At 43.8% G+C, this 144,179-nt stretch overlaps 5 protein-coding genes, 1 non-coding gene and 1 pseudogene across 10 annotated transcripts; 4 read left to right on the top strand and 3 right to left on the bottom strand.

Moving 5' to 3' along the window:
- The first annotated feature begins 56,275 nt into the window (after positions 1–56,275).
- On the top strand, positions 56,276–57,994 carry LOC129858827 (corticoliberin-like). The gene is made up of 2 exons (XM_055928070.1): positions 56,276–56,495; positions 57,027–57,994. Exon 2 carries the CDS (start codon positions 57,046–57,048, stop codon positions 57,547–57,549), a length of 504 nt encoding a protein of 167 aa, XP_055784045.1. The 5' UTR covers positions 56,276–56,495; positions 57,027–57,045; the 3' UTR covers positions 57,550–57,994.
- A 1,108-nt stretch (positions 57,995–59,102) lies between these two features.
- On the bottom strand, positions 59,103–68,701 carry LOC129859127 (tripartite motif-containing protein 55-like). The gene is made up of 8 exons (XM_055928515.1): positions 67,864–68,701; positions 67,290–67,459; positions 65,271–65,454; positions 64,843–64,938; positions 64,017–64,250; positions 63,887–63,909; positions 63,651–63,775; positions 59,103–61,822 (listed from the first exon to the last, which is right to left on the bottom strand). The coding sequence occupies exons 1-8, from the start codon at positions 67,981–67,983 to the stop codon at positions 61,722–61,724; spliced, it is 1,053 nt and encodes a 350-aa protein (XP_055784490.1). The 5' UTR covers positions 67,984–68,701; the 3' UTR covers positions 59,103–61,721.
- A 1,067-nt stretch (positions 68,702–69,768) lies between these two features.
- trnay-gua (transfer RNA tyrosine (anticodon GUA)) lies at positions 69,769–69,854 on the top strand. Its single transcript is given in 2 exon segments — positions 69,769–69,805; positions 69,819–69,854. It is a non-coding gene; the product is annotated as a tRNA-Tyr (tRNA).
- A 1,689-nt stretch (positions 69,855–71,543) lies between these two features.
- On the bottom strand, positions 71,544–75,722 carry LOC129858906 (dnaJ homolog subfamily C member 5-like; annotated as a pseudogene).
- A 2,779-nt stretch (positions 75,723–78,501) lies between these two features.
- LOC129859124 (high affinity cAMP-specific 3',5'-cyclic phosphodiesterase 7A-like) lies at positions 78,502–108,161 on the top strand. 3 transcript variants are annotated; one of them, XM_055928509.1, is made up of 14 exons: positions 78,502–78,678; positions 79,441–79,541; positions 97,917–97,977; positions 99,478–99,510; positions 99,964–100,053; positions 102,823–103,016; positions 103,137–103,200; positions 103,509–103,705; positions 103,875–104,006; positions 105,571–105,662; positions 105,766–105,910; positions 106,038–106,134; positions 106,216–106,296; positions 106,407–108,161. In XM_055928509.1, the coding sequence occupies exons 1-14, from the start codon at positions 78,645–78,647 to the stop codon at positions 106,718–106,720; spliced, it is 1,635 nt and encodes a 544-aa protein (XP_055784484.1). In that variant the 5' UTR covers positions 78,502–78,644; the 3' UTR covers positions 106,721–108,161. The 3 variants fall into 3 exon arrangements, with proteins under 3 accessions (XP_055784484.1, XP_055784483.1, XP_055784485.1); XM_055928508.1 differs by having other exon boundaries at positions 78,502–79,541; XM_055928510.1 differs by lacking the exon at positions 99,478–99,510 and having other exon boundaries at positions 78,502–79,541.
- Positions 108,162–108,561: 400 nt separating this feature from the next.
- LOC129859125 (mitochondrial fission regulator 1-like) lies at positions 108,562–119,020 on the bottom strand. The gene is made up of 8 exons (XM_055928511.1): positions 118,923–119,020; positions 117,892–117,992; positions 112,304–112,405; positions 110,775–110,908; positions 110,323–110,592; positions 110,005–110,200; positions 109,782–109,844; positions 108,562–109,682 (listed from the first exon to the last, which is right to left on the bottom strand). The coding sequence occupies exons 2-8, from the start codon at positions 117,925–117,927 to the stop codon at positions 109,635–109,637; spliced, it is 849 nt and encodes a 282-aa protein (XP_055784486.1). The 5' UTR covers positions 117,928–117,992; positions 118,923–119,020; the 3' UTR covers positions 108,562–109,634.
- Positions 119,021–119,440: 420 nt separating this feature from the next.
- LOC129859126 (armadillo repeat-containing protein 1-like) lies at positions 119,441–136,156 on the top strand. 3 transcript variants are annotated; one of them, XM_055928514.1, is made up of 7 exons: positions 119,441–119,684; positions 120,626–120,813; positions 122,474–122,565; positions 130,664–130,856; positions 131,483–131,599; positions 131,716–131,790; positions 133,527–136,156. In XM_055928514.1, the coding sequence occupies exons 2-7, from the start codon at positions 120,673–120,675 to the stop codon at positions 133,719–133,721; spliced, it is 813 nt and encodes a 270-aa protein (XP_055784489.1). In that variant the 5' UTR covers positions 119,441–119,684; positions 120,626–120,672; the 3' UTR covers positions 133,722–136,156. The 3 variants fall into 3 exon arrangements, with proteins under 3 accessions (XP_055784489.1, XP_055784487.1, XP_055784488.1); XM_055928512.1 differs by having other exon boundaries at positions 119,453–119,684; positions 120,626–120,834; XM_055928513.1 differs by lacking the exon at positions 119,441–119,684 and adding an exon at positions 119,691–119,789 and having other exon boundaries at positions 120,626–120,834.
- Positions 136,157–144,179: the final 8,023 nt, after the last annotated feature.

Here is a 144,179-nt window from a genome sequence, read left to right as displayed (position 1 = left end):
TTTCTCTCTCTCTTTCTCTCTCTCTCTCTCTTGCTCTCACTCTCACTCTCTCTCTCTGTCTCTGTCTCTTTCTCACTCTCTTTTTCTCTCTCTGTCTCTCTCTTTCTCTCACTCTCTCTCTCTCTGTCGCTCTCTCTCTCTTTCTCTCACTCTCTCTCTTTCTGTCGCTCTCTTTCTCTCTTAAGCTCACTCTCTCTCTCTTCTCTCTCTCTTTCTCTCACTCTCTCTCTTTCTCTCACTCTCTCTCTCTTTCTCTCACTCTCTCTCTCTTTCTCTCTCTCTGACTTTTCAAAGCAGCTCTGGACGGTGCTGACGTGTGCGACATGCGTGTGAAGACAGGGCTGAAAGCTGAAACACTTTAAAATACAAGCCCTCAGCAACTCACTGTGAAAAAGCTAAATAAGTACAAGTGGGAATTACCTTTGAGGATTAAAAGAGAGCACACATTTTCCACACTTTTTCATCTGTTAATTTACCTTAAAAACGGCCTAATCAGTTGTGAACGTCAACGGAAAGATGTCTATTAGGCTCGTGGGAAGATGCTGTGGCAGTTTCAGTGATGGTTGGTAACAGAAATAAGAACTCTGAGGATAGCTGCGCTTGGTCATATTAGCACAGGGGTTGGCTTTAAAGAAGAACTCTTGCTATTTTCTTAAATATCTTCTCTAAATTGTATTTTATTTCTCTTGTGTTTATATTTTCTTATTTGTAAGTCTGCATCATTGGGAAGGGCTTACTGTAAGGTCTACATGTCTTGTTGTATTCGGCACCTGTGACAAATGGCTTAAGGGGCTTAAGCCCTGTCTCACATGTTGAATCATCAGCAGCACACCACCCTACATCACACTGCTGGCTTGCTTCTGAAGCTAAGCAGGGTTTGTCCTGGTCAGTCCCTGGATGGGAGACCAGATTCAGCAGGAAGAGGTGTTGGAGGACCAGTAGAAAGCACTCTTTCCTCTGGTTTAAAAAAAGATCCTGATGCAGTGATTGGGGACATTACCCTGTGTAGGGTGTCATCTTTCGGATGGGCAGTAAAATGGATTTCCTGACTCTGTGGTCACTAAATATCCCATGGCACTTGTTGTAGGAGTAGGGGTGTCAACCCCAGTCTCATGGCCCTCATACAATTATGGCCACCTAATTATCCCCAGCTTTCTATTAGTTCATTCATCCCCCTCCTCTCCCCTGTAACTATTCCCCAGGTTGTTGCTGTAAATGAGAATGTGTTCTCAGTCAACTTACCTGGTAAGATTATCTGGGATGTAACTTGAAATGTGTGTATGCAAGGGAGAAGGGTAAGGTTACTAAATGATCTCTAATAAAGTCTAGCCTCCTGATTACCAGACTGATTACCACTGTGGTATCATAACCACTGAGTATACAAAGCATTAGGAACACCTTGCCACATCATAGACTGACCAGGTGAAAGCTATGATCCCTTATTGATGTCACTTGTTAAATCCACTTCAATCAGTGTAGATGAAGGGGAGGAGACAGGTTAAAGAAGGATGTTTAAGCCTTGAGACAATTGAGATATGGATTGTGTATGTGTGGGCAAGACAAAATATTTAAGAGCCTTCGAACAGGGTATGGTAGTAGGTGCCAGTTGCACCGGTTTGTGTCAAGAACTGTAACACTGCTGGGTTTTTCACGCTCAACAGTTTCCCGTGTGTATCAAGAAAGGTCCACCACCCAAAGGACATCCAGCCAACTTGACACAACTGTGGGAAGCATTGGAGTCAACACGGGCCAGCATCCCTGTGGAACACCTTGTAGAGTCCTTCCCCCGAAGTGAGGCTGTTCTTAGAGGGGGAAAAGGGGGGGTGCAACTCAATATTAGGAAGGTGTTCCTGATGTTTGGTATAGTCAGGGTACATATCCATACAGTGAACATTCATGTAAGCTCGTGAGATAAGGCAGCTTGTGAGGGTAAATAAAGTCCCCCTACACCAGTGAGTCCAGAATTGCATCTTAGTTTATGTATCATTCTGAAGCGCTGTGGCTTCCTTCCTACACCATGTGTTTTTGTGGCTTGTCAGAGCTAGGGATGCTCATTAGCCAAAGGGCTGAAGTCAACCTCCTCCAGTGGCTATCACCCAGACCGCTCTGCTCCCTGTCACTCATTCCTAACAGGGTGTCAATGCTGTGCTAGCCTACGTGACGGGCACTGCTAAACGACACATGCCATGTCTGTGTGCTCGGATCCATACGAAGACAGTACAGTATGGGACACGTCTTGGTGACATTCGCTCTACCACTGTCTCCTCCCTGAACATGACAGATGCCCAAAACACAAATCCAGAGACACTTTCCTTGGCTCTAAATAATACAGATAACATCATTTTCTTGAGTTACCACAACCCCCCCACCCCCTCCTCTGCCCTGAGGCACCCCCCGCCCCCAAGGCTTCTTTGCTTTGTTGTGCAAATCTGATTCATATTTCTAAACCCTTGAGTTTCACAGAGTTGCAAGATGGCAACAATTTGGTGGGCGCTAATTATTATCCCCCCCCCCCCCCCATTTATTTAACCAGGTAGGCCAGTTGAGAACAAGTTCTCATTTACAACTGCGACCTGGCCAAGATAAAGCAAAGCAGTGTGACAAAAAACAACAACACATAGTTACACATGGGATAAACAAACGTACAGTCAATAACACAACAGAAAAATCTATATACAGTGTTTGCAAATGTAGTACGATTAGGGAGGTAAGGTAATAAATTGGCCATAGTGGCAAAATAATTACAATTTAGAAATTAAACATTGGAGTGATAGATGTGCAGAAGATGAATGTGCAAGTAGACATACAAATCAACATTTTAATCAACATTTGGCTTCCTAATTTTAAATGGCTACCTGTCATTTTCTATCCTTCTTTTAGGTACCACTAATCCACTTATGATTGCAAAGACCAGTAAGCTACAAAGGACCCATTTTCAATAGCCTCAGAAGTCATTTGGAATAAACTTTACAGGCTGTATGAAATCCATTTTAACATTGTGAGGTACCAGTTGACTGACTGCGTCTCTCTGGGGAGGTCAGTGTGGGGGTGGACGGGAGGTAGAGAATTATTACTCCTCACTATATCTGGGAGGAAATATGTGGGGTTCCGGCCGTCATGCAGACTGGTCATTGTAGAATCCAGGGATTGGAGAAGTCTTAACAATTACACACAGTGGAACAATGGACTGTCATAACCAGAAAGAGAGAGGAGAGACAGGGAGAGAGAAAGAGAAAGAGAGAAGGAGCGATAGAGAGAGAGCGAGAGAGAGAGAGAGAGAGAAGGAGCGATAGAGAGAGAGGGAGAGAGAGAGAGAGAGAGAGAGAGAGAGAGAGAGCGCTAGAGGGTAGCAGGGGGTCTCCCTACTTACGGACGACTGCAATTAAAATATAGTGAGGTCAGTGAGGGAACTCACTGGAATTCAAATTGGATTTTGTGTGGTAGTGAACTGGGTGGTAGGAGAGAAACAATAACGTCTTCTTCTTTTTGAACAATGGGACTTTGATAGAGAGACCTGTTCAAGAATCGCCTCTGTTTGACCTATTCTTTAATTGGTTTCCATGGAGTCCACGTTAGCTCCTTTTCAAACTTAAAGACACCTCAGGATTCTCTCTCATGAAAACACAACAACACACAGACTTTAACTCTTTGGCGCCAGCAACAACTATCTCCGTGGGAACACTCACAAGCGCTCTACACTGAATTTAATTCAACATAAAAAATCTGTTTATTTTATGTTATTCCCAATCATGAGATCAAAAACAGCATAACATAAACACTCCGCCAGTCCCTTTGTGACATCACCAGGGGTTTGCTTCATTGCACCTGCTGCAAATCAAATTCACAGGTTTATTTCTGTTTCGTCTCTCTTTCTCACTATGAAGCTTGGTCTTTTAACGGACATTTCACCCTATAGTTTTGCTATGTGATTAATTTCCTCATTGTCTCCAAACAGAGGTGCAGGGAGGGAATGCTCAGTGATGGCCGCAAGGCCTCATTTGCATTTTGTACTGCAAATAAAAGCTGATGATTCATACTTACAGATGAGTGGGAACAGTTAGTGAATGCCAGCGTTCCTATTTGGGGTGTATGGATATTATAATGGGCTGGGAAGAGGAGTGTGATAGAGTTGTGACAAGGCAGCGGCAGTTATTCCTTGTCGTTAGGTCGGCCTGGGGAAATGTGCTGTATCCATGGTTGGTTGGTTGGTTTGGTTTGTCTTCTTTTCCGTCTACCTTTCCGTCCAACTAAGCCACGAGCACCCCAGTGGCAAGTGTGACTATGTTATATCAAAACACACACAACTCAGATGACTGGACTTGTGTTGGTAGCCTACTGAACACACTCACACTCACATAAACCATCCTAAAAATCATCTCAGCTCGAGTGTTTAACAGCTGTAGAACAAGAACAGACAATATGTCCGTAAGCATTCAGAGTGCAATTCTAAATCCCTTATCAAATTGTAGTGTTACTACGGAAAACATCATTCTTATTAGCTTCTGTTGAGGAACATCGACTGAGGGCAGCCCACCTGCGTTGACCTTCCACCTGGAACCTGTCTGGGTGTCGCTGCACAGCCCAGTGAACTGAACTAATCAAAAGAGATTGAAAAACCTACACTTTAATTACAACATACTGCAACAACAAACTTTAGGCCAGAATTGTTTACGTGGATGAATGTCCTCATAAGCTAATCAAATTAAAAGTTATGTGGTTTTGGTTGATTGTTGATGTAATTTTGGTGATGAGTAAAGAATTTGAGCGTTTCTTTCACAAACCAACACCATTATCTGTTTTGGTCCTGTTATAGGATAATCTATAACGCCCCTATCGTTTATGAGTCACACACTAGTATAATGAAGTTAGAGGAGCTGCAGTGTCCTACACAAAGTTAACTGTCTCAAGGATACAGCAAGGGACAGTTAGGATCCCAGATGAGTGACAAATGGCAATACAGTGCCACCTCTTAACAATGCAATGTACTCTACATGCGAGTGTACATATTACTTTAACAGATTCTGGGTTGTAACTGTCTACTGTAACACATTTTTCTCAAAGCCAAATATTCTAGTGAGGTTGGGAGTGGAATCCATTGTATACTTGATTTGGGCAATTTACTGCACTTATTTTGTCAAGATGTCAAGATCAGGATCACCTTGCATCAAGTTGTATGATCCTTGACCTTGTTGGCTTTGATGCCTGATTTCCCCTTATCCTGACAACTTCACTTCATTTTCATATTGAGGAAGTCAAACGTAGATAACTGGAAACAACATGATGAACAATGACAACATACAGTGCATTCGGAAAGTATTCAGACCTCTGGACTTTTTCTACACTTTGTTACGGTACAGGTTTATTTTATCATGGATTAAATTACTTTTTTGCTCATCAATCTACCCACAATACCCCATCATGACAAAGTGAAAACAGGTTTTAGAATTTTTTGCAAATTTAAAAAAAAACAAAAAAAAACAGATATTCCTTATTTACATAAGTATTCAGACCCTTTGCTATGAGACTTGAAATTGAGCTCAGGTGCATCCTGTTTCCATTGATCATCCTTGAGATGTATCTACAACTTGATTGGAGTCCACCTATGGAACATTTGTTTGATTGGACATGATTTGGAAAGGCACACACCTGTCTATATAAGGTCCCACAGTTGACAGTGCATGTCAGAGCAAAAACCAAGCTATGAGGTCAAAGGAATTGTCCGTAGAACTCCGAAACAGGATTGTGTTTGTAACGGATGTGAAATGGCTAGCTAGTTAGCGGTGGTGCGCGCTAATAGCGTTTCAATCGGTTACGTCACTCGCTGTGAGACCTTGAAGTAGTGGTTCCCCTTGCTCTGCAAGGGCCGCGGTTTTTGTGGGTAACGATGCTTCGTGGGTGACTGTTGTTGATGTGTGCAGAGGGTCCCTGGTTCGCGTCCGGATCGGGGTGAGGGGACGGACTAAAGTTAAACTGTTACATTGGTGCAGTGATCCGGGTCAACAGCATGAATGTAACAGTATAACTTTAGTCCGTCCCCTCGCCCCGACCCGGGCACCCTCTGCACACATCAACACATCAGCTACAACCTGAAAGTAGCTGTGCAGCGACGCTCCCCATCCAACCTGACAGAGCTTGAGAGGATCTGCAGAGAAGAATGGTAGAAACTACCAAAATGCAGGTGTACCAAGCTTGTAGCGTCATACCCAAGAAGACTCGAGGCTGTAATCGCTACAGAAGGTGCTTCAGCAAAGTACTGAGAAAAGGGTCTGAATACTTATGTAAATGTGATATAAAGTTTTTTATTTTTAAGAAATGTGCACAAAAAAATATGCTTTATCATTATGGGGTATTGTGTAAAGATTGATGAGGGGAAAAAACGATTTAATCAATTTTAGAATAAGGCTGTAACTTAACAAAATTTGGAAAAAGTGAAGGGGACTGAATACTTTCCGAAAGCACAGTAATTACCATCATGTGAACACACACATAAAACAGCCATGAATGAAATGCATTTTCCCCATATAATCTGAAAGAATACGTCTAACATAAACCTTGTCACAAACAACTGTCAACAGAGAACACTTAAATATATTTAAGTGGCATGACTTCTGGAAATTTCTTGAGATCCTAATTGCTCTAAATTGCCACTTCTTTCTTGTGTCTTTTTTGAGTCCTTAAAACATCTTGACAATGGAAGGTATTCAGCAGTTTGGATGACAAATATGTATCTCTCCATTGCATAATGCTGTACTGTAAATTAATACTCATTTTAAGTCTATTCATTTTGTACTTTCTGATTTAAATAGTCCAAAAATGCATTTCAAATACTGTAATTGCATAAAAGTACTGATTGCTTTTGATAAAGAACATGATCTGTTACCTGTTGTAGTAATTGTAACCATGCCATGGGTAATTTCAGGTAACTATGCAGTTGGTACAAAACATGTAAGTGTTTTCTGATGTTTATTAAATATTCAATCAATATGAATTATTTTAATTTAAGTAATTAATTGCTAATATGTAGCATGGAGGTACTCTATATAAATTAATCCATTTGTTTGGCTGTGGTTATTGACTGGAAAAATGTCAACAGTTACACAAGCGAAAATAAAACAGACATGAATCAATTATTAACGACCACGATATTGATGCACAGTGATTTGTCATTGAATATGACAAAATGCCTATATACAAATATACACTGAACAAAAAATATGAACGCAATATGCAACAATTTCAAAGATTTTACTGGGTTACAGTTCATATAAGGAAATCAGTCAATTGAAATAAATAAATCAGGTGTCACGACTTCTGCCGAAGTCGTTGCCTCTCCTTGTTCGGGTGGTGTTCGGAGGTTGACGTCACCGGTCTTCTAGCCATCATCGATCCATTTTTAATTTTCCATTGGTTTTGTCTTGTCTTCCCACACACCTGTTTTCAATCCTATCCATTACCTCTTGTGTATTTAACCCTCTGTTTCCCCTCATGTCTTTGTCAGAGATTGTTTTATGTCAACTGTTGTTTCTTGGTGTAGAGGTGCGCGACGGGTCCTCGTACCCATGTTTATTTTATGTATGTACATTTTCTTGTTTGGAGCATGTTAAGTGGACATTTATTAAAAGTCTCCATTTACACTCAGTTTAACTCTCCTGCGCCTGACTTCCCTGCCACCTATACACACAGCTCTGACAGAATCTCTGACCCTAACTATGAAGTCAGCAGGAGGAGACACTTCGCTCATGGAGGTAGAGGAACGCGTTATGGAACAAGCGGAGGAGATTGACAGTCTGAGCGCTGCCATGGATCGCATTGTCCAGAATATGGATCGCTTGGAGAGACAGGGAGTTTTTCCAGCGCCTCCACCACCACAACCGGTATTTCCATTGAACGCTTTTTCTCCTCCTGAACATAACAAGATCCATTTATCCCTACCCACGGGATACAATGGAGATACTGCCAGCTGCCAGGGTTTTCTCCTAAAACTGAACTTGTATCTGGCCACGGTCTCTCCAGTACCATCGGACCGTGAGAAGAGTTACGCCCTCGTCTCATGCCTCACCGGGAAAGCCCTGGAGTGGGCCAGCGCTGTGTGTAGAGAGGAGGATGCGGCGTTGGACCATTTTGAGGAGTTCATCCGCCATTTCCGGATGGTATTCGACCACCCATCCAAAGGCAGAGCAGCGGGTGAGCTCCTCTATCATCTGAGGCAGGAGACGAGGAGTGCACAGGAGTTTGCTTTGGAGTTTAGGACCTTGGCTGCCGGCGCTGGATGGAGCGACAGGGCCCTGATCGACCATTACCGTTGTAGTCTACACGAGGATGTCCGTCGGGAGCTGGCCTGTAGAGACACCACCCTCAACTTCGATCAGCTGGTGGACATGTCCATCAGGCTGGACAACATGCTGGCTACTCGTGGACGTCTAGATCGGGGTCTGGTTGTTCCATCCTCCCGCACCCTCTCTCCTGAACCTATGGAATTGGGAGGGATGGTGCGCAGGGAGACCGGAGGGAGTTCCCGCTCGAGCACCATCTATGGTCGCAGAGATCACACTGCTGGTCGGTGCCGGGTTGGTTCCTCTGGGAATAGAGAAGGCAGGCAGGGCACTCTGGCATCACCCCAGGTGAGTAGGCACCATTCTCATCCAGAGCCCTCTGTCGCACTAATGTTTGTCTCTGTCACTTTTCCGGATTTTTCCCTGCATTCCCAGTATAAGGCGCTAGTAGATTCAGGCGCAGCTGGGAATTTCATTAATAAAGATTTAGCTCATAGTTTAGGGATCCCTATTGTTTATGTGGATATGCCTTTCCCTATTCATGCCTTAGATAGTCGACCATTAGGTTCAGGGTTTATCAGGGAGGTCACCGCACCTTTGTGTATGATAACGCAGGAGGGTCACAAGGAGAAGATTAGTCTTTTCCTTATTGATTCTCCTGCGTATTCTGTGGTGCTAGGCCTACCCTGGTTAACCTGTTGAGGATGGGGGCGCTGTTGTCACTATTTATGCTAATCGTGTAATTTTTGAAACGGCTTCACACAAAATTCTTGATCGTACAATATGCATATTATTATTATTATTGGATAGAAAACAGTCTATAGTTTCTATAGGAGTTGAAATTTTGTCTCTAAGTGGAACAGAAGTCATTCTACAGCAATTTCCCTGACATGGAGTCAGATTTCAGAAATTTTGGCCCCTGATCTGGAGTCAGTTAAAAGGTCACAGTTATTGCTATGAGTATACGGACACTGCTTACGTCTTCCCCTGGATGCCTTTACGTGATGACGATTTGAATGGGGTCGATTGCGCGTTCACAGGCACTACAAATTAAAAAACCCTGAGGCTAGTCACTCTTTTGGAGCTGCGTCATGCGCCTAGAGGACACCGACCCGCACCTGTTCCAAGCATTAGTGGAGGGAGTAATATTACTCTGGTCATGTTTCTACTCGTTATGGGAGTTAAAAACATCATAAGGTAGTTAATTTAAAGCGTTTTATAGCAATTTATATCCGTTTAGTGCGATTTTGGGACATTTATTTCTGAAACGCTGTGAATTGCTGGGCACGCTTCCAGTTCATCCCGAACGCAGTTGGCATTTCCACATGGCAAGAGGACAGCTTTCCACCAAAAGACGATTAGACCCAAGAAAGGATCCTTTGCCCAAGATACTGATGGAAGAACAGCTCAAAGTAGGACATTTTTATTATGATAAATCGTGTTTCTGTCGAAAAATGTTAGTGGCTTAGGACGCCATGTTTTTTGACGTAGCTTCGCTTGGCGCAAACTGTATTGAAAAGTAAGGATAATTTAAAAAATGTAATTCCGCGATTGTATTAAGAATTAAATTGTCTATCAATCCCTGTCCACCCTATATTTTTTAGTCACGTTTATGAGTATTTATGTATAAGAGTAGATCACTGTCTAATATGGCGCACGGACATTTTCTCACCAGCTGGGCTACATTTCACATTGTCTAACCATGATTTTGGTGGCTAAATATAAACATTTTCGATCAAACTCTATATGGATTGTGTAATATGATGTTACAGGAGTGTCATCTGAAGAATTCTGAGAAGGTTAGTGAAAAAATTAATATATTTTGGCGATGTTGACATCATCGCTCACTGGCTAGAATCAATGCTGGGCTGCTATGTGCTATGTGCTATGCTAATATAACGATTTATTGTGTTTTCGCTGTAAGACACTTAGAAAATCTGAAATATTGTCTGTATTCACAGGATCTGTGTCTTTCGATTAGTGTATGCTGTGTATTTTTACGAAATGTTTGATGATTAGTAAGTAGGTAAACACGTTGCTCTATGTAGTTTTTCTTGTCCATTTGTGACGGTGGGTGCAATTGTAACCTATGCCATCTACCTGAAATATGCACTTTTTTCTAACAAAACCTATCCCATACCATAAATATGTTATCAGACTGTCATCTGATGAGTTTTTTTCTTGGTTAGGGGCTATAAATATCTTAGTTTAGCCGAATTGGTGATAGCTACTGGTGTTGGTGGACAAATAAAAGATGGTGGATTATGCTAATGTGTTTTTAGGTAATAGATGTACATCTTTACATATTGTGTCTTCCCTGTAAAACATTTTAAAAATCGGACATGTTGGCTGGATTCACAAGATCTGTGTCTTTCATTAGCTGTATTGGACTTTAACCTGTCTAGGATCAGCGTGGCGCTAGCGGCACACCCCCCCCCCCCCCCCACTGAAAAACCAGTGCCGCGAAATTCAAAAAAAATATTTTTTTAAAATATTTAACTTTCACACATTAAAGTCCAATACAGCTAATGAAAGACACAGATCTTATGAATCCAGTCAACATTTCCGATTTTTAAAATGTTTTACAGGGAAGACACAATATGTAAAGATGTACATCTATTACCTAAAAACACATTAGCATATTCCACCATCTTTTATTTGTCCACCAACACCAGTAGCCATCACCAATTCGGCTAAACTAAGATATTTATAGCCCCTAACCAACAAAAAAACTCATTAGATGACAGTCTGATAACATATTTATGGTATGGGATAGGTTTTGTTAGAAAAAAGTGCATATTTCAGGTAGATGGCATAGTTTACAATTGCACCCACCATCACAAATGGACTAGAATAATTACAATGAGCAACGTGTTTACCTAACTACTAATCATCAAACATTTCGTAAAAATACACAGCATACACGAATCGAAAGACACAGATCCTGTGAATACAGACAATATTTCAGATTTTCTAAGTGTCTTACAGCGAAAACACAATAAATCGTTATATTAGCTTAGCACATAGCAATTAGCAGCCCAGCATTGATTCTAGCCAAAGTGAGCGATAAAAGTCAACATCGCCAAAAGATATTAATTTTTTCACTAACCTTCTCAGAATTCTTCCGATGACACTCCTGTAACATCACATTACAACATGCATATACAGTTTGATCGAAAATGTTTATATTTAGCCACCAAAATCATGGTTAGACAATGTGAAATGTAGACAAGCTGGTAAAGAAAACGTCCTTGCGCCACTTAGACAGTGATCTACTCTTATACATAAATACTCATAAACGTGACTAAAAAATATAGGGTGGACAGGGATTGATAGACAATTTAATTCTTAATACAATTGCGTTATTACATTTTTTAATTTATCCTTACTTTTCAATACAGTTTGCGCCAAGCGAAGCTACGTCAAAAAACATGGCGTCCTAAGCCACTAAAATGTTTCGACAGAAACACGATTTATCATAATAAAAATGTCCTACCTTGAGCTGTTCTTCCATCAGTATCTTGGGCAAAGGATCCTTTCTTGGGAGAAATCGTCTTTTGGTGGAAAGCTGTCCTCTTGCCATGTGGAAATGTCAACTACGTTCGGGATGAACTGAAAAGCGTTCCCAACTTTTCACATCGTTGCAAAAATAAATGTCCCAAAATCGCACTAAACGGATATAAATTGCTATAAAACGCTTTAAATTAACTACTTTGTGATGTTTGTAACTCCTATAACGAGTGAAAAGATGACCGGAGAAATATAACAGGCTAAACTAATGCTTGGAACAGGAGAGGGTCGGTGTCTTCCACGCGCGTTACGCAGCAAGAAAAGACTTGCTAGCTAAAGGTTTTTTTCATTTGTAGTGCCTGTGAACGAGCAATCGAGCCCGTTGGAATCGTCATCACGTAAAGGCATCCAGGGGAAGACGTAAGAAGTGTCCGTATAGTCATAGCAACGACAGTGCCCGTTTAAATGACTTCAGAAAAGTGGCCAACGTTTCTCAAATCTGACTCCATGTCAGGGAAATTGCTGTAGAATGGGCTCTGTTCCACTTAGAGACAAAATTTCAACTCCTATAGAAACTATAGACTGTTTTCTATCCAATAATAATAATAATATGCATATTGTACGATCAAGGATTTTGTGGGAAGCCGTTTAAAAAATTAGCCACATTAGCATAAATAGTCTAAACAGCGCCCCCATCCCCAACAGGTTAATGTGTGAAAGTTAAATATTAAAAAAAAATATTTTTTTTGAATTTCGCGGCACTGGTTTTTCAGTGGGGGTGGGGGGGGAGTGCCGCTAGCGGCACCCTCATCCTAGACAGGTTAACTTGTCATAACCCCACTGTTTCTTGGCCACAGAGGGCTCTCACAGGGTGGTCGCGAGAGTGCTCAGGTAGGTGTTTAGGGGTTTCCGTTGGTGCTACTACGGTGGAAAGTCCAGACCAGGTCTCCACCTGCGCATTCCCCCCGAATATGCCGATTTGGCTCTCGCCTTCTGTAAAAAGAAGGCGACTCAATTACCACCCCATCGACGGGGGGATTGTGCGATAGATCTCCTGGTAGACGCTGCATATCCCAGGAGTCACGTGTATCCCCTGTCGCAAGCGGAGACGGTGGCTATGGATATATATATCTCTGAATCCCTGCGTCAGGGGTTCATTCAGCCATCCATTTCACCAGCCTCTTCGAGTTTATTTTTTTGTGAAGAAGAAGGATGGCGGTTTACGCCCGTGCATTGATTATCGATGTCTCAATAAAATCACGGTGAAATATAGTTACCCGTTACCTCTGATAAATACAGTTATTGAGTCAATGAACGGGGCACGCTTTTTCACAAAATTGGATCTCAGGAGTGCGTACAATCTGGTGCGTATTCGGAAGGGTGATGAGTGGAAGACGGCATTTAGCACCACCTCAGGTCATTATGAGTACCTTGTCATGCCATATGGGTTGATGAATGCTCCATCAGTCTTCCAATCATTTGTAGATGAGATCTTCAGGGACCTGCATGGGCAGGGTGTAGTGGTGTACAGTATATCGATGATATTCTGATATACTCCGCTACACGCGCCGAGCATGTGTCCCTGGTGCGCAGGGTGCTTGGTCGCCTGTTGGAGCATGATCTATATGTCAAGGCTGAGAAATGCTTGTTCTTCCAACAATCCATCTCCTTCCTAGGGCATCGGATTTCCACTTCAGGAGTGGAGATGGAGAGCGACCGCATTACAGCCGTGCGTAATTGGCCGACTCCAACCACGGTAAAGGAGGTGCAGCGTTTTTTAGGGTTTGGAGATTTATCCGGGGTTTTGGTCAGGTGGCTGCTCCCATTACCTCACTGCTAAAGGGGGACCCGGTGCGCTTGCAGTGGTCGGCTGAGGCGAACAGGGCTTTTGGACACCTGAAGACTCTGTTTACCTCGGTGCCTGTGTTGGCTCATCCGGATCCCTCTTTGCCATTCATAGTGGAGGTGGACGCATCCGAAGCTGGGATAGTAGTGCTCTCTCAGCGTTTGGGTGTGCCACTGAAGCTTCGCCCCTGTGCTTTCTTTTCGAAGAAGCTCAGCTCGGCGGAGCGAAACTATGATGTGGGGGAAACTATGATGTGGGGGACCGGGAGCTGTTAGCTGTCGTACAAGCCTTGAAGGCGTGGAGGCATTGGCTTGAGGGGGCTAAACACCCTTTTCTCATCTGGACTGACCACCGCAATCTGGAGTACATCCGGCAGGCGAAGAGACTGAATCCTCGCCAGGCAAGGTGGGCCATGTTTTTCACTCGTTTTGTGTTTACCCTTACTTACAGACCAGGCTCCCAGAACGTCAAGGCAGACGCATTGTCTCGGCTGTATGACACAGAGGAGCGGTCCATGGATCCCACTCCCATACTCCCAGCTTCGTGTTTGGTGGCGCCAGTAGTGTGGGAGCTGGACGCGGACATTGAGCGGGCGTCGCGTGCAGAGCCCTCTCCTCCTGAGTGTCCAGCTGGTCGTCTGTACGTTCCGACTGCTGTCCGCGACCGATTGATCTATTGGGCTCACACGTCACCCTCCTCTGGTCATCCTGGGATAGGTCGGACGATGCGCTGTCTTGATGGGAGGTACTGGTGGCCCACTTTAGCCAAGGACGTGAGGATTTATATTTCCTCCTGCTCGGTGTGCGCCCAGTGCAAGGCTCCTAGACACCTACCCAGAGGTTGTAGGAGTAAGTGACATATGTAGGTAGATGTCACACCAATTAAACAATAGATAGGAGTATACTAGAAAATAGTATAAGAAGGCAGATGTGAGTGCATTTGCCATTCTGGTAAATACAGGAAACCAAAGATTAGCAGATGATGTAGTAGTAACATAAAATACATGGATAACATATAAATATTAAAGATAGCTGAACATTAAAGTAACAAACCACATGGTAACATAGATCATGAGACCGTGGTAATGGAAATCTACTAAGGGACGTTCTGACCCTCTGACCCTTGTAGATTCTCCATTATGCTGTCAGACAGATAGGTGCTTAAAGAAATTGGACACTAGACACACAGTCTGCTGATTCTTTAAAGAGATACACATGTCAGAGAAATATGTGTTTAGGGCACTTAGACCCACTAGAAATATAGTCTACTCATTCCACTAGAAAAGCATACATACCAGAGAAATATGCCTGGGGTGGCTGGACACTAATGAACAAGAAACACATAGTCTGCTGATTCCATTTGAGTGAAACTGACCAGACACATAGACGCCTATAAGCAATTGGATGCCCTAGAGATGGGGGGGGGGGGCACAAAGAGTGCATTGATTTAGTGGTGAAGGGAGGGGACACAGAGTATGTTGACACACTAAGACAGAGGATCTGACCACTATTATAATTTAACTGAAAGCAGATGATGGCCGTTAGTATGCGTGAACAAGCAGGAAGCCTGAACTAAACAGAGAATGATGGCACAAAGAATAGGGGAAGTATGCTTATTTGCATATGGGGTGGACTCATATGCTATTTGTGTATAAAGAGTGAACTAGTGCTCTGGGAGGGTGTGTGTTCCGCGGGGTGTGTTCCGCGGGGACATGCCAGTTGGCTGTACAATTGTAATAAAGAGCATGATTGAATTTACAAGTTCTGATAAAGCGTTATATTTCTGAGATGATTTTCCACGACAAGGTAAGCTTCAACCTTTACCCGTTCCTCAACGGCCGTGGTCGCACCTGTCGGGGGATTCTTTGACTGATCTTCCACCTTCACAGGGTTACACCACGATCCTGGTCGTTGTGGATCGGTTTTCGAAGTCCTGTCGTCTCCTCCCTTTGCCCGGTCTTCCAACGGCCTTACAAACTGCAGAGGCCCTGTTTACACACGTTTTCCGGCACTATGGGGTGCCTGAGGATATAGTGTCTGATCGGGGTCCCCAGTTCACATCAAGGGTCTGGAAGGCATTCATGGAACGTCTGGGGATCTCGGTTAGTCTTACCTCAGGTTTTCACCCCGAGAGTAATGGGCAGGTGGAGAGAGTTAACCAGGATGTGGGCAGGTTTTTGCGGTCCTATTGCCAGGACCGGCCGGGGGAGTGGGCGAAGTTCGTGCCCTGGGCAGAGATGGCCCGGAACTCGCTACGTCACTCCTCCACTAACCTCACTCCTTTTCAATGTGTATTAGGGTATCAGCCGGTTCTGGCTCCTTGGCATCAGAGCCAGACCGAGGCTCCTGCGGTGGACAATTGGTTTCGGCGCGCTGAGGAAACCTGGGAGGCAGCCCACGTCCACCTTCAGCACGACATAAGGCGCCAGAAAATTGGCGCAGACCGTCGCCGCAGTGAGGCCCCGGTGTTCGCACCAGGGGACAGGGTCTGGCTCTCGACCCGAAACCTGCCCCTCCGCATGCTCTGCCGGAAGCTGGGTCCGCGGTTTGTGGGGCTGTTTAAAGTCCTGAGGAGAGTGAACAAGGTATGTTATAGGTTACAACTGCCCACTAATTACCGTATTAACCCCTCGTTCCATGTGTCTCTCCTCAGGCCGGTGGTGGCTGGCCCGCTCCAGGAGGCTGAAGTGCGTGAAGTTCCTCCGCCTCCTCTTGACATCGAGGGGGTCCAGGTGTACTCTGTTCGATCCATTTTGGATTCGAGACGTCGGGCGAGGTGCCTTCAGTACCTCGTGGACTGGGAGGGGTATGGGCCGGAGGAGAGATGCTGGGTTCCGGTGGAGGATGTTTTAGATCCTTCCATGTTAAAAGAATTCCACCGCCTCCATCCGGATCGCCCTGCACCTCGCCCTCCGGGTCGTCCCCGAGGCCGGTCAGGGGGGGGGGGGTACTGTCATGACTTCTACCGAAGTCGTTGCCTCTCCTTGTTCGGGCGGTGTTCGGCGGTCGACGTCACCGGTCTTCTAGCCATCATCGATCCATTTTTAATTTTCCATTGGTTTTGTCTTGTCTTCCCACACACCTGTTTTCAATCCCATCCATTACCTCTTGTGTATTTAACCCTCTGTTTCCCCTCATGTCTTTGTCAGAGATTGTTTTATGTCAACTGTTGTTTCTTGGTGTAGAGGTGCGCGACGGGTCCTCGTACCCATGTTTATTTTATGTATGTACATTTTCTTGTTTGGAGCATGTTAAGTGGACATTTATTAAAAGTCTCCATTTACACTCAGTTTAACTCTCCTGCGCCTGACTTCCCTGCCACCTATACACACGGCTCTGACATCAGGCCCTAATCTATGGATTTCACAAGACTGGGAATACAGATATGCATCTGTTTGTCACAAATACCTTAAAAAAAGGTAGTGGCGTGGATCAGAAAACCAGTCAGTATCTGGTGTGACCACCATTTGCCTCACCTATCAGGCCGGCCGACCAGTCCCATCGAGCACAAGGCTGGAGATCACTCTGTCATGCTGATTGAGTTCGAATAACAGACTGAAAGCTTCAAAAGGAGGGTGGTGCTTGGAATCATTGTTCTTCCTCTGTCAATCATGGTTACCTGCAAGGAAACACGTGCTGTCATCATTGCTTTGCACAAAAAGGGCTTCACAGGCAAGGATATTGCTGCCAGTAAGATTGCACCTAAATCAACCATTTATCGGATCATCAAGAACTTCAAGGAGAGCGGTTCAATTGTTGTGAAGAAGGGTTCAGGGCGCCCAAGAAAGTCCAGCAAGCGCCAGGACCATCTCCTAAAGTTGATTCAGCTGCGGGATCGGGGCACCACCAGTACAGAGCTTGCTCAGGAATGGCAGCAGGCAGGTGTGAGTGCATCTGCACGCACAGTGAGGTGAAGACTTTTGGAGGATGGCCTGGTGTCAAGAAGGGCAGCAAAGAAGCCACTTCTCTCCAGGAAAAACATCAGGGACAGACTGATATTCTGCTGAAGGTACAGGGATTGGACTGCTGAGGACTGGGGTAAAGTCATTTTCTCTGATGAATCCCCTTTCCGATTGTTTGGGGCATCTGGAAAAAAGCTTGTCCGGAGAAGACAAGGTGAGCGCTACCATCAATCCTGTGTCATGCCAACAGTAAAGCATCCTGAGACCATTCATGGGTGGGGTTGCTTCTCAGCCAAGGGAGTGGGCTCACTCACAATTTTGCCTAAGAACACAGCCATGAATAAAGAATGGTACCAACACATCCTCCGAGAACAACTTCTCCCAACCATCCAGGAACAGTTTTGTGACAAACAATGCCTTTTCCAGCATGATGGAGCACCTTGCTATGAGGCAAAAGTGATAACTAAGTGGCTCGGGGAACAAAACATCAATATTTTGGGTCCATGGTCAGGAAACTCCCCAGACCTTAATCCCATTGAGAACTTGTTCAAACCTCAAGAGGCGGGTGGACAAACAAAAACCCACAAATTCTGACAAACTCCAGGCATTGATTATGCAAGAATGGGCTGCCATCAGTCAGGATGTGGCCCAGAAGTTAATTGACAGCATGCCAGGGCGGATTACAGAGGTCTTGAAAAAGAAGGGTCAACACTGCAAATATTGACTCTTTGCATCAACTTCATGTAATTGTCAATAAAAGCCTTTGACACTTATGAAATGCCTGTAATTATACTTCAGTATTCCATAGTGACATCTGACAAAAATATCTAAAGACACTGAGGCTGCAAACTTTGTGAAAATTAATATTTGTGTAATTCTCAAAACTTTTGGCCACGACTGTAGAAATACTGGGGTGCAAAGGAGCAAAAAAAAACAAAAAAAACATGGGGATGGGGTAGTTGGATGGGCTATTTATAGATGGGCTATGTACAGGTGCAATGATCTGTTAGCTGCTCTGACAGTTGATGCTTAAAGTTAGTGAGGGCGATATGAGTCTCCAGCTTCAGTGATTTTTGCAATTTGTTCCAGTCATTGGCAGCAGAGAACTGGAAGGAAATGCGGCCAAAGGACGAATTGGCTTTGGGGGTGACCAGTGAAATATACCTGCTGGAGCGCGTGCTACGGGTGGGTGCTGCTATAGTGACCAGTGAGCTGAGATAAGGCGGGGCTTTACCTAGCAAAGACTTATAGAGGACCTGGATCCAGTGGGTTTGGCGACGAATATGAAGTGAGGGCCAGCCAACGAGAGCATACAGGTCCCAGTGGTGGGTAGTATATGGGGCTTTGGTGACAAAACGGATGGCACTGTGATAGACTGCATCCAATTTGCTGAGTGTAGTGTTGGAGGCTATTTTGTAAATGGCATCGCCGAAGTCGAGGATTGGTAGGATAGTCAGTTTTACGAGGGTATGTTTGGCAGCATGAGGGAAGGATGCTTTGTTGTGAAATAGGAAGCTGATTCTAGATTTAATTTTGGATTGGAGATGCTTAATGTGAATCTGGAAGGAGAGTTTACAGTCTAACCAGACACCTACGTAGGTATTTGTAGTTGTCCACATATTCTAAGTCAGAACCATCCAGAGTAATGATGCTGGACGTGCGGGCAGGTGCGGGCAGCGATCTGTTGAAGAGCATGCATTTAGTTTTACTTGCATTTAAGAGCAGTTGGAGGCCACGGAAGGAGAGTTGCATGGTATTGAAGCTCTTCTGGTTAGTTAATAACACAGTGTCCAAAGAAGGGCCAGAAGTATACAGAATGGCGTCGTCTGCGTAGAGGTGGATCAGAGAATCACCAGCAGCAAGAGCGACATCATTGATGTATACAGAGAAATGAGTTGGCCTGAGAATTGAACCTTTTGGCACCCCCATAGAGACTGCCAGAGGTCCGGACAACAGGCCCTCCGATTTGACACACTGAACTCTGTCTGAGAAGTAGTTGATGAACCAGGCGAGGCAGTCATTTGAGAAACCAAGGCTGTTGAGTCTGCCGATAAGAATGTGGTGATTGACAGAGTCGAAAGTCTTGGCCAGGTCGATGAATACTGCTGCATAGTATTGTCTTTTATCGATGGCGGTTATGATATCGTTTAGGACCTTGAGTGTGGCTGAGGTGCACCCAGATTGCATAGAAGGTATGGTGGGATTCGAAATGGTCGGTGATCTGTTTGTTAACTTGACTTTCAAAGACCTTAGAAAGGCAGGGTAGGATAGATATAGGTCTGTAACAGTTTGGGTCTAGAGTGTCTCCCCGTTGGAAGAGGGGGATGACCGCGGCAGCTTTCCAATCTTTGGGGATTTCAGACGATACGAAAGAGAGGTTGAACAGGCTAGTAATAGGGGTTGCAACAATTGCGGCGGATAATTTTAGAAAGAGAGGGTCCAGATTGTCTAGCCCAGCTGATTTGTAGGGGTCCAGATTTTGCAACTCTTTCAGAACATCAGCTATCTGGATTTGGGTGAAGGAGAAATGGGGGAGGCTTGGGCAAGTTGCTGTGGGGGGTGCAGGGCTGTTGACCGGGGTAGGGGTAGCCAGGTGGAATGCATGGCCAGCAGTAGAAAAATGCTTATTGAAATTCTCAATTATCGTGGATTTATCGGTGGTGACAGTGTTTCCTAGCCTCAGTGCAGTGGGCAGCTGGGAGAAGGTGCTCTTGTTTTCCATGGACTTTACAGTGTCCCAGAACTTTTTGGCGTTTGTGCTACAGGATGCAAATTTCTGTTTGAAAAAGCTAGCCTTTGCTTTCCTAACTGCCTGTGTATATTGGTTCCTAACTTCCCTGATAAGTTGCATATCGCGGGGGCTATTCGATGCTAATGCGGTACGACACAGGATGTTTTTGTGCTGTCAAGGGCAGTCAGGTCTGGAGTGAACCAAGGGTTATATCTGTTCCTGGTTCTACATTTTTTGAATGGGGCATGCTTATTTAAGATGGTGAGGAAAGCACTTTTAAAGAATAACCAGGCATCCTCTACTGACAGAATGAGGTAAATATCCTTCCAGGATACCCGGGCCAGGTCGATTAGAAAGGCCTGCTCGCTGAAGTGTTTTAGGGAGTGTTTGACAGTGATGAGGCGTGGTCATTTGACCACAGACCCATTACATATGCAGGCAATGAGGCAGTGATCACTGAGATCCTGGTTGAAGACAGCAGAGGTGTATTTAGAGGGCAGGTTGGTCAGGATGATATCTATGAGGGTGCCCGTGTTTACGGATTTGGGGTTGTACCTGGTAGCTTCATTGATAATTTGTGTGAGATTGAGGGCATCTAGCTTAGATTGTAGGACGGCCGGGGTGTTAAGCATGTCCCAGTTTAGGTCACCTAACAGTGTGAGCTCTGAAGATAGATGGGGGGCAATCAATTCACATATGGTGTCCAGGGCACAGCTGGGGGCTGAAGGCGGTCTATAACAAGCGGCAATTGTGAGAGACTTGTTTCTGGAAAGGTGGATTTTTAGAAGTAGAAGCTCTGTTGTTTGGGCACAGACCTGGATAGTAGGACATGCAGGCTATCTCTGCAGTAGATTGCAACTCCTCCCCCTTTGGCAGTTCTATCTTGTGGGGAAAAGTTATAGTTAGGGATGGACATTTCAGGATTTTTGGTGTCCTTCCCAAGCCAGGATTCCGACACGGCTAGGACATCCGGGTTGGCAGAGTGTGCTAAAGCAGTGAATAAAACAAACTTAGGGAGGAGGCTTCTAATGTTAACATGCATTAAACCAAGGCTTAAACGGTTACAGAAGTTAACAAATGAGAGCGCATTGGGAATGGGAGTGGAGCCAGTCGCTGCAGGGCCTGGATTAACCTCTACGTCACCAGAGGAACAGAGGAGGAGTAGGATAACGGAACGGCTAAAGGCTATACGAACTGGTCATCTCGTGCGTTCAGAACAGAGCGTAAAAGGAGCAGTTTTCTGGGCGCGGAAGAATAGATTCAAGGCATAATGTATAGACAAGGGTATGGTAGGATGTGAGTACAGTGGCGGTAAACCTTGGCAATGAGTGACGATGAGAGAGGTTTTGTCTCTAGAGACATCATTTAAACCAGGTGAGGTCACCACATGTGTGGGAGGTGGAACAAAAGGGCTAGCTAAGGCATATTGAGCAGGGCTGGAGGCTCAACAGTGAATTAGGACAATAATCACTAACCAAAACAGCAATGACATTAGGGAGGAACATGCGTAGCCAAGTGATCATAGGGACCAGTGAGTAGCTAGGCAAGCTGGAGACACTGTGATTCAGACAGCTAGTGGGCTGGGGATAGCAGGCTAGCAGAAGGGCTTAGGGGGGCGTTGCAACGGAAGAGTCTGTTGTAGCCCCCTCGGACGGTTACGTTGGCAGACCAGTCGTGATGGATCGGCAGGGCTCCATGGAGGCAGTAAAAGGGTCCAGGCCAATTGGCAAAATAGGCATTGTAGCCCAAGAAATTGGCTGATGGACCTCTTCAGCTAACAGTCCAATATGCTCTAGACAGCTAGGGGGCCGCGGCAAGCAGGCTAGCGGATGGGCCTTCGGGGGACGTCGCGACGGAAGAGCCTGTTGAAACCACCTCTGTTACGTCAGTCGTCAAATGAATGAGACCAAAGCGCAGCGTGGAAAGTGTTCATGATATTTAATAATGAACTCCGACAAAACAACAAAATACAAAACCGAACATAAAGTTCTGCAGGGCTAGACAGCAACTATGCAAAAACAAGTTCCCACAAACTCAGGTGGAAAACAGGCTGCCTAGGTATGATCCCCAATCAGAGACAACGATAGACAGCTGCCTCTGATTGGGAACCATACCCGGCCAACAAAGAAATAGAACACCTAGATTGCCCACCCAAATCACACCCCGACCTAACCAAAAAGATAAATAAAAAGGCTCTCTAAGGTCAGGGCGTGACAGTACCCCCCCCCCCAAAGGTGCGGACTCCGGTCGCAAAACCTGACTCCATGGGGGAGGGTCCGGGTGGGCATCTAGCCTCGGTGGCGGCTCCGGTTCGGGACGTAGACCCCGCTCCGCTCGCTGATCCCTCCGCTTCCGTGGAACCGGACCGTGGATCGTCGCCGGAGGAACCAGACCGTGGATCGTCGTCGCGGACTACGGACTGGGAACCGTCTCTGGAAGCGCCGGACTGGGGACCGTCACTGGAGGCTCCGGACTGGGGACCGTCGCTGGAGGCTCCGGACTGGGGACCGTCGCTGCAGGCTCCTGACTGGGGACCGTCGCTGCAGGCTCCTGACTGGGGACCGTCGCTGCAGGCTCCTGACTGGGGACCGTCGCTGCAGGCTCCGGACTGGAGACCGTCGCTGGAGGCTCCGGACTGGAGACCGTCGCTGGAGGCTCCGGACCGGGGACCGTCGCTGGAGGCTCTGGACCATAGACTGTCGCTGCAGGCTCCTGACCGGGGACCGTCGCTGCAGGCTCCGGACTGGAGATTGTCGCTGGAGGCTCCGGACTGGGAACTGTTCCCGGAAGCGCTGGACTGTGGAGGCGCACTGGAGGCCTGATGCGTGGGACCGGTACAGGTGGTACCGGGCTGATGACACGCACCTCAGGGTGAGTGCGGGGAGGAGGCACAGGACGTACTGGACTGTGGAGGCGCACTGGAGGCCTGATGCGTGGGACTGGTACAGGTGGCACCGGGCTGATGACACACACCTCACGGCGAGTGCGGAGAGGAGGCATAAGACGTACTGGACTGTGGAGGCGCACTGGAGGTCTGGAGCGTAGAGCTGGCACAACCCGTCCTGGCTGGATGCTCCCTTTAGCCCGGCAAGTGCGGGGCGCTGGCACAGGACGCACTGGGCTGTGAAGGCGCACTGGAGACACGGTGCGTAGAACCGCATAACATGGTGCCTGAACGTTCATACGCTCCTTAAAGCGAGTGCGTGAAGGAGACACAGGACGTACCGGACTGGGGTGGCGCACTGGAGGCCAGATGCGTGAAACTGGTGCATATGACACCGGACTGGTGTCACGCTCCTCAGCACGCCCGCTCTGCAGTGCTCTCAACGCCAACACCTCTCTCCGGAATCTTTCATCGAGTTCCTCACTCGACTCCCTGACTGGCTCTGGTTCACCCCTCGGCTCCTCCGACCACTCCCCCCCCCAAAAATTGAGGACTGCCTCTCGGGCCTCCATCGTGGTTGCGAATCCCGGAGTCGTCGTTGATCCTTCTTCGCTGCCTCCGCCTGCTTCCATGGCAGGGTCTTGTCCCCTGCAATAACCTCCTCCCATGTCCATGATGTCCTCCACTCACTTTTCTCCCGGGCCCAGGATCCCTGCTCCTCCTGGTCACGCTGCTTGGTCCTTTGGTGGTGGGATCTTCTGTTAAGTCCGTCGTCAAATGAATGAGACCAAAGCGCAGCATGGAAAGTGTTCATGATATTTAATAATGAACTCCGACAAAACAACAAAATACAAAACCGAACGTAAAGTTCTGCAGGGCTAGACAGCAATTATGCGAAAACAAGTTCCCACAAACTCAGGTGGAAAACAGGCTGCCTAAGTATGATCCCCAATCAGAGACAACGATAGACAGCTGCCTCTGATTGGGAACCATACCCGGCCAACAAAGAAATAGAACACCTGGATTGCCCACCCAAATCACACCCCGACCTAACCAAAAAGATAAATAAAAAGGCTCTCTAAGGTCAGGGCGTGACACCCTTGGGCAGATTACTTCGGTAGACCAGTTGTGATGGATTGGCGGGGCTCCGTGTCGGCAGTAAAAGGTGTCCAGGGCAATTGGCAAAATAGGTATTGTAGCCCAAGGAGTGGCTGATGGACTTCTTCAGCTAGCCGGGAGATGGGTCTAGCATGAGGCTAGTTCCCGGCTAACTGGTTTTTGCTTCAGGACAGAGACGTTAGCCAGGAGTAGCCACTTGGATAGCTAGCTAGCTGCACTGATCCAGGTGAAAAGGTTCAGAGCTTGTGGCAGGAATCCGGAGATATGGATATTTGGTGGAGACAAAGCAGTCCGGTAAGCTCTGGGTTGAATCACGCTGTGCAGACTGGCAGGAGTTGACCGGGCTAAGGTTAGCTGATGACCACTAGCAGTGGCTAACTTACTACTAGCTAGTAGCTAGTTAGCTGGCTAGCTTCTGTTTGGGGTTCCGGTTCGTGTTAATGGACAGTCCAGCAGGCATCGGCTGTGTAGCCGAGTGATCATAGGGTCCAATGAGCAGCACTAGATGAAACAGGGAACAGTTCGGTAGTCGATTACTACGTTGAGCGAGCGGGAGACACGGCATTCAGGTAGCTAGCAGGCTGGGGCTAGCAGAAGGATCATCAACCAGAGGCCAGTTGAGAGCACATCGGCCGAGTTACGCCAGTAGACCAGCAGACCAGTCGTGATGGATCGGCAGGGCTCCGTGTTGACAAAGGGTCCAGGCCAATTGGAAAGAGAAGTGTTGTAGTTGGTGTACTTCGTTTGCTAGCCGGGAGATGGGCCTAGCTCGGGGCTAACTTGTGCATGCTTCTGGATAAGGGCGTTAGCCACAATAGCTCCTCGGTAGCAACTAGCTAGCTGCGAAGATCCGGTGTAATGGTCCAGAGTTTGCGGCAGGAATCCGGTGATGTAGTGGAAAAAAGCAGTCCGATATGCTCAGGGCTGGTATCGCGCTGTGCAGACTGGCAGGTATTATCCGGTCTATCCAGGCTAAAGCGGCAGGAGTCCGAGCTAAAGGTAAATACCGCTAGCAGAGGCTAACAATGACTAAATAGCTAGTAGCTAAATAGCTGATCCGTACCACATTGGGTGAGGCGGGTTGCAGGAATGTATATTTATTTTGAAAATGGAAAAAAGAGATTGAAATGTATACAGAGAATTTAATGTTCATTTCTCTACCATAAGCCGCCTCCAACATCGTTTTAGAGAACTTGGTAGTACGTCCAACCGCCCTCACAACCGCAGACCACATGTAACCACGCCAGCTCAGGACCTCCACATCCGGCTTCGTCACCTGCGGAATCGTCAGAGGGGGGAGGGAGGGGTACGGACGATTATTTCTGTCTGTAATAAAGCCCTTTTGTGGGGAAAAACAAACTTTTATATTATTGCTTGGACCTGGCTCTCCAGTGGGTCGGCCTGGCTCCCAAGTGGGAGGGCCTATGCTGCGCCCACTCATGTGAAATCCATAGATTAGGGCCTAATTAATTTATTTCAATTGACTGATTTCCTTATATGAATTGTAACTCAGCAAAATATTTTAAATTGTTGCATGTTGCGTTTATATTTTTGTTCAGTATAGTTTTGTTTAATATGCCTATACACGAATATACCATTGTTTAATATGCCTACACACAAATATACTATAGTTTAATATGCCTACACACTAATATACTATCATTTAATATGCCTACACACTAATATACTATTGTTTAATATGCCTACACACTAATATAATATTGTTTAATATGCCTACACACTAATATACTATCATTTAATACTTTACCTATCTATTTCCCTGGTTGCACTTGTTGCCTCTAAACTGCATTAACACTTTTCATCACATGATCTGCAGAGGAGTATGAATCATTTAACTGATGAAGTCTGACACCTTCAACCTTGGTGACATTTACCCCTATCGACATTCTATGTCACTCAGCCCAGAACAAGATGTCACTGTAGCGTCTGGCAATCACTTACGTTGATGACTTTTAAAAGGTGAAAAATAAACAGGGCACTGTTTCTCTGACGGTCTGCTCTCTTGACCCCTTCCTCTCTTTCCCTCTCTATTCCACTATCACTTGTTGACTCTCTATCTTTCTCTCTCTCATGCGTCCTCAGAGCATGCGCAGACCAATTGGCTGGTGTGTTTACGGACATATTCAAACTCTCCCTATCCCAGTCTGCTGTCCTCACATGCTTCAAGATTGCCACCATTGTTCCTGTACCCAAGAAGGCAAAGGTAACTGAACTAAATGACTATTGCCCCTTAGCACTCACCTCTGCCATCATGAAGTGCTTTGAGAGACTAGTCAAGGATCATATCACCTCCAGCTTACCTGCCACTCTAGACCCACTTCAATTTGCATACCGCCCCAATAGATCTACAGACGACGCAATCGCCATCACTCTGCGCACTGCCCTATCCCATCTGGACAAGAGGAATACCTATGTAAGAATGCTGTTCATTGACTACAGCTCAGCATTCAACTCCATGGTCCCCTCCAAGCTTATTATTAAGCTTGAGGCCCTGGGTCTCAACCCCGCCCTGTGCAATTGGGTTCTGGACTTCCTGACGGGCCGCCCCCAGGTTGGGGAAGGTAGGAAACAACATCTCCACATCGCTGATCCTCAACACTGGGGCCACACAAGGGTGCGTGCTCAGCCCCCTCTTGTACTCCCTGTTCACCCATGTCTGGGTTGGCGCCCCCACTTGGGTTGTGCCGTGGCGGAGATCTTTGTGGACTATACTCGGCCTTGTCTCAGGATGGTAAGTTGGTGGCTGAAGATATCCCTCTAGTGGTGTGGGGGCTGTGCTTTGGCAAAGTGGGTGGGGTTATATCCTTCCTGTTTGGCCCTGTCCGGGGGTATCATCGGATGGGGCCACAGTGTCTCCTGACCCCTCCTGTCTCAGCCTCCAGTATTTATGCTGCAGTAGTTTATGTGTCGGGGGGCTAGGGTCAGTTTGTTATATCTAGAGTACTTCTCCTGTCTTATTCGGTGTCCTGTGTGAATTTAAGTATGCTCTCTCTAATTCTCTCTTTCTTTCTCTCTCGGAGGACCTGAGCCCTAGGACCATGCCTCAGGACTAACTGGCATGATGACTCCTTCATCCCCAGTCCACCTGGCCGTGCTGCTGCTCCAATTTCAACTGTTCTGCCTGCGGCTATGGAACCCTAACCTGTTCACCGGACGTGCTACCTGTCCCAGACCTGCTGTTTTCAACTCTCTAGAGACAGCAGGAGTGGTAGAGATACTCTTAATGATCGGCTATGAAAAGCCAACTGACATTTACTCCTGAGGTGCTGACTTGCTGCACCCTCGACAACTACTGTGATTATTATTATTTGACCATGCTGGTCATTTATGAACATTTGAACATCTTGGCCATGTTCTGTTATAATCTCCACCCAGCACAGCCAGAAGAGGACTGGCCACCCCTCATAGCCTGGTTCCTCTCTAGGTTTCTTCCTAGGTTTTGGCCTTTCTAGGGAGTTTTTCCTAGACACTGTGCTTCTACACCTGCATTGCTTGCTGTTTGGGGTTTTAGGCTGGGATTCTGTACAGCACTTTGAGATATCAGCTGATATAAGTATAAATACATTTGATTTGATTTGATTTGACTGCGTGGCCATGCACGCCTCAAGCTCAAGTTTGCAGACGACACAACAGCAGTGGGCTTGATTATCAACAATGACGAGACAGCCTACAGAGAGGAGGTGAGGGCACTTTGAGTGTGGTGTCGGAAAAACGACCTCTCACTCAACATCAACAAAACAAAGGAGATGGTCGTGGACTTCCGGAAACAGCAGAGGGAGCACCCCCCTACCCACATCGACGGGACAGCAGTGAAGAAGGTGGAAAGTTTTAAGTTCCTCTGCGTACACATCACAGACAAACTGAAGTGGTCCACCCACACAGACAGTGTGGTGAAGAAGGCGCAACAGCGCCTCTTCAACCTCAGGAGGCTGAAGAAATTTGGCTTGTCACCTAAAACCCTCACAATCTTTTACAGATGCACAATTGAGAGCATCCTGTCGGGCTGTATCACCGGGGGCAAACTACCTGCCCTCCAGGACACCTATGGCACCCAATGTAACAGGAAGGCCAAAAAGATCATCAAGAACACCACCACCCGAGCCACTGCCTGTTCACCCTGCTACCATCCAGAAGGCGAGGTCAGTACAGGTGCATCAAAGCTGGGAACGAGAGACTGGAAAAACAGTTTCTATCGCAATGCCATCAGACTGTTGAACAGCCATCACTAACACAGAGAGACTGCTGCCTACATACAGACTTGAAATCATTGGCCACTTTAATAATGCCACTTTAATAATGTTTACATATCTTGCATTACTCATCTCATATGTATATACTGTATTCAATACCATCTATTGCATCTTGCCTATGCCGCTCGGTCATCGCTCATCCATATATTTATATGTATATATTCTTATTCCATCCCTTTACTTAGATGTGTGTGTATTAGGCAGTTGTTGTGGAATTGTTAGATTACTTGTTAGATATTACTGCACTGTCGGAACTAAAGAACAAGCATTTCACTACACTCGCAATAACATCTGCTAACAATGTGTATGTGACTAATTTGATTTGATTTCTATCTCACTCTCTCTCTTTTTTGTACCCCCCCCCTCTCTCACTCCTTCCAAAGTTAATTTAAAGTGAAGGAAGCTTCGAAGATTTATATTTTCATATCTCAGTCATCTGAGTGATGACATTCATTTTATTTGGCTAATTTAAGTGATTGATGCTAGGCTGGAACCTAGTAGCCCATAGCAGAGTTGTGAACTCTAGTCAAATGACTTGGACTCGAGTCTGACTCAAGTCACAAATTTGATGACTTTAGACTCGACTTGATAGAAAATAAAATAACTTGACACTTGACATGGACTTGAAATTATCTGGCCAGGTTTTGTAACGTTTTGTCACTCATTTTTTGGCACAAAGTCTACATGGATTACTCTACACGCAGCCAGAGACAGTTGCCGCAGCATTGCCCTCGCAAAAAAAGATTGGTTTGGAAAACACACACTCGGGACTCTGATTGGACCAGCAGACTGTCAATCAATACAGGTCGGGTGAGCTAGCGAACATGTTGCTGCTTTGCTGTACTGCTATAGGATTGGGTGCAGCACAAATGCAAATTGTATGGAGAGAGGATTGGCATAATAAAAAACTTTTACTTTGCAAGCTCACCAGCATTGAGGCAGCAATTTCTAGCATATATGCCTACTGGTCTTTTGGTATGCAGCCTAACAATTGCTTTTAATTGATAATTTACTTAAAAAGCTTGCATTTGGAATGTTTTTGTTAAAATGAATTATTACTGTGGCAAAGATGCACCATAGGCGTGGAGAGTGCCTTTTTTCTCGTTGAAATGTTTGCTGTTGCTTTCACACGTTTCAATGCATAAACCCTATGTGGTAAATATAGATTCCATTCAATACTACAAAAAAATGCTAGCGTTTCATCATTTCATCCCCTTACCGTTTATTGCAACACATTTATTTTTCATGTTTGATATGCCTACGATACATTTTCATTTTATAGCCAACCATTTCTTAACCTGCTCTGAGTGGGTGTGACGTTTATCGTGCACATTAACGTTCGCATGACTCATGAGATAGAAGTTACGTTAATTTATTACATTTATAAGGTTTCCTTTGTTCATATTTCCCTTTTCTGGGTTATGTCGGAGTTATCTCCTTCTTCCGAGATCAGTGCGCTCAAAACAACTGGGAACTTGGAAATAGGAGCTCCGGCTGGGAAAAATCGATTTGAACGGTCATCCAACTCAAATCCAACTCATGAACTAGGGCCTCTTTCTATAGCTCCAACTTTTCCTGACTTGAAGATCACTGACGTCATGATTTGACCTCGTATTTTTCAGGTTCCAAGTTGTTTTGAACGTGGCATAAATCCTATGTCTATCATTTTTGTTGTGCGTAGTAGGACCGCCCGTGCCTTAGTGCGCATAGAAACAGGCTACGTGGCCTGCGCTCCACGCTTTGGAGTCAGAAACTGACCTAGAATATGTGGACAACTACAAATACCTAGGTGTCTGGTTAGACTGTAAACTCTCCTTCCAGACTCACATTAAGCATCTCCAATTCAAAATTAAATCTAGAATCGGCTTCAAATTTCGCAACAAAGCCTCTTACACTCATGCTGTCAAACATACCCCCGTAAAACTGACCATCCTACCGATCCTTGACTTCAGCAATGTCATTTACAAAATAGCCCCAACACTCTACTCAGCAAATGTAGTCTATCACAGTACCATCCGTTTTGTCACCAAAGCCCCATATACTACCCACCACTGCGACCTGTATGCTCTCGTTTGATGGCCCTCATAACATATCCGTCGCCAAACCCACTGGCTCCAGGTCGTCTATAAGCTCCGCCTTGTCTCAGCCACTGGTCACCGTAGCACGCGCTCCAGTCGGTATATTGCACTGGTCATCCCCAAAGCCAACACTTACTTCGGCCGCATTTCCTTCCAGTTCTCTGCTGCCAATGACTTGAACGAATTGCAAAAATCTCTGAAGCTGCAGTCTTATATCTCCCTCGCTAACTTTAAGCATCAGCTGTCAGAGCAGCTTACCGATCACTGTACCTGTACACAGCCCATCTGTAAATAGCCCATCCAATTACCCCATCCCCATATTATTCCTTACACTCTTGTTCTTTTGCACCCCAGTATCTCTACTTGCACATCATCATCTGCACATCTATCACTCCAGTATTAATGTTAAATTGTAATTATTTCGCCTCTATGGCCTATTCATTGCCTACCTCCCTACTCTTCTACATTTGCACACACTGTGCATAGATTTTTATATTTTTATTTTCTATTGTGTTATTGACTGTGTTTTTGTTTTTTGTCGTACTGCTTTTCTTTATTTTGGCCAGGTCGCAGTTGTAAATGACAACTTGTTTTCAACTGGCCTACCTGGTTAAATAAAGGTGAAATAAAATAAATACAAAAACGTTGAGTAGAGAAAATGATTGTTCCATGTATGCATGGTGTTGAAATATCATTAATAATCATTAATTCTGATTAAGACAAATGTAGCAATGTAACAATAGATGTGGAAATTGCCTTTTACATTGTAGAATAACCAGTTTACTGGTTGTAATTGCCAATTGGGTGCTTATAATATGTAGCCCTTCCTGTTTGAGTTCCTCTGTTTGACAGATTCCATTTGGTTTCTCAAGGGGAGGCTGTGTAGTCTTGCCCTCTACCTGTGTCCGTTCAGATAGGACAGGTTAAGCCTGATACAGAGGCTATTTCTTTTGGGCTATTGCCCATGTATATTTGGTGAATCTACTTGTATATTTTGTATGATATGGTATTTGTGACTTGACTGGACTTGCTCTTAGAATGAACGACTTGGGCTTGACTCGATTCTTGACCCGTTCTACTTGGGACTCGACTTGAGACTTAAACCTTGTGACTTGCTTGTGACTCGAATAATAGTGACTTGTTCCCACCTCTGGCCCATAGTAAAGCTCAGCCATTCAATAAAAATATAATTGAGCTCCACATTTCATCATATACTCTTTACCTGATACACAAATGACAGTCTTTATTACAATTATCCAGAATGCAACCAACCATGTCCCTTGACTGATCATTAAATCAAATAGTATTTGTCATATGCGCCAAATACAACAGGTGTAGTAGACCTTACCGTGAAATGCTTATTTACAAGCCCTTAACCAACAATGCAGTTAAAGAAATAGAGTTAAGAAAATATTTACTAAATAAACTACATTTAAAAAAATCTAATCAATCAAGAAGTAACACAAGAAATGTACATAACAATAACGAGGCTATATACAGGGGTTACCGGTACCTAGTCAAAGTCAGGCTGCTTAGCTGAAAAAACAATGGATAAATATGGGCAGAAAACACAATTCATCTCCATCGTTCATTGAAGTTTATGGGTAATTTATAGCAAAACCTTTAATAGAGCCAATCATTTCAGTAACCACTGGTAAAGTTGAAAAATTGAGAAATAACATGACATTGAACAGTGAACCATCATACTGTATGTGGGTATTGAAGATCTAATAATTAAAGAGAAGTATTGCCGTTTTGAATTTGGTCAAGTTTGTGTGGAAGAGGTGGAAAAACAATTGTTATCCATCAATTATGATACACGACGAGGTATAGATAACCGAGATGGGAAACTATTGAGAATGGTAGTGGACTGTATTGCCACCTCTATTTGCCATGTCTTTAACCAAAGCATAAAGGAGTGTGTGTGTGTCCACAGTTGTGGTAGGAATCTAAAGTAATTCAACTACCTAAAAATAGTAAAGAACCATTTGCTGGCTCTAACAGCCGACCAATCAGTTTGCTGCCTGTTCTTAGTAAACTGATGGAGAAAATTGTCTTCGAACAAATACAATGCTATTTTTCAAAGAACAAGTCAACTACTGACTTTCAGCATGCATATAGAGAAGGGCACTCAACTTGTACTGCACTGACTCAGATGACTGATGATTGGCTAAAATAACTGGATAATAAGATGATGGAGCGGTATTGTTAGATTTCAGTGCAGTCTTTGATGTTATTGATCATAATGTTATTGAAGAAAACTCACTTGTTATGGCTTTACATCTCCTGCCATCTCAAGGTTGGAGAGTTACTTATCCAATAAAACACAGAGAGTGTACTTCAACGGAAACTTCTCTAACATCAGATATGTACAGTGCCGTGTCCCTCCGGGCAGTTGCCTTGGGCCGTTACTCTTCTCTATTTGCCTCTTGTCTTACAAGAAGCTAAAATGACTATGTACGCTGATGATTGCACACTTTACACATCAGCACCTACAGCCAGTGAGCTCCGACTCTCAGCAAGGAGTTCCAGTCAGTGTCAGAATGGGTCATTCACAATACATTGGTTTTAAATTCATCTCAAATTAAAAGCATTGTATTTGGTTCAAAGCATTATGTTAGACCTAAACCTCAACTGGAGTTGTTTATAAAGGGTGTGACATTGAACAAGTTGAAGAAGTTGAACTCATAGGATTGACATTGGTTGGTCAGTTATCATGGTCAAGTCATATTGACAAAGTAGTGGAAAGGTGTGTCTGTTATAAAAAATATGTTTTGTGTTTTTGACACAAAGAACAACTGTACTAGTTGTTCAATCTCTGATTTAGTCCCATCTTGATTACCGTCCAGTAATATGGTCAGGCGGAGCAAAGAAAGACCTTGCAAAGATGCAACTGGCTCAAAACAAAGCAGCACGCCTTTCCCTTAACGGCACAAACAGAACTAACATCAACAACATGCATGATAGTCTTTCATGGTTGAGGAGAAATTGACTACTTCTCTTCTAGTCTTTTTAAGAAACATTTGAAAACACTTTCAAATAGACATACCCCACCAGACATGCCACTATGGGTTTCTTCACTGTACCCAAACCAAAAGCAGAGGTTACTCAGAGGTTACACTAGAGGTTACTCAGTTATGTATAGAGCCATGTCATCATGGAATGCTCTGCCACCAGAGGTTACTCAGTTATGTATAGAGCCATGTCATCATGGAATGCCCTGTCACCAGAGGTTACTCAGTTATGTATAGAGCCATGTCATCATGGAATGCTCTGCCACCAGAGGTTACTCAGTTATGTATAGAGCCATGTCATCATGGAATGCCCTGCCACCAGAGGTTACTCAGTTATGTATGGAGCCATGTCATCATGGAATGCTCTGCCACCAGAGGTTACTCAGTTATGTATAGAGCATGTCATCATGGAATGCTCTGCCACCAGAGATTACTCAGTTATGTATAGAGCCATGTCATCATGGAATGCTCTGCCACCAGAGGTTACTCAGTTATGTATAGAGCCATGTCATCATGGAATGCCCTGCCACCAGAGGTTACTCAGTTATGTATAGAGCTTACTCAGTTATGTATAGAGCCATGTCATCATGGAATGCTCTGCCACCAGAGGTTACTCAGTTATGTATAGAGCCATGTCATCATGGAATGCTCTGCCACCAGAGATTACTCAGTTATGTATAGAGCCATGTCATCATGGAATGCTCTGCCACGAGAGGTTACTCAGTTATGTATAGAGCCATGTCATCATGGAATGCCCTGCCACCAGAGGTTACTCAGTTATGTATAGAGCTTACTCAGTTATGTATAGAGCCATGTCATCATGGAATGCTCTGCCACCAGAGGTTACTCAGTTATGTATAGAGCCATGTCATCATGGAATGCTCTGCCACCAGAGGTTACTCAGAGGTTACACCAGAGGTTACTCAGAGGTTACACCAGAGGTTACACCAGAGGTTACACCAGAGGTTACTCAGAGGTTACACCAGAGGTTACTCAGAGGTTACACCAGAGGTTACTCAGGCAAAAGGCAAGTTTAGTTCAGAAAACATCTTGTATCACAGCGCCTCTCCTATTTCTAAAGATCTAATTTAACTGTACTGTATACAAGTGTGGAAATAGCATTTTTGTCTCTTGGTGTCTTTCAAATATATAACTCTTAATTTAATGTAATATCTTATGTTGTTCTTGTCAATAACTGTTCTGTACTTTGTCATTCATTTGTATATTTACAATGCATTCGGGAAGTATTCAGACCCCTTCCATTTTTCCACATTTTGTTACATTACAGCCTTGTTCTAAAATGGATTAAATAAATGTTTTCCCTCATCAGTCTACACACAATACCCATAATGACAAAGCAAAAACAGAAATACTTTATTTACATATAGTTGAAGTCTGAAGTTTACATAGACCTTAGCCAAATACATTAAAACTCAGTTTTTCACAATTCCTGACTTTTAATCAGAGTAAAAATTCCCTGTCTTAGGTCAGTTAGGATCACCACTTTATTTTAAGAATGTGAAATGTCAGAATAATAGTAGAGAGAATGATTTATTTCAGCTTTTATTTCTTTCATCACATGCCCAGTGGGTCAGAAGTTTACATACACTCAATTAGTATTTGGTAGCATTGCCTTTAAATTGTTTAACTTGGGTCAAACGTTTTGGGTAGCCTTCCACAAGCTTCCCACAATAAGTTGGGTGAATTTTGACCCATTCCTCCTGACAGAGCTGGTGTAACTGAGTTAGGTTTGTAGTCTTCCTTGCTCGCACATGCTTTTTCAGTTCTACCCACACATTTTTTATTGGACTGAGGTCAAGGCTTTGTGATGGCCACTCCAATACCTTGACTTTGTTGTCCTTAAGCCATTTTGCCGCAACTTTGGAAGAATGCTTGGGGTCATTGTCCATTTGGAAGACCCATTTGCGACCAAGCTTTAACTTCTTGAGATGTTGCCTCAATATATTCGCATCATTTTCTGCCCTCATGATGCCATCTATTTTGTGAAATGCACCAGTCCCTCCTGCAGCAAAGCACCCCCACAACATCATGCTGCCAGCCCCGTGCTTCACGGTTGGGATGGTGTTATTCGGCTTGCAAGCCTCCCCCTTTTTCCTCCAAATATAACGATGGTCATTATGGCCAAACAGTTCTATTTTTGTTTCATCAGACCAGAGGACATTTCTCCAAAAAGTCTGATCTTTGTCCCCATGTCACGTTCCTGACCTATTTATGTTAGTTTTGTGTGTTAGTTGGTCAGGACGTGAGGTTGGGTGGGCATTCTATGTTTTCTGTTTCTATGTTGGTTTATGGGTTGCCTGGTATGGCTCTTAATTAGAGGCAGGTGTTTGGCGTTCCTCTAATTAAGAGTCATATTTAGGTAGGCGGTTCACAGTGTTTGTTTGTGGGTGGTTGTCTCCTGTGATGTCTTCGTTATGTTAGATGTATTTCACTTTTGGAGCTGTTTGGCTGTTCGTATGTTTCGATGTCCGTTCCTGTTCGTGAGTTTACGTTTGTCCATGTAAGTTTATGTTCAGGTTGCGTGTACGTCGTTTTCTTATTTTGTAGTTTGTTAAAGTGTTTGTTTTCGTGTCATCAGTTTTCGTATTAATAAAAAAGATGGCATATTTCCCTGACTCCGCATATTGGTCTGAAGATCCTTCTCTCCTCACCTCTTCCGAGGATGAGGAAAGCGACAGCTCTAACAGAACCACCCACCAACCCAGAGCCAAGCAGCGGAGTCAAAGGAGAAAGGGACAGGAAAAGAAGGAGCAATGGACATGGGACGATGTTTTGGACGGAAAGGGTGTCTACACATGGGAGGAGATCCTAGCTGGTAGAGATCGCCTCCCATGGGAACAGCTGGAGGCACTGAGGAGAGCGGAGGCTACCGGAGAGAGGAACCGGAGCTATGAGGGAACGCGTCTGGCACGGAAGCCGAAAAAGCCCGTGAGTAACTCCCAAAAATTTCTTGGGGGGGGGCTAAAGGGTAGTGGGCCAAGGGCAGGTAGGAGACCTGCGCCCACTTCCCAGACTCACCGTGGAGAGCGGGAGTACGGGCAGGCGCCGTGTTACGCAGTAGAGCGCACGGTGTCTCCTGTACGAGTGCATAGCCCGGTGCGGGTTATTCCACCTCCCCGCACTGGGAGGGCTAGATTGGGTATTGAGCCAGGTGTCATGAGGCCGGCTCAACGCATCTGGTTACCAGTGCGTCTCCTCGGGCCGGCATACATGGCACCGGCCTTACGCATGGTTTCTCCGGTTCGCCTACATAGGCCGGTGCGGGTTATTCCACCTCCCCGCACTGGTCGGGCAACCGGGAGCATTCAACCAGGTAAGGTTGGGCAGGCTCAATGCTCAAGAGAGCCAGTACGCCTCCACGGTCCGGTATTTCCGGCACCACCTCCCCGCCCCAGCCTAGTACCTACAGTGTATACACTACGCACTAGGCTACCAGTGCGTATCCTGAGCCCTGTTCCTCCTCCACGCACTCTCCCTGTAGTGCGTGTATCTAGCCCGGTGCCTCCAGTTCCGGTCCCACGCACTAAGCTACCAGTGCGTCTCCAGAGCCCTGAACCCACTGTATCTTCTCCCCCTACTAATCCTGATGTGCTTGTCCTCAGCCCGGTGTCACCAGTGCCGGTACCACGCATCAGGGATAGAGTAGGCTTTGAGAATACAGTGTGCCCTGTCCCTGCTCCCCGCACTAGTAGGAAGGTGCTTATCATTAGCACGGTGCCTCCAGTTCCGGCACCACGCACCAGGTCTACAGTGTGCCATATCCGGCCAGAGCCATCCGTCTCCCCAGCGCCATCTGAGCCATCCGTCTCCCCAGCGCCATCTGAGCCATCCGTCTCCCCAGCGCCATCTGAGCCATCTGTCTCCTCAGCGCCATCTGAGCCATCCGTCTCCCCAGCGCCATCTGAGCCATCCGTCTGCCAGGAGCCTGCAAAGCCGCCCGTCTGCCATGAGCCTGCAAAGCCGCCCGTCTGCCATGAGCCTACAGAGCCGTCAGCCAGACAGGAGCCGCTAGAGCCATCAGCCAGACAGGAGCCGCTAGAGCCGCCAGCCAGACAGGATCTGCCAGAGCCGCCAACCAGACAGGATCTGCCAGAGCCGCCAACCAGACAGGATCTGCCAGAGCCGCTAACCAGACAGGATCTGCCAGAGCCGCCAACCAGACAGGATCTGCCAGAGCCGCCAACCAGACAGGATCTGCCAGAGCCGCCAAAGAGCCATGAGCAGCCAGAGCCGTCAGTGAGCCATGAGCAGCCAGAGCCGTCAGAGCGCCATGAGCGTCGAGAGCCGTCAGCCTGCCATGAGCGTCGAGAGCCGTCAGCCTGCCATGAGCGTCGAGAGCCGTCAGCCTGCCATGAGCGTCGAGAGCTGTCAGCCTGCCATGAGCGTCGAGAGCCGTCAGCCAGCCATGAGCATCGAGAGTCGTCAGTCAGCCATGAGCTGCCCTTCAGCCGGAAAAGGCTGGATACCCAGAACTGCCCATCAGTCCAGAGCTGTCTCTCTGTCCGGAGCTGCCTTTCAGTCCGGAGTTGCCCCTCTATCCTAATCTCCCTCTCTATCTTCATCTATCTCTATAGTCTTATCTATCCCTCTATCTTGATTTATCTCTCTGTCCTGGTGTTATCCTTATTTAATATATTATTAAGAGAATTGTGTGGGGGAAGAAAGAGGGTGGACATTCTTTGTGGGAGGAAGTTAGGATGGATTATGGTGGGGTGGGAACCGCGCCCGGAGCCTGAGCCACCACCGTGGTTAGATGCCCACCCAGACCCTCCCCTAGACTTTGTGCTGGTGCGTCCGGAGTTCGCACCTTGTGGGGGGGGTACTGTCACGTTCCTGACCTATTTATGTTAGTTTTGTGTGTTAGTTGGTCAGGACGTGAGGTTGGGTGGGCATTCTATGTTTTCTGTTTCTATGTTGGTTTATGGGTTGCCTGGTATGGCTCTTAATTAGAGGCAGGTGTTTGGCGTTCCTCTAATTAAGAGTCATATTTAGGTAGGCGGTTCACAGTGTTTGTTTGTGGGTGGTTGTCTCCTGTGTCTGTGTCAATGTTTGCACCATACGGGACTGTTTACGGTTTGTTCATTTCATGTAGTCTGTTCCTGTTCATTTCGTTCTTCACGTTGTATGTAAGTTCGTCGTTCAGGTCTGTCTACTTTCGTTTTGTTATTTTGTATCATTTTCAAGTATAGTCCGTTTCGTCTTGTTAAATAAATTCATCATGTCATTTCAACGCGCTGCACCTTGGTTCAATCCCTGCTCCTCCTCTTCTGATGAAGAGGAGGAGGTTTATCGTAACACCCCATGTGCAGTTGCAAACCGTAGTCTGTTTTTTTTATGGTGGTTTTGGAGCAGCGGCTTCTTCCTTGCTGAGCGGCCTTTCAGGTTATGTCAATATAGGACTCGTTTTACTGTGGATATAGATACTTTTGTACCTGTTTCCTCCAGCATCTTCATAAGCTCCTTTGCTGTTGTTCTGGGATTGATTTGTACTTTTCGCACAAAAGTACGTTCTTCTCTAGGAGACAGAACGCGTCTCCTTCCTGAGCGGTATGATGGCTGCGTGGTCCCATGGTGTTTATACTTGCGTACTATTGTTTGTACAGATGAACGTGGTACCTTCAGGCGTTTGGAAATTGCTCCCAAGGATGAACCAGACTTGTGGAGGTCTACAATTCTTTTTCTGAGGTCTTGGCTGATTTCTTTTGATTTTCCCATGATGTCAAGCAAAGAGGCACTGAGGTTGAAGGTAGGCCTTGAAATACATCCACATGTTCACTTCCAATTGACTCAAATGATGTCAATTAGACTATTAGTAGATTCTAAAGCCATGACATCATTTTCTGGAATTTTCCAAGCTGTTTAAAGGCACAGTCAACTTAGTGTATGTAAACTTCTGACACACTGGAATTGTGATAGTGAATTATAAGTGAAATAATATGTCTGTAAACAATGTCCTAACCGACTTGCCGATGTCCTAACCGACTTGCCAAAACTATAGTTTGTTAACAAGAAATTTGTGGAGTGGTTGAAAAACAAGTTTTAATGACTCCAACCTAAGTGTATGTAAACTTTCGACATCAACTGTAAGTATTCAGACCCTTTGCTATGAGCCTCGAAATTGAGCTCATGTGCATCCTGTTTCCATTGATCATCCTTGAGATGTTTCTATAACTTGATTGGAGTCCAGCTGTGGTAAATTCAATTGATAGCACATGATTTTGAAAGGCATACACCTGTCTATATAAAGTCCCATAATTGATAGTGCATGTCAGAGCAAAACCAAGCCATGAGGTCAAAGAAATTGTCTGTAGAGCTCCGACACAGGATTGTGTTGAGGCAAAGATCTGGGGAAGGATACCAAAACATTTCCGCAGCATCGAAGATTCCCAAGAACACAGTGACCTCCATCATTCTTAAATGGAAGAAGTTTGGAAACACCAAGACTCTTCCTAGAGCTGGCCTCCCTGCCAAACTGAGCAATGAGGGCAGTAGGGCCTTGGTCAGGACCAAGAATCCGATATTCACTCTGACAGAGCTCCAATGTTCCTCTGTGGAGATGGGAGAACCTTCCGGAAGGACAACCATCTCTGCGGCTCTCCACCAATCAGGCCTTTATGGCAGTGGCCAGACGGAAGTCACTCATCAATAAAAGGCACATGACAGCCCACTTGGCGTTTTCCAAAAAGGCACCTATAGGACTCTCAGACCTTGAGAAACAAGATTCTCTGGTCTGAAGAAACCAAGATTGAACTCTTTGGTCTGAATACCAAGTGTCACATCTGGAGGAGACCTGGCATCATCCTTACGGTGAAGCATGGTGGTGGCAGCATCATGCTGTGGGGTTGTTTTTCAGCGGCAGGAACTGGAAGACTAATCAGGATCGAGGGAAAGATGAACGGAGCAAAGTATCTTTGATGAAAACCTGCTCCAGAGTGCTCAGAACCTCAGACTGGGGTGAAGGTTCACCTTCCAACAGTACAACGACCCTAAGCACATAGCCAAGACAATGTCGGAGTGGCTTCGGGGCAAGTCTCTGAATGTCCTTGAGTTGCCCAGCCAGAGCTCGGACCTGAACCCGATCAAACATCTCTGGAGACCTTAAAAAAGGTGTGCAGCAACGCTCCCCATCCAACCTGACAGAGCTTGAGGGGATCTGCAGAGAAGAATGGGAGAAACTCCCCAAATACAGGTGTGCCAAGCTTGCAGCGTCATACCCAAGAAGAATTCTGGCTGTATTCTCTGCCAAAGGTGCATCAACAAAGTACTGAGTAAAAGGTCTGAATACTTATGTAAATGTGATATTTTGCTTTTTGCTTTGTCATTATGGGGTAATGTGTGTAGATTGATTAGGATTTTTTAAATTTTTAAATCAATTTAAGAATAAGGCTGTAACGTAACAAAATGTGTTAAAAGTCAAGGGGTCTGATTACTTTCTGAATGCACTGTATGTGGAAGAGTAGCTGCTGCATATACAGTAGCTAATGGGGAACCTACTAACTTAAGCTAAACTTCAGATGATCACAGAGAGACTGTGGTAGAGAGAGAAAATGAACAGATGACCCCAGAGTTAACGAACAGCAATTAGAGAAGAGAAGTAGCTCTGCAGTCTTTTATGCCCTTCCACATGTCACCTTCCTCAAATTTTACCTGGAGTGGAAGAGAGAAAGTTGTACAATGTGTCATCATAAGACTTCTTTAATGAAGTATCATACTATCTCTACACACAAGGAAAGAGCAAGGAGGACCCATCATATCGTTTGATACGCTAATAATGTCTCACCCTGGCCGAGAGGGGCTGTAACTAAACTCAGTTCAGTACCATAGATCCAACTACACCACCCTACGATTACACCAAGAGCATAGGGAGTAACAGTTTACCCATAGATAACACAGGTTCTTTGAGAATGGGCTTGAGTGGAAATTCATGAAAGGAAAATCAGAGGCAGGTATTTCTCTCCCAATTGTGGCTTCCATCAACTAAGTAATACTTCTCTTAGTAAAACCAAGGCTTTAAAAAAAATCCAAAAAGCTCTGCTACAGCCTCCAAACAAATATAGTTGACCTCTCACCTGTACTTTCCCCTGGACAGCCACACCTCAACCAATGGTAACAAGGGGTATAAAGGGGCAGAGAAAAACAGGGAGACCATCACATTACTCAATGAATCAAGCAATAAACAAGCGCTCAATTAAGAGCAAATGGTTAGAAGCATGCACAATAATTAAGATTATTTGTCAGACCTGTGACAATAAGATCAGCACTAGATTGAGTACAGTTACATGCACACAATAATATGATTATCGTGGACAGTCAGATTAATATAATAGTTTGATTAAAACATTTACATGCTTTGCAAGAACAACGATTTTCCTAATAATTCTGTTTACATGGACACATCTGAAATCAGGCTACCTGTTGGGACTTTGATAAATGCAGAAAACCTCAATCAAAATGAACTTCCTACCACTGCAACATGTTCTTTTTGGGAAGCCTATTTGATCCTGAGTTCGAACATAAATAACGTTTGTATGTGAAAACTACTTCTAAGATGCGTACTTTCAGTTGTTCCCGAACTCACTTCACTCGCGCTAAAGAGGGACGCTTTCTCGGCTGGTGCTGGCCCATGCAGATCGAATACACCGCTGAAATACACAGCATGTTTACATGTCCTAATGATTCGAAAGATTTCTCAGAAAACCGGGTGTTTTAATCATCGTATGCTTACTTTGATTATGACCCTACACCTATTAAGATAAGCAGACTAAGGTGTTTACATGACCAATGCAATACTCGGCCAACTGCCATAATCAGTTTATTATTAGTGTGCGTGTAAACCTACTCAATGGTTCTAAGAATACCAGGTTTTCTTCTGGATGGTGTCAATCAAGGTAACTTTTGTTTTGAGCTTTTATATGGGCAATTGTGACTCTTAAATTCTCCTTTTGCTTGATCACATTTTGGCCAAAACAGTTAAAAGCATAACTGGCATCACCCACCAGAAGTTACAATGACACCTTTATGGAGATAAAGAGGATTGTGTTCCTAAAGCAATAGCATGCAATCCTACTGCATTCTGCTCACCTATGAAGTTACTGGGTCAAAACATATAAACAACACCCAACATTCATGTTTAGCTCATTTGACTCTTTTAATGCAGTATTGTTTTTAACAACAATGTCTTTTGACCCTGTACTAAGAATAGCCCATGTCCTTGTTTTCCTCACTGGGCAGCATCTTGTGTAACATGGCGTTGTGCAACCATTATGGGCACTGTGGGACAAATACTCAGAGAGCAATCATCTGCAAAGACTGATGGGAATTATGCAAATGTACTGTGACTGAAGGGGACACTAAGCATCCGTGGTCGCCACATGAGCGTGAGACGGACTTAGCCTCTGATGTCACTTAGACGTTGTCTTGTCAACTCATGGCCAAAAAGTGTTACTTAAGTAAGCGCCATAGGAGACATATGAACTTGCTACTAAGCCTCAAGGGCTGATACGTGGTCAGTGTTATGATTGGCCCCCTTATGGTCAAGGTTAGGGTTGAGGCAGGGTAAACTAATCCTATATCTGTGGAAAGACAAGTGGTGTCCTATTGGACTGCAGCTGGTAAGAAAACAATCCCAGCTCTGATGCAGTTGTCAGCCATCCTCAAGTCCTCTTATTACAGATTCAACTCAGCATTCACTGTTTGTTCTTATGGAAGCAAACAGAGATGGCAAACATGGTTAAGTTACAAGAGTGAGAACCTGGAAAGAACCAAAATAATGGGAAGAGGCGACACGTGCAAATCCTAAACAGAATTAGTGAAATGCATTAAGATTAAAACTGTGATGTCATCACACAAAGACTCCATGGTTCTTGGCTCAAAGTTCTGAGATGGATCCTTGCTATCCGGGATCATTGGGACATCCAACTCTGATGTAAACCCATCGACGTTGAAATTTAAAATGGTTAAGTAAGGGTTAGGTAAGGGTTATGGAGTAGATTAGGTTTAGAGTCGGGGTTAAGGTTAGGGATGTCCCAATGATCTTGGATAACACTAATGGTACTAAGACGTGGTGGCAGGCAGCTTCCATTGTGGGTAGGATAGAAAAAGGCCACACGGCATCGACCGCTCTCACCAAGACATGATGGAGGAGCACAGGAACAGATGGAGGAGAAAGATCTTTATTTTTCCACAAACACTTCATATACATTCTCATATACACCTCTGAGACTGAGAACTGTGAAAAACATCAAGTGAAATGAAATTGTATTCATCACATGCTTCGTAAAACAACAGGTGTAGACTAACAGTGAAATACTTACTTACAGGCCTTTACCAACAATAGAGCAAGAGAGAAAATAGAGAATTAATAAAAAAGTAAAACACGTAATAATAAAAGTAATAACAAATACACAATGAGTAAAGATAACTTGGCTATATACACGGGGTACCAGTACCGAGTCGATGTGCAGGGGTACGAGGTAATTGAGGTAGATATGTACATATAACTAGGAATAAAGTGACAGAAAAAATACTTAGAAATCAACTACAATCACTTCCAGTGAATGCTTAAGTCGTATTATCAAGCCTTTCATAACAAAATTACCATATTATGAAATAAATCAATAAACAAGTTATGTAATACAGGAATTAAAGCAATCTCATTTGAATGGTGTTGATATGCTTTGACACGGACATCACTAGTCAAACGAGTCTCTGCGAATGCGTACCCAGATCAGACACTCAGTGTCCCAGGACTAAATCAGATTATTAGTAGTCCACTGCCCACCGCTGTGAGGCAGAAAACAGGCCTGACTGAAGCCACTCTGGGCTGGCTGAACAGGAGTCACAGAACAATGATGAAAAGAGGAAGACCAGCAATAGATAAATGTCTATTTTGGGGGAAAATCTTTTAAAAAACAAACTAGTAACCCGTCCATGCTCCACATTTTGAGCCGTAGATTCACATGTGAAGGATATGTGCAGCCACACATACAGTACCAGTCGAAAGTTTGGACACACTTAATTATTCCAGGATTTATTTAAAAAAAACTATTTTCTACATTGTAGAAGACATAAAAACTATGAAATAACACATATGGAATCATGTTATAACCAAAAAAGTGTTAAACAAATCAAAATATATTTTATATTTGAGATTCTTCAAAGTAGCCACCGTTTGCTTGATGACAGCTTTGCACACTCTTGCCATTCTCTCAACCAGCTTCATGAGGAATGCTTTTCCAACAGTCTTGAAGGAGTTCCCACATATGCTGAGCACTTGTTGGCTGCTTTTCCTTCACACTGCAGTCCAACTCATTCCAAACCATCTCAATTGGGTTGAGGTTGGGTGATTGCGGAGGTCATCTGATGCAGCACTCCATCACTCTTCTTCTTGGTCAAATAGCCCTTACACAGCCTGGAGGTGTGATGGGTCATTGTCCTGTTGATTTTTTTTTCTTTCGCAAACCAGATGGGATGGTGTATCGCTGTATATAACATGTAATAGAAGACAGTGATGCTCTTCTTTGTAGTAAAAGAGGAATGATCTCAACCTGTCACACATAGCAGGAGTGAGATGGGGATAACTCCATTGTTAGCACACCCACTCCACCTGCATTTCACCCTATTCATATCATCAAGCTACACTTTATTCACATCCTTATTATCATTATTAGAATCACTGGAGATCTCCACCAATCCCCTGGGAAAATCAAAGAAACACGTCTCTGTTTCCATTGATCATCCTTGAAATGTTTCTACAACTTGATTGGAGTCCACTTGTGGTAAATTCAATTGATTGGACATGATCTGGAAAGGCACATACCTGTCTATACAAAGGTCCCACAGTTGACAGTGCGTGTCAGAGCAAAAACCAAGCCATGAAGGAATTGTGCGTAGAGCTCCGAGACAGGATTATGTTGAGGCACAGATCTGGGGAAGGGTACCAAAAAAATATCTGCAGCATTTAAGGTCCCCAAGAACACAGTGGCTTCCTTCATTCTTAAATGGAAGAAGTTTGGAACCACCAAAACTCTATCTAGGGCTAGCCGCCTGGCCAAACTGAGAAATCGGGGGAGAAGGGCCTTGGTCAGGGAGGTGACCAAGAAACCGATGGTCACTCTGACAGAGCTCCAGAGTTCCTCTGTGGAGAGGGGAGAACCATCCAGATGGACAACCATCTCTGCAGCACTCCACCAATCAGGCCTTTATGATAGAGTGGCCAGACGGAAGCCACTCCTCAGTAAAAGGCACATGACAGCCTGCTTGGAGTTTGCCAAAAGGCACCTAAAGGACTCTCAGTGTAACAGTCCTGACCTATTTATGTTAGTTTTTATGTGTTTTTGGTCAGGGCATGTGTTTTGGGTGGGCAGTCTATGTTATCTGTTTCTATGTTGGTTTCGGTTTGCCTGGTATGGCTCTTGATTAGAGGCAGGTGGTTTGCATTTTCCTCTAATCAAGAGTCATATTTAGGTAGGGCATTATCACTGTGTGTTTGTGGGTGATTGTCTCCTGTGTCTGTGTTATGTCTTACACCATACGGGATTGTTTCGGTTGTTCGTTTCGTTTTCGGTTTATGTAGCCTGTTCCTGTGTCAGCGTGCTTCGTGTATATGTAAGTTCGGTTGTTCAGGTCTGTCTACATCGTTTTGTTATTTTGTTAGTTATATCCAGTATAGTTCGTTTTCGTCTTTGTCTATTTTGTTTATTTAATAAATCATTATGTGTTCAAACTTCGCTGCGCCTTGGTTCCCTCAATACTCCTCCTTTTCCGAAAATGGAGAGGAGGAGGAACGCCTTAACAGAATCACCCACCAACCCAGAGCCAAGCAGCGGAGTCAAAGGAGAAAGGGACAGGAAAAGAAGGAGCAATGGACATGGGACGATGTTTTGGACGGAAAGGGTTGCTACACTTGGGAGGAGATCCTGGCTGGGAGGGATCGCCTCCCATGGGAACAGCTGGAGGCACTGAGGAGAGCGGAGGCTACCGGAGAGAGGAACCGGAGCTATGAGGGAACGCGTCTGGCACGGAAGCCGAAAAAGCCCGTGAGTAACTCCCAAAAATTTCTTGGGGGGGGGCTAAAGGGTAGTGGGCCAAGGGCAGGTAGGAGACCTGCGCCCACTTCCCAGGCTTACCGTGGAGAGCGGGAGTACGGGCAGGCGCCGTGTTACGCAGTAGAGCGCACGGTGTCTCCTGTACGAGTGCATAGCCCGGTGCGGGTTATTCCACCTCCCCGCACTGGGAGGGCTAGATTGGGTATTGAGCCAGGTGTCATGAGGCCGGCTCAACGCGTCTGGTCTCCAGTGCGTCTCCTCGGGCCGGCATACATGGCACCTGCCTTACGCATGGTTTCCCCGGTTCGCCTACATAGCCCGGTGCGGGTTATTCCACCTCCCCGCACTGGTCGGGCAACCGGGAGCATTCAACCAGGTAAGGTCGGGCAGGCTCAATGCTCAAGAGAGCCAGTACGCCTCCACGGTCCGGTATTTCCGGCACCACCTCCCCGCCCCAGCCTAGTACCTACAGTGTCTACACTACGCACTAGGCTACCAGTGCGTATCCTGAGCCCTGTTCCTCCTCCACGCACTCTCCCTGTAGTGCGTGTATCTAGCCCGGTGCCTCCAGTTCCGGCCCCACGCACTAAGCTACCAGTGCGTCTCCAGAGCCCTGTACACACTGTATATTCTCCCCCTACTAATCCTGATGTGCTTGTCCTCAGCCCGGCGTCACCAGTGCCGGTACCACGCATCAGGGATAGAGTAGGCTTTGAGAATACAGTGTGCCCTGTCCCTGCTCCCCGCACTAGTAGGAAGGTGCTTGTCATTAGCACGGTGCCTCCAGTTCCGGCACCACGCACCAGGTCTACAGTGCGCCATATCCGGCCAGAGCCATCCGTCTCCCCAGCGCCATCTGAGCCATCCGTCTCCCCAGCGCCATCTGAGCCATCCGTCTCTCCAGCGCCATCTGAGCCATCCGTCGCCCCAGCGCCATCTGAGCCATCCGTCTCCCCAGCGCCATCTGAGCCATCCGTCTCCCCAGCGCCATCTGAGCCATCCGTCTGCCAGGAGCCTGCAAAGCCGCCCGTCTGCCATGAGCCTGCAAAGCCGCCCGTCTGCCATGTGCCTACAGAGCCGTCAGCCAGACAGGAGCCGCTAGAGCCATCAGCCAGACAGGAGCCGCTAGAGCCGTCAGCCAGACAGGATCTGCCAGAGCCGCCAACCAGACAGGATCTGCCAGAGCCGCCAACCAGACAGGATCTGCCAGAGCCGCCAACCAGACAGGATCTGCCAGAGCCGCCAACCAGACAGGATCTGCCAGAGCCGCCAACCAGACAGGATCTGCCAGAGCCGCCAACCAGACAGGATCTGCCAGAGCCGCCAACCAGACAGGATCTGCCAGAGCCGCCAGCGAGCCATGAGCAGCCAGAGCCGTCAGAGAGCCATGAGCAGCCAGAGCCGTCAGAGAGCCATGAGCAGCCAGAGCCGTCAGTGAGCCATGAGCAGCCAGAGCCGTCAGAGAGCCATGAGCGTCGAGAGCCGTCAGAGCGCCATGAGCGTCGAGAGCCGTCAGCCTGCCATGAGCGTCGAGAGCCGTCAGCCTGCCATGAGCGTCGAGAGCCGTCAGCCTGCCATGAGCGTCGAGAGCCGTCAGCCTGCCATGAGCGTCGAGAGCCGTCAGCCTGCCATGAGCGTCGAGAGCCGTCAGCCTGCCATGAGCGTCAAGAGCCGTCAGCCTGCCATGAGCGTAGAGAGCCGTCAGTCTGCCATGAGCGTCGAGAGCCGTCAGCCAGCATGGACCTGCCAGAGCCGTCCAAACAGGACCTGCCAGAGTCCTTCAGCCGGGATCTGCCCCTTGTCCCGGTGTTGCCCCTTGTCCCGGTGCTGCCCCTTGTCCCGGTGCTGCCCCTTGTCCCGGTGCTGCCCCTTGTCCCGGTGCTGCCCCTTGTCCCGGTGCTGCCCCTTGTCCCGGTGCTGCCCCTTGTCCCGGTGCTGCCCCTTGTCCCGGTGCTGCCCCTTGTCCCGGTGCTGCCCCTTATTCCAGTGATGGTCCTTATCCTGGTGCTGCCCCTTGTTCTGGTGCTGCCCCTTATTCCAGTGATGGTCCTTATCCTGGTGCTGCCCCTTGTTCTGGTGCTGCCCCTTGTCCCGGTGCTACCCCTTGTCCCGGTGCTGCCCCTTGTCCTGGTGCTAGCTGTTTATTTAGGGGAGGGTAGTGTTAGGGTGGGCATTAGAAGGGGTAGAAAGAAGAGGGGAGTGACTATGGTGGTACGGGGACAGCGTCCTGAACCGGAGCCACCACCGTGGTCAACTGCCCACCCGGACCCTCCCCTGGACTTTGTGCTGGTGCGCCCGGCGTTCGCACCTTGGGGGGGGGGGTACTGTAACAGTCCTGACCTATTTATGTTAGTTTTTATGTGTTTTTGGTCAGGGCATGTGTTTTGGGTGGGCAGTCTATGTTATCTGTTTCTATGTTGGTTTCGGTTTGCCTGGTATGGCTCTTGATTAGAGGCAGGTGGTTTGCATTTTCCTCTAATCAAGAGTCATATTTAGGTAGGGCATTATCACTGTGTGTTTGTGGGTGATTGTCTCCTGTGTCTGTGTTATGTCTTACACCATACGGGATTGTTTCGGTTGTTCGTTTCGTTTTCGGTTTATGTAGTCTGTTCCTGTGTCAGCGTGCTTCGTGTATATGTAAGTTCGGTTGTTCAGGTCTGTCTACATCGTTTTGTTATTTTGTTAGTTATATCCAGTATAGTTCGTTTTCGTCTTTGTCTATTTTGTTTATTTAATAAATCATTATGTGTTCAAACTTCGCTGCGCCTTGGTTCCCTCAATACTCCTCCTTTTCCGAAAATGGAGAGGAGGAGGAACGCCTTAACACTCAGACCATGAGAAACAAGATTCTCTAGTCTGATGAAACCAAGATTGAACTCTTTGGCCTGGATGCCAAGCATCACATCTGGAGGAAAAATGGCACCATCCCTATGTGGTGGCAGCATCATGCTATGGGGATGTTTTTCAGCGTTAGGGACTGGGAGACTAGTCAGGATAGAGGGAACGATGAATGGAGCAAAGTACAGAGAGATCCTTGATGAAAACCTGTTCTCAGGACCTCAGACTGGGGCAAAGGTTCACCTACCGATAGGACAACAATCCTAAGCACACAGCCAAGACAATGCAGGAGTGGCTTCGAGATAAGTCTCTGAATGTCCTTGAGCGGCCTAGGTAGAGCCCAGACTGAAACCCGATCGAACATCTCTGGAGAGACCTGAAAATAGCTGTGCAGCGACGCTCCCCATCCAACCTGACAGAGCTTGAGAGGATCTACAGAGAAGAACGGGAGAAACTCCCCAAATACAGGTGTGCCAAACAAATACAGGTGTGCCCAAGAATACTCGAGGCTGTAATCGTTGCTAAAGGTGCTTCAACAAAGTACTGAGTAAAGGGTCTGAATACTTATGTAAATGTGATATTTAATTTATTGTTTATTTTTTAAATTTGCAATAAATTCTAAAAACCTGTTTTTGCTTTGTCATCATGGGGTATGGTGTGTAACCAATTTAATCCACTTTAGAATATGGCTGTAACGTAACAAACTGTGAAATAAGTCAAGGGGTTTGAATACTTTCTGAATGCACTGTATAACAGATACTGACAGACAACAGGGAGTTGATATCTAATTAATTCAGCTGATCAGTTGGCCTACCTGTGCATAATTAATCTACCTGTCCTCAAGAACACATGCGTAGTATTGTATCTGTCACTCATTTATTTTAAGCATTTGCCAAGTGTACATGTAATTAACCAAATAAAGCAGGGAATTGATGTGTAAAAAGTAAAAAATACTGGAGAGGCTAAAATGACAGAGAGAGTGACAACTAACAAACAAACAAACAAAAACACACAGGACAATGAGTTAAATGTGTTCCTGCATATGCCAGCCTGGCTGTGCCAAAGTTAGGGCTGTTAATATTAGTCATTAAATAAACCAAGATCCATTCATTGGCAGTAATACCAACTTGGAGGTAAATGTCTCACCACTAACATTTGGCCTATTTGTCTTCCCACTCCTCTGTAAAATAGATGTCAGAGTCTACCACCAGTGTCACCCACCTCTAGTACCTCGTTAAAGCGGAGGAATACGTTCGGATACACTCTGAATTCAATTACTGTCCGTTTTAAACCAGGCCGTATCACTGCTCTCTATATTTCCTGGACACATGAGCTTTGCCCATTAATATCAGGCATTGCCTCTGGGGACCCTTGGGCCTAGCCACCTCATATAAAAGCAGTGGGAGGAGGATCCGTTAACAGTCATAAGGCCACTGTCACCACCTTTATTGAGATGAGTTCCTCTAAGTCGACCACAACACTGACTGCATTAAGTAAATGTGTTACACGATGGCTGGTACCAGGGATGGCAAATCTAGTAATCCAGTTATTAGCATGGCACCACAGATAAGTGCAAGTACCTGCAGGCTGTTCCAAATTACAATTATTAAAGCAAATTATCATCAATTAAAGGACATCTGTTTCCATGGTGAATTAGTGTCCTCTCTTTGGGTCATTTACTGTAGCCGATGCTCTCCACAGACTTACAGCGGGCCAGTGTCTCAGTCTCGCATAGTCATTTACTTGTTGTCAGTCTCACTTTCTCATAACAGGACCTCATCACTGTGTTGAGTCAATACAAAAAAAGGATGGCTAGTGATTCCATAATCCGGGCCTTGAGCCCTTCCTGTTTTGCATCACACGATTTAGTGATTGGTTGAGCGGGGCGTTGATTTGACAGTGAGGTGACCGAAAGCGCTCGCTCCCCCCATCTGACATGGTAGTGTGCTCTATTTGTGTCGGACAGCATGTGCTTCTCATGATGGGACCTGACACCGCTCCTGGAGGAGAGGGGGGAAGGTGATGGAGAGAGAGGGGGGCAATCACTATTACACACAGTGTAGTATGATGAAGATGCTACGGGACAGTGACTCCCTTCAATGTTTTCCTTGGCAGGGCGCAGAGGTCCTCTAAGTAGGACTACATACACCAACATTTAAAATGTATAGTCAGTCAATAGCGGCTAAGATTTTTTAGACGAGGGAGGACAGAGCTATGTTGGGATCCTTCTACATTATTCTAAGGCAGGGTGTACAGATCCAGTCCTGAATAACTACACGTGTACAGGATTTAGTTCCAGCCATGTACCAATATGACCCCTGATTCAGCTTATCATGGCTAAATTTGCAATCACGCTCTGCAACTGGAAATCCTCACATCTCCCATTTTCTCCAGCTATGCTGTCAGACTGTCACCTTAGTCAGAAGATGGATGCTGTTATCAAATGTAATAACATTAAGATATTCTGGAGAAGAATCCACGTCTTTCATGTTATTTCATTGCATTATTCCCTAGGGTTCCTTGTAAACCACAGATATATTGTTTTCCCTGCTTTTTCATACTCAAGATGTCTGAATGATGTGAGAGAGATAGACATGGTATATAGAACATTGTCCTTTTCTCAAAATGTGGGGATGTAAGGTGTAGACGTCTAGACAATTACGCACTAACAGCAAGATGGATTTTCTATTAGGTTTCTAATGGAAATAGAGAAATGTTGGAAAAGTAATATGAAGGAAAATGCGCAACACTCGCTCACATTTATGATTTATTTAAGCAAGGTTAAAAGATAAAACATTTTGGCCTACAATGGCCTTTGTCAGAGCCCAATTTTTTTACTTTGTTTTAAAAAACAGAATTTTTAATGCTGAGCGAGTGTTGCACCTTTTCCTTTGCAACGCTGATTACATTTCCAGAAAACTACTATGAACCAGAACTAAAAGAAATCTATGAGTGTGTGGGAGAGAGAGAGGGATGGACGGAGGGAGGGAGATAGATAGATAGATAGATAGATAGATAGATAGATAGCGACAAACTGGCAGAGAAAATGAGAAACAGAGATAAGAAAGCAAAAAGAAAGAACCAGAAACAAAGCCTAAGCAGACAGACAACGAATGGAAACAGTGGAGCTAGAGAGCTCCGTGCTCTCTATGAAGCTGATTGGGATTCTAATGGCGATCAGTGTGAAACTTGGATCAAGTGCTTCATTTTGAGAGCATCACTCCTTGTCAAGTGCTTGTCTGGCAGGCCAAGAAGACAGGAGTGACAGAGCTAGTGATGTACATGTTTGCAGCAGTAATGAATCATTACTGATGGTCTTGGTGAACACCCTGTGACACATTGAGATGTTTTATTATTTACCTAGGCAAGTCAGTTATGAACCAATTACTATTTTCAGTGATGGCCTAGGAATAGGGGGTTAACTGCCTTGTTCAGGGGCAGAACAGATTTTTTACCCTTGTCTGCTTGAGGATTTGATCTTGGAACCTTTCGGTTACTAGTCCAACACTCTAACCACTAGGCTACCTGCCGCCCCATTTGCAGGTTCACCTCCAGAAAGCAAGACAGGACAGCTGGAAAGGTTAGGAGAACGTTAACAAACAGTAATGTCTTTGCTTAGTTGAGATGGGTGAGAATGGCTCTGTAGTGCAGCATGTATGCTATTTCTACCCACAGTAAATGATGGAGGAGACCTTAAGAAGAACCAGGTCATACAGTCGCTATTGAAAGTCTACACACCCCTTGCAATCTTCCCAATTTGCTGCCTTTAAATGATTCTTTATTTGTTTTAATCTCTAATGATCTACACAACATTATCCAACATTTTCAAAGTGAAAGAAAGTTATAGAACATTTTCCAAATTAATAAACAAAATTAAAAACAATGTATTGATTGCTTATGTCTTCACACCCCAGAGTTCATTCTTGGTGAAAGCATTTTTGGCGGCCATTACAGCTGTGAATCATTTTGATCCCTTTGTATTTTCTTGTATTGTGGTGGCAGCATCATGTTATGGGTATGCTTGTCGTCGACAGGGACTGGGGAGTTTGTCAGGATCAAAAGAAACTTGAAAGGAGCAAAATGATTCACAGCTGTAATGGCTGCCAAATGCACTTCCATCAAGTATTAACTGTATTGATGTCTTGAAACCTCAGAGTTAATACTTGATGGAAGTGCATTTGGCAGCCATAACAGCTGTGAATCATTTTGAATAAGATTCTACCAACAAACCTTGCACTTTTAGGGGAACATATATCTATTGTTTTTGTCAAAACTGCTCAACCTCAGTAAATATGGTTGGGAATCATTGATGGACAGCAATATTCACATTTTGGCTCAAATTTCTTACCTAGATTTGAATCAGGACAAAGAATGGATGTTCAGGTACACTCAACACCTCTTGGAAAGCCATTGTGGTGTGTCTTTGACATTCAAATATGTGTAATTGTGTTGTGGAAATAAAACTCCAGGGTTAGGTTTTCAGAAGACTGAGGCAGGTTTTCCTCTAACATTTTACCTGGGCTTTGCTCCTTTTGTCACGCCCTGAGCTGTTTCACCTGTCTTTGTACTTGTCTCCACCCCCTCCAGGTGTCATCCATCTTCCCCATTATCCCCTGTGTATTTATACCTGCGTTCTCTGTTTGTCTGTTGCCAGTTCGTTTTGTTTGTTGTACCTACAAGCGTTTTCCCCCTTGCTCCTATCTTGTCTAAGTTCCTGTTGACTAGTTTTTCCCGGTTTTGACCCTTCTGCCTATCCTGACCCTGAGCCTGCCTGCCGTTCTGTACCTTTGCCCCACTACTCTGGATTACCGACCTCTGCCTGACCTGACACTGAGCCCGCCTGCTGTCCTGTACTTTACACCCTCTCTGGATTATTGACCCCTGCCTGCCTTGACCGGTCATTTGCCTAGCCCTGTTTGAGGAATACACTTTTGTTTCTTCACCATTGTGATACCTTTCAAGTTTCTTTTGATCCTGACAAAATCCCCAGTCCCTGCCGACAACAAGCATACCCATAACATGATGCTGCCACCACAATACAAGAATATACAAAGGGATCAAAATGATTCACAGTTGTAATGGCTGTCAAAAATGCTTCCACCGAGAATGAACTCTGGGGTGTGAAGACATAAGCAATCAATACATTGTTTTTAATTTTGTCTATTTATTTGGAAAATGTTCTATAACTTTCTTTCACTTTGAAAATGTGATCTGTAGGGAGAAAATGAAATCCTTTATAGATTTAATTTTAGGACAGCAAAATGTGAGGACTGTACAAGGGGTGTGTAGACTTTCACCAGACTTCACTAACTTACATTGTGTACATCTACACTCAGTGGCCAGTTCATTAGGTACACCCATCTAGTACCAGGTCGGACCCCCCTTTGTCTCCAAAACAGCCTGAATTCTTCGGGGCATGGATTCTACAAGGTGTGGCATTCAAATATTGCTCAATTGGTATCAAGGGAACTAACGTGTGCCAGGAAAACATTCCCCACACCATTACACCACCACCTCCAGCCTGTACTGTTGACACCAGGCAGGATGGGGCCATAGACTTATGCTAAATCCTGATTCTGCCATCAACATGACACAACTGGAACCAGGATTCGTCGGACCAGGCTATATATTTCCATTCCTCAATTGTCCAGTGTTGGTGATCGCATGCCCACTGGAGCGAATAGGAGTGGAACCCAGTGTGGTCGTCTGCTTCAATAGCCACCGCCACCAGTCCACTCTGAGCTATTGAACCATTATTTGCCTGCTTGTGGCCAGCCTGTTAGCTTCCACAATTCATTCCCTTCTCCTTCGACCTCTATCATTAACAAGCTGTTTTTGCCCAAAGGACTGCCGCTGACAGTTTTTTTTTTTGTCTCATCATTCTCGGTAAACCCTAGACACTGTCATGTGTGAAAAGTCCAGGAGGCCGGCCGTTTCTGAGATACTGGAACCAGCGCGCCTCCACCGATGATTATATCACTCTCAAAGCCGCTTAGGTCACTCGCTTGCCCATTCTAATGTTCAATCAAACAGTAACTGAATGCCTTGGTGCCTGTCTGCCTGCTTTATATAGCAAGCCACAGCCACGCGACTCACTGTCATTTTGTGAATGGGGTGGTGTACCTAAAAAGCTGGCCATTCAGTGTATGTTGGTGTGTAATCATGTTTAAGAAAAGTTGAGGAACTCTAATCCACAGACAGTGCTTGAAAAGGGCCATATATATTTATTCTTTTTAAGTTGAGCTAGTAAGCTCCTATAGCATTCCGAACATTCTGTTCAAGACATTTTAAGGGATTGCCATGAAATATTGGACGATGCATTTCAGACCAATCTGTTGTTCTTGAAGTTCATTAGTACAATTATATTAATTTAGAATGTACTCTGAGGTAATCTGTTATAAATATTAATCATGTCTCAGCAATATTTTATTTCTAATTTCTAATTCAGGGCACAAAGTCTGGCATTTGATTGTCTGAGTGAGAATCATTTTGTGAAGTGCACCACCAAAATTACAATTCTGTCTATTTTCTGAACAGGACTTGTGCATGACATAATACAGGTCTCCTTTTTGTAGAACAGACCAGCCACTGAGATAAAGAACAACTATGGACAAATAATTATGTCTGCATCCAAGCCTGTGTGCGTGTTGGAAAATATGTTGTATTCTACACACACACACACACGCACGCACGCACACAACCAACATTTATGACTCATCTCATTCAAACTACCTCAGACTTTCACAGAGGCGTTCATTCAAGTTACACAAATGTAACTCCGCGCATACGCAGTCTCTGAGCTCAGAGCGTGACACTTGTCGCGGGTCTTGGCTATATAAATCCAAACTGCCGTCCTTTATTTGAAGAACTCTTTATACACATATCCTGATCCATCACTCGTGGAAGAGGAAGAGAGTTCTCAACAAATACCTCAAATCCAGGGACACAACGACTCAACTGAAGGTATGAGACCATATATGCTGGCAACAAGTCCATGCATAGATCATACTTCATTTTAAAATGTTATTTTCATTTGTGTGTTGGCAGGTGCCATTACATGTTATTCCTCAACATGGAAAGCTGTTCATAGATTTCCACATTAACTTGATGGATACCCAAAGATGCACGCATAATTCATATATTCCCTCTCTGCTATCTCGTTTTGATTTTGTGGACGTTTCACCAACCCCTGGATTTATGGACCACTAAATGGATTACTTTGCATGTACATATTCTATTGAATTTATTTATGGCTGTAAATTCCTAGTCTGATAATGGTAGAGATGACAGGAATTTAAAATAATAGACAGTGTATTCTCATCACAATTGAAACTTTTACTTTCAGTCATGCACATGTATTTTATATTATCCTGCAACTTCATCGCATGCAACGAATGCATCTCAATTTTACGAACAAATTACGCATCAACGTATTGTACAAAAATTATAATGATTGCGGGAGACGTGAAGTTAATTGTCTCCTTTCTTCTTCAGATTTCGTTGAACCCCTGACATGAAGCTCAATTTACTCGTCACCACCGTGGTTCTGCTCATTGCTTTCTTACCGCGCTATGAGTGTAGGGCTATCGAGAGCCCTAGCGCTGTCCAGCGCGCCACCGCTCCACATCACGACGCGCAGCAACAGTCTCTTCCCCTCCTGACGCGACAAGGAGAGGAATACTACATCCGACTGGGCAACGGGAACCGCAACTCTGCTGCGCCCGCACCGAAAGGCATGTACCCAGAGGGCTCCCCAGCGGTCTACAATAGAGCCTTGCAGCTCCAGCTGACGCAGCGTCTTCTACAAGGCAAAGTTGGGAACATCAGCCGATTCGTCAGCGGCTTCGCGAACCAGCTCGACGACTCAATGGAGAGGGGGAGGAGGTCCGATGATCCGCCGATATCTCTAGATCTTACGTTCCACATGCTCCGACAGATGATGGAGATGTCCAGAGCTGAACAGTTACAGCAACAAGCCCATAGCAACAGAAAAATGATGGAGATCTTCGGGAAATGAAAACTACATCCATCCATCCGCCAAAGATTCATTTTTACATTTAGCACAAAACACAATATTCTGTACCATAGTGCTGCTTTTCCATCTTTGTTTATAATTATTTCTTTTATAGCTTTAACTCCTGACGGTGGAGACTAAATGGGCTTGTAGGCTACTTGTAATTATGATTGTAGCCTATATCATGCAAGATAAAGTATGTCCTATGAATTTGTATTATGCGATTGTTGTTAAAGTTCTACGTCAAAACTGTAGAATATACACGATTCTGTCTCTCTTTCTTTAAGATAAGAACATATTTTTTGGTAGATCTTATAGGCTTATGAAATTAAGTTATATTGTATGTTATGTTATTTAAGTTTGTTAATAAACTTATGAGCAACCAGTACATTTTTGTTGTGCAAGAGAATGTCTTATACTTATATTTTTCAATAAAATCTGAAAAGTTGGTTGCACTTCGCTGTGGATATTTGTCAATTCTACAGTTTATCGCCCATATAGTTAGCCATTTGAATCGACATTTGGTTTTGTATAAATACTGCACACAAACTTTTCACGGATCTGAAGTGTCTGGCAAAAAAACAACATGATTATCTGTATAGCCAACAGTAGTCCGTGCAATAGAATAAAGTTTGAGGATGGAGCAAGAGCGTTTCTTTCAATCATGCAGATGTCTAATTGCATGTGCTTTGAAAAGCAGCGCCTGTCCTTTTCAAACCAACGGCAATAGTCGCTATACCATGTGACATGCAGTGAGAAATAAGGCCAAAAAGAAAGAGAAATTAGGTCTACTCTTAATCATAAAGATATATAGAATGTGTTTTTCCTGTCCTTGAACTGATTTAGGATCAGCTCGCTGCCACAAGTCTGAAACACTTACACAAAAGCATACAGAATTCAAAACAAAAAAACATATAGTGAAATGACTATTGTTATTGCATTTATAATAGCCTACTGATGATTTGTGCCACCAAATTGATCCAGACAAGGTAAAGAAAAAATGACATTAGAATCGAAGTCAGAGAATCACTGGAAATGCGAGCACAATAACAAGCTGAGAGGAGTTAGTGAGATGACCATCGCCTCAAAGGAGCCTCCTTACAATTCAAGCCTCATCTACCCAGCTGTTTCAAAGCACACACAAAAAAAGTAACCTATTCTGTGAACAGTAAACCATGCTGTAAACGTGATTGACAAGATAAGTAAATTATGTATCTGGATCCGGGTGTGTGGCTTGTTAAAGCACCACCACAAGATTCACCACACACACACACCCTCCACTGGGCTGGAAGAAGCTATTTGGATTATGCAACAAGCTCCCTGACATCGTTAGCTGAACTGAGGCAGTGAGATGTGTGAACTAACGCCTGTTTACAGCTAAGAAGGGGAGACATAAGGGAAATACCTCAGAGAAATGGTGCTGGAGGCCAACGGAAATGACTTTGGCCCACATGCCCTGAATGGTCTATACGCTGCTGGAAGACAAAGTATCTACAGTGAGGCAGTAAAGACAATGGTGCATTACGATTTTCTGCACAAAGGAAGAAGGACACCTGAACAAACAAGCTGTTTTATTCACACACTTTATGCATGCAATATAATGTACACTGTGACAAAATGCAGGCAAAATATCTTCTTGAAAAGTTATATTTTTTATGAGAACAGTCTGCTTGCCATCTCTTACAGTAATTGAAAAACCTAGCCATATATATTAAACCTAGAGTGCCTTCAGAAAGTATTCACACCCGTTGACTTTTTCCACATTGTGTTGTTACAGCATGAATTTATAATAGATTACATTTCGATTTTGTGTCACTGGCCTACACACAATACACCATAATGTCAAAGTGGAATAATGTTTTTAGACACTTAAAAAAATTGATCAAAAATGAAAAGCTGAAATGTCTTGAGTCAATAAGTATTCAACCCCTTTGTTACGCCAAGCCTAAATAAGTTCAGGAGTAAACATTTGCTTAACAAGTCACATAATAGGTTGCATGGACTCACTCTGTGTGCAATAACAGTGTTTAACATGATTTTTGAATGACTACCTCATCTCTGTACCCCCACATACAAATATATCTAAGGTCCCTCAGTCGAGAAGTGAATTTCAAACACAGGTTCAACCACAAAGACCAGGGTTTTTCCAATGCTTCACAAAGAAGGGCACCTATTGGTAAATGGGTAAAAAAACAAAACAGACATTGAATATCCCTTTGAGCATGGTGAAGTTATTATTTACATTTTGGATGGTGTATAAATACACCCAGTCACTACAAAGATACAGGCATCCTTCCTAACTCAGTTCCCGGAGAGGAAGGAAACCAGTCAGGGATTTCACCATGAGGCCAATGGTGACTTTAAAACAGTTACAGAGTTGAATGGCTGTGATAGGAGAAAACTGAGGATGGATCAACAACACTGCGTTACTCCACAATACTAACCTAAATGACAGTGTAAAAAGAAGGAAGCCTGTACAGAATACAAATATTCCAAAACATGCATCCTGTTTGCAATAAGGCACTAAAGTAAAACTGCAAAAAATGTTGCAAAGAAATGTACTTTATGTCCTGAATACAAAGCATTATGTTGGGGGCAAATTGATCACAACACATCACCAAGTACCACTCTTCATATTTTCAAGCAAGGTGGTGGCTGCATCATGTTATGGGTATGCTTGTCATCGACAAGAACTAGGGAGTTTTAGGAGGTATAAAAATAAACAGGATGGAACTAAGCACAGAGAAAATCCTAGAGGAAAACCTGATCCAGTCTGCTTTCCAACAGACACTGGGAGGAAAATTCTCTTATCAGGACAATAACCTAAAACACAAGGCCAATTATACACTGGAGTTGCTTACCAATACGACATTGAATGTTACTGAGTGGCCTAGTTACAGTTTTGACTTAAATCGGCTTGAAAATCTATAGCAAGACTTTAAAATAGCAATGATCAACAACCAACTTCACAGAGATTGAAGATTTGTTTTTTTGAAAAATTAGCAAATATTGTACAATCCAGGTGTGGAAAGCTCTTCGAGACTTACCCAGAAAGACTCAGCTGTAATTGCTGCCAAGGTGATTCTAACATGACTCATACATTTTTCATAAATATTTTACAAATGTTAAAATTGTATTTTTCACTTTGACATTACAGGGTGTTTTATGTAGATCGTTGACAAATTAAATCAATTTTAATCCCACCTTGTAACAACAAAATGTGGAAAAAGTAAAGGGGTGTGAATACTTTCTGAAGGTACTGTATATATTATTATCCAATGTGAATTCATAATGTAACCAAATATATATATATTTTTAGAGTTTTTCATTTAAAAAAAAGAACAATAAAAGGCAAAAAAATCTTCTGGAAGTTCTTGTTTGAGATGTTCAGCTGATGATATTCTCTAACGACTAGTTCAGACGGTGGCATCTTGCCAACTTCATTAAAGAAACACAACACTGCTGCTTAGACAAAACGCTACAATGGCAGTCTGAGGGAACACTAAAATGAGCCACAAAAAAACGACCTTGTTAGCATATTTCTTTAACAAATAAAATAAATAGGTAAACTCAGACGTCAATTTAATCAGACTAAAAAGCCTTCCTATAGTGAACTTCCTGACTCCTGAAATGCACTCCTATTGGGAAAAAACATGTCCACATCCAGCTGCATCCAACCACAGCTTTGGGAGGAAGTCCCAGGAGAGTTTTGTGTCAGAAGGCTCTGTCTATCACCTGTGCAGGTGTGCTTCAGGTAGATGTTGTCCATAGGCACTGATCATGGATCAGCTTAGCCTCCCCCAATCCTAACCTTAACCACGAGGAGGGAAAACTCAAAACTGACATTAGACCAATGTCTAGGGGCAACTTCATCCTACTCCTGCAGGAAGTATCTATGAGTCTGGACCAAAGATGGTGGATAAATTAAGATGTCCCTCTCAGGCCGTTTACCACTGAGAAAAAAAAAGGATCAGTTCCGGTCTACTTAATGAGGTGGCTCTCACATAGGCTTCAATGCATTAGCAGCTGGGTTTGGTCTGCTTAGTTCATTGACTCTATATCAACCAGAAAAAATGAGGGAGTGGGATGTCTCGCTTCCTCTCCATCTCTGTCTGGGCCATGGCTGATGGTTAGGTTGAGGCAGCAGGCTTGGCTGTGCTCTGTGGTTGGCTGAGTTAAGGGGCGGGGGATGGAAGTGGGGCAGCTGTTGAGGCTCCACCTCCTACTCCAGCCTCTGCCTTTCCCCCATCTACCTCCTCATAATCATCTTCGTCATCTACAGACAGGGGGATACGGAAGTGAGAGATAAATGTCTGATAAACAACAAAGCAAGAACTACATATACTGCCCATGGAAAGATTAATATACAGTTGAAGTCGGAAGTTCACATACACTTAGGTTGGAGTCATTAAAACTCGTTTTTCAACCACTCCACAAATTTCTTGTAAACAAACTATAGTTTTGGCAAGTTGGTTAGGACATCGGCAAGTCGGTTAGGACAAGTCGGTTAGGACATTGTTTACAGACAGATTATTTCACTTATAATTCACTGTATCACAATTCTAGTGGGTCAGAAGTTTACATACACTAATTTGACTGTGCCTTTAAACAGCTTAAACAATTCCAGAAAATTATGTCATGGATTTAGAATCTACTAATAGGCTAATTGACATAATTTGAGTCAATTGGAGGTGTGCCTGTGGATGTATTTCAAGGCCTACCTTCAAACTCAGTGCCTCTTTGCTTGACATCATGGGAAAATCAAAAGAAATCAGCCAAGACCTCAGAAAAAAAATTGTAGACCTCCACAAGTCTGGTTCATCCTTGGGAGCAATTTCCAAATGCCTGAAGGTACCACGTTCATCGATACAAACAATAGTACGCAAGTATAAACACCATGGGACCACGCAGCCGTCATACCGCTCAGGAAGGAGATGCGTTCTGTCTCCTAGAGATGAACGTACTTTGGTGAGAAAAGTGCAAATCAATCCCAGAACAACAGCAAAGGACCTTGTGAAGATGCTGGAGGAAACAGGTACAAAAGTATTTATATCCACAGTAAAACAAGTCCTATATCGACATAACCTGAAAGGCCGCTCAGCAAGGAAGAAGCCACTGCTCCAAAACCACCATAAAAAAGCCAGACTACGGTTTGCAACTGCACATGGGGACAAAGATCGTACTTTTTGGAGAAATGTCCTCTGGTCTGATGAAACAAAAATAGAACTGTTTGGTTATAATGACCATCGTTATGTTTGGAGGAAAAAGGGGGATGCTTGCAAGATGAAGAACACCATTCCAACCATGAAGCACGGGGCTGGTAGCATCATGTTGTGGGGGTGCTTTGCTGCAGGAAGGACTGGTGCACTTCACAAAATAGATGGCATCATGAGGGGGTAAAATTATGTGGATATATTGAAGCAACATCTCAAGATATCAGTCAGGAAGTTAAAGCTTGGTCGCAAATGGGTCTTCCAAATGGACAATGACCCCAAGCATACTTCCAAAGTTGTGGCAAAATGGCTTAAGGACAACAAAGTCAAGGTATTGGAGTGGCCATCACAAAGCCCTGACCTCAATCCTATAGAAAATTTGTGGGCTGAACTGAAAAAGCGTGTGTGCGAGCCAAGAGGCCTACAAACCTGACTCAGTTACACCAGCTCTGTCAGGAGGAATGGGCCAAAATTCCCCGTTTGACCCAAGTTAAACAATTTAAAGGCAATGCTACCAAATACTAATTGAGTGTATGTAAACTTCTGACCCATGTGATGAAAGAAATAAAAGCTGAAATAAATCATTCTCTCTACTATTATTCTGACCTTTCACATTCTTAAAATAAAGTGGTGATCCTAACTGACCAAAGACAGGGAATTTTTACTACGATTAAATGTCAGCAATTGTGAAAAACTGAGTTTTTTGGCTGAGGTCTATGTATAAACTTCCGACTTCAACTGTATCTTTCACCTAGCCTGTTTTCAGATCAATAAAGATGACAGCCCGGAAACAAGGAAAGGAAACCACACAAGACAATTGAGATGCACCCCACCCTGCAGGGGCAGACAGAAAGAGACACAATAAGATGTTTCACTACCAACTCTTTCTACCTGAGATGAAGTCAATGCTACGCAGGGCCCTGCCCTCTCTCCAGAAGTTAACGGTGTAGTGATCCATCGCCTCATATCCTTGCTCCACCTTCTCCAGGTGGGAGGTACTCGACGCCTCCCCAGTCCTGACACACACACACAGGGAGAGTCAGGCTTTACCTTGTGTACAGTTTTTAGAGACATGTTCATAATGTCGTATATGATACACACTTTGTTCCATCAGCATGTGTACTCACTTTTTAAGGAGGTCTTTTACAGTCTGTAAGACAAAGAAATGGAAAGGGTTACTCTAAATTCCTGATTTATGTGAAATGTTGAATCAGGATTCAAGCCTGAATGTTAAGGGAGAGTGTTTGTGTCAGTCACCTGTAAGAAGACGGCCATCTCTGGTTCCTCCATGGTCTGTATGCCTGTCTCTACGGTCCTACAGCTCTGCTCCAGGTGCTCTCTGTACTTCTTGGTTAAACCACGGATGTAGTTAAGCTTCTCTTCCTGCTCGGCCATCACCTTAGAACTTAAGTCCCTCTTCCTCTCCTCCAAGATGGCGTACAGATGGTCAAACTTCTCACACAGCTGGGACTTCTGCCTCCTGCCGTTCTCCTGTGCGCAGGCAACCACACACACATGGACGGACAGACAGACGGACACAAACACACAAGCATTTTCTCCCGTTGCCTTGCCTAATGATCATGACCCAGCTCTGAAAACGACCCAACTCTGAACATGACCCAGCTCTGAACACGACCCAGCTCTGAACACGACCCAGCTCTGAACATGACCCAGCTCTGAACACGAACCAGCTCTGCATGGCAATCCTGGGTAACACCACCACGGGTGACACAGAGGGGACTGGAGCCACTCCAGCTTCCTCCCCAGTACAGTTGTTACTAGCTCATCGACTCCAGTGTGTGTGTGTGTGTGTGTGTGTCTGTGTGTGTGTGTGTGTCCCCGCTCTCTCCCCATCAACTCTCCTCCTGGTTTCTCAGTGTGAGAGAGAAACGTCAGAATAGTTAGTGTGTTTCTTGGTATGTGTGAGAGAGGACAAAGTGTCCGACCTTATTAGTTTATTTTTGTGGGTGATAGAAACAAACAGACTTAGAAGACCTTCTCATTTTTGTATAGGGGGGCTCAATACAGTAACATCCTGGTGTCAGCTGGCTGTGTTAGTGAGAGGCCACACTGGCCCAGTCACCTCTATGGTCCGGCAGGTCTCCTTTAACTGACTGATGATGCCCTGGATCCTGTCGTTGTTCCCCACCATCATCGCTATCCCGTCAGTCAACTCCGTCTGGGGGCACGCAGTACACACACACACACACACACACACACACACACACACACACACACACACACACACACACACACACACACACACACACACACACACACACACACACACACACACACACACACACACACACACACACACACACACACACACACACACACACACACACACACACACACAGACAGAGAGACAAAACGGATCAGTCACTGAGAGAGTTGCAATGCACTGACATGCGCAGGAGGCAACTGTCCCATTTGACCTACTGTACATGTCTTGAAGAAGATGTTTTCTTAAATCAGTCCAGACCATACAGCAGATAGTTAGGTCCTCACCTTCTGTGTCTGGTACATGCTTTTGAGCGGCGCCACTTCACAGTCCTGGTGGGCTCCAAACACCTTGCACATGGAGCAGGTGGGCACGCTGTGGGTCACACAGTAGATGTTGATCTTCTCCTCCTCGTGCTCTTGGCACATGGCCTGTTCCTCTGTCCTCTCTGGGGCCGCTGGCTTGGCGCTGCTGGAAGGGGGAGGGAGACATGATGAGACTCCCAATACTAGGGGTGCATCTTACTGTACTGGTTTAGTGGCTTCCTCTCCTGATCAGTTTCCTTCCACTGGCTGTTGTGAATCAGGCTGCATGCCCATGATAACTGAACATCATTCAGCCATGATAGCCTATCAAGGTCATGATAGGCTACATCACATCCTAAGCATCTGTACAAACAGTATCTAAATGGAGTGCCGTGTGTGTCATACCTTAGTTATTAGTCACCCTTCCTCCCAACGCGCACGCACACACACACACACACACGTCGGCTGGGAGTAAATCATTGTGTGACTCGGACCAGAAACCTCCTGCCAACCAAATCAACCCTCTGACTCACTGTGGGACCATGGGTTAATATGGGCACCAGCGGCTGAGTGACATTTACACTGCCTTTAAGCACGCAAAACTACACAATAAGCAAGCGTACCTCTCCTTCTCTCTTTTTTCCTCTATCAAACTAGTGAATGTCCTCAAACACACAGAGCACCCCTCACCTCCATTCCACTCCATCCCTCTCTATGTCAAGCGAAAGACTTTTGTCTCATGAATAAAGTCTGAAGCGTTAAGCGTGATGTCGAGTGAAAGGACAGTAGAGCGCTAGATTACATTGCCTCAGGGTTCCTATTCTTCAAAGCAAAACATTCATCTGATGGATTCTTATAGCACTAAACCCTGCAGCAGACACCAAAGATAAGATGACACTCTCACTACAAAAACGCTGACACTTAGCTCATTTTAGCTAGCGGGAGTTAAATATAAACAGTAATCCTTCATGTAAATGTGATGTTTGTGATCTACGTACTTCCTTGACTGTATTTAGCTCCAGCTGTTGTCATCGCTGTGGCTTCTGGAGGGAGAACATCTGATTGAAGGACATCATATACTACTGTGTTTCATTATTTGTTTATCAACACTATTTTATGATCTACTACTAGTCACCTTCATCAGCCACCATTTGTCTTTATAAGGCAGCCTGGAATACTTGTACACGAGGCCAGAAAAGTAGTCAAGATTGCAGAAAACATTCAGTATGAGTGGCAGCAGGAGTTTTTCCACAGGACATGACATGACCAGTAAAGATTGAGGCCCAGCTTTGTCTTGGTCAGGTGTCAGGTCATGTGATGAGGAATCAGGATCAACACTGGAGTTTCAACACGTTTTTAATGTAGGCTGTATGTAGTTTTTCAGAGAAGAAAATCTCACATTGCTATCATTATATATGTCACTGTTCAATGCCCTAACTGGCCTACTTTAACAATTCACTGTTCGTCTTCTTGTAAGCAATTCACTGACATATTGCAAGTAGTATTAGACCCTGGGAATGTAACAAGAGGAGTGAATAAGATAAGGAAATTACACATAAAAAAGCCTTTTCCCCTGAACTCACAAAATAGAGTAACTGGATGTTTTTGTAAGTCGCTCTGGATAAGAGCGTCTGCTAAATGACTTAAATGTAAATGTAAATGTAAATGTTTGTATTTAGTCTAAGATACAGCTGGATCGTGATGGTAGTGGTAGTGGTGGTGGTGGTGGTGGTGGTGGTAGTGATGGTAGTGGTAGTGGTGGTGGTGGTGGTGGTAGTGATGGTAGTTGTGTGTGTCTGAGACAGACTCTATTTCTTTTATAATTACTATTTAAAATTATTCCTGTAACAAGTACTGTACTGTAACAAGCTAGTGAGAACATGGAGAAAATGGTTTCCCCCCAGTTTGCTCATCTGTTCATGCACCTTGGCTGGAAAGTGAAGTACAGGCACTGGAAGTATTATTTTTCCTTTGGACTCCTATAGTGTACGACTCTCTCACCTGGTGGACTCCTGTTTGAACATGTCGATGATGTTCTCCACCAGCAGGTTCCTCTGGAGCCCGTAGACCCCATGGCGGTCCAGGACCACCTCGTGCCTGCAGGACGGGCACCGGAAACGGCCACCGGAGGTCACTGACCCCCCTCTGGTTGGGAGGTATGGGTTGGAGGCCTAGACAGGATAGAACAGACAGGGGCATATTAAAATGTATACCAAATGTAATACCTATTATTGTCTATGCCTAATACTTCATGTGTAATACTATAGTCACATTTGAGGCTACACAAAATGACATGGGTGCGTGCACATAGCTGAGATTGAACACTGCAATGGCTCATGGGAAACAAAAACAAGATAAAATAAAGCACAAAATGAGAACAGTGCAGAGGTTTTGGTGTACATAGCTTATGGGCCTGGACAAGAAACAAACAAAAACAATATCCCTGATATACAGTAAAACTAGTTGTTATAAATAGACCAACAAATAATATAGTTTATAGATTAAACACGGTTTAATCTATATGTCTACCAGAAAATACATAGCTATTACTTACGTTATTGCAGGACTACTTTACCTGAAAGATATCATTGGCACACTTTCTACACAGGTTGTGTTGACACGGTAAAATTACCACTGGTTTGGTAAATGTTTCCAGGCAGATGGGACAAATCAACTGCTTCTCCAAATTGTCCATGAAGTTTCTCTTCTGATACACACCTACTCACTCCGTTAAGACGTTAAAAGTGTCAAATTAATAATAAGAAATGGTTAATTCGGCATTATAACGTCCCAAGCCGCTTATTTCGGAGTCAAATTGAAAAGTAGGCCCACGGTAATTGCTCCGGTTCAAGCTGTTCCTCACACAGAGTATAGTGTGGCACCCAGACTGGCTGCTCGAGCGAGCGGGTGTCATGGCTGTTTTTAGAAAGTGTCAGGTCGAAGGTTGCCATGTTTACTTGCCCATATATGAAAATGAGTCTAGATAGGGCATTGGGCAGTTGATGATTCCTCGCAGTAGTCTTCAAATTGACCCCATTTAATGTAAAGCTGTGTGTCATCAAACTGTTAGCCTATATGCAAATATCATTGTATAACAAAAGTGTTTGAGGATGTGCTGTTCACGAGAACAACATGAAAATGTGACATACTAGGCTATTTATATTGGCTATGGTAGGATTTACATTTTGGACTCAACTGATGTGCTGATGAGCATCGCAGTTCGTTGGTAATCCGAGGGGAGTTCAGTAAAACTACTAGAATTTCAGTGGGCGCCCTGAAACAGTGTAAAAAATTGACGAACGCTCTACCACTTGAGCTGAATCCCCTTGTGGTTATTACATTTGCAAATTAGAATCAACCTGTGTCTGATGAACAGTGGCATACATACTATGTTTGAGTATAACAGCAGTATAATGAGGCAACTTGATGTATTATGTTATTTTAAAATAATATTTACGCTTATAAAACGTATCAGAATATATGATCAGCATCATGAACAGTATCTCGTAGTGTAAACAGTACAGTATCTCGCAGATCAAGGAAGGAACGTTCATCCAGTTCATGTTTCAAAACATTCTAATGTTAATCATTCAGATACAATGTAGCCAGAATTTTTCATATGAATACATAGCAACACATGACTGGCTATAAAGTAATTTCAATGTTTATTTATGGAACATAGACATCAACACTGATTGGGACGGTCGGGAAAAGAATTGGAGAATGCGGGCATCGATCCCGCTACTTCTCGCATGCTAAGCGAGCGCTCTACCATTTGAGCTAATTCCCCTTGTTATAAAACGGCAGCAGTGACTAAGATAAATGCATCAGGCTATTTAGAATGACGTGTTGAACGTAGGTCGCTGGTTAGATACAATGTTGCCACCTCCCTCTCGAAGTGCAACTTTTTAGGCTGCTCGTCGTCAGAGTAACAATGCTGGGGGCTAGGTTCTATGACACTTTAATTTAGGAAACAGTTCATTACCACCATGTCAAACTTATTAGAAAAGTTCGCTAACGTCGTTAGAGCTAGTTTAGTTTTAGTCTAGGAATATACAGAGTACTGTCCTAGATTTTAGTAATGGTTGCACACGGCTCATTTGACACGGCTCATGCTTGCTAGCTCGTAACATTAAATCGTAACGTTAAATGTGTTGAATGCGTTTGAAGCGAGATGTAGCTAGCTACCGTTAGCTATGTGCATATCTCGTTTGTTTTTATAATTCGCAATCTAAATATGTGACTGCTAAAATGTAGTCTACTCAGAGATATTATTCGACGCTGAGTAATTAATTGCAGAAAGTAAACTAGGACGCTAGCCAGCCACATACATACATACATGCATACATACATACATACATACATACATACATACATACATACATACATACATACATACATACAAATATGTATATGTATATATTCATACACACACACTGTTACGTATAGATAGTCCGCTAGTCAACAGTTTGATGTATTCCCTTCGATAGCTCAGTTGGTAGAGCGGAGGACTGTAGAGGTTACATAGCGATCCTTAGGTCGCTGGTTCAAATCCGGCTCGAAGGAGGAATTTTTTGCTCACTTCATTTGTGAAACCAGACCTAACAACACATTTTAGTATGATTTGTACGCTTACATGTTTGTAATATGCGTAATGTAATTACAAAAAAAGATGTTGAAGTAAATAAAAAATAAAAAAAGCGAAGTCTATTGCCACATGACACAATTCTAAATCTCTCAATCCTTTCACAGCCACACTTACGCCTACTATACTGTATAACAAACAACACAAAGCAATAACAAACACAAAACACATTGCACACAAACGAATACTCATTCATAATTTACAAAGTGTAGTTAAGGGGTGGAATGGAGGCCTTCTGGGATCTACTAAGTCAGGGAATGAATCCCTCTTAGACCTGGGTTAAAATACTATTTAGGGTATTAAGGAAGTAAGGATTTAGATATTTTTGTTGTTGTTGAAAAGACAAGTTTTTGAATATTGGAATTTATTTGGAAATACACTTGGAACGTCTGCATCCCATGCATTCAACCCAGTTATTTGAAAATAGTATTTTAAATAACTATTTGAAAATACTTTCAAATAGTAGGCTATTTATAGGGAATTATTTGAGCCAGTTTGATACAGCAGGAATAATCCTGCAGCAACAGGAAATGTGAATTATTATGTGGTTTATAATGAATGGAATTTTTTTTGTAGGGGCAAATCAAGTCTAATATTTAAAGTGGAAATTACAAACTTTAGAAGCCTTTTAAACCTTGACTACTCTACAAGTTTGCAAAAAGAGTGATCAAATTAAGATCCTACATCTGTACACTAACTATAGGAAGTGACGTCTAGCCTCCTGCCTCCTGCGGCCAGTTGTCCTTTTGGCACCACAGACTAGGCACACTTTGCCACAGCCTGGCTGGCTTGAAGGGCCGTTTTAATCACTTCAATTGCCCTGGGCTATCCCTACAGTAGTAGGTACAATTCCTATTGCTACATGCTCACAATAAATATGTTATCATAAGCAATGTGTTCTGAAGCCAAATATATGAGTAGGTCTTCTTATCATCCCCCCATGATGGCTGAGAGACTTTGCAGTGAGTGCTGGAAACAAAGGCCATTGTTTCCCTTTAATCGTGAGATGGGGCTCAAAATAACTGCTTATGGAAACACATTTAGAGATGTGACTCAGGCAGTAATTATCAGTTATGTTGGAGAACTGCAGCAGACATGAAGAATAAAATCACACCCAACCTCCCACAGCTAACTGGCACCAGAGCAATGTATCATATCCAAATATCTGGCCCAAATATATCAAGTGTCTTTATTTTCATTAACAGGCTGACTTGGTGCGTTGGAGAAAACATCGTATTCAAAGTCTATGCATTTCCGCTGTCTTCGTGACTTTGCTTTCACATCAAAGTCACTTCGCAGCATCAAATGCTTTCCCTTTAATAGATGAGGAAGTATTGATACGGTAGGAGAGGGATTTAGGAAGAGATTATTAAAAGGGTTGCTGCTGTTGTTTCAACAGAAGGATAATAAAACTGCGAACTATAGACTAATTCTGAAGCAGTAAGAGATAGTGTGTGATGCTTGCTCAGGGTAGAAGTTGCCCTTAGGCACAGCATCAGCTTACCCTCCCAGAGTCCTAACCTTATTAGGAAGATGAAAGGCAAAACTGACCTCAGTTCTGTGTCAAGGGGCAATTACATCCTTCTCAGTGGGGCTCACCTGGCTCTCTGTTACAAAACCCTGCTGAACATTGTAGCTGTGAACACCTGCTGCTCACCTGTCTCCATGTCTGTGCGGATCTGCTCCTCCAGGTTGCCAGGGAAAATGTAGGTGTCGGGGTCCTCCTCCCCAGGGGTTTTGGTTTTTACACATCCCACAGCAGCAGTTCAAGCAGCAGCACAGGCAGCAGCAGAAGTAGCAGCCTGTTAGCATGCTACAGACCACAAACAGGGTGGACATAGACCATTCGCTATTAACACATGGACATAGACTAGATTTCCTTTTTCACGCCAAAAGGCACCTAAAGGACTTTCAGACCATGCGAAACAAGATTCTCTGGTCTGATGAAACCAAGATTGAACTCTTTGGCCTGAATGCCAAGCGTCATGGTGATGGCAGCATCATGCTGTGGGGATGTTTTTCAGCGGAAGGGACTGGGAGACTAGTCAGAATCGAGGGAATGAACGGAGCAAACTACAGAGAGATCCCTGATGAAAACCTGCTCCAGAGTGCTCAGGACCACCGACTAGGGCGAAGGTTCACCTTCCAACAGGACAACAACCCTAAGCACACAGTCAAGACAAAAAAACATACAGGGGATTGCTCCATAAAATAACAAACTAAATAAAACATGAAAAATATGACCAAATATATATATACACACACACACACACACACACACACACACACACACACACACACACACACACACACACACACACACACACACACACACACACACACACACACGCACACACACACACACACACACAATTTCTACCTGACGAAACCCACCTTTGCCCACCAACTGGAGAGCATGAAATAAAGGTTGAAGTTCTCTCAAAACTGCTGAGCCACGTACAGCCTGAGAGAGACATAGCTTTCGTAGATGTTCCTCTTGGAAGCATCTGGCAGGACGGAGTGGGCATTGTTGAGCTCCTTGAATTTATCTGTGGCGTTCAGGTTCTCTGGGTTCTTGTCTGGATGATGTTTCAAAGCAAGCTTTTTGAATATATATATTTTTTAAACGAAATTGAAAAGATTATTCACTCCAGAAGGCTAGCTAGCTGAAATGCCATCTTCAATGGCATTTCAATGCCAACTTTATGGTCGTATCTAATGCTTTCAGTAAGAGGCTGCACTATTATCTCTCATTTCCAAGTTGAGATCTTTTCCAATGTTTCAGTCTCTAGACGCATTCCTGTCTACACTCTCAATACCTGCAGATCACTCTGAATACCTGCAGATCACTCTCAATACCTGCAGATCACTCTGAATACCTGCAGATCACTCTCAATACCTGCAGATCACTCAGAATACCTGCAGATCACTCTGAATACCTGCAGATCACTCTCAATACCTGCAGATCACTCTCAATACCTGCAGATCACTCTGAATACCTGCAGTTCACTCTCAATACCTGCAGATCACTCTCAATACCTGCAGATCACTCTCAATACCTGCAGATCACTGAATACCTGCAGATTACTCTGAATACCTGCAGATCACTCAATACCTGCAGATCCCTCTCAATACCTGCAGATCACTCTCAATACCTGCAGACCACTCTCAATACCTGCAGACCACTCTCAATACCTGCAGATCACTCTCAATACCTGCAGATCACTCTCAATACCTGCAGATCACTCTGAATACCTGCAGATCACTCTCAATACCTGCAGATCACTCTCAATACCTGCAGATCACTCTCAATACCTGCAGATCACTCTCAATACCTGCAGACCACTCTCAATATCTGCAGACCACTCTCAATACCTGCAGATCAGATCCAGTCAGCAGCCAGCACCTTAGCAACTAGTGACAAAGATGGGGTGAGAACCCTCAACCCTCACACCCGTCAACACACACAACTGCCAGGCATTAGTACATTAGTACAGTACTGATATAAGCACAGTTATAGTTGGAATAATATGTATAGTACAATTAAAATTCTTCTAAGTCAGGCTAGAAAATGTGTAGATGTTGTTGACAGACACCATGAAACAAAAAATATAACCCCAGTCAGCTTTACATACAACAATAAATATAACTACAGTCAGCTTTACATAAAACAATAAATATAACTACAGTCAGCTTTACATAAAACAATAAATATAACTACAGTCAGCTTTACATAAAACAATAAATACAACTACAGTCAGCTTTACATAAAACAATAAATATAACTACAGTCAGCTTTACATAAAACAATAAATATAACTACAGTCAGCTTTACATAAAACAATAAATATAACTACAGTCAGTTTTACATACAACAATAAATATAACTACAGTCAGCTTTACATACAACAATAAATATAACTACAGTCAGCTTTACATAAAACAATAAATATAACTACAGTCAGCTTTACATACAACAATAAATATAATTACAGTCAGCTTTACATAAAACAATAAATATAACTACAGTCAGCTTTACATACAACAATAAATATAACTACAGTCAGCTTTACATAAAACCATAAATATAACTACAGCCAGCTTTACATAAAACAACAAATATAACTACAGTCAGCTTTACATAAAACAATATATGTAACTACAGTCAGCTTTACATAAAACATTTTTTTCTCGCTCTCTCTTTTTTGCTGTATATTGTAAATGTCATTAACATTTGATGATGCTCCGAAGCACGTCTGCTTGTTCATTTTTCATGATGCCAATAGGATCGGAAAATGTCACTATGATTACATATTCATTAACAACAAACAAGGGCTGCTCAAAAGCTAACCATTTGGATGGTTCCTGAAAGTGAATTCCAATTAGACTAATTAAGAATGACTAATTGTGATGGCACCTGTATGCATCCGAAGTTAATTCATATTATAAGTCATAAGATTTTGACTTACTACTGTACGTGTTGGAGTGCTTTCGAATGGAAATGTTTTGGTGAAATGAGAGAGAAGGCAAGGTATGCAAGAGGTCTTGACAGGCATATTTTGATTGAAATATAGGTTACAGTGTGTAGGTTAAAATAGTTATCCTAAACAAAATCTACATTAAAATGCGGAATTACATTGCAAAATATAATTGATAACGGCTTGGGTTTTAGCTGAGTGAATTGATCTTGAGTAAGCCCCTGTCATACTAACGTCATGACACAATAACTAGATTAAGGTTGAGTACGAAGACCAGTAGGTTTTTATCAGCAGCTCTTCATGTTGTAGGAAGTCTGTTCTTCTGTTTTATTGTAAGGTTCAGGTACTACTTGTTGTGTGGGTACATAGAAAGTGGGGCTGCAGCCATAATGCTAGAGTCTATTCCCAACGTGTTCTGACAAGCTTCCGAGTACACCCACCCTTGCATATGGGGGGCACACACACACACACACACACACACACACACACACACACACACACACACACACACACACACACACACACACACACACACACACACACACACACACACACACACACACACACACACACACACACACACAGGAATCTTTTATAAGCCCTGACCCGAGTACAACAAGGGGTGCCATCTGTTCTGTAGTATTAATATTTTAGTTTTATGGAAGTAATATTGTATTCATGCAGCTGTCTGACAATCACTGTCTGTGATTATAAAGGGTCTTCTAGCAGTCAGTCAGAGTGTCTGTCTGACTCACAAAGTCTTGTTTTTTGTCTCCTGAAAAACGTCCCATAGACATTGGTTGTTACGTGGCATTTGTTTGTGCTTTCCAGCACATGTTGCATGTTCACAGATCAATGTATAACCTGCTTCTGTGGAGAAAATGATCTTCGCATACTAACAAAAACAGTGTTTAGAGTATATAGAGTTAAATGGATGGAACTTTTTATATGGGTTAACATGCTCAAAGGGTTGCTGTCAGTGATGTAATATGCAGTTCAGTTTCTCCATTGAGGCATACGGTTATCTGTTGTCTGTTGTTTGTCTGGTTACTAGACTAACTAGCCCAATGACTCCCAAATTGTGTGTCCTATAGAAACAACCTGATGGGTCGGACCAAATATTGAAGTAGGTCACCCACTGGTTTAACCAAGCACACAGCTCAAGAAGTGAGGTGAAAGTGTGTGTGTGTGTGTATGTGTGTGCCTGTAGGACTTATTGATGTCGTCCAGTGTACAGGTCTTTTGGAGGCCCAGGACTAAGTATAGGGCCTCTCCTGAGGTGGACAGGGAACGCTGCCTTTGTTCCGACATATTCTCTCACCATTACCTGGACAACACAGCAACCACAATGATTTTCATATGATTCCTGGTATTGACTGTGTGGTTGTTCAGCTGATCCACTGATCTATCAGTAATGGTATACTGTACACACAGCATCTCTATTCATTATTGATAGAACTGCTATAAATAGTAACAAAGAATTTTCCACAGGGATTGTACCGTTCAATTGTTTTATCACTATATTATCTCCAACACTCTATTCGATCTAAGAGTCGCTAAAGATGTTGTCAACATTCATCAGAGAACACCAACATGAGAGAACTTGTCACCTTACTGTTTTAACATGGACTACGAACGCAAACACCAAACAACAGAGCTCAAAAGACTTAATTAAGAGAACTTTTAGTTCTCTTTTAACTTTTTGTGCTCACGTTTCAGCAGGCCCTGCTGCCAGTGGCCCTAGCATGATTAGCTGGATGTTGGGTTGGGGTTTAAAGGGGAGTTGGAAGTAGGTCTACTATACTGCAGGATACTGAGGTGTCTGGGTAGAATAGTAGTAGTGTCAACAGATTGATGACTTTCTGAGAGAGGGTGAAAGATAAGGTCAAATATTGACCGTAATGCTGTGCTTTTTAGTCTACTATCTTTTTAGTGGGCTTGATAGGATTACACCATGGGTTTCACAAAGCCTCTGCATTCAGTGGCAGATGACCACCACCTAGTGGAAGATAGACGAAACGTAGAAAAAAAGTATTGTCCTGAATATTCTTCTTCCACAAGATGGCGATACATACATGCAGATTTTACAGAGTGGCATGACAAGGGGGTAAAAACGTAGGTCGAAAAGGGTTTGCAAGTGGACACAAAGTTTACCATAACCAATATGCATTATATTCACCTCAGCTCCAAGTATATAAAGACTAGAATCATGATAGTAATATTGTATCTTATAAATTTAGATTGGGTAAAGTTTGCAAACCAGTGATTATTTCAAGGAATGGCATATCGCAGTTGTAATGTATTGTTTATGGTGTTGAAAGTCAATACAAAACAACAGATTGGAGTCACATTTAATTGTCGGTTTATTTCCTAATCTGCAAGAAGATACTTGTGGCCCCTGGGGAAACAGCAGGTAAGCAGCTCACCTGTCCCTGGACTCCCTTCTCTATACTCCGTGTCTCCTGGGCTTGCACACTGACTTGTGTGGCTAAGCATGTCTACCTAGGGACCAATATGTGTGTGCTTTAAAGAGACCGTAGGAGGAATTAATTAAGAAATGCTTTCCTACCCTTTCCCACAGACAGTCACACTCATGGGAGTGCGCACACACACACACACACACACACACACACACACACACACACACACACACACACACACACACACACACACACACACACACACACACACACACACACACATAATTTTAGAGTGGTCAAGTGGTTTGTTGAAAACATTTAGTAAAACCTACCAAATCAACACCAACCTCCATTACACTTTTAGAAATGTCTATAAAAAATGCAGCTTAATAGCCACCACAGCTAAACCCAGTCATTCTCAGTTGATATCCAACCGAATGAGGCTAGATAGGCTTGTCCTTGGCTAAGGGCAATATGGGGTTCCACTATCATGTGCCTAGCCTTCGCTGAGGGTGAGTGACTGGCTGGTGGAGTGATTTGGCACAATGTTGCTTCGGTTGCCTGGAAAAGATGCAGGACCGCGTGGCAGGGAGTGTGATTGTGTGGAATTGCATTCAGAGTGCCGTAGAAGAGAAGGAGAGATGGAGGGATGGAGTCGAGGAGAGGGGGATAGCCCTACTCATTATGCCCCTCAACTGGCATTCAGCCTGACTGTTGCCATGGTGCAGCTCAGGATTTTCCCCCAGCTCTCCTACATAAGGAAACAAAAAAATGGTCTAATTGGAATGTAAATAGAAGTGGTTCTTAGAACAGTGTTTTCAGGGGAGAAATCTGGAATGGTGTGTTCCTTGACTTCCTGGAAATAAGGTCTTATTTACATCTAGCCTACTACTCACACAACCGGACAATAGAGACACACCGGACAATGGCCACTTACTGCAGGTACTAGTTGTTAGGTCAGCCTGACATTGATGGGGGAGTAGTATGAATTCCTTTCTCTCTCTCTCTCTCTCTCTCTCTCTCTCTCTCTCTCTCTCTCTCTCTCTCTCTCTCTCTCTCTCTCATACATTTGTGGTAAGTTCTCCTCCCTACTGAGTGTGACAGACATTCACTGTGATCTCAAATGAATATCATGAATAATAATATGTGTATTTGATAGGGGGACTGTTCAAATACTATTCCTACCCCGACACCTGTCTAGGAACAATAAAAACCTTTCAGATAATTAATGAAGGTAGGGTAGTCAATAAGTCACTTTTCAAGTAAGTAGCCTATTATTATTTGTATTATTAATGTGAACTATGAGACACCATAAAGCTTTTATTAACAGATCATAAAACATTTTTTAAGAGTATTCCACTAAATTCCACCATAGTCTCACATTGAAAACTGTTGAGTACTACTTCTCAAGTACAACTGAGTGACTCATGCAAGAAAGGTAATCACAGGCAATGATGTGGACCTCTCTAGGGCAAACCCCATTGTGGTGGAATACCCTTGTGGAGGTCTGCGCCGTCGGTGTACGACTGCTCAAATCGGTATTGGGGATCGACCTGGACATGTAGCCAATAGTGTGGCTTGTTGCAAACAAAATCTACGCCATTGTCCAATCACTATAGATGTGACACTGGTAGCCATGCTGCAATTGGATAAGTTGGACAAGGGCGTCTTGTTCGCTCTCTAACAGCTCCATCTCTGGCAGGTGGTGTGTTCGAGAGAAGTCTCATGTTTAGAAAGGTAGCTAGGTAGTTAAAGGAAATCAATTTACCTTGGTTCACATTTTTGCTTTTTCGTTGCAGTTTATTTTTGCTTGATGTGCCAATATTTTTCCCGGGCGACGGGTTTAGGTGAGATGGACGTCGGGTTTCCCCTTGAGCCAGCCACTTTCTTTTGAAATCACACAGTGCTGCATTGAGTGAGACCGATGTGTGGTGAATCACGGTGCTATTTATGCTTGCATTGAGGAAAAAAATATAGATATTGATAGTTTCTTTTCGCACAGAAAATCTTGAATGAATATCACCGAACCACTGCTCCAATATGTTCCTCGTATGATTCCTTTCACTTCACCCACTAGTGATGTACATCGGTAGCTGTTTTTTTAAGTGGTCTTGCCTTTTTGTTTTGATTTGGAGACAATGCGGAGCCATATCACGACGAAGCACGTCTGAGACGAGTTTTTGAGAAGACAATGAGGAAACGTTTTTATGAAGATAGAGAAAATATAGAGGCCTCGTCCTTTGAGGGCCCAAATCTGTGTAGAAAAAGGTACTAAGTAGCAGCATGAATAAAATCCCCGGATAGAATGGGAACAAACGAGACTAGCGGCATAGACAATGTATTAATGACGGAGATTTTGGCAAGTTTGAAGTCGCCTAGAACAAAAATAAGTAGCCTTCTTCACTGCTGAAGTATTACAACGGATTCCCTCCACACAATAAAGGAGGAATACCGCTCTGCAATCAACCCTCTTATTTTCCTGCATTTTACTTTCCATTTGATCAATTCATTTCCCATTTTAACTTATTTTTATTCGTTTTTTAAAATCTGGATCCAACTTTGACTTTGTTCAATGGAAGTATGTTATCAGCTGCCGGTTTTGCCTCTAGACAGGCCGGTTCCTAAGCATGTCCTCAGCCGGAGAGGAGCCATCAGTTTCAGCTCCAGCTCGTCTCTCTTCGGCGCTCCTGATCCAAGGCAGCTGTCACAGGTAATGCCTCATTACTTCAACTGGATCGGTTTCAAATGAACTGTCTCGGCTCTCCATAATGACACTACATAATCAATTTGATGACATCTCATGCACTACCTAATAACTAACTATTGGATCGCTTCTTTCAGATTCATATGAGTGGTATGGGAATCCTGCAGGTGGTAGCCTATCAATTTGCAATGTCACGCTGAAACTACAAAATGATCAGTAAAAATGTTCACGTGGTTAAATGCAGTCACTCTTCAACTCAAAGTATTATTAAGCTACATTGTCTGAATTGTTGCAACGCCTTCAAGTGTTAGTTGCAACAGCTGTCTACTTGTTACTTTGTGCGCCAAGGAACGTGCTGCCTGGATACTTTTGTTTGTATTCGATCTAGTGTGTTCCAGTCTAGACACATTTAACAGACTCTCGTTAAATAGGTGAGCCACATTGGCTACTCCTTGATTTCTCATCGCGTTGTATAGTAGGCCTATTCATGGCATAGTTGTGCAATGTAGCTTAGGCCCATGAGTAACAGTATTTTGTTAAGCAAACTTTGGCGCAAGGAAACCAATCATGATATGAGCGGGAACTGATAACCCTAACACAATCACCAAATGATGAGGACATCGACTCATGTTTGGTAGTTGATAGTTAACCATCCTACAGAGTAATTGTATGTGATATCAGGGGTGAATAACTCATGTCCCACGCTCACATGCCATTGTATACTTAACACATTAACCAGGCAGTGAGATCTGTGTGTGCGAGCCGCGTCCCTCTTCGGTGGGATGTCATTAGTCTTTTGTCAAGCCCACTGCTCCACATCACAATCACCCCTGTGTCTGCTTTCAAATAGCCACACCATTACCCTCCACTCAACAACAGATATACAGCCCATATCTGTCAAAGGCTATCAATGTCCTGGCATAGAATTTGGTATTACTAGATTGCATAAAGTACTGCTTAGTTTTCTGATGCGATGATCATCAGTTTATTGAATATTCCAAATGGCTGCCATGTTGCACTATGGAACGTTGTTTTGAACGGGGAACGCTCGTTCTAGTTTTATGCACCCATGCGAAACCCGTAGACAGCAGGGCGCTAGATCAGACGGGCACTGTGTACAAACACACTGTAGGAGCCATTGTGCTCCTGGGTCGTGTTTGCCCCTTGTTTCTCTTGAGTGCCACAGTTCATTTGTAATTGGTGGGCTGTGTTTAAATTATTATTTTGGCCCTTTTGTTGGGAGAAACGGCTCACTTGCAACGAGCCACAGGCTTTGTAGTGTTAAGTGGGGTTCTTTTTAAACAATGATTTGCATCAGGTTTTGGTTTGTGCATCAGATGAGAACGGGTGCAAAAGTGAAGACTTTCCCACTGTAGTTGGACACCATGGTATGGAATGGAGATGTGTTTGCTATATGTTTTTTTTTCCACACACTACTTGCCATGGAGTGACTACTGTCCCTCTCTAAACATTGTTTCTCTCCCTCTGTGTGGCCATAAGGGTGAGTATTTTCCTCTGTGGTCACTGCTGTGTTCTGGTTCCAGTGTGCTCGCTTCCTGGTGTTTGTGTAAGCGGGGACAGGGGACGGGCTAGAGCTAGCTTTACTAAGGGAGCAGGTTCAACATGTGCCTGAGGGTAGTGGTTTGGCTCTCAACCAAACTCCCAGATGGCTGGAGTTTCAGGGGGTGAAAGTGTAGGGTTTAAGAAAAGATGACATCAGAGAAGTGTGTTTTTGTGCTTGCCGTCTGCATGTGGATGGGTGTAAAATATGCTCTAGTAGAGGACAATGGCCAAAGGTCGCAGCTGGTTTGTCTGTAGGGCTTCCATTTTTTTTTCTGGGCACGACGGCGGAGTGGCCAACCAAACATTGAGAGGAAGTGGGTGTGTGACACACACACACAGGCAGGATTGCCTCACCTGACTCCTGAGTTGGTGTTTACATCCAGAGAGCCAGGCCAATGCAGGGAAGAGTGCAGCTGTCAGTACCATGTGCCTGGTGCATTGATTGATAACTGAAACACCTCTCCACTGATAAGGCCAGGCCACAGAGCCAACTGACATTTGTCTTGTTGTGTGTATCCGAGATATAAAAGTCAATATGTAAACAGAAACACAGTATTGATGAGTTGCGGCGGTTAGTCCCTTGCTGATTTACGACAGGAAAAAGGAGATTTGGCAAATATGATCCAGCGTGCTACGCAACAGGACGAGATAGCACCACTTGTTTTTCTGCAGGCGGAGGGGATCACATGAGCACGCGCGTTGATCTTAACTGAAGCGATAAGGTTTTGACGTAGTGGTGTGCGTGGCTGGATTGACGTAGTTTCAGGATGTGGTAAGAATGCTGAAGGAGCTGTTAAGAGTCTTGCTGCTATTCTTTCACAACCACACGGCTGTAACCCCCGACGTGCCACACTGACAGACTATTCTCATGAAGGTTATCTGAATGAGTAGAGCTTAAAGGACTAGTACGCCGTCTGTGCACTGTCTTTTTTTCATTAGATTTGTCTTCACATGACTCTTCTGCTTGTGGTTCCTTGTCAGCTTTTGGTGAAATAGTGTACTCACCTGATCAAGGCATTCAACTGGAAAGGTTTGAGATGGGTCTAAACTCAATTAACAGTCATCTCTATCTATCCCTGGAGGAGTGTTGGACATAACTTCAGGAGCTCCTTTATAGTAGGAAAGAAAGGACTTTAACAAACCATACAGTTCTCAACAAGTCTCTCGTATTTGGCCAGGTATAGACTAAGTTGACTGACACTAACACATTCTAGAAACATTAGTGTTGGAATGGAGGTTTTGAATAATTAAATTTCTACCTTGATTCACTTCACATACTACAGGTGTTTCAATGCCTGAGCCACTTCCTGCCTATGACCCCCCCCCCCCCCCATCTCTATGGCTCAACACAGAGCACATCTACAACTCCATTCTAAACCTCTCCCTATACAAATATTTTCAATGGCTTTGTGACAGTTGTCCAGAGTAAAAAGCCCTGGTTGACTATATCTGACTGCTGTCTGCAGTGCTCTTACCATGGGTCTGGAAGTGTTCTACTGGAACACCATGACCTGCCCTGCCTGGCCTATAGTAGCATGAAACTGCCTCTATGGCCTAGAAACTGATCAAAGTTATTTTGACAATGGGTTTGTGTAGGATGACCTGATCCCAGATACTCAGTGCACCTCTCCTTCACAGGCCAGTGAACCCTTCTAAACCCACCTAATGACCTCTGACACTGGAGTGTGTGTGTATGTGCTGGAGTGGAGTGTGTCCCCATAAACCAGTGTTAGTAGGTAGACTCAATCTGTGGCTTTGTGTAAGTAGTGGCTGGCACACACATGCAGCAACCTGCGTTGCAGTAAAGTCCAGGTTTATGGCTTTAGCATTGCCTTACTGGAATGTGCCATGGCATATTACAGCATTGCACCGCAAGGGTATAACTCTTAGGAGGAAGTTTTCACTTTATGAAGCTCTGCTGACTCCAGCTGCTTTTAGCTCTCAGTTTACCGACACTGTTTGTGGCTGATATTCCAGAATTTATTGGCATACTGCTGGCTTCCTCCATAGTTTGATGTCCTGTCTGTCTCTGGACTGACCTCAGCTAGGGCTGGGTGAGCTGGACTAAAATATTGCAAATATTGTTAGCTGTTCATCAGCTTGGGGGTAGAAGCTGTTAAGGAGCCTTTTGGACCTAGACTTGGTGCTCCGGTACAGCTTGCCATGTGGTAGCAGAGAGAAGTCTATGACTTGGGTGACTGGAGTCTTTGACAGTTTTTTGGGAGGCCTTCCTTTAACACTGCCTAGTATATACAGTACCAGTTGAGTTTGGATACACCTACTCATTCAAGGGTTTATCTTTATTTTTACTATTTTCTACATTGTAGAATAATAGTGAAGACATCAATTATGACATAACACATGGAATCATGTAGCAACCAAAAAGTTTTGAACCATTCAAAATATATTTCAGATTCTTCAAAGTAACCACCCTTTGCCTTGGCAGCTTTGCACACTCTTGGCATTCTCTCAACCAGCTTCACCTGGAATGCTTTTCCAACAGTCTTGAAGGAGTTCCCACATATGCTGAGCACTTGTTGGTTGCTTTTCCTTCACTCTGCAGTCCGACTCATCCCAAACCATTTCAATTGGGTTGAGTTCACGTGATTGTGGAGGCCAGGTCATTTGATGCAGGACTCATTACTCTCCTTCTTGGTCAAATAACCCTTATACAGCCTGGAGGTGTGTTGGGTCACTGTCCTGTTGAAAAACAAATGATAGTCCCACCAAGCGCAAACCAGATGGGATGGCGTTTCGCTGTAAAATGCTGTGGTAGACATGCTGGTTAAGTGTGCCTTGAATTCTAAATGAATCACTGACTGTGTCACCAGCAAGCACCATCACACCACCTCCATGCTTCATGGTGGGAACCACACATTGCGGAGATCATCCGTTCACCTACTCTGCGTCTCACAGACACGGCGGTTAGAACCAATAATCTCAAATTTGGACTCATCAGACCAAAGGACAGATTTCCACCGGTCTAATGTTAATTGCTCATGTTTCGTAGCCCAAGATAGTCTCTTATTGGTGTCCTTTTAGTAGTGGTTTCTTTGCAGACATTTTACCATGAAGGCCTGATTCACGCAGTCTAGTCTGAACAGTTGATGTGACTTAACTCTGCAATTTCTGAGGCTGGTAACTAATGAACTTATCCTCTGCAGCAGAGGTAACTCTGGGTCTTCCTTTCCTGTGGCGGTCCTCCTGAGAGCCAGTTTCATCATAGTGCCTGATGGTTTTTGTGACTGCACTTGTAGAAAGTTTCAAAGTTCTTAATGTTCCGCACTGACTGACCTTCAGTCATTAGGGCCGTAATTAGGGCCGTTTTCATAACAATCGGAAAACGGTCTTTTTTTTTACACCTTTATTTAACTAGGCAAGTCAGTTAAGAACACATTCTTATTTTCAATGACTGCCTAGGAACGGTGGGTTAACTGCCTTGTTCAGGGGCAGAACGTTAGATTTTTACCTTGTCAGCTCGGGGATTCAATCTTGCAACCTTACAGTTAACTAGTCCAACGCTCTAACCACCTGCTTTACATTGCACTCCACGAGGAGACTGCCTGTTACGCGAATGCAGTAAGAAGCCAAGGTAAGTTGCTAGCTAGCATTAAACTTATCTTTATAAAAAACAATCAATCATAATCACTAGTTAACTACACATGGTTGATATTACTAGTTTATCTAGCGTGTCCTGCGTTGCATATAATCGGTGCGCATTTGCGAAAAAGGACTGTCGTTGCTCCAACGTGTACCTAACCATAAACATCAATGCCTTTCTTAAAATCAATACACAAGTATATATTTTTAAACCTGCATATTTAGTTGATATTGCCTGCTAAAATGAATTTCTATAAACTAGGGAAATGGTGTCACTTCTCTTGCAACAGAGTCGGGGTATATGCAGCAGTTTGGCGCGCCTGGCTCGTTGCGAACTGTGTGAAGACTATTTCTTACTAACAAAGACAGCCAACTTTGCCAAACGGGATGATTTAACAAAAGCGCATTTGCGAAAAAAGCACAATCGTTGCACGACTGTACCTAACCATAAACATTAATGCCTTTCTTAAAATCAATACACAGAAGTATATGTTTTTAAACCTGCATATTTAGCTAAAAGAAATCCAGGTTAGCAGGCAATATTAACCAGGTGAAATTGTGTCACTTCTCTTGCGTTCATTGCACGCAGAGTCAGGGTATATGCAACAGTTTGGGCCACCTGGCTCGTTGCGAACTAATTTGTCAGAATTTTACGTAATTATGACATAACATTGAAGGTTGTGCAATGTAACAGGAATATTTAGACTTATGGATGCCACCCGTTAGATAAAATACGGAACGGTTCCGTATTTCACTGAAAGAATAAATGGTTTGTTTTCGAGATGATAGTTTACGGATTCGACTATATTAATGACCTAAGGCTCGTATTTCTGTGTTATAATTAAGTCTATGATTTGATAGAGCAGTCTGACTGAGCGGTAGTAGGCACCAGCAGGCTCGTAAGCATTCATTCAAACAGCACAATCCTTCGTTTTTGCCAGCAGCTCTTTGCAATGCTTCAAGCATTGAGCTGTTTGACTTCAAGCCTATCAACTCCCGAGATTAGGCTGGTGAAATGGCTAGCTAGTTAGCGGGGTGCGCGCTAATAGCGTTTCAAACGTCACTCACTCTGAGACTTGGAGTAGTTGTTCCCCTTGCTCTGAGACTTGTCGACGTGTTCCTGGTTCGGGGCGAGTAGAGGGACGGAAGCTATACTGTTAAACTGGCAATACTAAAGTGCCTATAGGAACATCCAATAGTCAAAGGTATATGAAATACAAATGGTATAGAGAGAAATAGTCCTATAAATTTTATAACTACAACCTAAAACTTCTTACCTGGGAATATTGAAGACTCATGTTAAAAGGAACCACCAGCTTTCATATGTTCTCATGTTCTGAGCAAGGAACTTAAACGTTAGCTTTCTTACATGGCACATATTGCACTTTTACTTTCTTCTCCAACACTTTGTTTTTGCATTATTTAAACCAAATTGAACATGTTTAATTATTTATTTGAGGCTAAATTGATTTTATTGATGCATTATATTAAGTTAAAATAAATGTTCATTCAGTATTGTTGTAATTGTCATTATTACAAATTAATTGTAAAAAAATCGCCGGATTTTAATCGGTATCGGCTTTTTTTGGTCCTCCAAGTATCGGCGTTGAAAAATCATAATCGGTCGACCTCTACTCCTGAGGGTGGGAAAGGTGTTGTCGTGCACTCATGATTAGGTGTGTTTGGACCGTGATAGTTGATGTGGACACCAAGGAACTTAACTCTCGACTCGCTCCTCTACAGCCCTGTCGATGCGAATGGGGGCGTGTTCGGCCCTCCCTTTTCCTGTAGTCCACAATGATCTCCTTTGTCTTGCTCACGTTGAGGGAGAGGTTGTTGTCCTGGCACCACACTGCCAGGTCTCTGACCCTCTCCCTATAGGCTGTTTCGGTGATCAGGCCTACCACTGTGGTGTTGTCAGAACTTAATGATGGTGTTGGAGTCGTGCTTGGCCACGCAGTGGTGGGTGAATGGGGAGTACAGGAGGGGACTAATGCCACACCCCTGAGCGCCTCTGTGTTGACGATCAGCATGGCAGATGGGTTGTTACCTGCCCTTACCACCTGGGGTGGCCCGTCAGGAAGTCCAGGAACCAATTAGAGAGGGAGGTGTTTAGTCCCGGGGTCCTTAGCTTAGTGATGAGTTTTGTGGGCACTATGGTGTTGAATGCTGAGCTGTATTCAATGCATTCAAGTCCCCGGCCACTAGGAGCGCCGCTTCTGGATGAGAATTTTCTTCTCTTCACTACATGTGCACGGCACAACAGACTTGCTGATGGATATAGAACTCTATGGACTCGCTAGCTCCTGCTTTCTTCCGTTGCGCTATTTTCAAACACGTGACTAGCTCATCTAGTTTGGGGAACTACGGTAAGTTTCATTATGGGGCATAATGCTTTATGTCTTAACCTATTGCACAAGTTGGCTGCGGGTATTAACTTAAGTAGCTACAAATATTCAAATTCATTGAAAAGCTTAAGATTGTTTTGACAGTATTGGGCCGGGGGGGGGGGGGGTCCTGTTGCTTTTTCAAAAAAAACAACTATGTACATCTAGGTAGGGCTGGGCGATATTGGCAAAAGTATCATATACAATTTTTTTTATTTATTTTTTACGGTATTTGAATAATACAATGAGTAGTGTGACCCTAGGGTGGCAACACATACATTCTAAGTGATTTCAATGGGTTTGTCTCCATTCTGATTGGTTTATACTGTTTGTCGGGCTGCATGATATTGGCAAACAATCTAGACCTTATTTTTAACTAAATGTTACAATTGATTTAAATCACAAGTCAAATCATAATACACTTGGGTGAACTGTTGGAATCATGGAAATGGAATGATTAGAATTCTATAGTTAGAATTTTATTAGCTAGCAATTTAGCATTAGCAGCTAACACAATTTAGCATTAGCAGCTAACACAATTTAGCATTTTTTATTTTTCTTATTTTTTTTATTTCACCTTTATTTAACCAGGTAGGCTAGTTGAGAACAAGTTCTCATTTGCAACTGCGACCTGGCCAAGATAAAGCATAGCAGTGTGAACAGACAAGAACACAGAGTTACACATGGAGTAAACAATAAACAAGTCAATAACATGGTAGGAAAAAGAGAATCTATATACAATGTGTGCAAAAGGCATGAGGTAGGCAATAAATCGAATAATTACAATTTAGCAGATTAACACTGGAGTGATAAATCATCAGATGATCATGTGCAAGAAGAGATACTGGTGTGCAAAAGAGCAGAAAAGTAAATAAATAAAAGCAGTATGGGGGTGAGGTAGGTAAATTGGGTGGGTAGTTTACAGATGGACTATGTACAGTTGCAGCGATCGGTTAGCTGCTCGGATAGCAGATTTTTAAAGTTGTTGAGGGAGATAAAAGTCTCCAACTTCAGAGATTTTTGCAATTCGTTCCAGTCGCAGGCAGCAGAGAACTGGAAGGAAAGGCGTCCAAATGAGGTTTTGGCTTTAGGGATGATCAGTGAGATACACCTGCTGGAGCGCGTGCTACGGGTGGGTGTAGCCATCGTGACCAGTGAACTGAGATAATGCGGCACTTTACCTACCATAGCCTTGTAGATGACCTGGAGCCAGTGGGTCTGACGACGAACATGTAGCGAGGGCCAGCCGACTAGGGCATACAGGTCGCAGTGGTGGGTCGTATAAGGTGCTTTAGTAACAAAACGGATGGCACTGTGATAAACTGCATCCAGTTTGCTGAGTAGAGTATTGGAAGCTATTTTGTAGATGACATCGCCGAAGTCGAGGATCGGTAGGATAGTCAGTTTTACTAGGGTAAGTTTGGCGGCATGAGTGAAGGAGGCTTTGTTCCGGAATAGAAAGCCGACTCTAGATTTGATTTTGGATTGGAGATGTTTGATATGAGTCTGGAAGGAGAGTTTGCAGTCTAGCCAGACACCTAGGTACTTATAGATGTCCACATATTCTAGGTCGGAACCGTCCAGGGTGGTGATGCTAGTCGGGCGTGCGGGTGCAGGCATCGAACGGTTGAAAAGCATGCATTTGGTTTTACTAGCGTTTAAGAGCAGTTGGAGGCCACGGAAGGAGTGTTGTATGGCATTGAAGCTCGTTTTGGAGGTTAGATAGCACAGTGTCCAGGGAAGGGCCGGAAGTATACAGAATGGTGTCGTCTGCGTAGAGGTGGATTAGGGAATCGCCCGCAGCAAGAGCAACATCATTGATGTATACAGAGAAAAGAGTCGGCCCGAGAATTGAACCCTGTGGTACCCCCATAGAGACTGCCAGAGGACCGGACAACATGCCCTCCGATTTGACACACTGAACTCTGTCTGCAAAGTAGTTGGTGAACCAGGCAAGGCAGTCATTAGAAAAACCGAGGCTATTGAGTCTGCCGATAAGAATATGGTGATTGACAGAGTCGAAAACCTTGGCCAGGTCGATGAAGACGGCTGCACAGTAATGTCTTTTATCGATGGCGGTTATGATATCGTTTAGTACCTTGAGCGTGGCTGAGGTGCACCCGTGACCGGCTCGGAAACCGGATTGCACAGCGGAGAAGGTACGGTGGGATTCGAGATGGTCAGTGATCTGTTTGTTGACTTGGCTTTCGAAGACCTTAGCTAGGCAGGGCAGGATGGATATAGGTCTGTAACAGTTTGGGTCCAGGGTGTCTCCCCCTTTGAAGAGGGGGATGACAGCGGCAGCTTTCCAATCCTTGGGGATCTCAGATGATACGAAGGAGAGGTTGAACAGGCTGGTAATAGGGGGTGCGACAATGGCGGCGGACAGTTTCAGAAATAGGGGGTCCAGATTGTCAAGCCCAGCTGATTTGTATGGGTCCAGGTTTTCCAGCTCTTTCAGAACATCTGCTACCTGGATATGGGTAAAGGAGAAGCTGGGGAGGCTTGGGCGAGTAGCAGCGGGGGGGGGGGGGGGGGCGGGGCTGTTGGCCAAGGTTGGAGTCGCCAGGTGGAAGGCATGGCCAGCCATTGAGAAATGTTTGTTGAAGTTTTCGATTATCACGGACTTATCAGTGGTGACCGTGTTATCTAGCCTCAGTGCAGTGGGCAGCTGGGAGGAGGTGCTCTTGTTTTCCATGGACTTTACAGTATCCCAGAACTTTTTGGAGTTAGAGCTACAGGATGCAAATTTCTGCTTGAAAAAGCTGGCCTTTGCTTTCCTGACTGACTGCGTGTATTGGTTCCTGACTTCCCTGAACAGTTTGCATATCACGAGGGCTCTTCGATGCTATTGCAGTTCGCCACAGGATGTTTTTGTGCTGGTCGAGGGCAGTCAGGTCTGGAGTGAACCAAGGGCTATATCTGTTCTTGGTTCTGCATTTTTTGAACGGAGCATGCTTGTCTAATATGGTGAGGAAGTAACTTTTAAAGAATGACCAGGCATCCTCAACTGACGGGATGAGGTCAATATCCTTCCAGGGTACCCGGGCCAGGTCGATTAGCAGCTAACACAATTTAGCAGCAACTTGTATTAAGACACAAAGTAGAAACCGCATCCTTATCAACATTGTTGCGTATGCTACATTGACCATGCAGACTGAACGCAAGTTTTTCGTGGTCGAGCAACAACAAATGCGCTCTTTGCGTGACGGGTCGGGTTTAGTTCTGTGGTGAGTGAGTGAGTGAACTCAAGTAGAGGATTAAATTATAAAAATGGATGTTACACATGGTGTATCATATTTAACAAACCAGACATTGAAATACCATTATATGGTAAAGTATAAACCCAAACTGGGTTTTTACTGGGGGGGAATAGTCATTTAGACAGGTTACCTTGGTGTTCTTGGGCACTGGAACTATGGTGGTTTGCTTGAAACATGTACATATTACAGACTGGGTCAGGGAGAGGTTGAAAAATGTCAGTGAAGACACTTGTCAGCAGATGCTCTAAGTATGCGTCCTGGTAATCTGTCTGCGGCCTTTTTTTTTTAAAGGTCTTAGTCACATTGGATAGAGAGCGCATGGTCACATGCGTCCGGAACAGCTGATGCTCTCATGCATGGTTTTGTGTTGCGAGCATAGTTATTTAGCTTGTATAATAGGCTCACGCCACTGGACGGCTCGTGGCTTGTTTTCCCTTTGTAATTCATGATAGTTTGCAAGCCCTGCCCCATCCAATGAGCGTCAGAGCTTGTGTAACAGGACTCTCTTGGTCCTGTGATGCTTTCCCTGTTTGAGGGCGTATGCAGATAAAAGTGTCCCGCTCCTTAAAAGCGGCAGCTTTAGCTCGGTGCGGATGTTGTCTGTAATCCATGACTTCTGGTGTGGATATGTAGGGATGCATGATATATCAGTGAACATATTGGAATTGGACGATATTAGCTAAAAATGCCAACATTGATATCGGCCTGACGTCTAGTTTAATGCGCATGTGTGAAGCAGACGTGCATACCTAATATGACGTAATGACGCCACATAAAATTTTGCGCTACACCTGCAACACAGCATTGTAGCATGCAACACAGAAAGAGTAAGAATTTCAGTGAGACAACTCAAAGGCGAAATCCATTAATGCCACGATAATGGAATTCATTGCGCTTGACAATCAACCGTTCTCTGTCGTGGGTGATGTTGTCTTTTGCGACTGGTTGAGCATCGGTACACACTAACGTTACCAAGTGCGCTATTGTTCAGATGTTGCCCTACAGGAGTTACAGTAATAGCGTCACTGCTATTAACTTCACGACATACTATTGCACCCTGTTTGGGTCTTTACAAGTCAAATAACACTATTTGACACGTTAAATAAGCTTTTAATTTGACACGTCAAATAACACCGTTCTATTATAGAATGTGTGTTCTGAATTTGCAAGTGCAAGCCAAGCGCAACCACTATCTGCAAACACCGGCCACGAACGATGTGTTTACAATACCGCGTCGGTAATAAAGCATTATTTGTTTGACCGCAACTTCTGAGGTAGCTAGCTTTAGCACCTAGCTAGCACCAATACAACCAGCCTGAAAACAATGACCAGTAGAAACTGCAGTCATTTAAACTATTCTTAGAAATGATTTAGGAATCCTTGTAAGTATTGTTGTTCACCTATTAAAATTCAGTTCATGACAATAAATAGCTAGCCAGCTACTTAACCCTGTTGCCCAAAGCTAACGTTATAAACAGCCAGCTAGCTTCATCTGACTAGTGAGGCTCGATCTGACCCAGTTATGTTGTGAAGCTAGCCACAATAAGGATTGGGCACAATAGTGGAATTTGTGGTTTGCCTTCAAAATAAAAGTACCTCTTGTTTTTTTTAAAGGTGATGCAGAAGGTTACAATTGGTGGAATCATGCCATATTTAGACTAGATAATGTTAAACAAGGTTGGAATGTGACACAAAGAAATGGGGTATCAGTCTACTTGGTGACACCCACAGAACACAACTGTGAAGAGTTTACGCAAATATTAGCATTGTATCTTATCGCGTGACTGAAATCCCCTCCCCAGTCAGCCTATTGTTCATACATAATGCACTGTACAGCTTTACCTAAGGATTGGGGATCAATGAAATGGGCTAACAGTCTACTCAATACCCTCTGCGTTATCAGACTCCGACATCCACACATTGTTTTTTCTCAGGAATAGTGTTCAATACACAGGTTGACAATAAATGTGGCTCAATTCCGTAGTTTCAGAGTCCTGCAATAAGAGCTACTACGCTAATGTTCTCGGTGTCACTGAGTAGATTGATACCCCATGTCATTGATCCACAATCCATAGGTAAGGCTGTACAGTGAAATGCATTACCGTTCAAAAGTTTGGGGTCACTTAGAAATGTCCTTGTTTTTGAAAGAAAAGCACTTTTTTTGTCCATTTTAAATTAACATCAAATTGATCACATGCAGTGTAGATATTGTAGCTGGAAACGGCTGATATTTAATAGAATATCTACATAGGCAAACAGAGGCCCAATATCAGCAACCATCACTCCTGTTCCAATGGCACGTTGTGTTAGCTAATCCGAGTTTATTATTTTTGAAAGGCTAATTGATCATTAAAAAAACATTTTGCAATTATGTTAGTACAGCTGAAAACTGTTGCTCTGATTTTAAAGAATCAATAAAACTGGCCTTCAGACGAGTTGATTATCTGGAGCATCAGCATTTGTGGATTCAATTACAAGCTCTAAATGGCCAGAAACAAAGACCTTTCTTCTGAAACTCGTCAGTCTATTCTTGTTCTGGGAAATGAAGGCTATTCAATGTAAGAAACTGAAGATCTTGTACAACGCTGTGTACTACTCCCTTCACAGAACAGCACAAACGGTCTCTAACCAGAATAGAGGAGTTGGAGGCCCCAGTGCACTACTGAGCAAGAGGACAAGTACATTTAGTGTGTAGTTTGAGAAACTGGCAGCTTCATTAAATAGTACCCACAAAACACCAGTCTCAACGTCAACAGTGAAGAGGCGTCTCCGGGAAGCTGGCCTTTTTATATGTTGGACCAAACCATAAATGCAAATAGCGAGTTGAAACTGCTTGTTGTCAGAGGAAGATTATCTTTTGCATTGTTGTGAGTGGCAGGTGGAGAGGCTTGGTGTCCCTGTGCGAGTGGAAAGGTGCACCAAAGGAGCGACTGGGATGAGACTTAAAAAGACAACCTCGATTCTTGGAACATCGTTCTAAAACATATTAATTCTATCACCCAGCCCTAGCTAGTACCCAGTGTTTTTATGTTGTCAATGGGCTGTTCTCAGCTAGAACCCAGTGTTTTTATGCCGTCTATGGGCTGTTCTCAGCTAGAACCCGGTGTTTTTATGCCGTCTATGGGCTGTTCTCAGCTAGAACCCAGTGTTTTTATGCCGTCTATGGGCTGTTCTCAGCTAGAACCCAGTGTTTGTATGCCGTCTATGGGCTGTTCTCAGCTAGAACCCAGTGTTTGTATGCCGTCTATGGGCTGTTCTCAGCTAGAACCCAGTGTTTTTATGCCGTCTATGGGCTGTTCTCAGCTAGAACCCGGTGTTTTTATGCCGTCTATGGGCTGTTTTCAGCTAGAACCCGGTGTTTTTATGCCGTCTATGGGCTGTTCTCAGCTAGAACCCAGTGTTTTTATGCCGTCTATGGGCTGTTCTCAGCTAGAACCCGGTGTTTTTATGCCGTCTATGGGCTGTTCTCAGCTAGAACCCGGTGTTTTTATGCCGTCTATGGGCTGTTTTCAGCTAGAACCCGGTGTTTTTATGCCGTCTATGGGCTGTTCTCAGCTAGAACCCGGTGTTTTTATGCCGTCTATGGGCTGTTTTCAGCTAGAACCCGGTGTTTTTATGCCGTCTATGGGCTGTTCTCAGCTAGAACCCAGTGTTTTTATGCCGTCTATGGGCTGTTCTCAGCTAGAACCCGGTGTTTTTATGCCGCCTATGGGCTGTTCTCAGCTAGAACCCAGTGTTTTTACCACTGACAGCGTGAGGAAGTCTAGTTTTATCGCTGGGGGTCATTTCAATGTGAAAGGACCAATGAGCACCAAAGTGAAGTTTTATAGGAACATATTAAATTGGGTGTCAAATGAAAGCCAAGAGTCTATTTTTGAGAAAGGAAGGCGCATACATGTTCCATCCTAAAAATGTGTAATAAGCGAAGGCTTTGATTTCTGATCAAAGGGGTCTTAAAAGGTATTAGAATACTTCAACATTGTGTTTTGATGTAAAAGACCCCTTCCAACTATCAACTTTTTGTGGGGGATTTCTATGAAACATTTCTTTGTGCTTTGAAGTTCCGTTACCAAAAACCCACATCTTTTAAGATATTTTCTAATTTCTCTCCCTCGTGAGGGAGAATTAATGAAAGTTCACAGAAGTAACAAGGAAAGGTAGAGCTATCAATTAGTTAGTGTTTTTACTGATATCAATTTTGTTTGTGAATAAAACAAATTCTGGTAAAAAAAAAAATGGGTAATGGAATTTCTGCAATTGAATTGGCTACAATAGGAAATCGTAGTAGTCACAAACCACAGTTTGGTTCACAAGTTTGGACAGTACAGCCCAGAGTAGTGTTCAGAGCACACAAGTTGAGTACACTAATGTGCTGTACTTTGTTGTCCAAACTTGTGAAACATAGATGACTATGATTTGTTCCGGATGACCCAAATTTGGTCTTGTTTGGGGACAGAGTTCATTAAAACAATTAGCCAGTGTGGGGAATGATACCCAAATATGCGGAAGAGAATCTTGCATATTTATACCTTTTTGTGTACCTAATTTGGGATACATCACGATGAAGCTAATGACATTCATATCCATAATTATACATTTCTGTGTAGTACAGATCAGGGACCCAAGATAAAATTCAGGTAACGGGTGTAAATCACTTCACTCTTTTGGTTACTGAAATAGAGTTTCAAAGTCAGTGTGTACGTCATAGCTGACACCCCATTTATTTCTGCAAACATTGTTGAATCTTCATTTGGAACAGATATTCTAAGTTTCTGGAAAGCACGGACACAAAGATTCTACAGAAATTCTGTTACCAAGTTTTGCATCTGCACAGCTCTTCCAGTAAATGTGTTTTTGTAAAATTGTCAGTAAATTAATAAAAGTAGTCCTTGTTCATGAGTTGTATGGTTTTGTTAAACTTTGAAATCAATGGTTTTTGCTTGGCATACATTTTATGTGACATTGCCCTGGAGCTAAAACAGGGAAGTGTGGGTGGATGAGCTTTGACCAGGCTCTGCTTAACACCACTTTAAAGGCCTGGAGCTGCTAGACTTGGCATCAATGATCATTCACAGGGTTTGCTCTGTAGAGCTGTCTGGTTGGGTTTAGATTTAGCTTCAAGTACACCTACAGTAGTGTCAACTAGGCTACACATGATCAAACTCAATGCTGAAAAAGTGTTGAGATGCGGTGCACTTGAATTCCATCTAAAAACATTTTGTTTTACTTAAACTGTTCCCTCAGACTAAAGGAAGGTTTAGGACACACCTTTTTTTGTTTGTCATTTACTTGTGTGAAACTGAACAAACTACAGATACTAACCTGATCTCTATGGTTTCACAGGCAGCCCTCCACACCTCTGATTCAGAGGGGTTGGGTTAAATGTGGAAGACTCAATTAAGTTGAATGCATTGTTGGGCAACTGACTAGGTATCCCCCTTTCCTTTCACATGGCCCGAGGTTGATGCCTCAGTCCAGTCTGACCTCTGACTATCTTGGAGAAGTTGCCTGAGGGGGACCTGGTAATCCTGCCAGTTGGCTGCTAACTGACACTGAAGTGATGAGTGACGGTACAGGCCAGATCAGACACGCCAGCAATAGCTGTCAGCCAAAGGGGGGTGTGTCTGTTTGTGATTGAAAAGGGTATATGCAGTAGTTTGGGGTCTTTCTGCTTATGGTTATGCCTGTCTGTTTATCCCCCCCGCCCACGCACACAAGGTGGATATTACTCACACGCTAAGCGGTGGTGCTGTGTGTAAACACAGCAGCGTGTTGACAGTAAAATACTGCACCATAAGCCTGTTTGCAAGCCGGTCAAATATTATCTTGGATTGGCCGTCGCCGTCATGGGAGCTTAGACTTAGAGGACACTTAGGGTCAGAGGGAGATGGACACACCCAGAGAGAGAGGGTGTCTGTGACGACAGTTTGGTGGAGACCCTGATCTTTATCTGGGTTTCTAAGTGGTTACAGTTGGACGTGTGTGTGAGACAGTTGTTGTTAAACTGGTCACCATAACTCTGGACTGTTTTTCAGATGTGATCAATCCCAATGGTACTAGGCCATAACAACCTGCTTAAACATTTTGTTTATAATAATTCTGTCACCTTCAGTTGACACCCGTAAGCATCAATAAATTGCTGTTTTAACGGCCTCTCCACTGCATTGTGAGAAAATGGCTTCAAAGCGTTTTGTTTTTCATTCGAGAGTGGAGCCCAGCGGGGATGAGCGAGAGAAATAAACTGAGTGAGGGAATGAAAATGGGTAAAGTATCATGAATGCAAATGAGGCTGAGCCGATTGACGTCACGGGCCTGAGTGATGTGCCATCTGGGGACACCCTGGCTGGAGGGGAGGAGAGCCTGGGAGAGCCAAGCTCAGCCCAGGGAGGGGGAGTCTTGTGGGGGAACTAGCTCTGGAGACACCACCCTCCCCTCTGGATCGTGTGTGTGTGGTGCAAGGGGAGGTGAGCCAAGGCCGTGTACAGGCCTGAGCATCTGTCTGCAGGTTGAGGATATCCCCTGGTTAGATCCTCTGTTACTGCAACCTAGGGCCAGGCACCAGTGTACACCTACTAGATAGATAGATATCGCGCTCTAGTATTGTCCTAGGTCTGTTTGTCTGCATTTTTGAAACCATGTTTGACTTGGCTGTATGAATACTCTTACCCTCCCTCTTGGCTGTATGAATACTCTTACCCTCCCTCTTGGCTGTATGACTGCTCTTACCCTCCCTCTTGGCTGTATGACTGCTCTTACCCTCCCTCTTGGCTGTATGACTGCTCTTACCCTCCCTCTTGGCTGTATGACTGCTCTTACCCTCTCAGTACCAGCCAGAAGGAATGCCTTGTCTGTCGGTCAGTGGGTTTGCCTAACTTTGTCTTTTTCCATGTGTGTGGTTGTCTCGCTGCCACTGTCTCTCCCCCCCCCCCCCCTCTCTCTCTTTCTGTCCTGCGTGCTTGGTAAGCCTAGAGTGTCGTTGGGAGAGTGTCGTCGTCTGCTGCTGTCCTAATCAGCAAGCAGCTTTGCTCTATCGTCACGGTAACAAGGAGCCTATTACTGGGGAAATGAGGTGTGATTAACTCTTAGGTTTTACCAGATGGCCATCTCAACCCAGTCTGTCTGGAGCAGCATGTTCCCCCTACATGTAGTACAGAGCTTCCCACACCATAACCCACCAGCTCTCTCGCTACACGCACCGTGCATATGTCATGTGTACACACGCGCTCGCACGCGCTCCGTGTGAGTGTTTGCGTGTGCTTACGCAGCATGCATGTTTCTCACACTAGCTGATAAATAGATGGAGTGTGTGTGTGTACCATCACAAAGACGACGCACCTTGTGAGCCTGTGTGAAAAGTCTATCAGTTGAACCCAACCGTTCAGCAGCCTAACAGTCCTCAGCGGAATTAAATGGATGGTTGAACCCAGATGACTTTAGTAGACAGAAGGCCAGCACCACCAGTATTATCCAAGTGTTTGACATCGTTGCATATTTCTCTGGTGCTCTTCTGATTTACCAATGTCTTGGACACAAATGTTTTATATTTTTTTGTCTTTCCTCTCCTTCAGAGACGAGGGGCCATCTCATATGACAGCTCAGATCAGACTGCTCTGTACATTCGTATGCTTGGTAAGTACTGCCCCCTGTAACATACAGTACATACCAACTAGCGTTATGCTAGTTACTGTAAGTACTGTCCCTACCCACCCACACTCACTCAGCAGCACCACCAGCCATTTTGTTGTAGCACAACTAGCATTTCAATACTAACAACTAAGTACTGCTCACTGTCCCCACATTCAGAATGAACAGGCATCAGGCCTCTAGTTTGCACATCAAGGAAAGGGTTGAAATATTATTGTCATATTATATAATAGTTAAGTAACAACGTAAAAGGGATACATAGATTTTAAAAAGGGATAGAGGATTTCAAGCAGACTGAGAGATGGATCACTCGTCTGATCTCTTTGATAATCTCGCCATCACATAAGGTTTAAGTCATGTCTGAGTCCGTCCAGGTCAGCCGTTGGTCCACAGAATTAAGCCTCTGAATTTTGAGGTGATTTACTGAGGCAGAGGTTTAATTCTGTGTCGTGCTGGGCCCATAGGTCTGTGGAATGTTCTGGGTCCTCTGTGTGGATGCTAGGAGTCCACTCGATTTAGACCAGTATGTCTGTGGTTGTTTAAGAGTCTGTCTTGTTGGTTATGTATATATTCTATGTTGTCTGCACTGCCACGCAACATTTCGGGATAATAGTTTATTGAATTGGATTTAGCCCTGCCTACCCAGCAGTCAGTCTAGCAGACCAGACCAAGACAGATTAGACCTTTATGCCTGTTCAGTTGTCATGGGAGATTATATACATAGGGCCAGGAGTTTTCCAGGAAATACTCTGGGCCCTGTTTATAACCTTCAACTGGCCAGGTCACTGACCTCACTTCCTGTCCGGCGGAAGCTATGATGGTTTGTGCTGCAAATAGTTTGATTAACTATTTTCGGATACAATTCTGTTGGAAGTTAACTTAGATTTGTACTTTTTTTTAAAACACAGATTACAGACCTCTTCAGTAGTTCAATCATCTCAAGAAGACAATCTAAATGACCATTTTACTTAACTCAATGATGTAACAACAATTTTCTGCTACTAGCGTTCCCCTGGTTAGCTCTGGCTCTAGTATTAGGCCTGCTTTGAGAGCATGTGTTTTTGTGGAGTTGGTGGATATTAAAATTCATAGTAAGATGTGCTGCAGCATCCCAGTTCAGGACATGTAGGCTATTTGCCAGGGCCTGTGATAAATTACTAGGCCAGTCTATGTTGTTGTCATACAGTGGGGTTAAAAGCATTATAGCGTAGAGGTCAGTGCACATTGCAAATCAACTGTCTGGCCCATATTCCCCTGACGTCAAGGCCCGCTGGCACACAATGGGGAAAACGTGACTCTCCACATCTCATCACACATTTTAAACGTGCAGCTCACACACACAGACACCAAATGACTTGGATGTGTGATTGTATGTATATGTGAGTTTGTTTACATCATACATACCTTTATGTATATTTCAATTAAATCTGTGAGCTGTATGTGACCGTCCTTTAATGGTAATTCCCAGTTTTGCTATTTTGCTAGGGGCTTGTGTTATATTCAAACAGCTGTTCCCAAGTAAGTAAAGCTGGTGGGAGTGAGACTGTACTGAATGACTGATCTGATGTACAAATCAGTGCTGAAGAGCTGCATTAGCCTATCAGTCTGACTGCTGCTGAATGACTCATCTAGGAGACCACTATTGACTGGGTTGCCTGGACCAGTACCATAGTACCATAACAATAGTCAGTGTTCGCCTCTGAGTATGAAGCACAAACCTGTCTACTGTACTCTACTGTAGGTTGCTCTGCTGCTCTGACTACTAATACTAGTGTTACTGTAGCCTTGCCTGGCATTGCATGCTCAGCTGTTCCTAGTTCTCTTAGTGGTCTACATGCTGCTGCCCTTTGGAGAGGGAGAGTGCATGTGTGTGAGTACAGCATGTTGGTGACCTGTGTATGTGGGAGCGCTCTTTCTCCACTGTACGTTCCATGACTCTTGAGGACGTGTGTGCGTGTTGCTTCCCTCTAGGAGATGTTCGAGTGAGAAGTCAGGTAGGATTTGAACCAGAAGGAAGAGGTTCCTATCCGTACCTGTGCATTGACTTCCGGACCCTACACTGTGAGTATGAACCATGACGACAACAAAAAACGTATTTCCTCACTGCGTAGTAGTGGTGTGAATTTTCTCTAGTTACCCTCACTGATCAGTTAAGAGATAGAGATGGTACCGGCATACAGCCCTGCCCCTGCGGGTACCACCTGTCTTAACTCTGTAGATCTGCTACACCTGACATGGTGGTGAATATCTTATTTATTTCACACACTGATTAGTTGCCATCATTGTCTTTGTGTAAATAAGTCAACCTGAATAATCCGTATGTGACTGAGCAGGGTGGGGTACTATTCTAGTTCAGGAAGTGGAGTGATATTTAATTTGGACAAAGTCTTGTAGAGAAAATACTGTAAAACTTTCTATTCATGAACTGAATGTCAATCTCAAATCTTTTAAATTGACCGCCAACCCTGAATGTGAGTCTTGCTACGTTAGTGACTCCCATTCCAGTGGAGTTCTCTCTCTGACAGATGTTCCATGTGTTCACTTCCTGGTTTAAAAGTAATTGCCTTCCTCGGAATGCTGACATGCTTCCTGAGTTGTACCATGACTTTGCAGCCATGGGGTGGGTGGGTGTCCACTGACAAAGCATGACTTGTGACGTGTGTGTGTGTGTGTGTGTGTGTGTGTCCAAGCAGTAGGCTAAGTGTAGGCAGTGTAAGTGTGTGTGTCCATCCTCGGGCAGTGGTGTTCATAGTCGACCAGTCTTGAATCCAGTGGGACCTCACAGGAATGCAGTGTGTATATACATCAATCATTTGTCCACTTCTTTCATTCTTATTGATTTAATTTTTATTGGTTTCATCAGTGCTCTTATTGGTATCAAATCAAAGTTTATTTGACACGTGCGCCGAATACAACCAGTGTAGACCTTACAGTGAAATTCTTACGTGGGGGGAAAAAAAAACTAAACACACAAACAATTGGTTAGGCGCCATTTCACAATTCATCAGTGTTCCTATTGGTTTCATCAGTGTTCTCATTCACGTATTGGACATTTGGATAGCCCTTAGTCTCCATTATAAGTCCACCCAAACATTTGCAACATTCCTGATTTAAGATTTGGAGCAGATGTCTGCGACTCCAGTGCCTGGGGATTATCAAACAGAGTACATTACTAAATGATTAGATAGACCTCTACTGTGTAAACCAGACAGGCCATGTCATCCCTCTGTTTCTTTCTGTACAACAGGAAACGGTTGAATCTATCCACTATGTTGTAAACCGTGTACTGCAAGGGGTCCTCGGCCATATCTGGGTTTTTGACAACAAACATTTTATGACCATTACTAACAGATAACAAAAAAATGGCTATGGAATAGTTGAGGGTGTAATACAATGTTATAATATTAATCCACAATTCATTTTCTTACCCCTTGGTAACATGGGCCTGGGAGGCTCACAGGGATATTGGTATCCACTGTACGCCATAAAAAAAAAATTCAACTTAAAGGCCCAGTTTAGTCTGAGGTTGGAATAATACAGAAAATTGATGCCCTTTTAGTGTAAGACCTGTTTGCTTGAAATTTCAGCTGTTTTGGAGGGTTAGAGTTTTGGCCTGCCCGGTGACATAGGTGGTACATTAGAAAGAGTTCTTAAACTGGAGGTTGGTGACACCTTAATTGGGGAGGAAGGGCTCGTGGTAATGGCTGGAGCGGGAATAGGTGGAATGGTATCAAACACATAGTTTCCATATGTTTGATACCATTCCATTCGCTCCGTTCCAGCCATTATTTTGAGCCGTCCTTCCCTCAGCAGCCTCCACTGCTGCCAACGGCTAGTTTTCTCCTCCCCACTCAGACCACTGACAGTCCTAGCAAAATTCTTGCTTGAGAAATTGTACTTCGCTAAGAAGGTATTTGTTTATTTCTTACCATTTGTAATTGAAAAGTCACAGTAAGGTACTTCTTTCAATATATTTTTGGGCAATGTACTAATTTTAAGCTTTAAAACTGCAACATGTTCTCTGTCTAATGACAAAATGTGTAGAATTGCAGGACATTCGCTTGAAAACGGCACATTTTTCTCTGATGCCAAGAGGTGGGCCTTTAAAATGATCCTTCCCAGGGCCTGAAGGTTTGTCCGGCCATGCACTGCCAAAGTCAGTCAGTGGTGGAAAAAGTAACCAATTTTCATACTTGATTTATACTTTACTTCTGAAACTTAAGTATATTTAAAACAAAATACTTTCAAGTAGTATTTTACTGTGTGACTCACTTTTACTTGAGTCATTTTCTTTTAAGGTGTCATTACTTTTACTCATCTCAAATTCCTTATTAAACAAACCAGACGTCACGATTTTCTTATTTTTTATTTTATTTACGAATAGCCAGGGGCATACTTCAACACTCAGACATCATTTACAGCCAGATCAGAGGAAGTAAGGATGACCAGAGATGTTCTCTTGATAAGTGTGTGAATTAGTAAATGTTCCTGTCCTGCTAAGCATTCAAAATGTAACGAGTACTTTTGGGTGTCAGGGAAAAGGTATGGAGTAAAAAGTACACTTATTTTCTTTAGGAATGTAGTGAAGTAAAAGTAGTCCAATCTAAATAGTGAAGTACAGATACCCACCAAAAATCTTTAAAGTACTACTTAAGTACTTTATACCACTGGTCAAAGTAACACTCCTTGTATGCTAGTTGTATATCACCTGAGTTATGAGGGGGTCCCTGACGAATTTGCTATAACAAAAAGGGTCCTGGACCCAAAAAGTTTGAGAACCATTGTTTTAAACAGCTCCAATGTTCTGAATAAACCCGTGTGTGTTTTCAGCCTGCTCAGAATCAACCTCAGCCTCTAGTCTTATCCCTGGTCCTGGCTTCATCTCGGCTGGGCCCGTGTCTGGTAGGCGGCTCCGCAGACTGCTCAGCTTCCAGAGATACTTGCACTCGTCCCGTCTGCTCTGGGGAACAACCCACCTCAACCCCCTCCACATCCTGGATGAGGACTACATTGGACAGGCCAAGGTCTGATGCTCACACAGACCATACGCTCTGAGCCAATCATACACTCGTATGCATACACAATTCATGTTTATGTGCATGGCTTAACACAGACTTACATTTACGTGTGTTTTTCTCTTGCAGTGTATGCTGGAAAGGGTCGGGAGCTGGAATTTCGACATTTTCCTCTTCGACAGATTAACGAATGGTATTTCTAACAGATGTCCATCTTTTCTCCCAGACCTTTACCTACATTTTTGTAATGTCATCATCCTCACAGAATGTGTGACATGACTGCATAGGCCTGCTTTCAACTCATCAGACATTTATAGACAATGATGCCCTCTGGTGTTTGTTTTGCTGAATGCTGTGTAGAACTGGGATGGTGGGGACTCTTAAGTCATTCTCCATAGATGTTCATTGCAATGCTCAACTCCACCACAAACACAACTACCCACCCATGAACACTATTCCTGACCAGCTCTTCAACTAAATCTCACATCCCTCTCCATGCAGGAAACAGCCTGGTGATGATGACCTTCCACCTCCTGAACCAGTATGGTCTGCTGGAGCTGTTTCAGCTGGACATGGTGAAGCTGTGGCGCTTCCTGGTCATGGTGCAGGAGGACTACCACAGCCTCAACCCCTACCACAACGCTGTGCACGCTGCTGACGTCACGCAGGCCATGTACTGTTACCTGCGAGAACCCAAGGTAGCAAACAGATTGACAGTGCTAGTTTTCTGTTGTACAGAAAGTATTCAGAAGTAGCTTACTGGGTGTTTGAACTGGGTTATTGACAACATTATCCCACTGAGCTAAAGCCTAGGCATTTGCTCCTGGAGCAGAGAAAAGTGAGCTGACATTTCCTGTCTCTCCATAGCTGGCCAAGTCCCTGACGTCCTGTGACATCCTCCTGGGCCTGTTAGCAGCTGCCACTCATGACCTGGACCACCCGGGAGTCAACCAGCCTTTCCTAATCAAGACCAACCACTACCTGGCCAAGCTCTACAGGGTGAGAGCCCATAGCTGGAGCAGTCCACAGCTACTTTAGAAGCCATATTAGACAAGAGGGTTATACTACAAAGCAGGATCACTGAGTTGGCTAACTATTGATTTTCTGGTTAATTAAAAAGATAAATTTGGGCCTCCTGAGTGGCACAGCGGTCTAAGGCACTACATCACAGTACTGAGGCGTCACTACAGACTGGTTCGATCTCAGGCTGCGTCACAGCCGGCCATGACCGGGAGACCCACAAGGTGGCGCACAATTTGCCCAGCGTCCGGGTTTGGGGAGGGTTTGGCCGGCCGGTATTTTCTTGTCTCATTGCGCTCTAGCAACTCATTGTGGCGGGCTGGGCACCTGCAAGCTGTCGTCAGTTGGACGGTATTTTCACTGACACATTGGTGCAGCTGGCTTCTGGGTTATGGAGCATTGTGTCAAGAAGCAGTGTGGCTTGGCAGGGTTGTGTTTCAGAGGACGCATGGCTCAATCTTCACCTCTCCCGAATCTGGAGGGGAGTTACAGCGACAAGGCTGGAGGGGAGTTACAGCGACAAGGCTGGAGGGGAGTTACAGCGACAAGGCTGGAGGGGAGTTACAGCGACAAGGCTGGAGGGGAGTTACAGCGACAAGGCTGGAGGGGAGTTACAGCGACAAGGCTGGAGGGGAGTTACAGCGACAAGGCTGGAGGGGAGTTACAGCGACAAGGCTGGAGGGGAGTTACAGCGACAAGGCTGGAGGGGAGTTACAGCGACAAGGCTGGAGGGGAGTTACAGCGACAAGGCTGGAGGGGAGTTACAGCGACAAGGCTGGAGGGGAGTTACAGCGACAAGGCTGGAGGGGAGTTACAGCGACAAGGCTGGAGGGGAGTTACAGCGACAAGGCTGGAGGGGAGTTACAGCGACAAGGCTGGAGGGGAGTTACAGCGACAAGGCTGGAGGGGAGTTACAGCGACAAGGCTGGAGGGGAGTTACAGCGACAAGGCTGGAGGGGAGTTACAGCGACAAGGCTGGAGGGGAGTTACAGCGACAAGGCTGGAGGGGAGTTACAGCGACAAGGCTGGAGGGGAGTTACAGCGACAAGGCTGGAGGGGAGTTACAGCGACAAGGCTGGAGGGGAGTTACAGCGACAAGGCTGGAGGGGAGTTACAGCGACAAGGCTGGAGGGGAGTTACAGCGACAAGGCTGGAGGGGAGTTACAGCGACAAGGCTATAACTACCACTTGGCTACCACAAAATTGGGGAGGAAAAAGGGGCATAAAGATTAATAATAAAAAGCTCATCTTAGATAACAATTAGCCCAAACCCATTACAAGCTTATCTTTCCTAAAAAATAAAATGTTATATCAGAATATTTAGGCCAACTTTTTGATCCTGCTTTGTAGTATAACCCTCTGGCTAACGCTACGCTGTCATGTTGGCCAAGCTCTAGAGGGGAGAACGTAAAGCAATCCAAGCTCCTGTAGCTTTAGACCTGGCTGGAGATCACTAGATGGCCATGTAATGTTGAGGTCCATGATTGAATGCAGTTAGTAGCTCAAGATGACAGCATTCTCAAAATCTGTCTCTGGCCTGTAGAACTCCTCTGTTCTGGAGAACCACCACTGGCGGTCTGCAGTAGGTCTGCTCAGAGAGACTGGCCTGTTCTCTCACCTGCCTGCTGAGGAAGGGTCAGTCATGTTGTTTTTCCAGTGCCAAATGTTTGATTTAAAGAGCAAGGTAATGAGTTGGTTGTTGTAGTATACATTTTATTTAAACTCATGATCTCACCAGGCTGAAGATGGAGCGCCAGCTGGGTTCTCTGATCCTGGCCACTGACATCAGCAGACAGAACGAGTACCTGGGGAAGTTCAGAACACACCTGAACCAGGATGACCTGTGCCTGAGCAACGCCAGCCACCGACACTTCATCCTCCAGGTCAGTTACCAGCTGGGCCATAGGCTTAGAGTTGGGCCTGGGGAAAATGTGCTAACTAACCAGTAATTGTGGCTCTTAGTTGTGCCTGGGGAAACTGTGTAGAACTGTCTGTTTTGTCTCTTTACAGATGGCTCTGAAGTGTGCGGACATCTGCAACCCCTGCAGACCCTGGGAGCTGAGCAAACAGTGGAGCGAGAAAGTGACTCAAGAGTTTTTTCACCAAGGTAGCCTCTCGTTAATCTCTAATTTTCTCTTCACCTATCCTGTTGATTTCTGATCGGTGTGTGTTGTCTATCCCTCTGTAGGAGACATTGAGAAGAAGCACAAACTTGAAGTCAGTCCACTGTGTGATAGCCAGAGAAACTCAATGGGAAACATTCAGATTGGTAAGTTATGATATCTAGGTAAGTACTAGCTACATTCCATTGATAGAACCAGAAGCTCTATTAGGCCTGCCTTTCGAACCCTGTGTGTGTGTCCGTCTTCCCTTCCCCAGGCTTCATGACGTATGTGGTGGAGCCTCTGTTTGCCGAGTGGGGTCGGTTCTCTGACACGCGTCTGTCCCAGACCATGCTGGGCCACCTGGGGCTGAACAAGGCCAGCTGGGGTGGGTTAGTACAGCAGGAGCGGCCGTCGAGCCCCGACGAGCTGGAACCTAGCAGCCCTGCCTCCGTCACCATGCCAACGCCTGCCGTCACAGAGTCAGAACCAGAGTCTGCCTCTGCTGCGGAACCCACAGCCATCACCACGGCAACAGCCACGGGAGCAACCAACTCCAAAGAAATACCTCAGGGAAGCAAAGAGTCCTGACGCTCCACGTTTGCCCTTACAACCCCGACCCTTAACCCCTGGCCTCACCACACACTGGGTGGGACAGGTGGGAGGGGCAGGGTGTGGACTTCAAACCCCACCCCCCCACCTGAACCATAAGTTTGTGTTGCTGTTGCGTCCCGTCTTTGACAAACCACTGATTTTATTTCATTTTTAATTCCTTTCCTTGACATGGAGAAACACCTAGATACCTCATTTGGCTACTGCTGTATTTGTTATTTTTATTAGCTTGTTATTTATTTCTCTAGTTTTGGCCTTACTAATTTGACACTTTGTGGCAAAGTGAATCTAAGGGAATGACAGTAACTGAAGAATACACTTTTCTAGTTGAAGTGCCATTTTCAAACCAAGTTCTACAGGATGCTTTGAAGGTCATTGAGTATTGAGAAGAGGCTCTAAAGACTGCACAGAAATGACATGGTGTGTGTTTTTATAATGAATCTTCTTCCTCATGTGAAAAAGAAAAGTGACAAGCCCAGTCCTTTTGCTGCCTCTAACGAAGACTGTTTACAGATGTCTTTGTTGTCACATCGAAATTAATCATTTTGGTTCCGCGATATGCCTTCTAAGCACAGATGTGAAGAAACATTAGCGTTTGAACTGTTACCCCACTGCTGAAGTCGAGCACAAAGCCTCCGTCTGACAGACGGACAGTCACCAGATGCCATAAAGATAACACCACCTGTGCTCCATTGTATTCCTCTTCTCCTTGCACTCCCAAAAGACTGAAATGTTGGAGACCGTTTCTGTTCTGAAAGAATGGTATTGTAGAATGGAACCAATATGAAAAAGCATTACTGTGGACTCAGACTGTAGAGCATGGGTGACCTCGATCTCTGTCACTCTAGACCATTTCACACGCATCTAAACTCCATCACAATGCAACTCGCTCAGGGTTTTGCCTATCTCTATCCCGAGGTATAGGTTGGACTGTAGTAGTTTAGCTACCTGGTAAACATGTTTACGTCTACTGAATGGGACTCTGTCTCTAATCATCATAGCCACATGCAACCTAGAGGACTGCTCTACCGATGCCTTAACTATGCACAAACTACGCTAAGTGACCAAACCAGCTTCTTCTACTCATTAAGTGCATCGTATGCTTGCACTCTCTGATCCCCTTTGCCTTTTGTGAGTAAACCCAATCCTTTTTTTATGGAAACATACCATCTAATTTAGGTGGTTTTCTGATTCTGTACAGACGGCACAAATGTTTTGAACAATAACGGGTGCTTTTTATTTTAGCTGATTTGTCATTTCGCTGTAAGACTGTTGATAAACTGTTTACAATTTTTTTGCAACAGCCATTTTGGGAAGATGACTTAAGTATCAAACCATTTTGTAAAGGCTTTGCTGTATTGACCTTTTGATACATGCCTGTTGCAGTTTTTGATTAATAAAAACAGTTGACAAATTTCAATGATCCAATTGAACTTCAGTGTTCGGAGTCATAAACAGGGCTGTATTGAGCGAGATACTCAACATGTAATGAATAGAGCTGACATGACAGGCAACTCTGTTCTAGATCATGTGGAACTGAGGACATAAACCGAAGGAGCTTCAGGGCTCAATGTAGGCAAGGCTCCCATGTTAGCACCGACTGCATTCAAGGTAAACGCTGCATGTCAACTCATTTGGAAATTACCTTTTACATTTCTGTAACACTTCAGCGATTGATTTAAGAGCCCTCGGTCATTGTTCAACCACTCAAGGTCTCTGCTTGTGCAGATTACTATAAATGTGCAAACAGTTCATATTTACCTGAAATGTATCTTTGATGTGATTGAGATTTGGAAAATAACATTTCATGCACACACATCCAGAGTTTCATTGGTTTTATTCATAAATTTGATTCTAAGTTTGTCAAATGTGGATGACATTTCCCCTCACACAATCCCTATGTTTGAGTTAGGGTTTTAAATCAAGTATTACTGACAGTTGTCCATACTCCCACCATGAAAAGGTTCAAAGCTTAGTATGTCACTGAAATAAACTGGCCAATGTCTTCAATTGTTTCCCGTTAGTGGAACTGGTTATGGTAGGAAACTAACATGTTTCCCTTAAATGTTTTCATATTGTGGTTTAAAAAGAGGGAGTAGATTACCTCAAGATGAAAGTGGGCTTGTCATGGATCTGGAATACACACCGATTGGAACTAATAAAAGCATCCTCCTGCCCAGTAATGAATAAAATGACTGGTAGATTAGTGTAAGTTTGGTCCACTCTGCATAGTGAGGTACAACTCAAAGCGATCCAGTCTAAGATGAAATACAATTAAATCAACCATGGACGCTTTGATAATTGGTAGCAACTACAACTTGACAAGTATTAACTAGAAATACATTTAACTGACTAGGATGCAATTTACAAAAATGATCCCTCTTCTCTGCATACATCTCTATCCCTAGTAAGAAGTAGACAAAGACCCAGTGAGGCAAAAATAAAACTGCCTTGAAAAGGGCATGGATAAGCCTTTGTCTCTGTGCAGTTAGAAACTGTTCAATCCCATAAATTCCCTTTAATACATGTAGTTTAACAGTTGTCAGTTATGTTAGACTATATCCAGAACACAACACTGGTGAATGTCATTGGAATTTAATTGTGGTACAAAAATCTACATTAAAAGAAAATCTGACAACCAATCTTGGACCGTCCTAATTTAAGATCGAAGACTTCAAAACTGGCATCAATTTAAATGAAACAAATATATATGTTATCAAAGTGCAAGAACTGAAGACTCAGGCAATGCAATACTGTTGGTGAGTAGATTGATTGCATATCTAGTCAGAAACAACATGGCCATCCACAGAGACCGGTGACAAACAGGTTGATAAGGCACTTAAGTGTCCATGGGTGTCTGGAGGTCCAGAACTCAAACCATCTCTGTGGGTGCTCAGAGGAGCTTTCTCTGGCCAGTAGATTTCAACATGTGCTGCCCAAACTACATGTCAGGTAAAAGAGAGAGACAGGAGCAAATTGGTTTCCAAACTCACATCAAATATAAAATCTAAGATTTTAGTCATGCTTGCACTTCTCTTACCAAGGGTGTCTCTGGGTGTAGTTTCACTACAAGGGCTGGGGTTTTCAACCGGTACTGCCTTACCTAGAGGCCAGAGAAAGTTAAGCAAATGACAACCCAGACACAGAATAGCCAGAAATACACAGATCTAAGGTTTTACACAGTGTAGTTTGAAACTATAAGGTCCAAACTGGGGATTCATGGTTGATGTAATAGACTAATGTAGTATCAGTGTTGCTATTACCAGGGGAACCTCTACTTTATCGGTCTTGGGGAATTCAGAACAGAAAGGTTTCAGTTCAGAGGCTGGGAAGTCAAACTCCTTGTCCTCATTGCTGTTGTGGTGATAGCGATGGGCAAACTTGCGCTTCAAGGCATTAGCGATGAGAGACGCAGCATCTGTGGACTCACTAGGCTTGGCTTGGCTCTCCTCTGGCCGGCTGGACAATAATAAACAGGAAGTAAGGAAAATCTGTTTTAGCTGGAAATTAGTCAAGTTTTCAGTTAGTAAAACAGTTGTGCTCATCTTCTAATGTAGAAGTCAGACGAACATGGTGCCCACCTCTTAGCGGGGCGCAGCTTGACTTTGCAGATGTCTTTAAGCACATCCAGCATGTTGGGGACCTCTGCCTGCTTGGGCCCCTGGTGCAGCAGAGTCTGGCCCTCTGTCTTCTTCCCACGGCGCTCCTGGATGAGGCCAATGACTGAGAAGCTCCGCTGGGGCTCTGGCTCGGCCTGGTGCAGGCTGGGTAATGATCTACGTCTGGGCAAAGGTTGTTGTTTGGGCTGAGGTGGGTGAGAACGGAACATGAGCCCTGACGGTGCTTCTGACCTGGAATGGGACCAATGGTAAACAAGCACCATATTAGAAGAGGGGAAGATGTTATAGTTAACACATGAGCAAAGGAACTGCCTAATGAGCAGTGTATGGGGTCAATAAACAGTAGCTTTCTAAGGACAGCATCACAGCTTGAGAAAGTGTGGCCGTTCCACGGCCCACTCTCCTCTTCTTACCTCGGTCTACCAAATCCAAACCAGTCATTTTCATCTTCCTCCTCTTCCCTGTCGATCCAGACGAAAGAGGCAACCAGTCCATTCTGTCTCCCAGCACTGTTCAGGACACTACCACCTTCAGTGTAAGGATTGAGCTGAGACACAGGGCAGCCATATTAAACAATACACCTAAACATTCTCCTTACATACCAGAGGATTGGGTCAACAACTAAAACTCAACTGAAAAACAGGGTCCTGTTTAGCCACACGTGTGCTATTCTCATCTTATGACTCAAACTGTATTCACACTACTTGGAAATGCATTCTGACAGACATTTGATTGGCTTTGGTTGACAACAAAAAACAGAGACCATGGAGGGTACAAGACGGCACCAAGGCCGATCCTTATGCTGTCTATCAATAGCCTGTCAAGGCCGATCCTTATGCTGTCTATCAATAGCCTGTCAAGGCCGATCCTTATGCTGTCTATCAATAGCCTGTCAAGGCAGATTCTTATGCTGTCTCTAAAAACTCAGCATAGGAAAGATAAGAAAACAGAAGAAATAAGGACAGTGGATACATTTCAAGGGACGGTCCTAATAAGAGGACCTTTGCATGTATGCTACCAGAAATGTGTCAGCAGCACAAGGTTACTGTTACAGGTTTCCAGGTGAACTGACCTAAAGCAGACATAATGCATTCCTCACAGAAAGGAAGGACAGCTAAAGAGAGGGAGAGAGAAAACAGTGTTGAAAAGACAAAAATTGAATCTACAGATTGAGAACAGGGAACTAACATGACTACCTAAATAAACTTTAAAAACACAGAACTGTTCCTGTGACTAATGCAAAAAAAAAAACCCAAAAAAAACAGACTTCTGTTCAATCTAAACATTCAAAAGGCCCCGTAATATGTTTTCACCAAATTGGAACAAAAGGCCAAAACAAAAAAACTCTTTGGTCCTTTAAAAACCTTCTGAATGTAAAATAGTGTACTAAAACTTGGAAAATAAATAGGACTCTGAATGACAACATATTGATGTTTCCAACATTAGGGCTGTTAATTTAAAGAAGTTAAATCCGCTTTGTGTTTCATTTCTTTTGCCATGACACTAACGAGTATCGCGATACTGGCATCGTCCCAGTCCTACTAATAATCCCAAACAATCAGCACGTAGCGTCATGTTTTCCATTCTGTTTAGAGTTGGAGCATCAAAACAGATGAACAAGCAGGGAAAACACTTTGATGAAAGTGACTTGACCATTAGATCAGAATACATCAGGCCAGAACGCTAAGAAAACATGACACTTGAGCACAAGGCTTGGAGAGAGAGAACAGAGAAAGGCAGAGGACAGATAGTCAATGTAGCAAGCGCTGACAAAGTGATAGATATTGAAACAATGTCACACACAGATCATACTCTGTCAAAGTATGGCAGCAGACAGTCTACAAAGAATATTATCAATCACTTTTAGTTCTATAACATGGCATAGATCATGGAGACTTCCGACATAGTATGCCTGCCTTCTCTGTCGCAGATACAGTCTTACCTGAAAATGGACCCTGGGGCATGGTTTAAGGGGAAGATTGGTGGCTATTCTTCTCACAATACTCCTCGAGGACCCATACGCCTTGCTTGAAAAGCCAAAGTCCTGCCAAAAATGAACACATAGGCTTATGGTTACGTACTAGAACCAAGATAATGGGTACGTCACTATTAAATCATGCCTTAAAGACAGTATAGTGAAAGAGCCATGAGGACAAGATGTACAACGTGGAGACTTTAGTGATCCACAAATAACATATACAGCTGAAGTCGGAAGTTTACATACGCTTAGGTTGGAGTCATTAAAACTCGTTATTCAACCACTCCACACATTTCTTGTGAACAAACTATAGTTTTGACAAGTCGGTTAAGACATCGACTTTGTGCATGCCAAGTAATTTTTCAAATAATTGTTTACAGACAGATTATTTCACTTATAACTCACTGCATCACAATTCCAGTGGGTTAGAAGTTTATAAACACTAAGTTGACTGTGCCTTTAAACAGCTTGGAAAATTCCATAAAATTATGTCATGGCTTTAGAAACTTTTGATAGGCCAATTGACATCATTTGAGTCAATTGGAGGTGTACCTGTGGATGTATTTCAAGGCCTACCTTCAAACACAGTGCCTCTGTTTGATATCATGGGAAAATCAAAAGAAATCAACCAAGACCTCAGAAGAAAATAAATTTGTAGACCCCCACAAGTCTGGTTCAGCCTTGGGAGCTATTTCCAAATGCCTGAAGGTACCACATTCATCTGTACAAACAATAGTACACAAGTATAAACACCATGGGACCACGCAGCCGTCATACCGCTCAGGAAGGAGACGTGTTCTGTCTCCTAGAGATGGACGTACTTTGGTGCGAAAAGTGCAAATCAATCCCAGAACAACAGCAAAGGACCTTGTGAAGATGCTGGAGGAAACAGGTACAAAAGTATCTATATCCACAATAAAACGAGTCCTATATCGACATAACCTGAAAGGCCGCTCAGCAAGGAAGAAGCCACTGCTCCAAAACCGCCATAAAAAAGCCAGACTACGGTTTGCAACTGCACATGGGGACAAAGATCGTACTTTTTGGAGAAATGTCCTCTGGTCTGATGAAACAAAAATAGAACTGTTTGTCCATAATGACCATCATTATGTTTGGAGGAAAAAGGGGGAGGCTTGCAAGCCGAAGAACACCATCCGAACCGTGAAGCACAGGGGTGGTAGCATCATGTTGGTGCTTTGCTGCAGGAGGGACTGGTGCACTTCACAAAATAGATGGCATCATGAAGACAGAAAATTATGTGGATATATTGAAGCAACATCTCAAGACATCAGTCAGGAAGTTAAAGCTTGGTCGCAAATGGGTCTTCCAAATGGACAATGACCCCAAGGATACTTCCAAAGTTGTGGTAAAATGGCTTAAGGACAACAAAGTCACGGTATTGGAGTGGCCATCACAAAGCCCTGACCTCAACCCCATAGAACATTTGTGGGCAGAATTGAAAAAGCGTGTGTGCGAGCAAGGAGGCCTACAAACCTGACTCAGTTACACCAGCTCTGTCAGGAGGAATGGGACAAAATTCACCCGACTTATTGTGGGAAGCTTGTGGAAGGCTACCAGAAACGTTTGACCCAAGTTAAACAATTTAAAAGGCAATGCTACCAAATACTAATTGAGTGTATATAAACTTCTGACCCACTGGGAATGTGAAGAAATAAATAAAAGCTGAAATAAATCACTCTACTATTATTCTGACATTTCACATTCTTAAAATAAAGCAGAGATCCTAACTGACCTAAGACATGGCATTTTTTACTAGGATTAAATGTCAGGAATTGTGAAAAACTGAGGTTAAATGTATTTGGCTAAGGTGTACGTAAACTTCAGACTTCAACTGTATACACGCATGACTAAGTCGGTTTGGATAAAGGCATCTGCTAAATGTTGATCTCAAGAAGCTTTAACTTTGTCTTCAGCCCCGCGCTGCTTATGAGTATACTGTAAAAAAAAAAAAAAAACGCTAAAAAGTCTGATCAGTGACAGTTGAGATGACAGATATCTGGTCTGACCACGATAGGACTGTGGCGGTCACGAAATTTCCTCAGATGGTGATAGTCACCATTTCCTCAGATGGTGACTGTTAATTAACAAACGCATTTAGCATCTCCTGGCTTCCACACACAGCCTACAAGCCACTGATGCAGACCTTTGGAATATCTACAATTTTAAAAAGTAATAAATCCATATAATATAGCCTACACTATCACAATAAATCCATTATTTATTTTAGGCACGTCTAAAGAAGCATGATATGAAGAAAATGTTGTCTATTTCAGAAGAACAGAATAGCATACTCGAGTTATCCTTATGCTCGGGTCCTGATCTGGCTATGCCAAATGGCTGTGGGCTACACTAGTTCCTTTAGTAGACACGAATTAATTAGAAATCCATGGAATTATTTTCTAGTATGGAGAATACAATGGAACTAAGCTGAAGAAAATAGAAAGGATATTTTCTCCAATCGATTTGAGGGAGTGTGCACATTCGGCTATTCTGTGTTGAGCAGTTAAAGAAACAGGTATTCCTATAGGCTTAATTTAGAGTTATTAATGTAACTTTAGTTGTTCTACAAACATTGGGCTATACGTTTTGATTTGTAATACATTGCAAGGCTGCATGAAGCGACTAATTATGATTTGAAGAAAGTTACTTGAAAAGCATGAGCTCTGCTTTGTTTTTTTGCATAGGCTGTACACACTACATCAGTCTCTCATTCACAATTTGACAAGCACTTGATAATAGCTTGAAATTCATGGCGGCATCCCCTTTGAGTGGCTGTAACTGCACGCATCCTTATCCAATTCCTAAGGTGCATATTAAAGATATTGGAAGAACTGTCCACATTTGTTTCGTCAGCCAACAAAATGAGTAGGCCTAACGAACAGCAAAAGCACTATCCAATGTCAATCTACTATACCCCGTAGTACAAATATTGACCTACTCTATTCTGTGCGAGAGATAAATATTCCAAACATAGTCTGGGACAGTTGTGGGATGCAATAGAGCCCAAATGAATACAACCACTAGCATTAAAAAAAAACTTTTTTAATGCAATGTGGATGACGTTAAGCTTAAAAATGTTGTTAAACCATTAGGCTATTTCTTCGCATTATAAGCGCAGCAATGCGCACACGGTAGTAGGCTATAAGCGCAAATGTTCCATTAGCGTAAAACACCATTATCAAAAGTGACCGCAAATGTAATTATACATGTAATGTTTTTATTATAAAAGGTGCATTTAGTTTTTTTCCCCAAATTGTTTCTCTCGTCTCATCGCTGCAATCCCCCAACGGGCTCGGGGGAGGCGAAGGTGGAGTCATGCGTCCTACGAAACATGACCTGCCTAACCAGCATGCCACAAGGAGTCTCTAGAGCAGGATATGCCAAGTAAAGGCCCACCAGTCAAACCCTCCCCTAACCCAATTGTGCACCGCCCTATGGGACTCCCAGCCACAGCCGGTTGTGGCACCGCCAGGGAAATTAACCCGGGTCTGTAGTAACGCCTCTAGCGATGCAGTGCCTTAGACCACTGCGCCACTGAGGAGACCCATAAAGGTGCATTCTTATTGTTTAAAACCTCTTGAAGCTAGGGGGCAGAATATTTATGTTTGGAAAAAATAACATTCCCAATGTAAGCTTCCTATTTCTCAGGCCCAGATGCTAGAATATGCATATAATTGACAGATCAGATTAGGATAGAAAACACTCTAAAGTTTCCAAAACTGTCAAAATATTGTCTGTGAGTATAACAGAACTGATTTTGCAGGCAAAAACCTGAGGAAATCCAACCCGGGAATGCCTTTTATTTTGAAAAATCCCTGTTCCATTGCCTGCCTTTCATTTAAAGGGATATCAACCAGATTCCTTTTCCTATGGCTTCCTCAGGGTGTGAACAGTCTTTAGACATAGTTTCAAGCTTTTATTCTGATAAATGAGCAAGATTTATCAAAACGCGTCAGTGGATAGCTGAATGTCCTTCCATTAGTTCATGCGCGGGAAAGTTGTAGCTCAACATTTTCTTTATCTCTGTTATTGAATAGGTTACCGTCCGGTTGAAATATTATCGATTATTCATGTTAAAAACAACCAAACGTTAAAAACGTTTGACATGTTTCTATGAACTTTACGGATACTATTTGGAATTTTCGTCTGCCCTTCATGACCGCTTGAGCCTGTTGATTTCTGAACATAATACACCAACCAAATGGAGGTTTTTGGATATAAAAATAATATTTATCGAACAAAAGGAACATTTATTGTGTAACTGGGAGTCTCCTGAGTGCAAACATCCGAAGATCATCAAAGGTAAGCGATTCATTTGATTGCTTTTCTGACTTTCGTGACCAATCTACATTGCTGCTAGGTGTTTGTAATGTTTTGTCTAGTGATCGATAAACTCACACAAGCGCTTGGATTGCTTTCGCTGTAAAGCATATTTTCAAAATCTGACACGACAGGTGGATTAACAACAAACTAAGCTGTGTTTTGCTATATTGCACTTGTGATTTCATGAATATAAATATTTTTTTCATTTTTTTTATTTAAATTTGGCGCTCTGCAATTCAGCGGTTGTTGATGAAAATGATCCCGCTAAAGGGATCCGTGCGTCAAGAAGTTAAATGATCTTCCCCAAAACTTGAAACTCACACGCTGTTTATGTATGCCAGTTAGGCTCTACACTCTTTGTAAAGTGGATTAATGTGCATCATTTTAATACGTTATTTGGCCACTTTATTTGTGATAGAAACCTTATCAAAACATATAGGCCTAAGGGTTAGGCTACATGAGGTGTACGACTATGAAAAGTAAAATAAAAATAAAAGATTTTTTTATGCTGGACATCATTCACAAGTGATAATATATAATTCATAAGTGATAGGCTAATATTGTCACCCATCAGACTATTCTTGATTTAATCTCGTCTTTACATAAAATAAACAATATATGCGTGAAATTAGTTATGATTTAGAATGGACCATTATCATGCACCTGTCTCAAAACAGGGGCAGGGGGAGAAAAAAAATGATGTCATCTATGCACTTAAATAGTGAATGGAGGACACTTTTCCTGTGGTTCATTTTCATGCCAGCCAGGTAGGCTATACTCCTATTGTAAATATAAGCAATGTGCTTAATATTAGAAAACTTTAGAAATAAATATAGTAGGCCTAGCCTATAGAAAGCTGATGGGAGCCTCCTCTTTTTAATAGAGGCCATCACTCTGTTTCCTCACACAATTGTATAGCCTATCGAAATGTTGCACAACATGAGCAATCATGAAGTGTTTGATTAGATTTTCAAATACATTTGCATTGATGTCAAGAGTGATTCGAGGGACAATAGAGTGCTGAGTACCAGGCAGTTAGCAAGTTCAGTAGGCTACTAATGACCAGCATCAGAGCTTGGAGAAACCTAATTACCATGACTAAACGCTCACATGGAATTTGACTGCCTTCATGACCGCCGGTGTGGCGGTAATATGGTCACCGCACCAGCCCTAACCATGATAGGGGTCTATTTTTTTAAAGCACATACCAGGTTCTTTTCTATCCTTGTATTGTCTTGACTCATTCTATCGATGCGTTTCAGAGAGGCAGTTGTAGAGTAGTCCACAAAAAAGCATCTTCTGAGGTAGTCTGGGGAAACAAGAGGAAGACAAAACAGGGAAATACCTGTAGTTAGTTTTAGCAACAACACCAAGGCAGCAATATGTGGAGAAAACACAGGTCAGGGTTAGAGTCCGTTCCATATTCTTAAGAGTACTGACCCTCACAGATCATTAGACAGAGACTCAAGCTGTCATTACAGTCAAAGGTTTTCCCATGTGATAGATTTTTGCCTTCCTCCAGGTATTTTTAATTTGTTCATTTTATCTTATCCTAGCCATCACTTTAACTTATCTTTGTATTCATAATAGTGATGACAAGTTTTATACCTGATTTTTTAGGACCCCCTGGCTTAAAGCTCTCAAAAGGCCCCCTGGCTGAGAATAAATGAAAATGTTGATTTGACAGTTCATATTCTTGTGTGGCTACTGCTTGTCTGCAACGGCTGACATGCAATATTGTCCTCTAAACATCATTGCATATCGACCAGTGCAGACTGTAGCTAGTTATTGTGTGTAGACAGACAACTTGCCAGCCTCCCTGGCTAACGTTAGCAAGTTGCTGCGTGTAAATAGCTAACGTAAATCCTAAACTGTCTGAAGTAACTTAACTAGTGAGGAACGAAAGACAGTAACTGTTTTTTTATTTTCTGTAAATATATATTCCGTGACAAACAACTTATAGTAGTTAGGTTAGGTATCTTGCCATAAACCTCTATTTCCATATGTAAGCAAGCATAGTGAATGGTTTGGATACCTATAACATGTTAGTTAGCTAAATTAACTACCAGCTAAACTAACTAGCAGTAGCTAGCGAAACTTCTTCCTAACCAAGGCGTTGAGTGTTCAGTGGTGTACAGTTGGTTAACGAATCAAACAAAGGCTCACTGGGTTTTTAACAGCAGCAAAGGCAAAATCATAGCTACGTTCGTAGATCGAATTTGATCAAATAAAAACTTACTAGTGTCCTTCCGACAACGTCCAATAACAGCTTTCTGTTCACCTCAAACAACCCTAAATGTTCACTTTCAAATCAGCTTAATCCTGGCAAAGTGAGTAGGCGGGAAAATGTTTTTTTCTTGACGAATGGGTTGGTAGAATTTTTTTAATAAACCAATGGACATTGAGAAATCGTTTAGGTTGGGCGTGTACAATAACTTTATGAGAATGTTATTGGTTGATTATAATGAATAGCAGACCATCAACTGACCACCTGCAGTATTGTCAGAAAGGAGGCGGACCCACCGTCTTTGTCATTCGTTTTACACCGTTAATGTAGCAAGTCTTGCATAACGTGGACAGTTGTGAAATGTCAAGTAACATTAATTAATTGTCAGTAGTTTACTGTCACTGTCTTTTGTATAATAATTTGGTCAAATACATTACATTCTTGAATACCGCTACATTCGATCAAGGTCGTGACAATTTGTTAACGTAAAACCTTCGATGAATGGCTCTTCGCCTTGTCGGTCACAACTGAACTGTCCAATCAGCTGTCTTCAAACTGAGACCGTGATGAATTCAATATGGACGTAAAATGTACCAGTTAGCCAGCTAGCTAGCTTTTTGCCGAAATCTAGTTAATTCCCAAGCTTCTGTTTTATTTCGATGTTGTGACGGAAACACTTGTCTCTGTTTCTCACAACTGCTTAGTTTCTTTTCAACCGCAGTGTATTTGCGTTTTTTAAATAATTCAAACAGGGGGAGATCACTTGGAGAAAAGGTAATAATATGCTAACGATAACTAGCTAGATTTCTAGCCCAGCTCCTGCTTGTCCTGGGCGTGTTTTCAGATGTTCTGCGTAGACAACAATGCTACACAAGCAAGGTGAAGTAGCCAGCTAATTAGTAACTCTTGCAGTTCTGATAATAAACATGGATGGCCCTTCACTGTAATTATCCTGACAGTCTTAACCTGATAACTAGTTATGTGTTGTTGTTAGCTAGCTTGCTAACTAACTATTTTAACTATTGCTTTTAGCTATTGGTCTTGCTTGCCACGCCATGTGCACTGAGGAGTGCAGCTGCCTGGTTTATCAGAATAAAACCACGGGCATTCTCAAGAAAAAAAGATTAAGAACGCTATATTCACTTGGTTTTGGCCCATGGCATTAACGTTAGGCTAGTTGGGCCTTTTGCAGCCTTAACTTGTTAGCCTCCATAAAACGTCAGCGCCCTTATTTACTATGCACATATATATTCACAATGGGCAGGGCCATATATCAGAACACTCTGCTGATACCATATCAGTAGCTAACTACATTGCTTTAACCTATGTTATCATGTTTAAATGTGGACTCCCACGCTTTATTTTTCAGCCAAGTGCCTAAAGAAAGAAACTAACGTTAGCTAACTGCTGTAGTTAGCTAGCTAGTTGACATAGCTAGAAATATCGGTAGGTCTACACACCAAGATAATGGTAATGCATTTCAAGTGACCTGTCAAACTGATTGTTTTTCACAAATCACAATATGTTGCTCATACTGATTACAGTATTTGAACAGGTTGATACATCATTACCATTTAATATTTGCAGTTTGTTTTGGTCATGCAGTTTGCCAAAAATAAAAGCATTTAGAGACTTGTCACTGAAATGGATGTCATTGTAATTCATAGGTTCGGTACTGTACAGCTACATCTGACTTGATCCTATTATGTACACAGTGTGAAGAGGCTGGTTTGATGTGCACGACACTGAGAGAGGAGGCACCATGAGTGGGGAGCTGGATGCGCTGACTGTGGTGAACCAGCTACGAGATCTTGCAGCTGACCCCCTCAACAGACGAGCCATAGTACAGGACAATGGCTGCTTACCGGGGCTCATCCTCTTTCTGGACCACCCCAACCCTCAGGTCGTCTACTCCGCATTATTAGTAAGGCTCATCCACCACCATTTGACCGTTTTGTTGGTTATGCATAAGGTCACAAGTTTTTCCTGAACATATGACCTGGAAAAACTCCAGGCCCTATTATGCAGAAATGTGGCCTGCTCCTATGACACAATTATCAAAAGGAATTTGGAACAGGGAAGAAGGACAGTCTAATCTTGAGTGTACCATGCAGCATGCGGTAAGTCATTCATAACCGTCCGTCCAGTGGTGTCAGGACAGGTTAGGTTAGAGTGACGGTGCGAAGGGCAATCCCTCCCTCTGTGTCGGTGCCAGGCAGAAACATTGATATTTACCCAGCAACATCTACAACAGCGTTTACCTTACTTGGTCCTGCCCCCCACCCCCGGGTGCATGTTTTATTTTTTGCCCTAGCACTACACAGGTGATTCAAGTAACCAACTCATCATCAAGCTTTGATTATTTGAATCAGCTGTCTAGTGTTATGGCAAAAAACAAAACGTGCACCCAGGAGAGGCCTCAGGACCGAGTTTGGGAAACCCTGTTCTAGAAGAACCCTGTAGAGGAACCAGGGGATTGGTGTCGTCTGGTGCCTGGTGTGGCTCTCTGATGCCAGGCTGTAATAATGTTAATTAAAACTAGTTGCAAAATAAACGAAAAAATATCAAACGAATAAAAAAGTGGTAGGTTGCATCACCCATATCTGAGACTGCAACAAAATTACAGTTGTATTTTCTTGTAGCTACATGATAAACAATGTCAGTGTTTGAAGAAGAGTGTTCTCGGGCACATCTCCTAGGATACACACACACACATCTGAGTGCTTTATTTAATAGTTGTTATTTAGTGGTGACCTGGACAGTGTACACTCAAAGCCTGTACTTGTTGCATTGGTTATGCAACACACACACACACACACACACACACACACACACACACACACACACACACACACACACACACAGTACTAGCTCTCACCAGTGGTGTAAAGTACTTAAGAAAAAATACTTTAAAGTACTACTAAGTTGCTTTTTCAGCTATCTGTACTTTACTATTTATATTTTTTACTTCTAAATACCTAAAGAAAAGAAAATACCTTTTTACTCCATACATTTTTGCGGACACCCAAAAGTACTCATTCATTTTTATAGGGAAATGGTCCAATTCACTCACTTATCAAGAGAACATCCCTGGTCATTCCTACTGTGTTTGTAAATAATGTCTGAGTGTGCCCCTGGCTATCCGTAAATAAATAAACAAGAATTGTGCCATCTCCTTTGCTTAATATAAGGAATTTAAAAGTATTTATACTTTTACTTTTGATACTTAAGTATATTTTAGTAATTCCATTTTCATTTGATACTTAATTATATTTAAAACCAAATACTTTTAGACTTTTACTCAAGTAGTATTTTACTGGATGACTCACTTTTACTTGAGTCGTTTTCTATTAAGGTATCTTTACTTCTACTCCAGTATGAAATTTGAGTGCTTTTTCCATCACTGGCTCTCACTGCGCTGTAGTAGCTGGTTGGCTGCTCAGCTGTGATTGTGTGTATGCATCTTTGCCTGGCTGAGTTTTAACACACACACACATACACAACCAGAGAGAGTGATAGCCCTAGGTTTGTTTAAGCTGTAATGGCTTCCCTTGTCCTTCCAGGCAGTGCGCTACCTTGCAGAATGTCGGTCCAACAGAGAGAAGATGAAGGGAGAGCTTGGCATGATGCTGAGTCTGCAGAATGTCATGCAGAAGTAAGTCCCCTACCTGTCACCGCACTGCACTGTATCGGAATGAGCACACACACACTGCACTTTTCACTGAAAACCTGATCCTGATATTTCTCTTGTTTTCAGAGGACAATAATTGCCTCAGTGACTGTCTGCAAATTGTCTTGACAGGAAGGTTGTCCAAGGTTGCCATGTCAGGTTGAATTTGATTGATCCTGAATTAAAGTCTGCCGCTAAACAATTAATTCACTGTTTCTGCACATTTAGTGATTTAATGCAACCTGACACTTTTTTAATTTTTTTAATTTTACCCTTATTTAACTAGGCAAGTCGGTTAAGAACAAATACTTATTTTCAATGACGGCCTAGGAACAGTGGGTTAACTGCCTTGTTCAGGGGCAGAACAACACATTTTTACCTTGTCAGGGGATTTGATCTTGCAACCTTCCGGTTACTAGTCCAACACTAACCACTAGGCTACCTGCCACCCCGATCTAGTCAGTATCCCCACTGGTTTAAAAACAATTCTGAATAATGTTAGGGTTGCCAGGTATTTTTCTCATGGACAGTTATCGGCTAAGCAGCTAAGTCTACACTTTCATCGCTGCATCTGTCTTTTCAAATAAATACATGTTAATGTCCATTAAATGCCCTTTAGTTAGGCATAAAACATTAAACATTTAATTTTTCCTTACTGTAAACTAGGCCTGGGAATTGCCAGGAACCTCACGATACGATGTTATCACCATACTTATGTACCGATACGGTATGTGTTGAGATTTTATACTGCGATTTTTATTGCAGTTTGATGTTCCAAACATATTGCTTACTATATGTCTGCTGCAGAGGGATATGAGAGGATGATTAAAAAAATAAAAATCAGTCATGGACAGAAAAGTGCTGAAAGCAACATGTTGGCTCACTATTTAAAAAGAAGATGGGGAACCAGCTATAGCATGAAAAATACAGTTTTGGTGCAGGTACAACCCACTAGCATTAGCTAACGCTACCTAGCGGCAACAAAAACAAATATTTGTTTTTACTAATCGATACTCAGAGTCAAAGTATGGATTTGTAATATCGTCCAAAATAATATTGTGATTCCCCCCCCCCCCCTATCACTACTAAAAAAAAGTTGTTTAAAAAGAATGCCCTCTGTTACCTTTTGGGTACCTTGCTAAATCAATATGGCTTACACATTCTGGTCACCCAGTGGGGTCGCTAGACCTCCGAGGTGTGTGGTGCTCCAGATAGGGTTGTTGTGTGCTCCCCCTCCTAGTGAGAGTAACTGAAGGGTGTGTGGTAAGTGACTGCTGTTTATGATTGGCACTCAGAAGTGTGCCAGCGGTTGGCAGGCCTGGTATCAGGCTGTATTATCTTCTCCCAGGGCAAAACTCTCTGTGAGACTGACCCAGTCACTTCAGCTAGCAACAGGCCCTATCAAGATGGGTCCTGCGGTCACACCGACTCCCTCTGCTCCCATTCCACACAGTGACTTTGGGTGGAGGTCATTAATGGCTGGAGAGCCTGTGAACACAAGACTGAAGGGAAAGTCGAGCCAAGTTACCACTCCCAAGGCTCTGTATTATTATTATTGGTACAGAGATTTTGCTTGTGAATGGAGCTTTGTCTAGTCCATTCACACAGAAGACCAATGCCTATAGCATTCCTTAAGCCTGTCGCATGTCCGTCGCCCCCCACACACATTCTGAAATCACATTTTTGTCCCCCCCAGTTTTATCATTGGAATGCGATACAAAATGAGGCAACGGTGTGCTTTAGGACCATGCAGACGCCTCCAAGCTGTCGTGTAGGCTGTTTGGAGGGTTTATTCAACTGGATTAAAACATATAAATATAATATTATTTTTGTTCGTTTTGGTGTTCTGCTGTTGGCGCCACAATTTTTTCTTGAGGCAAGTCGATGTTTGGTGCCGAAGTCTACACCCCTTTGTCGGTGATAGGTCAACAGTAGGGGTGGGAACTATTGACAGGATGATTCAATTAAGTGTTTGCTCTCTTTCAACTAGAGAGACAGGGGAGCGGCAGGTAGTCTAGTGGTTAGAGCGTTGGATTGGTAACTGGAAGGTTGCAAGATCGAATCCCCGACCTGACACGGTAAAAATCTGTCGTTCTGCCCCTGAAGAAGGCAGTTAACCCACTGTTCCTAGGCCGTCATTGAAAATAAGAATTTGTTCTTAACTGACTTGCCTAGTAAAATAATAAAGATAGGCTCTACTGTCCAGCACACCACATGTTTTCATTGGTTATGGCGCATTTGCCGCTTGACACGCATGCCTGCATTGTGATACCAAAGATTGTTATAACTAAACCAATGGTAACAAGTTAGTCATAGTGGGCAGAACAAGCAAGTAGGGGGGCAGAGCCAAGCTAGCGAGATCCTATTGGAGGGTTCTAGCATCCTCTGCATATTTCCGTTAAGGAACGCCTACTCTGTGTGTTCGTGGTGCAATAACTCAATTTGCCTTTGCACTCCTCCTAAACAAGGCGATTTTAGAAAAAACGTTTGCAACGAGTAAAGTCTACAAACCTTAGTCCACCCCGTTCATAGCATATTCTAGTTTTCTGGACAGAACTGTATTGGGATCAAATTTTCAACAACGAAAATTTGTAGAATGTCAGCCAAAATCCATTTCGCACCATCTTCTCCCACTGTCTGCCATGTTTGGTAGTAAGTGGAATTGCCAAGTGGATGCTTCACATTTCTAATCTCAGCAAAAAAATAAATGGCCTCTCACTGTCAACTGCGTTTATTTCAGCAAACTTAACATGTGTAAATATTTCTATGAACATAACAAGATTCAACAACTGAGACATAAACTGAACAAGTTCCACAGACATGTGACTAACAGAACTGGAATAATGTGTCCCTGAACAAAGGGGGGGTCAAAATCAAAAGTAACAGTCAGTATCTGGTGTGGCCACCAGCTGCATTAAGTACTGCAGTGCATCTTTCCCTCATGAACTGCACCAGATTTGCCAGTTCTTGCTGTGAGATATTACCCCACTCTTTCACCAAGGCACCTGCAAGTTCCTCTGACTTTTCTGGGGGGAATGGCCCTAGCCCTCACCCTCTGATCCAACAGGTCCCAGACGTGCTCAATGGGATTGAGATCCGGGCTCTTCGCTGGCCATGGCAGAACACTGACATTCCTGTCTTGCAGGAAATCACGCACAGAACGAGCAGTATGGTTGGTGGCATTGCCATGCTGGTGGGTCATGTCAGGTTGAGCCTGCAGGAAGAGTACTACATGAGGGAAGAGGATGTCCTCCCTGTAATGGACAGCGTTGAGATTGCCTGCAATGACAAAAGCTCAGTCCGGTGATGCCACAGACCATAAAGGACCCTCCCTCCAAATTGATCCCGCTCCAGAGTACAGGCTTCGGTGTAACGCTCATTCCTTCGAGAATAAACGCGAATCCGACCATCACTCCTGGTGAGACAAAACCGCGACTCGTCAGTGAAGAGCACTTTTTGCCAGTCCTGCGTTCCTGGTGTAACTCAGGCAGTTGTTGCCATCCTGTACCTGTCCCGCAGGTGTGATTTTCGGATGCACCGATCCTGTGCAGGTGTTGTTATACGTGGTCTGCGAGGATGATCAGCTGTCCGTCCTGTCTCCCTGTAGAGCTGTCTTAGGCGTCTCACAGTACGGACATTGCAATTTATTTCCCTGGCCACATCTGCAGTCCTCATGCCTCTTTGCAGCATGCCTAAAGAATGTTCACGCAGGGACCCTGGGCATCTTTCTTTTGGTGTTTTTCAGAGTCCGTAGAAAGGCCTCTTTAGTGTCCTAAGTTTTCATAACTGTGACCTTAATTGCCTACCGTCTGTAAGCATTACGACCGTTCCACGGGTGCATGTTCATTCATTTTTTATGGTTCATTGAACAAGCATGGGAAACAGTGTTTAAACTCTTTGCAATAAACATCTGTGAAGTTATTTGGATTTTTACGAATTATCTTTGAAAGACAGCGTCCTGAAAAAGGGCTGTTTCTGTTTTGTTGCTGAGTTTACATCCAGTGAAATTGTCTCATTGTTCTATCTGTGGTGATACCCCAGCACCTACAGGGCACGACTGCTGTCTGTGGGTTGGTGGAATTTGTGGGTTGCCTTCAAAATAAGTCCCTTATTTAAAGTGATGAAAATGGAACACATGGTGGAATCATGCCATATTTGGATGAGATAATGCTAAACAAGTTTGCAATGTTTTTACATAATTTAATTAAACACAAATATTAATTTGACAATAAATAGAGAAAAACTATTGAAATCCCACTGATATATTAGACTGCATAATTGCATTGCGGGCATACATATGTTCACTGTGTACAGCCTTACCTCATTTCATGGGTGCACACTTCATAGGTATCAGCCTACTCAGTGACACCCACAGAACGCAACTATGTAGAGTTTTCATACATATTAGTTTTAACTCGTACTGAAGGACTCTGAAACCACTGTGAAATGAGCCACATTTAGCTCTGAGCGTTCAATGCACATAGTAAGTTAACTGATGAGGTAATGTGGCTTGTTTCAGAGTCATGCAATAAAGCTGAGACGCTAATATTTGGGTAAACTCTACATAGTTATGATCAGTGGGTGTCTGAGTAGGCTGATAATCAGTTTTAGGGGTGCACAATCCATAGGTAAGGCTGTACAGTGACCTCAGCTGACTGTAGTTTTCTGTCGGCGTAACCCTCTCAAGGTTCACTGTTTTATTGTTCACATTACTACATCTGTTATCTAGTTTGTGTGTCTTTCTTTTTTAATGCAGGTTGCTACAGGAGTTTGGCCCAAGCAGGCCTTTTATTCTTATTGGTGTTCTTTACTAGTGGTTTCTTTGCAGCAATTTGACCATGAAGGCCAGTTTCAAACAGTCTCCTCTGAAGAGTTGATGTTGACATGTGTCTGTTACTTGAACTCTGTGAAGCATTTATTTAGGCTGCAATTTCTGAGGCTGTTAACTCTAATGAACTTATCCTCTGCAGCGCAGGTAACTCTGGGTATTTCATTCCTGTGGCGGTCCTCATGAGAGCCAGTTTCATCATAGGGCTTGATGAGTTTTTGCGACTGCACTTTAAGAAACTTTCAAAGTTCTTGACATTTTCCGCATTGACTGACCTTCATGTCTTAAAGTAATGATGGAGTGTCATTTCTCGTTGCTTATATGAGGTGTTCTTGCCATAATATGGACTTGGTCTTTTACCAAATAGGGCTATCTTCTGTATACCACCTCTACCTTGTCACAACACAACTGATTGATTCAAACGCATTAATAAGGAAATCAATTCCACAAATGAACTTTTAACAAGGCACCCCTTTTCATTGAAATGTATTCCATGTGACTACCTCATGAAGCTGGTTGAGAGAATGCCAAGAGTATGCAAAGCTGTCATCAAGGCAAAGGGTGGCTACTTTGAAGATTCTCAAATATAAAATATTTTTTGGTTAACACATTTTTGGTTACTACATTATTCCTTATATGTTATTTCATAGTTTTGATGTCTTCACTATGCAGGAAATAGCAAAAAAATAAAACAAACCCTGGAATGAGTAGGTGTGTCCAAACTTTTGACGGGTACTATATGTATGTGGACACCTTTAAGGAATGAATGCCAGAATTGGAAGGCTGGTTTGCACAGCTCAACTATGCCAGACAAGACGTCATATCTGGTTTTATAGGCTGAATGATGTCTTGGTGACATACACTGCTCAAAAAAATAAAGGGAACACTTAAACAACACAATGTAACTCCAAGTCAATCACACTTCTGTGAAATCAAACTGTCCACTTAGGAAGCAACACTGATTGACAATAAATTTCACATGCTGTTGTGCAAATGGAATAGACAAAAGGTGGAAATTATAGGCAATTAGCAAGACACCCCCAAAAAAGGAATGATTCTGCAGGTGGTGACCACAGACCACTTCTCAGTTCCTATGCTTCCTGGCTGATGTTTTGGTCACTTTTGAATGCTGGCGGTGCTCTCACTCTAGTGGTAGCATGAGACGGAGTCTACAACCCACACAAGTGGCTCAGGTAGTGCAGTTCATCCAGGATGGCACATCAATGCGAGCTGTGGCAAAAAGGTTTGCTGTGTCTGTCAGCGTAGTGTCCAGAGCATGGAGGCGCTACCAGGAGACAGGCCAGTACATCAGGAGACGTGGAGGAGGCCGTAGGAGGGCAACAACCCAGCAGCAGGACCGCTACCTCTGCCTTTGTGCAAGGAGGTGCACTGCCAGAGCCCTGCAAAATGACCTCCAGCAGGCCACAAATGTGCATGTGTCAGCATATGGTCTCACAAGGGGTCTGAGGAACTCATCTCGGTACCTAATGGCAGTCAGGCTACCTCTGGCGAGCACATGGAGGGCTGTGCGGCCCCAAAAAGAAATGCCACCCCACACCATGACTGACCCATCGCCAAACCGGTCATGCTGGAGGATGTTGCAGGCAGCAGAACGTTCTCCACGGCGTCTCCAGACTCTGTCACGTCTGTCACGTCTGTCACGTGCTCAGTGTGAACCTGCTTTCATCTGTGAAGAGCACAGGGAGCCAGTGGCGAATTTGCCAATCTTGGTGTTCTCTGGCAAATGCCAAACGTCCTGCACGGTGTTGGGCTGTAAGCACAACCCCCACCTGTGGACGTCGGGCCCTCATACCACCCTCATGGAGTCTGTTTCTGACCGTTTGAGCAGACACATGCACATTTGTGGCGGTGTTGCTTCCTAAGTGGACAGTTTGATTTCACAGAAGTGTGATTGACTTGGAGTTACATTGTGTTGTTTAAGTGTTACCTTAATTTTTTTGAGCAGTGTATATACTATTAGCCTGCAGGGGCATCCTGGGACCGTCACAGTGTGGCAGTACTGACCACGTATGTCTGTGTCAAGGAATACTGCTGTCCTCTAGCCATGCTCTGTTGTCTCCACAAAGGAGACAATGTACTTAGCTCATGTATGCTTTATAAATCATATTGATTTACTGATAAATTATCAGTCTCTCTGATTCGACAGGGATGATTTACTTATGTCTACATTTCTCTGTTAAAGATGCACTATGTAGAAATTGCTCCGCCATTTCCTGGTTGCTAAATTTGTAATAGTTCGCTAAATTTGTAATAGGTCGCCTAATTTCAGTTTTTAACGAAACAAGTATAGTGTAGATAATCATTTTACCATCTAAACCACTGTGAAATATATTTTCCATAACCACACACATTGTATTTCTATCTGTTTTGAAGCTTGTTTACAAAACCAAAGTAAAAGACTCAAAAACAGAACTTTATCATGGGAAGCATAGACACCGCACACAGAACAGATCTAACGGTTCTTAGACTTGCGTTCAATGAGTGACAGATCTATAACACACATTTCCATGTGAATTTGGTCAACAACAAAAAAGAAGTGACACATTGCAGCTTTTAAATGACATTAGACTAATACTTTCATTAACAGTATTATTATTGAACCTTTTAGAGACGGACGGAGACCTTAGTGAATGTATGGTCGTTTTATGAGTGTAGTGTGGTCATTTCTCCTCCTACGAGGCTGGCTATTTATACAGTGGAAAGGTTAGGTGGTGACAGGCCTGTCACACTGGCTCTCTGTAGGGGACCACCCCCCCATCCCACCCTACCTCCTCCATGCAGCTGGACAGCTGTCTTACTGTGCGTCTGGCAATGAGACTACCTCTAGAAATATCAACCACTCAGCCCAGTGGGCATTGGGAGAGACTTGGACAGGCTTAGACCACAGGAGAGGACACCCAGCTGTAATGGAGACCACCGTTGTCGTGTTGAGGGGAAGAGTAGACATGGAAACTTTACTGTTTATGCGTCCACTTCCTTATTGACTTGGATTCATTGGTACCATCTTGCCCTTGTCTGGATTTGAAGAGAGGACTTGGACACGACGAAAGTCAAGGTTATTGAAATAACATGTGAAAAATGAAAAATCTCTCACACAGCAAGTATGCCTTTGTTTGCTGAGACAACTGTCCACAAAATTATTTGATTTTTTTTTTTACTTTTGATACTTAGCCTCTCTTTCTCCCACCCTCTATTCTCCCCCTCCCATCCCTCTCCTCCCTAACCCCCCCTCAGGAGCACCTCCCCAGGGGAGACCAAGCTGCTGGCATCTGAGATTTATGAGATTCTGCAGGCGGCTGGTAATGACCAGGCAGAGCAGGCCGAGGCTGAAGCCGCCTCCTGCAGACGCAAGGCCCACTTCTTCCTGGGCTCCACCAACAAGAGGGCCAAGACCGTGGTGCTGCACATCGACGGCCTGGACGACTCAGTGAGTGGATGGTGGTGTTCTCACATTGTACACACACAATCCCATAACACACCTGAGGAGAGCAGTTTGCCAGACCAACGGCCCAGGCTCCAGTCCAAACTGGCTGCTTGCTTCATGACTTTTTGCCTTTTAATGTGTCTCCTTGGGATGAAAACAGGTGAAAAAATAGAATCTCTTTCTTCGTTATTGTGATAGGTTAACACAGTTGATAAGTCACCATCTCTAAGAACCCTTGAGTTGGGCATATTGTCGCCCTGTTGTCAATGTGACCACACAGTCTTAACACACATTGTCAAGTAATGTGGGTCAGTGTTGTAAATGTCAGCCATTGAACAGCAGGGTGTTGAGATTAAACCTGAACATCACACCACAGGAGAGCTGCACCTGTCACTGATCACATTACACCAGACAGACAGCCTCAGTGACCAACACTCATACCACAAGACAATGGAAGATGAGCTCTTTTGACATTTCATGTCTATTACCGTGTTGTATATGTATGCAACATTAAACCCCTTCATCTGAATAGAATGTGAAGGTTTACAGGGTTTCTGGGTGACCATTTTATTTAAGACTGAATTGGTCTTGTCCTCTGCACAACTTCCCTGTCTCTCTCCATCCCTCAGACTCGTAGAAGTCTGTGTGAGGAGGCCCTGCTGAAGATCCCAGGGGTGATCAGCTTCACCTTCCAGATGGCTGTGAAGAGGTGTGTGGTCAGGATCCGCTCTGACCTCAAGGCTGAGGTGAGTTACCCTCTCCACAATGTCATTCCACGGCACTGGGAAATGGATGATGAACATCCCTTTTTTGATTACTTTGTGATCCTGTGATGAAGAACATCCATCTTTGTGTTCCTCAGGAGCTGGGCACGGCCATCAACTCCACCAAGGTGATGAAGGCTGCACAGGTGGTGAAGGGAGAAGATGGAGGAGAGGTAAGTGGAGGGAGGGAGGGATAGTACTGTCAAATGAAATTACAACTCACTTTACAGTAAAACAAGCAAATGAAGGTGAACAGAAGCTAATAATATAAAACAAAATCATTTAGAAATAATTTATTCAAGGCTGTGCTAAATAACTAAAATAATTGATTAATCTTCAGGCTAAAAGGGAAACATCATTTAAAAACATCAAACAGAAACATCATTTAAAAACCTCCCCTGTGTCTGGCCTTCTTACCTGACAGGGCAAGTCATTGGGTTATTGTTGTGCTGTTGCAGCTTTGGCTAGGGCTTATTGTTTTTCAAAATGTCCACAGCCAATGGGAGTAGGCATGGTAGAGCTCTTTGAAAACCCATACGTCTGTAGCTGCTGCGTGCTGGGAATATGTTTATATCCTGGTGTGCTTGGGATGGTAGCTTGATCACAGATGAATCTTGGTTATTTGGAGTGACACCATTAGCAGGTCAGCTCTCTAACCTGAGGGGATTACTCACCGCCAGGTCACATGACCAATCCCAGCATGCCCTGGGAGCAGTGTGGCACTACACCATGTATCTTTGGGAAACTGCAACCCCCATCAGAGGAGAAGAGCCAGCAACAGAACTCCCACTCCCGTCTGAAGTAGTTAGATTAGGGGGAGTTTTCTTCCTTGAGGTGCTCAATCATGGCTTGAAATGTCCCTCTCCAACAAGCCACAGCTCCTCACTGACCTGCTGCTGTTCCTGTTATGTCCATCAGGGGGCAGAGCTGGTTCATTTAGGTTTCAGAGATGACACTGGAGAGGTAGAGAATAGCTTGAAATTGCCTGAGCCTGGTGTTGTTTTGTCTGCACTGTTTTTGTCCCCCACAATGAAATCGGGGATGGGACTGTGGATCTGTCTACGTCTGTATGTTCGTCACATGCAATATCTTAGACAGCACTGGCCCGATTTTGACGTAACTTCTGTGAATGATGCGTCTTGTCGTAGAGATCTTACATTTACATAATTACACAGATTGTCAAGATGGTGGCGCTATAACAAGCGATTGCAAATGCCAGCCTTGAAAGGTCACGCCACCTCGTTTGACCTGAAGTCATGAAATTTGGTACATAGGTCCCTCTCCTCACAAAGGAACACATTTACCTCAGGGACCCATAATGTCTGCTATGATGGATTTTAGCCTTTTAAAATTTTGTGGGAAAAAATTAAAATGCCAGTCCTCTGGCACTGAATGACTGATCTGCATGAAACTTGATATGTTGCATCTATGGACAAAGGTCTACCATCACACAATATTTTCCAGACTTGTTCCTAAAACAACATGGCCACTATTGACCAATAAACATTAACGTGGGCGTGGTCTGGCACATAAATGCATACAATTCAGTCACAGATATTCATGTTGTAAGACAATTTGGTAAACATGTTGCAAAAACTGTCAAGACTCAACATTTGCAAGAACATTCATATCGACCACATGGTGGCACTATAACGGGGACATATTTTGTTACTACCAGTATAGTCTAGTTTGAATTGTTGTCACTAATTGGCCCAAGGGGTGGGGGCTGCATCATTTGTGGGGGATGACATGTTTACTGTTGCCTTGTTTAATTAAACCAGTTTGCCACTAGGCAGGGATTCTGAACAATTGTTGTCTATCTCTCTCTCCCCCCTCCCTCCGTCTGTCCCACCTTCCCTTCCACCGTCCTTACGTCCCACCCTCTCCCTCCCTCCGTCTGTTCCCCCAGCTGATGCTTCCATTCCAGGAGGGTGCGGAGGTTGTGGTGGTGGAACACAATGTGGACGTCCCAGACTACCTCCCTGAGGAGGAAAGCCCGTCTCAGGAGCAGGACAAGGCCGTGACCCGTGTGGGTTCCATCACAGATGGTGTGGGCTGGCTCAGCACCGCCGCCAACTTCCTGTCCCGCTCCTTCTACTGGTGACCACTTCCTGTGTCAGTACCCATCGTCAAAACCCCAAACTACCAACTGATGGTCGGTCGCCTTAGCCCACCAACCCTGCCTAGCCCCTTCCCCGGTCATCCAGCCCTTCTACTCTCTAGTCCCTCTCAGCAGCCACACAGAGTACCACTCTGCTCAGTGTCTATATGGAGCACTGGACTGCCATGCGCACCCTGAATAGGGTTGCAAAATCCCAGGAACTTTCAATAAATTCCCTGGTTTTCCAGATATCCCAGTTGGAGGATTCCTGGAATCAGGAGGGAATAAGCAGGAAAACTGGTAGCCTCCTTCCAGGATTTCTGGAAAAGCAGGTCATTTATTGAAAGTTCCTGGAATAACCTTCACTTGTATATAAGAGGAAATAAGCTAAGAACATGCTAGCTACTGTACCACAGGTAAAGCACTGCACACTAAATACACATTCAATCGTTACACATTATGCACCTCACAAGCCATCGACAGAGGACTTCAGAATCAGCTTCTCTTCTTTTCCTTTAGAAAATGAGCTTTCTCTGATGCCCGACGGTCCATCATCTCTTTGAAACCAAATTGCATTGTGGGAATGCATGGCGTTGCGTAGTCTTCTGAGTTGGAGCGATTGCATTGGATGATGCTGCGCTTGTGGAAATAGGTTATTTTTGTGCATGAGTTTGAGTTCTCATCTTTTCCTCATTTTAAAAAAACGTTGTTTTTTTTCACCTTTTTCTGTTTTGCCAATCTCTAATTAACTTTTGGTTCCCTCATGTGGGGAGCCTGTTTAAAGCATGCTGTAATTATTTTGTGTGTGCTGATCTTGCTTTTCGCCTTTCCTCAATCCTTTGTGTGTGCCTTTTTGATGCTTTGCTGCAATTTATTTATTATTAGTGGTCCATTTTAACTTTGCTCTAAACCTTTGAAGCCTTGTGAATAATGCAATCTCGGTTCTCTACGTCCGGAGCTTATTTGCCCTAGCATTGTCATGTTTCTCACAGGGAGATGTCATATCTGTTGTAAGGAAACGAGACCCCAGCGAAGGCTGCGGTCCAGTCAGTCAAATGACACTAGCTTCCCCGTAGAGGACTGTTGATGCAGAAAGAAAAGGGAAATTGCGATGGTTACTGTTCTACTATAACCATCTGCATTGGTCCGCTTGTTACCTCTTAGTCTCCTAGGACTTGGGAATCCCTTGGTTGAACAATACAGTAGAGGTGTTCAGACAGATCGTTGTTGTGATGTATTGACTGACATCCTGAATTTACTTCTTAGTTCTTTCCCCTTCACGGTTTTCATATAGCATTATCATATGGCGGTCTGAGAGTAGTCAACTAGGCCTAAATCATTGTAGTGGAGAAAAGTATCTCCACCTAAATGTCTCTCAACCTAAAGCTCATCAACATCTTCACTATTGTGGCCCAGCCACTTTAATGTTTGTTTTAGCCCCTTTAGCCAGCAGTGTCCTTAAAACAAAGTACACACACACACCATTGCTGCTGAGAGGAAGACCCTAGAGGTGTAAGCAGCATCGGGGGGTGGATATGTACATTTTGTAATGGTCTCCAAGCTATGTTAATCTCAGTCCTGATTTCTGGAAGAAATCATGTTTTTTTCTGTTAGACAGTTCAACTTCGTCTCTATTTTACTTTGTTGAAAAATGGCACGGAATATATTTTTCAATGTAGATAACACCCTTTATCAAGAGGCTTTGACCAATTTCCGATACATTTAAAGTATGATGATACTGTAGGTTCTTGCAGAGAACTGGTTTTGGATTGACTTAATTTTCTTTTGAGAGCCCTTTCATGCCTGTAATCCTGCCTTCATGATCTCATCTGATTTGAGTGTGATTGACATGCATTGTGTAAAGGAAGTGCCGACCAGACAATGAATAGTCTCCTGCTGGAGGCCATACTCACAGCTCACATGGCTAGTCGAATAGTATGATTTTAAAATGACCTCAAAGAATTAGCCTAATAACATATATCCACTAAAGTGAGTGTCTCTTATCTAGCACCAGCCCTCAAAAGTAGTGCTTACCAACAACAACAACAACAACAACAAGTCATAGAATGAAGTTGAAATCATCAGTGTTATATTTAATCCCAATCCTTAGTCTTCCTTTTTTCGCTAACATCCACAGAATCAAGTCAAGATTTGCACCTCGTGGAGTTAATTCTATTATATGTTATACCCCTTGGACTGTTTATCATAAATACTTGAACACATTATTTTGTCTGTGTTGAAATCCTCCATGTGATATGCAGTTAGTTTTTAATCCCACCCTATCCTTTAATAGCCACTACATCAGGATGGCTGACAGAATCGTGTAGCAAGTCCTCAGAATAGTAGCTTCTTCTCATATACAGTGTATCTGCCATATAATGTATTGCAGATCTCAAAACATTTCATTCCTAATTCAAATATTAAAAATAATTACAATTGTTTGCGTCTGTTGTGATGTCGGCCGTGTGTTGTCAAATCAAATTTTATTTGTCACATGCGTCGAATACAACCAGTGTAGACCTTAAGGTGAAATGCTTACTTACAAGCACTTAACCAACAATGCAGTTTTAAGAAAAATAAGTGTTAAGTAAAAAATAGATAAGTACAAAAAAAATAACATGGTTGTATAGTTAGAGCAGCAGCGAGGCTATATGTACAAGGAAGTAGAGTACAGCAGTGTGTTGTCATGTCAGTAGAATGTTGTTGTCAGTAGTGTGTTGTGATGTCAGCAGGGTGTGGGTTGTGATGCAGTATTTATTTTAAACTGCATTGTTGGTTAGGAGCTCGTAAGTAAGCATTTCACTGTACACGTTGTAATCGTCACATTGACTAATAAAATTTGATTTGATGTCAGCAGAGTGTGTGCTGTGATGACGATCCTCATTTGAAGAGAATACTTTGGCCTAGGCACGCAGTCATCTACCACGGCCATAGTAGCTGTAAACCTGCTCGTGTTTCCAGATCAAAATGCTGAGGGTAGCAGAGAGAAAGGAGATATGATCAAATCTGTTTTCCTTGCAAGTGCAGAAATGTACTGCCATAGGACATCCCTCTGCTGTTACCGCAGCCTGGTCCACCTCCCCCAGCTGTTCCCCCAGCCTGGTCCACCTCCCCCTGCTGTTCCCCCAGCCAGGTCCATCTACCCATGCTGGTCTACCTCCCATAGGTGCTCCCCCAGCCTAGCCAGTCCACCTCCCTCTGCTGTTCCCCCAGCCTAGCCAGTCCACCTCCCGCTGCTGCTCCCCCAGCCTAGCCAGTCCACCCCCCCCCCCCAGAGGCAGTGCACATCTCTGGGTGGCTGTGCTCCTCTGTTCACCATGTGCCAGAGGGCTTGTCAGGCAAGTAGAGAGGCGTAGTTAGTGAATCTCACAGCTATCAGCTGGATGGATGTGGACTGGCTGGAGAGGAGACTGGGTATTTCCCTGTTGATTTTCATACAGATCAACGTGGAAGGATCTGGCCTTAATTTCACCCAACTTTATATGAGGTGAACAGTCCTGAACACAGAAGGCTCAGTGAGGGAAGGATCAAGAGTTCATTGAGGTCATGCAATGCTTTCTGTAAAACATTGCAATAATGTAACATATTGATTTTTTTGTTATTTATTATACATACCGGTACATCATTTGACCTTAAACTAAGATCCTGTTATTATGAACCCACCTATCATGGCCCCACCTATAACCTATTCCGAAGAAGCTACCCTGTATAGAAGACTGTCTGGTTCTCAGGGTAATGTGATGTGCTCTCCACTAGAGGGGGTCTCTTAGCTGAGAAAAAATGGAAATGACAAATTGTGACCAACAAATGTGAAAAACGACTCAAAATCCACCATTGTTCAATCTCATGTCAACGGAGAGGACATGGACAAACATACTGACAACTGTGTTTCTACATTAACAGAATAGATGCCTAAAAACAGACTTTGTCTGATTTAAGACTAGCAACTGTTTTAGCAATAGAGAGTTCTAGAGCAGTTCTCTGAAGTCAGGCCCATGATTCTATTAAAAGATTTGGGATGTATCGCCCCCCCCCCCCCCCCCCAAAAGTAAAGGGTAAGTAGAGCGAAGCAGTAATTGAACAGGGTAGTCGACGCGTTCAACCTTGACTTACATGGTTTCATAATTATCATTTAAAAATACCTGTCCTCTGGTTGTAGGCAATGTAGCATTGAGGAAAACCAAGTATATTATATTTTCTACCAGGGTTTTTCTTTTAACAAGTCTCATAAATTCTTTAAATATTCTTCCAATATTCACTCACAAACTCCTACAGATACACCCACACATTCTGAAGAAAGCAACTATTTGCCAGGGAGAGAAGTAACAGAGCCAGCTACACCTCCCTGCAGATCTAGAACTGTGTGTGCTGGGATTCTGGAATAGTGGAGAGAACTAGCAGCTTATCTTATTTTGAGAATGTTAATTACACAAAAAGGTTTTAATTTCTTGGATATTTCAAATAAGATTCCCTTTCCACTTCCACCCACATCTTGTCTGATCAAAAGGCACCAGTGCCCTTCTAAACACTCCTTGTTCGCCTGCGATATCAGCCCTTTTGCATATTTGTGCATACGTGTCGTCCATATCACTAGGAGCAGCGCTATATGCATTTTTAATCTATGCTTGCCGGGGATGAGGGCCTGAGTGTGAGGAGATGGATAGCGAAGAATGGTGTATCTGCGGAGCCGCTTTGACGATTTGATTCCAGGTTCAGCATCCAGTCAATGAGATCAGCTGTAAATCCTCCTGCTCTGTGCACGGCGTGAAATGATGTGACTCCTGTAATTTATGTCAAATAACTTTTCAGGATGTGTGAGTGTAGCAATCAGCGTTACAGAGGCACCATAACTCTTGGGCTGAGGGCCCCGGTGGAGATTTAATTGAGACATTTTTCTTTATCTTAAGCGCTGAGCGAGCGGCGTGTTGTTGTATAACGAGACGTAATGCCTCTCTTTAGATGGGGGGGGGGGGGGGGGGGGGGGTCAACGGCCTGGATGAGGGAAGGTCACAGGCTGACTGGGTTGGAGATCCAATTTTCTCATGCAGGGTTCAGTCTCTATGGGGAATAAAGAGTGGAAAGACACCGGAGGAGCACAGCACTGAGAGGCCAGTGATGTCATTATCATGCTAAACATTCAACGTTAATCTTTACAGTATCTCCAGGATCAATGGAGTCATGACACTTTTAGTTCAGCCAGGATGGGCAACACTGGAGGGCATAAATAAGTGTACTTGTCAGCCAGAAAAAGGCACAGAGAAGAAGACTATCACTATGTACCTTTGTTATTTAGAATGCTGTGTGGCCCCCACCCTCCGCCTATGGAGGATGTATTGTGGGTATTATTATTATTATGATTGCGTATATATCTACTGCCTGTGTGTAAGTAGTCATCCTTCCCTCCCTGTGAAATGGTCCTGATGAGATGCATGCCACACACGCACACACCAAGTGAGAGAGAGAGGCTGTAGCTCATAATTGTGGCCGTAGTTCATTATGACCCTCGGATGATTTGGAGCAGCCAGGGGAGCCTCGTCCTCTGACACCGCCACGTCCGCCCGGCGACAACCACTCCAGGCACTGATTGGTGGGATGAAATGTTGCCGTCGAAAATTAAAAGGTCCCAGTGTCAAAATAATTCATGATATGCATAATCTTCCTGGCCTGATGAAATGGCGGATATCTGGATTAGGAGGATAATAAAAGCGATCAGGCTGCAGTTAAAACTCTTTAGCAGGCGAAGGAGGGACGTGTCTGTTTTATCAGTGTCAAGAGTGCTGGATTATGGGGTCAAGATACTTCAAGGGTGTGTGTGTGTCCATGCTTCAATGTGTGTATGCATATTCCAGTGAATGGTGGTTCTCTCCACACCCCACCTGTGATTTGAATATCTGCTGTAATTGTCCCAAAACCGCTCATCAGTGGATCTGCCGTCCACCATTAGGGCTCAACAATATGGTGTGACATTCGAATTCCCCCCAATGACAGGTTATTAGGAGAGCCAAGCAGCCGGCACATAATTAAGCACCATAACGTTGACCTGTAATGTGAAGTAATGCTGAGAATGAATGGCAGGGAATGAAATAGGCACTTTGTTATAACACAGGAAAAGTGAGGGGGGTAGTTGGGCTAACCTTGTATGACAGCAGGATCATTTTTACAACTACTTTCCTCTCTGGATTTGTCTTTGTAACAGGTGGGTAATATGGGCAGGTTGAGTAGCTGGGGGATGGCTGTGCTCCTTATAGGAGATTGTTTGACAACTGAGTTTATGCGATAAACTAGTATTCATTGTTGACCAGTTGTACTTAGGCTTCTCTTTCTCCTAAACTTAAAGATAACGTTGATGTAATTTCATGCACTTTACTTCCAGTGCTCTACATATGTGTGATATGAACAATGCCAATCTGCCATGAAAATAACCCCAAAAGTCAATTTTACTTGTTATTTTACCATTGAACTGCAGATTGTGAATCAATCCTTTACATTGAGCATATCAATGACGGAATCTATTTGAAGCTGCAGTACATGGCTGATATGGGACAGCAAAGAAAACATGTACATTTTCCATGTGGCACTGAAGCCTGTTACACAACTCAAGGCATGTTGGCTGCGGCCTCCGTCCGCCTTCTCCTCTCCAACAGCTAGTGGACGTCGTGATGAGCAATGGATCCATCTGGTGTGTCCTCTCCTCCAACTGGTGTGTCCTCTCCTCCAACTGGTGTGTGAACATGAAGTATAGATTACATTTTTACCAGCCCAGAGCCACTGCTACCTGGAAGATATGGCCTATACACTGAGTGTACAAAACATTAGGAACCTTCCTAGTATTGAGTTACACCTTTTGCCCTCAGAACAGCTTAAAGTTTTCGGGGCATGGACTCTACAAGGTACCAAAAGGGATGGCATTGGACATGGGAAACTGACCTCTGACCTCATTTGATTGTGTAAACTCAAGGCCCTAAACAGGTCAAAGTAGTATTTATACTGAACAAAAATATAAACACGTCATGCAACAATTTCAAAGGTTTTACTGGGTTACAGTTCATATAAGTAAGTAAATTAATTAGGCCCGAATCTATAGATTTCGCATGACTGGGCAGGAATGCAGACATGGGTAGGCCTGGGAGGGCATAGGCCCACCCATTTGGCAGCCAGGCCCAGCCAATCAGAATTAGTTTTCCCCCACAAAATGGCTGTATTACAGACAGAAATAACCTAATACTGTACAGTGTAGGTTAATGTAGTCAAGACAGTGTTTTTCTATAGGCAAGAGAGCATCATGTTTAAATGAGACTCATTACCTATTATTTTATATACACATTAAATGTGGTTTTATGGATGAATTCACATGTTAATTTACACAGTTCTAGAAGTCTTAGCCAGCCACCTGGTTATCAGTGTTGATTGAATGGTAGTCTCTCTCACCTCCAGACCTAGATGTAAAGTAACACTGTATGCTGAGGGCCTGTGGAATTGCGGGTTTGTGGCAGGGCTGTTGAACAGAAGGTATGTACTCTTCTTTCCCTGTCTCTTTCTTTCCATCTCTTCCTCTCTCCTGGTCTCTCCCTCCCTCGCTACCTCTCTTCATCCATCTCTCTCTATTAGTCCTCCCTCACCCCCTTTTCATAACGGTGACAGATGGCTTCAGATGAATCTCTCATAATCATGTCAGTACGGGTCCTCCGATCCCAATTCAACACATTTCATCAGAGAGAGAATTACACACAGATAATGCCTGCTGCTAGAACAGACAACAAAGGCACACAACGATGGGCCTGGCAAACAAGAGTTCCTTTAATCATGTGACTCCTGTTACACCACCTCACCCTCTTACCACAACAGAATGAACCCTGTCACACCACCTCACCCTCTTACCACAACAGAATGAACCCTGTCACACCACCTCACCCTCTTACCACACCACCTCACCCTCTTACCACAACAGAATGAACCCTGTCACACCACCTCACCCTCTTAACACAACAGAATGAACCCTGTCACACCACCTCACCCTCTTACCACACCACCTCACCCTCTTACCACAACAGAATGAACCCTGTCACACCACCTCACCCTCTTACCACAACAGAATGAACCCTGTCACATCACCTCACCCTCTTACCACACCACCTCACCCTCTTACCACAACAGAATGAACCCTGTCACACCACCTCACCCTCTTACCACACCACCTCACCCTCTTACCACAACAGAATGAACCCTGTCACACCACCTCATCCTCTTACCACAACAGAATGAACCCTGTCACACCACCTCACCCTCTTACCACAACAGAATGAACCCTGTCACACCACCTCACCCTCTTACCACAACAGAATGAACCCTGTCACACCATCTCACCCTCTTACCACAACAGAATGAACCCTGTCACACCACCTCACCCTCTTACCACACCACCTCACCCTCTTACCACAACAGAATGAACCCTGTCACACCACCTCACCCTCTTACCACACCACCTCACCCTCTTACCACAACAGAATGAACCCTGTCATACCACCTCACCCTCTTACCACACCACCTCACCCTCTTACCACAACAGAATGAACCCTGTCACACCACCTCACCCTCTTACCACACCACCTCACCCTCTTACCACAACAGAATGAACCTGCTGAAATTTGACTTCTCCCCAAGTTCCTCTGCGTCCAAATCACTAAGGACTTAAAATGGTCCACTCACACGCGCAGTCATGAAGAAGTCGCGACAGCTCCTCTTCCCCCATAGGAAGTTGAAAAAGTTTGGCGTGGCCCTCAAATCATCAAAAAGTTCTACAGCTGCACCATTGAGAGTATCTTGACTGGCTGCATCGCTGCTTGATATGGTAATAGCACCACCCTCGATCGCATACGCTGCCGAGGGTGGTGCGGATAGCCCAGTACATCACTTGGGCCGAGCTTCCTGTCATTCAGGACTTCTATATCAGGCGGTGTGAAAGGAAGGCCTGGAAAATTGTTAAAGACTCCAGTCACCCAAGCCATAGACTGTTCTCTCTGTTTCCACACAGCAAGCGGTACTGGCTCATGAAGTCTGACACCTACAGGTTCCTGAACAGCTTCTATCCCCAAGCCATAATGCTGCTAAATACCTAACAAACTGACTATCTGAGTTGACCCTTGTATTTGTCTCTATGCACACTCACAGGAATCTACACACTCACTCGCTCACGCACACTGACACTGCAAAACACATAACATGCACACACATTTATGCTGACTCTACACACAAGCACACACTCACATACAATCTTAATTTATGCTGTTGCTACTCTATTTATCATATATCCTGATGCCTAGTCACCTTACCCCTATATATATACATATATATATATATACCCCTACCACTCCAGTATCCCTGCATATTGTAAATATGGTATTGGACCTGACCAATATAAAGCTTCTTACTTTCTCGTGTGTTTTTGTTCTATCTTATGTTATTTTCAGTACTACATTGATACTGATTACCGCATTGTTGGATTCAGAGCTTGCATGAAAGGCATTTCACTGTACTTGTGCACGCGGCATTAAAACTTGAATCAACTCTTTGTCTATCAGTTTTTCTCTCTGTGTCTCTCTGTCTCTCTATCTCTGTCTCTCTGTGTCTCTTCATCTATGTCTCTCTGTCTCTATCTCAGTGTCTCTCTGTCCCTTTGTGTCTCTCAGTCTCTTTATCTCTGTATCTCTGTTTCTCTGTCTCTCTGAGTCTCTTTATCTCTCTCTCTCTATCTTTGTCTCTGTTTCTTCATCTATGTCTCTCTGTCTCTATCTCAGTGTCTCTCTGTCCCTTTGTGTCTCTCAGTCTCTTTATCTCTGTATCTCTGTCTCTGTGTCTGTCTCTTTATCTCTGTATCTCTCTGTATCTCTGTGTCTCTTTGTCTCTGTCTCCGTCTCTTTGCGTCTCTATCTCTGTCTCTCTGTCTCTCTCTCTCTCTGTGTCTCCCTGTCTCTCTCTACTTCTGTCTCTGCCTATCTGTTGTTCTCTGTCCATTTCTCTCACTCACTGTATCTCTCTCTCCCCTGTCTCTTTCTCTGTAATAAACGGATGTGTACAAATACTCGTTCTCCTCCCTCTGCTTGGTCCCAGTTTCTCATGGTTGTGCTTTTTGGGGGGTGATAATTTGACACACAGAGAATTGTAATTTCTCCCTTCCCTGCTGTGACCCCCGTCCCCCTCAGCTCCCCCCTTGCCTGTGCGTGACACTGTTAATTGTGGATCAGGTGAAGTTTCTATCACCTCATTTCAGGGCCATGCTCTGCTAGGGCCATTCTCCCCACTCAAAGGCCACGTAATTTCACAGCTTCCTACTCCTCATTTATCCCCCTTGAGTGGCTGGCTCCGGAAGTTCCACATCACAGATTTGTTTTGCGCTTGTTTTCTGACTCACTGCCTCCCCTGGTACCCCCCCCCCCCCTCCTTCGCCCTCACATTAACTAGACC

The sequence above is a fragment of the Salvelinus fontinalis genome, chromosome 7 (assembly GCF_029448725.1).
Source record: "Salvelinus fontinalis isolate EN_2023a chromosome 7, ASM2944872v1, whole genome shotgun sequence".
Lineage (NCBI taxonomy): Eukaryota > Metazoa > Chordata > Actinopteri > Salmoniformes > Salmonidae > Salvelinus > Salvelinus fontinalis.
This window is presented reverse-complemented; position numbering and strand designations above follow the sequence as displayed.

What these genes read in the sequence shown, in the direction of transcription:
- LOC129858827 (XM_055928070.1), top strand. Translation starts at nt 57,046, where the DNA reads ATGAAGCTCAATTTACTCGTCACCACCGTGGTTCTGCTCATTGCTTTC.
- LOC129859127 (XM_055928515.1), bottom strand. Translation starts at nt 67,983, where the DNA reads ATGGACAATTTGGAGAAGCAGTTGATTTGTCCCATCTGCCTGGAAACA. An exon ending in TTCAAACAGGAGTCCACCAG is followed by an intron (nt 65,455 to 67,289) that starts GTGAGAGAGTCG and finishes TCCCCCTTCCAG; the next exon opens with CAGCGCCAAGCCAGCGGCCC. An exon ending in AGACCTGCCGGACCATAGAG is followed by an intron (nt 64,251 to 64,842) that starts GTGACTGGGCCA and finishes GCCTGCGCACAG; the next exon opens with GAGAACGGCAGGAGGCAGAA.
- LOC129859124 (XM_055928508.1), top strand. Translation starts at nt 79,404, where the DNA reads ATGGAAGTATGTTATCAGCTGCCGGTTTTGCCTCTAGACAGGCCGGTT. An exon ending in CTTCGACAGATTAACGAATG is followed by an intron (nt 103,201 to 103,508) that starts GTATTTCTAACA and finishes CTCTCCATGCAG; the next exon opens with GAAACAGCCTGGTGATGATG. An exon ending in ACCTGGCCAAGCTCTACAGG is followed by an intron (nt 104,007 to 105,570) that starts GTGAGAGCCCAT and finishes TCTGGCCTGTAG; the next exon opens with AACTCCTCTGTTCTGGAGAA.
- LOC129859125 (XM_055928511.1), bottom strand. Translation starts at nt 117,927, where the DNA reads ATGAGTCAAGACAATACAAGGATAGAAAAGAACCTG. An exon ending in AAGCTGCGCCCCGCTAAGAG is followed by an intron (nt 110,201 to 110,322) that starts GTGGGCACCATG and finishes ATTATTGTCCAG; the next exon opens with CCGGCCAGAGGAGAGCCAAG. An exon ending in ATAAAGTAGAGGTTCCCCTG is followed by an intron (nt 109,845 to 110,004) that starts GTAATAGCAACA and finishes TCTGGCCTCTAG; the next exon opens with GTAAGGCAGTACCGGTTGAA.
- LOC129859126 (XM_055928512.1), top strand. Translation starts at nt 120,673, where the DNA reads ATGAGTGGGGAGCTGGATGCGCTGACTGTGGTGAACCAGCTACGAGAT. An exon ending in TCGTCTACTCCGCATTATTA is followed by an intron (nt 120,835 to 122,473) that starts GTAAGGCTCATC and finishes TTGTCCTTCCAG; the next exon opens with GCAGTGCGCTACCTTGCAGA. An exon ending in GCTCTGACCTCAAGGCTGAG is followed by an intron (nt 131,600 to 131,715) that starts GTGAGTTACCCT and finishes TGTGTTCCTCAG; the next exon opens with GAGCTGGGCACGGCCATCAA.